At 42.8% G+C, this 144,179-nt stretch overlaps 1 protein-coding gene across 2 annotated transcripts; it reads right to left on the reverse strand.

Moving 5' to 3' along the window:
• Window positions 1-8,208: 8,208 nt before the first annotated feature.
• On the reverse strand, window positions 8,209-69,518 carry RBBP8 (RB binding protein 8, endonuclease). 2 transcript variants are annotated; one of them, XM_075826352.1, is made up of 19 exons: window positions 69,413-69,518; window positions 65,341-65,515; window positions 61,793-61,835; window positions 59,324-59,419; window positions 56,087-56,199; window positions 54,110-54,185; window positions 52,524-52,717; window positions 38,763-38,864; window positions 37,274-37,374; window positions 36,010-36,107; window positions 34,652-35,435; window positions 34,029-34,143; window positions 23,553-23,638; window positions 20,640-20,745; window positions 19,643-19,807; window positions 16,438-16,510; window positions 12,433-12,529; window positions 11,411-11,552; window positions 8,209-8,769 (listed from the first exon to the last, which is right to left on the reverse strand). In XM_075826352.1, exons 1-19 carry the CDS (start codon window positions 69,419-69,421, stop codon window positions 8,672-8,674), a joined length of 2,673 nt encoding a protein of 890 aa, XP_075682467.1. In that variant the 5' UTR covers window positions 69,422-69,518; the 3' UTR covers window positions 8,209-8,671. The 2 variants fall into 2 exon arrangements, with proteins under 2 accessions (XP_075682467.1, XP_075682468.1); XM_075826353.1 differs by having other exon boundaries at window positions 65,341-65,538.
• Window positions 69,519-144,179: the final 74,661 nt, after the last annotated feature.

Below are 144,179 nucleotides of genomic sequence, written 5' to 3' on the forward strand. Positions count from 1 at the left end.
GGTCATAAACTTCTGTTTGAACACACGGCAGGGCTCAGAATGGCAGGAGTGCTACTTGGTTTGCACTTTGCTTGATTGGTTTTTAGGCGCCATGTCGCATTTGCAGAGCCCCTGAGGTACCAGTGCAGTAGAAACCCCTGACAAGTGACTCCATTTTGGAAACTACAGCTCTCAGGGCATTCATCTAGGGGTGTGGTGAGCATTTTGACCCCACAGGTGTTTCATAGATTTTATTAGAATTAGGCAGTGAAAATGAAAAATTAAACTTCTGCCAAAAATATGTCGTTTCAGCTCCCAATTTTTTATTCTTACGAGGGGTAATAGGAGAAAAAACACCACACAATTTGTTACTCAATTTCTCCAGAGTATGGCAATACCCCACATGTGGCCCTAAACTGCTGTTTGGGCACATGGCAGAGCTCAAAATTGAAGGAGCGCCATTTGGCTTTTAGAACGCAGATTTTGCTAGATTGGTGTACAGGCGCCATGTCGTGTTTGCAGAGCCCCTGAGGTACCAGAGTACAGTAGAAACCCCTGAGAAGTGACCGCATTTTGGAAACTACACCCCTCAAGGCATTTATTATTTGCCTGGACATATGACAGGGCTCAGAATTGAAAAGTACTATGCGCATTTGAGGCCTATTTTGGTGATTTTCACAGCATTGACCCACAATTGCAGGATTCTGAGGTCACATAGTAAAACAAACCCCAAGTAGTGACCTCTATTTTGGAAACTGCTCCCCTCAAGGAATTTTTTAAGGGGTTAATGAGCATTTTGACCCCACAGGATTTTTTTTATTAGAAATGAACGCTCAGCGGATGGTGCAAAGTGAAAATTGCAATTTTCTACTGATATGCCATTTTTGTGTCCAATATGTTGTGCTCAGTTTGTTCCACTGCAGAAAAATATCTCATAAACTGTTAAGCGGGTTCTCCTCGGCATGGCGATGCCATATATGCGTACGTAAACGGCTGTTTTGGCACACTGTAGGGTTCAGAAGGAAAGGAGCGCTATTTGGCTTTTGGAGTGCAGATTTTGCTTTGTAGTTCTGTTTGGGGGTATTACTGGTTTTCAGTTTATAATGTGGGGGCATATGTAATCTGTGCGGACTACATCAGGGCATAATAAGGGTATAATAATGCAGTAAATAAATAATTTTCCGCACATGTGTGGCCAGTGTCGCACTGATAAATGGCGCCCAATCTTATCCGCTTTTGGAATGCTCTGCACATTTTGTGTCGCCATAGTCTGAGAGCCAGAACGTCTTTATTTTTTCTCCACCGGCTTATTTGTTGCGGGATAATCTGTAGTTTTTATTGGTGCCATCTTGGGTACATGCAATTTTTTTATCACTTTTTATTCCATTGTTTGGCAAGCAAGGTGACAAAAAACAAGCAATTGTGTTTTATTCTTTTTTATTTTTTACAGCGTTCACCGTGGGCTATAAATGACATATTTACTTTATTCTGTGGGTCGATACGATTATGGCAATACCATATGTATATAGTTTTTTTTTATGTTTTACAGCGTTTGCACATTAAAATCACTTTTTTTTAATCATTTATTTTTTGTATCACCATATTCTGGGAGCCATATGGTTTTTATTTTTCCATCAAAAAAAGCTGTGAGAGGGCTTGTTTTTTGCGGGACAGGATGTAGTTTTTATTGGTACAATTTTGGGACCATGCAACATTTTGATCCATTTTTTTTATTCTGTTTTGGGAGGGGTGGTGAACAGAAAACCGCAATTCTAGAATTATTATTTTTTTTTTACCGTGTATACTGTGCTGGGAATATAACGTGATATCTTTATAGTTTGGATTGTTACGGACGCGGCGATACCAAATATGTGTACTTTTTTAATGTTTTCAGTTTTTTCCTATAATAAAAGACTTATTATGGGAAAAAAAGGCAGTTATCGTTTTAACTTGAAACTTTTTTACATTTTTATTAACATTCTTTTAACTTTTTTGTCCCACTAGGGGACCTGAAGGCAAGAAGCCCTGATCGCTATTCTAATACACTGCACTACCTACATAACACAGTGCGGTGTATTAGAGCTGTCAGTTATTTACAAACAGCAAGCCTATTAGGACACTTGAGTAACGTTAATGTGTGTGTATGTGGCTGCACATAGTGATCTAGCTAGATCACTATGTGCTGTGTAAATGAATGGGGAGAAGTGTATGACGCTGATTGGTCAGCGTCATACACTTCTCTCCACAACTCCCACTTGGTCAAAAAGTAAAACACGCCCAGTTGTCCTTTAACCCGTGAGTGACCGCCAATACGCCTTTTAACGGCGGCCACTAACGGGCTTTATTCTGATACATACGCCTTTTCACGGCGCTGCATCAGAATAAAATTGCGGCGCCGTGAAAGGAGATAGCTCCCTGCTCTCAGCTACCGGAGGTAGCTGAGGGCTTGGAGCACACTCTGGGGACCGTTGTTTGCGGTCCCCAAACCGGCGATCGCCGATATTCAACGAATACCGGCGACCGCCGTTACAACTAGTGCAGCGGTGGAAAATGGACATTTTTATCTCCTCTCACCATGAATGTTTGGTGAGAGGAGATAAAAAACTAACCTGAAGGGCCTCCGATGCCCGCGATCGTGTCCCCCTTCTCTTCTCCTCCCTCAGCTGCCGGGAAGAGAAAAAAAATGGCGCCCGCGCATGCGCACACAATCTACTTAAGATTGCGGCGCCGTGCAGAGGGATAGCTCCCTGCCCTCAGCTACCAGATCGCCGTTACAATTAATGCAGCATTGAAATCTGACTTTTTATCTCCTCTCACCATGAATGTTTGGTGAGAGGAGATAAAAAACTATTTGTTAGGCCTCCGATCGTGCCCCCCCTCCCCCCAACCGCCGGAAAAAAAAAAAAATGGCGCACGCATGCGCTGTCAGTAAAAGGCAGCTATTCTGCCTGTAAATGGAAACTGATCAGGGACCGTTATAATTGGTCCCTGATAAGATGGTCACTGTGATATACCTATCACAGTGACCATAGTCCCATATTTTCAAAATACAGCACAAGATTTGTGCCCTTTCCCTCCCTCCTCTCACTGTAGTTGATCTGTGAGAGGAGAGAGAGAAATACTATACAAATCTTGTGCTGTATTATACTGTAAAATACACCACATACTTACTCACCAGTGTTTTCCGATATTATCCGAATATTGTCCGTAATTTACCCCAGATTACCCGTAATCACCCCCGTTTTTTTGTTTGTCTTCTACAAAAAAAACAACAATTATTAGTGTGGTGAACATGAACCGCAGAAGCCGCAGAATGTTCTCTGCAGAGCAGGCATACGCCATGCTGTGCTCTAGCGGTTCCGGCAGTGATACGGACACTGCGTCAGAAGCAGAACTTGGCTCAGAAAGTGACACAAGTTCTGCTTCTGCCACTGAACCCCCCAGCCCTATGGTGGTGGACTCAGCGGTGAAGCGTCAGGAGACGGGCCTAGTACTGCAGTCCCTTCCGCAATTTGGGATCCTGCAATTGCTTTCTCCCCCCAAGTTTTGCCATTTACAGCGACTCCAGGCATCAACGCAGATGTCTCAAATTTTAGTCCCTATAATTTTTTTCATTTGTTTATAGGCGATCAGGTCCTGGAACTAATCGTCCAGCAGACGAATTTATATGCCAGGCAATTTGGCACCCAAAATCCCAGGTCTTGCTATGCCAGAGGATGGATCCCCACAACAGTTTCTGAAATAAAATTTTTTGGGGGAATTACCCTAAACATGGGGATAGTAAAAAAAAACCTCTATCCGCTCCTATTGGGTTACCAGCGCTATCCATAGCACGCCTGTATTTGCAGCCGTTATGGCCCGAACGCGCTATGAGACTCTAATGCGTTTCATGCATTTTTCTGACAATACACAAATCCCCCCCAAGAAGTGACCCAGCCTATGATCGCCTCAACAAACTGAGACCCCTAATCTCCCTCCTAAGTGACTCATTTTTCAATTTATACACCCCAGGCCAAAAACTAGCGGTAGATGAGTCACTTATGTCCTTCAAGGGCCGTCTATCGTTTCGACAATACATCCCCTCCAAAAGAGCCCGATACGGAGTGAAACTCTATAAGGTGTGCGAGAGCACAACGGGCTACACCTGTGGCTTTTTCATTTATGAGGGCAGGGACCGCCACCTTAATCCCCCAGGATGCCCAGACGATATTGGCATTAGTGGGAAAATTGTCTGGGAACTCATGGTGCCATTCCTACAAAAAGGGTACCATGTGTACACCGACAATTACTACACCAGTGTCCCCCTGTATAAGTCCCTCCATGCTGCGAATACAGGGGCCTGTGGGACGGTACGAAAAAATAGAGTCGGCTTCCCTCAACGACTGGTGTCCAGGCGACTAGAAAGGGGTGCATCACTCTCATTTGCAAGTGACCAGTTGCTCGCTGTCAAATGGAGTGACAAAAAGGACGTGTACATGCTCTCCACCGTGCACGAGGACACCACAGTGGCAGTAAGAGAGAGGGGCGCTACCTCTGATAAGAGGAAACCGGTCTGCGTGGTGGACTATAACAAGTTCATGGGGGGAGTCGATCTATCTGACCAGGTCCTACAACCGTACCTGGTCAAGCGCAAAACTAGGGCCTGGTATAAAAAGGTAGCGATCTACCTTATCCAGATGGCCACTTACAACAGCTATGTGCTGTACAAGACCCAGGGAACGCTCAGTTTCCTACAGTATCAGGAGAAAATTATAGAGCAACTCCTGTTTGACTCCCCCGCACCTGGAGACTCCTTCGAGTCAGAGGATGTCAAAAGGCTCACTGAGCGCCACTTCCTCCACCCCGTCCCTGCCTCTGTGAACCAAAGATACACCCCCAAAAGAGATGCCGGGTGTGCAGTAAACACGGAAGGAGGAGCGATTCCCGGTTTTACTGCCCCATGTGCCCTTCAAATCCAGGCCTGTGCAACTACCCCTGTTTTGAGACCTACCACACCGTTTCTAATTATTAATTTTATCTATAATTTAGGGAAAACCAAAAAGGGTGGGGTGGGGGGGGGGGATTCTTTTTAGGGAGTCAATTTCATTTATGCATATATTTTTGTTTAGTTTCTGGGCTTTCCAAGGGAGGGAGGGATTCTCATGGGGAGGTTTATTTATTTCAGACTGTAAAACTAAATTTCCCCTTTATGATTTTTTTTATACAATTCTTGGACAATTAAATCCAGGACTTGATCACTCACAAATGAATACAGTTTATTGTGCAGGAGCCCACATCTGTCTATTCAGAACATGGACCCCACAAGCGTTCTTGAAATAAAAAATAAATGTGGGCATTGCCCGTGCCGCCCCTGAATTAGTGGAAGTCGTGCATTTTAGCAATGATTACAAGATTAATTTGCTGATGTATTTCCTTTTTCTAATAACTATGTCCTTCCACATACGGCTGTTACATTCCTAATTCTGTACCGTGATACTGGCATGATATTTTTTTTTTGGAGGATCTCTAATAATCGAGCTGTTCCTTATCAATACACCATGGTCTTTGTTACGGTTCTTCTGCAAATACTGACATCATTTTGGGGATTAGTGATCCTTTACTGTTCCTATAGATGGTTTTGGACACTGCCCCTCTATATATTCTGTAGGTGATTGGTTGTTTTGTGCACATAGCGGTTCCTACCTTGCCGGGCAGGGGCCTGTTATGGTGTACCGCGTCACTTGGCACATTTGTCCCTCATAAGGATTGATGGAGCTAAAGAGATGTTGTACAACCAGTCACTGAAAAAAAAATCCTTGTCATGACAGCCCTGCAGGTGTTCTTCTATCTAGTGAACAGACTCGAGTTTGCAACATAGTTGGATACATTTTCCTCCATTTGTTTGAAGATATTGCCCGTCACTCCAGTACAGTTTATTTTTTCCTCTCTGACTGATTTTATATTAGGACAGAATTCTGTCCACAATGACATCATAATGGCACCAACTGCTTCTTCAGCAAGACATAGTCATAAGTACAGGCAAATAAGTCTATAGCGACATGTATCCGTTATGAATACACGGCTTCACTTCTCTTCTGTATGCCGCACAAATTTATTAATGTGGCATATTTCTAACAAAATAACCTTCTACCACGTCTCCTCTATTTCATGTGGAAACGTAATAAAAGCTTGAAGAAAACATTATATACCCATAGTGTCTGAAATGATACCCATTATTTCCTCCTTTAAAAAATGTTTGGTCCGCATGCCCACTACACCACTAGATGAATACCTTTAAGAGTTTAGTTTTTAAAATGGGGTCATTTCTGCGTGGTTTTTTTTTTTGTTCAGGCAGCTCAATGCCTCTAAATGCATGATATGGGGCCTAGAATTTATTCAATTGTGCCCTGAAAGCCAAAGGGTGCTCCCTCTCTTTTTGGCCCAGCCACACGTCTAATAAGCAGATTGGGGCAACAATGAGAGTATTTTTGAAAACAGGAGAAACCGGGTGATAGATTTTGGGGTGTGTTTCTTCATTCTCATGGTCGCTTTACACAGAAATCTGTCTTCAAAGTGATATTTTTATGGAAAAAGTTTTTTGTTTTTTTTTTTCACCTGCTATGCATTAAATTTAGCAAAAAACTGTGGGGTCAAAATACGCACTACACCCCTAGATAAATACCTTAAGGGGTCTAGTTTTCTAAATGGGGTCGTTTATGGGGAGTTTCTATCGTTCTGGTAGTTCAAAACCTCTCCAAATATACAGTGGGGCCTAAAACATTTTCAAGCAAAATATGAGTCCTGAAAGCCTCCGGTTCTCCCTTCCTTTCAAGCCCTGCTGTGTGTCCAGGCAATGCATTAGAGTCACAATGGGGGCATTTTTGAAAACAGGGTGATAGATTTTGGGGTGTGTTTCTTCATTCTTATGGTCGCTTTACACAGAAATCGGTCTTCAAAGTGATATTTTTATGGAAAAAGTGATTTTTTATTTTTTTTCACCTGCTATGCATTAAATTTAGCAAAAAACTGTGGGGTCAAAATACTCAGTACACCCCTAGATAAATACCTTAAGGGGTCTAGTTTTCTAAATGGGGTCGTTTATGGGGAGTTTCTATCGTTCTGGTAGTTCAAAACCTCTCCAAATATACAGTGGGGCCTAAAACATTTTCAAGCAAAATAGGAGACCTGAAAGTCTCCGGGTGTTCCCTTCCTTTCGGGCCCTGCCGTGTGTCCAGGCAATGCATTAGGGTCACAATGGGGGCATTTTTGAAAACAGGAGAAACAGGGTGATAGATTTTGGGGTGTGTTTCTTCATTCTCATGGTCGCTTTACAAAGAAATCGGTCTTCAAAGTTATACTTTTATGAAAAAAGTGAGATTATATTTTTTTACGCCTGCTTTGCATGAATTCTTACAAAAAAACTGTGGGGTCAAAATACTTACAACACCCCTTAATAAATACCTTAAGGGGTGTAGTTTGCAAAATGGGGTCACTTGTGGGGGTTTCCACCATTCTGACACCTATGAGCCTCTGAAAACCTGGCTTGATGCAGGAAAACCAAATGTACTTCAAAATGTATAAAATTATTACTAAACTTGTAAGTCTTCTAAATTGCTCAAAATATTTTTTTTTCAAAAGTGCTGCCAAAATAGAGTAAAGAGATGGAAATATATATTTAATTAAAAAAATTGTACAGTATGTGTGTACATATGTGACATATTGCCGTTAAAAATAGGGAAAAATGATAATTTTTACAAAATGTCTTCATTTTTTCTATTTTTTTATTAATTTCCATAAATCGTATCAGTCTACTTTTACCACTAAAATAAAGTACAACATGTGACGAAAAAACAATGTCAGAATTACTTGGATATTCAAAACTTTCGCTGAGTTATTCTCTGATAAAGTCACACATACCAGATTTAACAAATCTGGCTTGGTCATTAAGGCCCAAACAGGCCCGGTCATTAAGGGGTTAAGAAAGTCATTAGCATAAAGCTAATATAGGTCATAACTCCGTCAAAAATGATCGTTTTTCTAAATAAACAAACGTTGCTGTAATCTACATTACAGCGCCGATCACATCATGTACAATATAGGGCACTTATAATATGGTGACAGAGCCTCTTTAAGGGCTCACAAAAGCCAGTAGTAGTCCAGTCTACTCTTGGTTATCCCCATTGTTTACAAAACTCCACATTAGATAGGAATGACAGATAAAAGGAAAAAAATAAAATAAAACACATCTAAAACAATATAACTCACATTTTTATTAATTACAGATCATTTCTCGTATAGCTCTAGGCTTTAATTTTTCCAGTGCAAACAGAGCACCCTACCCATTAAAAGGTGCTAAAATACAAATAATGTCCATATTTATAAAAGTAAAAATATACATATTAAATATTTTTTCTTTTTTTTAAATCAAGCATTGATAAACGGTTTATTATTCTCACCATTAAATAGTGTACTAAGCAGGAAATTGGATGACATGGCAGTAAGCTTTATATATTAAATCCCACATAGCCCACTGAGTGCAGCATATGAAGTCTCCAGGTTTACAGCTACATAGGCATAATATCAATTAAACGTATACAGCCTTATCTACCTGGCACCTAATAAGCACTAAAAATGCAAGTATAACGCTTGAAACATTCAAAACAAAACATGCTTTAGTCTGTAACTAGCCATTGAAAGAGAGAACTGTGCAATTTTAAATCTTCTGTTCCTTGCCTTTCGTGGAAAACATTGCATTATATGGTTGTCTTCTCCGTGGTCTCTGACAAGGGGACATCTGCTCTTTTATGTAACCTTTTGGAGAAAAGCAAAGCATTGTTAATCATTTACCTCTAAAGCAATGGCAAAATCTGCATTCCCATATAAGCCATTTATGCTTAAAGAGGCTCTGTCACCAGATTTTGCAGCCCCTATCTGCTATTGCAGCAGATCGGCGCTGCAATGTAGATTACAGTAACGTTTTTATTTTTAAAAAACGAGCATTTTTGGTCAAGTTATGACCATTTTTGTAGTTATGCAAATGAGGCTTGCAAAAGTCCAAGTGGGTGTGTTTAAAAGTAAAAGTCCAAGTGGGCGTGTATTATGTGCGTACATCGGGGCGTTTTTAATACTTTTACTAGCTGGGCGCTCTGATGAGAAGTATCATCCACTTCTCTTCAGAACGCCCAGCTTCTGGCAGTGCAGACACAGCGTGTTCTCGAGAGATCACGCTGTGTCGTCACTCACAGGTCCTGCATCGTGTCAGACGAGCGAGGACACCGGCACCAGAGGCTTCAGTTGATTCTGCAGCAGCATCGGCGTTTGCAGGTAAGTCGATGTAGCTACTTACCTGCAAACGCTGATGCTGCTGCAGAATCAACTGTAGCCTCTGGTGCCGACACGATGCAGGACCTGTGAGTGACGACACAGCGTGATCTCTCGAGAACACGGCTGTGTCTGCACTGCCAGAAGCTGGGCGTTCTGAAGAGAAGTGGATGATACTTCTCGTCAGAGCGCCCAGCTAGTAAAAGTATTAAAAACGCCCCGATGTACGCACATAATACACGCCCAGTTGGACTTTTACTTTTAAACACACCCACTTGGACTTTTGCAAGCCTCATTTGCATAACTACAAAAATGGTCATAACTTGACCAAAAATGCTCGTTTTTTAAAAATAAAAATGTTACTGTAATCTACATTGCAGCGCCTATCTGCTGCAATAGCAGATAGGGGCTGCAAAATCTGGTGACAGAGCCTCTTTAAGCATCTCTGAGTCCGCTGTATTTTGTCAGAGGCTCTATTAGCCAAAAGGCACAATATACGGTATGTTATATTAAATAGGGCAGCATATTTAGGTGACAGTCGCTTTAAAATTAGTTCTAAGCTAACGCTAATAGACAATTTCTCAGAAAGAATCTCCATCCCTGCAGGCATGCTCTAAATTAAATGGCCACTACCTGCGCATGTAGCCAGATGTACCCTAGAGCGACTGCTAGTTGCAAAGCTGTTTATTATAAGACGTAAGCACTACACTTTATGTACACATTGCACAATCACATTATTGAAAGGGGTCTTTCTGTCTAATGTAAAAGAAGATTTTCTAGAGTATTCAATATAAAATCATTTTGTCTTCTGGTCCATTGGGGTACACAGATCATGGGTGCAAGCTCTTGCCACTAGGAGGCGTGACACGAAGTATAAAAAAAGTGTTTTCCCCTCCAAAAGGATATACCCCTCCTACTGAGCTATTCAGGATGTACATAAGCAGTAAGAGAAGCAGAACACAAGGTAAAGAAAACAAACAAAACCAGAGATAAAAAAAACCTCTGCACAATGGACAACTATATCAACTCTAGAAACCAATGGGTGGGAGCTGTGTCCCCCAATGAACTAGACGAGAATTTTTTTTTACGGTGAGTACACAAAAATGTAACTTTTCTTGTTAGTCTCATTGGGGGTACAAAGACCCTGGGATGTCCTACAGCAGTCCCTAGGGGTAGAAACAGATAAAAGGAAGTGGTCATTTATTTAAGAATAAGTATGCACCCTGTAGAAATGGGAAACGTGTGCAGAGAAGACCAGGTAACCACCTTGCACGCTCGAAAGCATGATAGTACACAGCCCAGCAGAAGCGATATTCGTCTTAGAGGCAGACAAACCCTTCCTCTGATATTACTGGACCACAAACAAAGACTCCGATCTGCGAAAAGAGGAAGTGAGGGAGAGGCAGACCCGCCAGGCAAGAACAACATCCAGGTTGTGAAGAGAGTGTTCCTTAGGATGCACCAGAGACGGACAAATGGATGGCAAATCGATATCCTCGTTAAAGTGGAAGGAGGCCACCTTGGCAAGAAAGAAGGCACAGTACATATCACTGCCTTATCCTGATGGAGAGTTAAATACAGGGATGTCAGCTCAAAAACCCTCCAGATAGAGGTCAGCGCCATGGGAAATACCACTTCCAAGGTGAGTGAGATCAAGCAAAGGTTGACGGGAAGGAAAAATTGCTATTGGGACCACAGTACTCAGTTGTTCCGTCAGCCTCATAGACTTTGAATGGAGCAGCACTGTGGAAGCCCGGGCTCCACTCCATTCAAAACTCCTCCCAGCCGCAAGACGGTGGCTAGAAGTTTGAATGGAGCAGAGGCAGGGGTCCCGTGTTCTGGAGATCGGTGGGTGTCCCGGCGGTTAGACCCCACTGTCTAACGTTTTTCGCCTATTCACTGGATAGGTAAAAAATGCTAGAGGCTGGAATACCCCTTTAAGTTTATAGTTTGGGCTATTACAAACTAAATTAAATTGCAAACTTAAATTTGGCAGTAGCCTTGGTTATGCTGTGGTTTTTAATGATCGATGATAACTTTTTTTTACCATTTTAGTTTAGAACATCTACCAATGATTTTAGTATGAATTACTGGTTGTGAGCGAATATTCGGTGAAAAGAATATCTCTTACCTCTCTCTTTGCAAGTCTGGGTAGAAGGAAAGCCCACTTCCCAGAAGTTCTCTGGAGTACTAGGTGGGATGTAACGGAAACGGTGCCTGGAGCAGGCTGCCAATTTCTTAGCTCTCTCTTCTTCTGGAAGGTCTGCATAGTACTGGTAAGAGATCAAGTTATTTTTCTGCTAAGATTTGCTAGCAAAAAAGATATATTACATTTCTAGGCTACAAAGCTCATTGGATAAGGCTGCTGAATTTTCAATTTTCACACAAATCTGTCTCATGATGGCTTCTATAAGAAACACCACTAAAATCTTGGCTATGTTAATGGTCACCAAGTAGTAATATTGCAATTTTGTTTACATATAATGATAAATTTATATGCACTATGAATTTTATTAAAATAAAAAAACATTTTTTAAATGTATCTATTAGTAACGTCACCAAGGCACGTGGCTGATTAGGTTACGTAACACTGTGCCACTATAGAGGACACATCAGTACTTTTTAATAAAAAAACAAAGGGCCAATGGTTGAAGATTGACAGAATTCATAAAGTACATCGTACATTCATTTTTTTTTGGTTTATTGCCCACAGCATTTTGGTGTTGAATCTTCAAAAAACCCCTTTGAAACAAATGCTGGCTACCGATATTAAGACCATTAGGCTTCATCCACACGATTGTATGAATGGTCTGTGTGAGAGCCACGTGTTAAAAAGGAGGTCCGATACAAAATATGCACCTATCACATTGGCTATTCCTATGAAGAATTATTCTAATCCCCTCTCCTTACAGGGCTGAACAAAATTTTAATGATCTCTTTATTATACCCTTTATGCAGAGATATTTAGTCTAGGCCCTCCACTGGGAATATCCCCATGGCTTTCACGTGTTTTATCCTGCTGTTCAATGTTTTTAGACTATTTATTCTTCTTGTTTTAACTCTTTTTAAAACTTCAAGATAACAGATGCCTCTTCAAAATAGGAGAAAGAAGTGATGCTTGGAACAGGAGACAAAAACAGTACATTAACTTACCAGTTCACATTCCTTACAAGTGTGCCCCAGCAATTTTCTTCTCTCTTCCTTGTTTCGCACAACCTCAATATGAGGAAAATCCACCATAGACTTTTTCCTATAAAATAGGAAAATAAAAATTATTCAATAACACATAGACAAATAGACTGTATTTGTACTGAGATTCTTGTAAGCGCTTCTTTTATCCATTGAGAAAATGACTAAGGACCAGTTCACACAGTTTTTGGCACTGTTTTTGATGCGCATTGATCAAACAGTGTAGGAAACCACGCAAAAATTTTTACAACATTTCCTCCCAGCCGAGGCATTTTTTTTCCTGCGAGCAGGAAAAACACTTGCGAGAAATAAAAGCGACATGCTCTTTCTTCCCGCGGTCCCGTCTCGGACCTCCCATGGAATCAATTGGAGGCAAAGAAAGTGTTTTTGCCCTCGGCCCAAAAACGCGGCAAAAACGCGGAAAAGAAAGTGCAGGTAGGGTAAAATCTGCCGCAAAATTCCTGCCTTCCTGCAAAGATCTCAGTGTGAACATACCTAACCTGTTCACGTAAACGTTCTGATTTTCATGTGGGCTCACCACACATCCCCACACAAATGTGATAGGAAACTTGGCTGTCATACATGCAGCCAAGCATCCTGCCTAATGACAGAGATCTCTGCTGCTTCACCCGTTAATTTAAAGGTTATATAAACCTTTGTAGCCTTTTTTTTCTAACTGAAATGTATGTGTAATGTGATTAAAAATATGCTTTATTTTTTGCGATGCAGCTTCTGTTTATGTATCACTGTACATAGAAGCTGTATAGCTCTGCAGTAACTGACTGCTGGACTGACAGATCGGCAGACAGCATCTCCTGCGTGCCTCTAAAACACAGGATAACTGTAATACAGACCACATCTAAGTTCATGAACTTAGATGTGATCGGTATTAGGGTTAACTTCGCCCATAAAAGCCACTCCGCCCATAGAAGAATCTGAGAGGCAATGGTGCCGCCTTAATGGTTCAGATAGGCAATCGCTGTGGAGTTGTCAGACTGGATTCTGACCGGGAGATCCCACAGAAGGAGAGTCCAAAAGGGGGCCAGGAAGATTGCCATCAATTCCAGAAGGTGGATCTGAAAGGTAGCTCCTCCATCAGGGAAGTGCCCTGAACCGCGTGGAGGCCAAAAACCGAACCCAACCCAGACAAACTGGCATCTGTTGAGATTGCAAGCCAATGGAGGGGAAAAAGGACCACCCCAGTGTGATGGCCAGAGAAGTCTCCCACCAGTCTAACTCCTCATGAATCTGAGAGGGCAGGACAATCAACTTCTCCAGAGAGGTCTGAGACTGGTCTCATTTTGAAACGATTGCCCCTCTGGAGGAGCCTGGAGTGGAATTGCACATATGGCACTGACTCAAAGATTGACACCATCCTGCCCAGCACCCGCATGCAGAAGCAGATAAAAGAGGGAGTGTTCTGTCGATGGAGGGCCACTTCTGTCTGAAGGGTCGTGACCTTGTCCTCTGCGAGATGGACCCTTGCAGACCTGGTGTTGAAGTACATTCCCAGAAACTCCATGTCCTCTACGAGATGGGAGCAGGGAGAATTTCTCCTCATTGATGATCCAGGGGAGAGGCAGGAGGGGCATAGAGTTCGGCCACTATCTGGGATGGCAAGCGCTCCGAAGACTCAACCATGGTTTGAGAGAGTTTGAAAATATCATCACTCATTCAGGGGGTGCCACATCCTGTGGTGAGGGGTAGCATTCTGGGGGATCCTGAGTTTCAGACACTGTAGGCAGAATGGGGCAGACTGGCCGCATGAAAACTTTTTATCACAACCGCCACAATTGTAGTAAGAAACCAGGGCCGCTTATGTCGGCTGCCTGGTAGAATCGTCCAAAAGATGAGTGAGAATATGTCACAAGGAAGCAGGGAAAACAAATCTACAACCCACACTGAAAGTGTGAAAAGTGACCTCCTAGGGGGAGCTGCACCTAAGAAATAAAAAAGTGACACCTTAGGAAAAAAACAGATAATCAGCCCTAAGGCTGGACTACCACCAGGCCCCTGATATTGTGTACCACTTGGTAAAAGACTGGAGAGGCTGAGGAGTCCGAAGAAGGAAAAAACAACGGCTCCTGGAGCAGCAGCTGAATAGATGATCGCTCCTTAATAGTAAAGTAAAAGAGAATAGCGGTTCCCCTGGCATATATATATATATATATAACCTCACTTTATGAGTGGAGGCAATTTTGGTAAGGCTCTGTTTAACCTCCTGAGTTGTAGAGACCCATAATATGCACCCATATACTGTACTTATAGAAGACCATTTTGTCCCCTTTATATTCCTCCAATTTCACATGGATTCATATAAAGTATTTTCTTTGTGTTTAGATTCTGTTTGAATCCGGTACAAAAATAATCATGGCATTCTCCGTTGTTTGCTGTAATATAGAACTGTACAGAGCATAATGTGGTGGAATAAGGAGTGACTCAGTGCACCTCTGTGCAGCCTCCTGCATCTTGGTAAATTCAGTATGATGTGGGTACCAGCGTATCCAACGTTGATCCAGGGTCCAAGTCACAAAATAAAATAAAAGATCGCAGCACTCCAGGAATTTGAATATATGTGATGCGATTTATTTACCCATGTAGATAAATACTTTTCATCCCTCTCAATCCCTGTATTACTCAAATTATTCAGTTTACAAGCATGCAAAATAGCTGTAGTAAATGCTCTCGGTTTACCGTGTAATTCAACGTCTGACCCTTTAGGGAAAGTTTACACGCGGCAGATTTGTTGCAGAAAAATCCATTCCATATAGCTGAACATTTGCATGGATTTCTACAAGCCCCATGCAGATAAATAGGATACTTACAGAAATTTCTGAAACAAATCTAATGCATGTGAATATACCCTTATAGAGCCTTGAAACATGACTCAGGTTATCAGTCAAATCAGAAATACCCATCTGTAGAATGCACAAGAAGCAGAGTCAGTTACAAGCGAAAGCAACTTGCATAATGGCAAAGAACAAGCACGAGAAAATCAAAATCAAATTCTCTGTGGCTATAGAAGATTTACCAACATTGTTAAAAAAATGAAAAGGAAAAACAAAATTTTTTTTCGTTTTCTAAATAAAAGTTTCAGTTGGTACATTGCCTTCACTTACAAGAGAACTGGCTTACTGGAAAGGGTCATAAATATTTTTGAAATCCTCGTTTGTACATCATAAGGACAATGACTGGAAATGTGTTGTTCCAAGAGACCATGCAGAGAGTGTGCAGGTTATTTTCAGAAACAGTGAAGAAGCTAGAAGTTAGAGACACAGAGGTTAAAACATAAGGGCTCATGCACACGACCGTAGCCATGTGCACGGCCGTGATTTTCGGGTCGGCCGGCAGTGGACTGTCAGCCGCGAGCCGCCCACAAATCGCGGGACATGCACATGGCCGCGGAAATAATTTTCAATGAGCCCGGACCGCAGAACAGGGCCGTAATAAGACAGGTCCGTTCTTTCTGCGGTGCAGGCTCCCGGGCCATGCACGGACCGTAAAAACTACGGTCGTGTGCATGGCCCCATAGAAATGAATGGGGCCGCAATTCTCCCGTGGATTTTCGGGGGAATTGCGGCCGCAAAAACACGTTCGTGTGAATGAGGCCTAAGAGGGAGCAACAGTCAGTAAGACCCAAAGAGCAGGAGAGTAGGGAAACTACCAGGAAAAGGAAGGACAGAATCTGTGGACAATTCCTGCTGTCAGTAAATGATATTAGATTATTAGCATTAGAATAGAGTAGTGGGTCAGGTAACTTCAGTGAGGACATGCATGAGGGGGATGTATACAGCAAAGCTTCATGTTATTATGTGTGTCTACTTTCTGATTTATTGTGTAGAAATAACTTGTCAATATAAGTTATATTCATCCACCCTGGTCATGTGTACTTTACCTACATATAAAGTATTTAGAGATAACATTTTACAGTCCGATTACAATGGCTTATGTCCATATTTATTGACTTACCTTTCAGCCTCTTGTACATATGGCTCTACATATGCCTTCTGCTTCTGGTAAGCTTCTCCTTTGCCTTGGTTTTCTAAAAAAACAGCACTGTAAACAAGCTAAGAAAACCATGCGCACCATGTCATACACTACAGGAGAATGCTAGGATAAAAAGAGCTTGCTAGATATAAAGGCATGTGTTTTCAGTAAACTGGCTCTCTTTCAGAAAATACTACAGGCCACTGCTTTCATTTTTCCAAAGGCCCTACTGGTTGCAGCTCCATAAAAGCCAGTTATATCAGATCACCAATGAAGGTTATAAGGTTTATTGGTTAAAAAAAAAAAAAAAAAAGGGAAATTTCAATCTTAATAGAGAATTTCATGAGCTGCCAGTAATAGCCATGGTTGATCGTTTTTTTGTTTTTTTTTAAAAGAACAAAAAACCACAAGCTCTAGAGGCCTCACTTTAGCCTTTAGCGAATTTCCAATTGTAATTATCGGATTGACAGCTGCATCCACATGCAGCTCAATGTATTCATCCTGTCTTTGAAGATTAACTGTATTTTCAGAAAATATTTGATATGAGAGACATATCAGAAGTTTTGATCATTGGGGGTCCGGGTGCTGAGCCCCCGACCGCTGCTGAAACTAAGGTGCAGTTGCCCTCAGCTGAGCGTTGTGCACATTTGGCTTTGATCGGCGCTCCTCGTAATGCTGAAGTCGGGCTCCTAGATCTTCTACGTTAGCCCATCTTCAGGCTGACGAGGAGAGAGATAGCTGCCACCGAAAAGTTTAAATAGAAACATGATCAGAAAATAAGGTACTTTTAATTAATACATAATAAAAAAATTGTGATACATTCGCTTTTGCAGGGTTTAATCGGAGCACAAAGATGACTGACCTGGAGACCTTCATTAGACGCCCAGGCTGCCAAGACAACCATCGCTCCCCCGCAGTCACGTCAAAGGGGTAAGTGATGGAGTGACAGAGGGGGCTCTCGTGCTCTAACGGCTTAACCCATTAGTGACCGCCAATACGCCTTTTGACGGCGGCCACTAACGGGCTTTATTCTGATGCATAAGACTTTTTACGGCACTGCATCAGGATAAAGTAAACCGAGCAGGGAGCCGTCAAATCTCAAGTATCGATCTCTCCCGTTTAACCCTTCAGATGCGGTGCACAATAGTGTGCACCGCATCTGAGTGGTTTTTGGAGAGAGGGAGGGAGCTCCCTCTCATCCCACCGACACCCGGCGATAAGATCGCCGAGTGTCTGTGTCTCCAATGGCAGCCGGGGGCCTAATAAAGGCCCCCAGGTCTGCCTGGAGCGAATGCCTGCTAGATCATGCCGGAGGCATGGCCTAGCAGATGCCTGTCCGCTTTAAACGGACAGGCAGTAATATACTGCAATGAATGTAGAGAAGAATTGATCCAGCGCTGATGGTAAGTTAAAAGGGAAACCGGAGTCCCATGTTTATTGGAGAAAAAAGCATAAAACAGAAGGGAGACGCAGTCCCAAGGTGTGAGTAGTCAGGGCTTGAACCTGAGCCTACGCGTTTCGATCGCAATCTGCGATCTTAGTCATGCATTTGCCATGACTAAGATCGCAGATTGCGATCGAAACGCGTAGGCTCAGGTTCAAGCCCTGACTACTCACACCTTGGGACTGCGTCTCCCTTCTGTTTTATGCTTTTTTCTCCAATAAACATGGGACTCCGGTTTCCCTTTTAACTTACCATCAGCGCTGGATCAATTCTTCTCTACATTCATTGCCTTACACCGCGGGCCGTCGCGGGGATCCGACTGACGCTGTCTGGAGACGCACACTGGTGAGCTGGAGGTTCTCTCCCTTTCTTCAGTAATATACTGCAATACAAAAGTATTGCAGTGTATTATAAATGCGATCGCAGAATCGCATATTATAGTCCCCTAATGGGACTAGTAAAAAAGTAAAAAAAAAGTTTAATAAAGTTAATTTTAAAAAAAATGTGAAAAAAAATGAAAAACCCACCTTTTCCCCTTACAAAATGCTTTACTATTATAAAACCAAAATAAAGTAAAAAAGTTATACATATTTGGTATCGCCGCGTCCGTAACGACCCCGACTATAAATCTATAACATTATTTAACCCGTACGGTGAACGCCGTAAAAAATGTAATAAAAAACTATGGAAAAATTGCTGTTTTCTGTGAATCCTGACTTTAAAATATGTGATAAAAAGTGATCAAAAAGTCGCATCTACTCCAAAATGGTACCAATAAAAACTACAAGTCTTCCCGCAAAAAAAAAGCCCTCATACAACCGCATTGGCGAAAAAATAAAAACGTTACGGCTCTTAAAATATGGGGACACAAAAACAAATAATTTTGAAAAAAAAGCGTTTTTACTGTGTAAGTAGTAAAACATACAAAATCTATACAAATTTGGTATCGTTGCAATCGTAACAACCCGCTGAATAAAGTTATTGTGTTATTTATATCACACGGTAAACGGCGTAGATTTAAGACGCAAAAAAGAGTGGCGAAATTTCAGGTTTTTTTCTATTCCCCCCCAAAAAAAGTTAAATGTTAATCAATAAATAATATGTCCCCCAAAATGGTGCTATTAAAAAATACAACTTGTCCCGCAAAAACAAGACCTTATACAGCTATGTCGACGCAAAAATAAAAAAGTTATAGCTCTTGGAATGCGACGATGGAAAAACGTAAAAAATGGCTTGGTCATTAAGGTTTAAAATAGGCCGGTCATTAAGGGGTTAAATGCTGCGGTCGATGTTGACCACAGCATCTAAATGGTTAAACAGTCAGAATCTGAATTAATCTTCGATCATAGCAGTTACAGTGTAGAGCAAGCAGCAACATACAGTTGACACCCGGCTAGGTATCGTCCGCTCAATCCCCCCCCCCTTACCAACTATGATGTACAGTGACGTCAAATGTCGGTAAGGGGTTGAAATTTAAAAATCTTGCTACAAAAAGTCTGTGTGAATCCCCAGTCTATTTTGTAAGTTGCTAGTCAGTCCATAGATCCACAGAAGTTCTTAAAGCGAATGTATCACTATTTTTTATGTATTCGTTAAAAGTAGCTTATATTCTGATTACATATTTTTTGTTTGTTTTTTTTCCAATTTTTGGTGGGAGTTATCTTTTACAGAGCTGCAGTCTCCGATTCAAACAGAACTGTGTTCATACTAGCGTAACAAGCAGCTGTCTGGAGAATATCTGACCTCTTCCAGTTATGGATACTCTCTTGTGGAGTGCAGGTCCATCAGGTTCTTCCTCAAAGTCCAACCTCTGGGAAGGGCTTTGTTCTTGGGCATATGACACATACTCGCCACATTCTGTCTTGTCAAACATTTCTGCAAAACTGTCACGTCCTTTATTTGCCTCAGCTGCAAGATAAGACATTACCAAACTCATCAGCTTGTGTCAGATATTCATCACTACTACTGTAGTTAAACTTAGACTTAAAACTAGACTAGACAAGCAGAGGAAGCACAACATTTATCACAATGACGACCACTGTATGATAAATTTTGCGCATCTTGCTAGACATGTTAGACAATTATCTTCCTTTTCTCGTCCTTTTGGTTGGCTTACTTAAAGAGTAACTGCACTTTCATCGAACTTTTGATAGGTAAGAGACATCTCAAAAGTTTGGATCAGTAGGGTCTGAGTAACAAAAACCCCAACGTTGCTGAAACGAAGGTGAGAAGCGCTCAGCTGAGCAATTTTCACCTTCGGCTGTGAACAGTTCTCCCGGTCAGGCTGAAGACCACTCTCATAGACGTTCTATGTAAGCTATCTTCAACCTGATAGGGAGCGCTGATCAGTCGAAGGTGCAAAGCGCTCAGCTGAGAACTTCTGCACCTTAGTTTCAGCAACGGTCAGTGTCTCACGATTCAAACTCTTGATATGTCTCTATGAAATATCAATAGTTTAAAGAAAGCGTAGTTACTCTTGAAGACCAAGATTTTGAGGACAAGTTTTGGTGCACTTTGGCGCATTTTAAGACACTTCCCTTTTTGCTGCATGATGCACCTTTTCTAGACAATTTTCCTAACGGTCTAGTAAGGCACGGAAAGTGTCTAAAACACATAAAAAAAAGCTGGCGCAACTAATATTTTCTGGCGCAAATTGAGCCAGACTTCTGGCGAATTTAACTTAGTAAACCTCCCCCAGTGTCTGCAACAATGTAAATATATGCGGTCAGAAATGACTTACATGGACTGTCATCAGTGTTCTCCTGATTTTTTATCTTCAGCAGCATACTTTCACTGACATAGGTGTAATCCATATCTTCAAACTCCAGATTGACGTGGCACCCATCCTTGTCAAAGACAACACAATATGCCTATTATTCATATTGTCTGAAAAATAAATTCCTTAAAAAGGGATACTAAGGGTCAAAACTAAACTTTCCCATGTGTACCATTATGGTATTCCATGTGTCCACCTGTTATTTTTATTGCTGTTTCTATCTCTACATATAATATACAATGTGAATCCGGCCCGGTGACACACATTCTCTTCTTGAGTCTATACAGATCTGTGTGTCACCCATCACAGACTTCAGCAGTTCCTGTACCACACTACCTATGCAGAGGGGGGGCAGAAACTTCTATCGTCAGCTACCACTAATAATTAGGTTCCTGTCACACAGGTATAATGTAGAAGAATATAGTGCAGCCTCCCTGTCTGTATACTTACGGTTTCTCAGCTTATTTAGGAGAATATAGAGAGAATGATAATCACAGTGCCCCCCAGCATGCAGAAATGGTATGGTCTTTAGCTGGTCATGTGATGCTGTGCTGAAGCCTCATGCGACTGATAGCAAAGCAGAGAGGAAGAGAAAGCTGGGTAAATCTAAATCAAGATGGAGGCTTTTTTAACCATTTCCGGACCGCACATAGACTATAAACGCCCAGGCGATCCGCAAGTAACTCCGCAGGGCCTTTCCAGAACGTCCTACAGAGTTATCAGGTTTGCCGCTCTCCGGCGGTATTTAGCTCCGTGATGCAGCTGTCTCTAGACAGCTGTATCATGGAACTTTAACCGGAGACCACTCAGCGTGGGCTCCGATCATGTGACAACCTGTCACAACGCTCATATTGCTCCTAACAGCATCGCTTACGCGCCGACTGTGAGGAGCTCTGTGATACAGCTGTCTAGAGACAGCTGATATCACAGAGCTTTCACTCGGAGACCACTCAGTGTGGTCTCCGGTCATGTGATCGCATGTCCCATTGCTCCTCCCAGCAGCGCTTGCACGCCGACGGCAGGGAGCTTAGCTATGTGAACGCTGTGACAGCCTGTCACAGCGATCACATGCATGCTGACGTTAAGGAGCTCCATGATACAGCTTTCTAGACAGCTGTATACCAAGCTTCAGAGTGGTCTCTGGTCAGGTGATCGCTGTGACACCCTGTCACAGCGATTACCAGTTGTATCTTCTCCCTCTCTGGCAGACTGCCAGAAGAGCAGAGGAATAATGTAATGTTAAAAAAAAAAAAAAAAAAAGAACCACATACACACACTTTTTTTCAATAAAAATGTTCTCTATAAATAAATTTGTCTATCTGCTACAGGGTGACTTTGGCCACGCACGACACAGGTCGACCGGCCAAAGATCGCTATGTCCCGTAACCTACAATGCATGTAATAAAAGTCAATGTGGTTGTGTCGCAACGCGCAAGTTGCCACGACATGATAGTTGCAAGAAATCCAAACGGTCGTGTCGCAGTTACATGCAGGCCGCAACGCAACCACATTGACTTTCATTACTTGCGGTGTAGGCTATGGGACATAGCTATCTTTGGCCGGTCGACCTGTGTCGTGGCCAAAGTCACCATGTAACTCACAGGGAGTATTTTGCAGGCAAAAAAAAAAATCTGCCTCAAAATCCCTTACAGAAGTTTGAGACAGATTTAGACCTGCCTGCATTTTTTTGCCTTGTTTTTCGCCCGAGGCCATTGAGGACCGCGGGTGTAAAATGCTTTTTCTACCCCTCCAGCCGCCCGGGGAAAAAACAAACATTTCAGCCGTATATTGGCACTGATTCAGACGCGGTTTCCACGTTAAAGTCAGCGCCAAAAAACACTGTGTGAACTGGGCCTTAGGGTGACGGTAGATGTGGCGGATTCACTGCAAATTTTACCTGCGGCTTTGCGCAGGCAAAGTCTGCAGCGGATTACAGTACAAGGCAAGATGAGATTTTATAAAACTCATCTGCATGCTGCAGACATTTTACACAGCAGATTTTCAAATCTTTGATATGTCGTTAAATTCCATAAAATAATAATTTTTCGGGTGTCAAAGGGGTTTTCCAGTCCACAAAATTTGATGGCCTATCCTCAGGATAAGCCATCAATATCTGATCAGTGGTGGCCCGTCTCACGGCAGAAGGGGCCGCGATGCTCGTACGATCGTCGCTTCCCCTTAATTTCCTTTACTGCTCACACTGTGAATCGCGGACACACTTGTAGCAGCGGTTCACAGTATTAGTCTGTTCACTTCAATGGGAGAAAGCGGTAATACTGTGAACCACCGCTACAAGTGTGTCCGCGATTCACAGTGTGAGCAGTAAAGGAAATGGAGAGGAAGAGCACTGTGGCCCCTTCAAAACAGCCGATCGACGGGGGTGCCGGGTGTCGGACCCTGACCAATCAGATATTGATGGCCTATCCTGACTGGAAAGTCACAACACCTGTAATGATCATATGGTATCAGCGAACCAGCTTTGGAAATCACCTAAAATCACACATTCACATTTTTTCGACTTTTTTTTACATTTTTCATTCCATATTTTTTTAAAAAGTCAAATATATCTTTATTTTTTTTTTACACAATAAAACAAGACCAAATACATGTAGGTTGGAAAAATAATAGAACAACAATTTGCTTTTAAAATTGACACATGGCAAAAACGTAAAAATTGGCCAGGTCAGGAAGGGGGGGGGGGGGGGCGGTAAAGCTCCTGGTCAGGAAGTGGTTAAAGCACAGACAAGGCAGGAGCACAAAGAGTAAATACAATCTACATAACGGAAGTGCAGTGTGGTATACAGTCAGGCGGGAAATGCAGACCTGGAAAGTTGTGATTCCACTGGAGGACTTTCATTTAGCATTTTCTTCTCTTACCTTTCCATCTACGATAGTGGCGTCCATTTTATATTGAGAAAGGTCTGCTCCTGGATCAATGCTCCACTGCACATTCTCCACAGAAGCTATGTATTAATAAGAAAACATTGCTGCAATTAATGTTTTATCTTTGCAGGTACAGCGATGACCATTAAAATGATTTCCCGTAACTTAGTTAAAACGAAATACAATAAGTTAGACAATGTCTAGACACAGTATGGTAATCTTATAACTGAACTGAGATAACCAACATATAACACAAGTATGTTTTAGATCTTCTACAGCCTGGACAGAAAAGTTTAGATTTCAATTGTACATGTCAAGATGCACTGTCCATTAAATAGCCCCCTGAAATATGTTTATTTGAGCTCTTCTAACACGTCTGTTTCAGTAAATACTTATATTCCCAATAAAAAAAAACTGTTCTAGAGCACCTTTTGTTAGGACTCTACATTGTGCCGATTCTCTTTCAATCCTCTTGGAAATGTGTAACTAAATTTGACAACTGGGGGTTACCATTCTTCTTGTCTAAGTGGGTGTCCCTACACACTCGGATAAGGTCCAACAAGTACGAACAGTGTCAGACTCTGTACGTACACCATATTCCAATGCTAAATTTCACAGGACACATAGGAGAACCTTTTTATTTTTTTGAAGACTTCCACAGACATAATCAAAAAGAAGTATGCGTGGGGGACGTAACTTGGACATGGTAGGGGGAGGCGGTGTTTTGCTTGTGCTCTGTGATAACAGCTAACAACACAGGGACTAGGTTATAGTTCAATCCTCTCCATAAACTATGCCAAAAGGAAAAAAGACCGAGCCTAAACCTCCTGCCACACCAGCAACCTCGGTAGCCTGCTTTTCTTGAGTTTCCCTGGGAGACTTTGCTCAGGCCCATCATATTACCTACATCAGTTGCATCCAAGTCGCAGGCAAAGAGACCTCCTCCTAGCCCGAGCACTCTCATTCAACTGATTTTTGCCTCGCAGAATCGAGAAGCATCCTTTCATCCTGATGGTTCTTCCGCCTCTCACAGCCCAGTTTCTATGTTGGAGGCCCCCATGCTCCGGGAGCTGAAATAACTGCTACAGGACATGCCTATCCGCGCTGACCTGGAGGCCCAGTTTGCCCGCCTAGAGGACCGTCATGTAGGACACCAAGCTGACAATTTCAACGGCCTCTTTCACGATATCTCAAACACATCAGAGAAGAAATGAGATAGACTGAGACTGCCATCTCATGGCGCGGGACGTCACTCTTCACTTCAACTATGTCAAGAACCGTAGGCAATCAGTGGGCAACGATGTCCTGTACAAGTCTGTCACCTCTATATTAAACTGGTTGCTTTATAAGATGGAGGACTCAAACCTGGCACTTGACAGGGTCCTTTGAGTCAAGGGTCCTAGGCTTCAGGATTGCACAAGATATTTTGTGGCTTGTCCATTTCTTTCAACAGAAGGAGTAAATTGTCCGCATGGCTTGGGATATGGGTCCTTCATGTACAACGTAGTCTCCATCAATCTTCTTCCTGATGTCTCCTGCTCAACATGAGAAGAACAGTTAATCCTCTCCTAGATAAGGTTTATGAGACAGGAGCCTCTTACCGATAAGCAACCCCTTTCACATAATCACGCACAAGTCTGGCTCTGAACTTGTGGTCTAGTCCCAGGATGATCTACAATATGCATTATCTTCTCAGGATCGACTCTGGTCCTGGTTCCCGATGGGACCCTCCCAGGTCCTATCATTCGACCTCTGAAGCAACAGAGAATGGCAAGTTTTCCACTCTGGTCAAATCTCCTTCATCTCAATTGGCTGGCCCTGAGCCACTCCTGGACTCCCGCATGGTGGCACCGGAGTTACCACCGACTGTTTGAACCGCCATACCTGCTATTCCATTGGTGGCGTGAGTATCCTCCTTATTTTGAACCATATATCATTCCCTTCCAGTCATATATTCTCTGACTGGCTTGCATGCCCTGAGATGGCCCAGGACAATCTCAGTACGGGGCAGTAATGACCGCATGGGGTGGTCAGACGGACTGCCTCCTCGCATGTTCAACCTTTTTGCTTAGTTGTTTTGCTGACTGTGCCCCTTAGGTCTATTAGCCTTTAGGGCACCTGTAGTCCTGAGTCCTAGGGATGCTTCCAAGGAAACAGACACTCATGGACTGTACAGCGCTCCAACGATTTTATAATGGCCCCGGAAATAGAATGCCCACCCAGTTGCCCTATGGTGTTTTAGTCCTGTTTGAGATTGCATTGCTCAGACATTTTCCATGTTTTTCTTTGCAGGTGCTCCATGGTTTTGGGTATATAGGGTTGGATACTTGGTCTTTCCGGTGGGGTGCAGATGCATATCCCATTTACTTGACCCACCCTGTAATTGGGTCCCTATCTTCCGTCTGCCATCTTTGCCCCTGCAAGGGATTCCCCTAGGTAAACCACCCTTGACTGTCACAAGCATTGCTCATTATCACCCCTGACCTTTTCCACTTAATTTGAGCTGCAGACTTATGCTGCCTAATTTCATTTCCCTTGGGCATGCCATTCCTTAACTCATAGCCTCCGGTTTTACGGTTTCAGGGGAAACCCCCCATTCCCATAATTGTATGCTGTATTCGCTCAGGTGTCTGCCCCCCTGTTGGAGTCATGATCATGAGTATGCACCCCTCTTTTAATGCCGGACTGTGTGCGTGAGCCGCTGGGCTCTCTCCTTTCCTTCTCCCCTTGTATTCTCTGCCCGGTTTGGGGCACTCCATGGTATACAGGTATCCTATTTTTTCCTCTGAGCTCTCTTCCATAGTCTTCCCAATCCCTCCCTCTGCTCCCACCCTTTTTCTTGTGTGTGGTTGTACTGCCCCCCCCCCTCTTCTCGTGTGCACATGGACTGGATAAACATTGTGTTGCTGAATGCTTGGGGGTGAATTCTCCTCAAAAAACGATCCATCCTCCTTGCTTGCTCTAGAAAAAGCGAGATTCTGTTGTCCTTTTGCAGAAGACGCATTTTTGCAGTGATCAAATACCTTGGCTTTCAAAAAAAATAAAAAAATTAAAAATCCTAGATGTCCATCATAGCTGTGCTTCTGATTTTAAAAGCAAGGGACTCTATCTTGATATCTTGTAACACTCCCTGGAAGTTCTTGGATTGTCACTTCAATGAGGCAGGTCGCTACGTTTTCGTGAAAGGTAAAATGGTGGATTCCATCAACACTTATGGTTCGGTCTACCTTCCAAATAACCGCCAACCTGCTTTTCTGGAGAGTCACTCAGAGAGATCGACGGTTTCTTGGAAGGGTGGTGGTTTGGGGGGGGGGGGGGGGGATCTTAACATGGCCTTGGAACCTTTACTGAACACTTCCAGTGGTACTTCTCATCTCCTCAATACTGCTATGTAGGGCTAAACGCTCCTTGCAAGAATTTAAACTCATTGACAAGTGGCGCACCTCTCATCTATCAGATCAAATTATACTTTTTTCTCTCATCCACATAATGTATACTTCTGACTAGAATATCTGCTTCTTTCTCATAGCCATCTCTACCTTCTCCACCCGGCCCATGTGGATTCGATCACTTTCAGAAACCACGCATTATTTACCTTGTCTTTAGCATTCCCATCTTCCAAACCTTGTTTTTGGCACTGGTGCTTGAACGAGAGCCTATTGTGGGACCCCACTGTGGCGGAAGAGATACGTAAAGACATAACCAACTTTTTTGCCCAGAATGCCACCCCTGATACTTCCCCCGCAATCCTATGGGAAGTCCATGAATGCTTTATCGGAGGCTCCCACTTGAAGAAAGATCAGGGAGCACAGCTTTCAGCCTTGACAGCTAAGATAGGTGAGCTAGAGGGAGTTCACAAACGCTCAATAGCCATGGTGGTAAGGGAATAACTGTGCCTCCTACGTGAGAAGCTTAAATCCTTAACCCTCTCCCATGCCAGTGCCTCTTTGGTGAAATGTTGCTGATATTTTTAAGAGTTTGGATCAAACCGAGTAAGACTTTGGCAAGAGCTTTCATGATACAGTGAGCCCTTGTTTTGGTCCCCCAAAATGTCTCCTCTCTTGGATCAAAAGCCTTCCATTATAGTCACAGATTGCAGAAACATTCCACCCTTATTATTCATCTCTATATGACCTCAATCAACCCAGTAAAATGACAACAAACAATTCATGACTACTTGGCATGATCCGGACTCCCACAGCAATTCCATATAGGAAACTTCCATCTCTGTTATTGAATTGCAGATGGCCATCACAATTTTGCAGATAGGCAAGGCCCCAGGCCCGGACAGCCTAAGCCTCCCCTACTTTAAAATTCTTCTATCCCATCCTGCATACTCGTTTTCTTAACCCGTTTAACTCCCCTTCCCAAGGCCACTCGCTCCAGATTGATTCTCTTCGAGCCTACATATCTGTCATACCCAAAGAGGGTAAGGATCAAATGCAATGTCTCAACTATAGACCTATCTCCCCTCCTTAAAGGTGTTTTCCCACGAGGGATGTTTATGACATATCAACAGGATATGTCACAAATGTCAGATGGATGCGGGTACCACCTATTTCTAGAACGGGGCTCCCGTTCTAGCTTTGTCTACTATCGTTGAGTCCCGGCCACTTCCGGACTTTATGGTCGGGAGTTACGAAAACAGAGCTACGCTGTTTCCGTAGCTCCCATAGTAGTGAATAGCAGTTACGGAACCAGAGTAGCATGCGAGTTACGCTGTTTCCGTAACTACCATTCAGTTCTATGGGGCTTACGAAAACAGCGTAGCTCAGCGAACTACGCTGTTTTCACCTTCATGGTCGGAAATCAGCCAACACACAGAGGTGGAACGGGGTTTAGGGGCCCCGTTCTAGATATAGGTGCGGGTCCCAGAGGTGGGACCCGCATCTGACATTTATTACATATCCTGTGGATATTCATGATAAATTGTAACCTGATTATCCACAGCACTCGGTCGGAAAATATTCATTCAGTTCCAGAAGGATTCAAATACCAAGTCCAGGGATCCCTTCCGGACAATGAATTGATACAAAAAACTTGAGGACAGCATCCATATGGCAATGTAGTAAAAGGTGTTTTATTAACACATCCCAAAGTGCTACGTTTCGACTCCACAGGAGTCGAAACATAGGACTTTATTATTGAGATGTGTTAATAAAACACCTTTTACTACTTTGCCATACGGATGCTGTCCTCAAGTTTTTTTTTATATATCCTGTGGATATGTCATAAATGTCCCTCGTGGGAAAACCCCTTTAATGTGTACCTTAAGTTAATTGCCAAAATTCTTGCCACTCGCCTTACCCCGTTATTGCAACATATTATTCATGGAGACAAGGTTGGTTTCATGCCAACCAGGTAATATTACCAGAGCCATAAATATAATACACCAGTTTGTTCTGGATATGTCCTACTAAGTAGTTTGTTTTTTCTATAAATCTTTTTGTAATTGTTTACTTGGGACAGCACTGTATAGTACTCATCTATGCCTAGTGGGGTCTCTATTGGATAATCTTTATAATTTTTGATAGTACACCACATCTCCTCTTCCACACCTGCCCTTCTACTCTCCACCGATGCTTAAAAAGCATTCGACTGGGTGGACCGGGGATCCTTGTCCCATAGCCTACTTCACATACCCTTCAACACATGTGCCTTGGGCCCAAAACACCACGCTAGATAAATAGCCACTATTCTCTCCCTTCCACAGAGGTTAGCATAAACAGGGTTCTACTACCCTATAAAGAACGGAACCCGCCAGGGCTGCCCACGGTCTCCTCTCATTTTCATATGGACACTCGAGCCTTTCCTCCAACAAAATCCGGATATTTCTAGAATTCAAACTTCTTTCCAATCCTCTAGTCTCTCCTCCAAATCTCCTCAGAATTCTCATAATATATTGAAATGTCCAATTATTTGATTAACCTACAGAAATCGGAGGCCCTGAAAATTTTTCAATCATCCATAATGCTTTTGTTCATGTCCTCCTACTTCCACTTTGGTTGGTCCTCTTCTACAATCAAGTATCTAGGAGTTAATTTAGCTTCCCAAGTTGCCCAGCTATATATCAGGTAAACTTTACCCACTCCTCCGGACAGTCAAAGCAGACCTAGACTGATGGACTTTCACATGGTTTGATGGCTTTTCCATATTCAAGATGAATGTTCACCCCGGATCATCTACCTGCTGCTGGCCCTGCCAATCCATATTCCCCAAGTATTTTTCGATAGACTCTCATCCCTTCTCATCAAGTTCATCTGACCAAATAAACCTGCAGGAGTTGTTAAATCCATTCTCTTCAGACCTAAAGAGACAGATCGACTTGGTTTACCAAATGTCCATTCCTATTACATTACCTCCCATCTTACCAGAGTTGTTGACTGGCATTGGTATGAGGACACTAAAATTTGGGGGCAGATGGAGTGCTCTTTTAGCTCCACCCCACTGACTCTGGCTACCTGGCTTGACTCTTCCCCTCCAGGTCTCCATCTTCATCCGACAATTTCCACGCTGAAAATGGCTTTCAAAACCTTTTTGTCGGGCTACATACCGCTACAATCTTCTCTTATGCTGCCTATCTTGAAGAACCTGGCATTCCACCCCAGCTTGAAGGATCTGACTTTTCATCGATGTTTCCATGCTGGCAGTTTTATTCAGTGGAATTCCTAGCCTACACTAGCCTTCATGAATAACATTACGGAATCTTGCCCCTAGAGTTTTGGAGAGGCACCAACTACATAATTGTCTGGTCTCCCTTCCTCCACCCAAAACTCTTACCCATGTCCCCCAACACATTGGAGACTTTGTGTTTTGGGTCAGGCCCAGTTAGACTTATTGCTAAAATATGCAATGTAGGGGTCCCCTCCAGATCAGCAATTTCCACCCTTGCTTTTTAACTGGGAAAGGGATTTGAACTTCTCTGCGCTGACCAAAAGCTTAGGTTATCGCCAGACTCATGGCTCCTCGATATCTAGCCATTTTCAAGAACCAGGTTTAAAAGTGCTATTGAGATGGGACCGGGTTCTAGCTACTCCACACAGGATGATGCCAACGGTTCCTTCGGCTTGCTGGTGCTGTGGCACTGCAGATGGGACTACTTTGCACATCTTTTAGGAATGCTTAATTTTGGCACCTTTTTTGGAGAGGTATGGATAATTGATGCAAGTGATCCCCGTCCCCCTCTTCTTCTTCGCTTTCTCATTTTCTACTCTCCTCCCCTGTTTTTAATAAATCTTCTAAAATTTGTTAGATAATACTTGTATGTAATACATATGTTGAGCTTGCGACCACATAAAATGCTTTGTGTACGTGACGCTGGACCCACCTGTTTTGGGGTCCACATCCCTCTCCGTTATAGATTTATTTTTTTTAATGTGTTTTGCAAAAATATTAAAAAAAGGATTTAAAAATTAAGAAAAAGTAGTGTGTTGATGAAGGCAAAACTATCTTCACCTTCACAGATTTCCCTATGCCTTTCAAACTTGCTGCACCACAGAAACATTTCCATGAAGTCCCATCGAGTCTCCATTCTACAAAATTTAGTGAACGAAGCAAGAGCAAGGATCTGACTTCTCAAATCAATAATCATGAATCATTTCTCAAGACTTGGCACTACTTGCTAGTATTCCAAGACTCCTCTTAATACAAAACAATATTAGTTTATTAAGAATTCTATTACAAGGTCCTGTTGCCAGGGCATGGGGAGATAAGGGGCATGGCGGGTGCCCTCTCCCATCCTTCTCTTTTTCTCTTTCCTACTTTTTCTCTATACTCTTCTCTTTAAATACCCTTAACCCTGACAGTTTGCCTATGTTAGCTTTATACACATGGAATTTTTATGTGATTTTGGATATATCATATCAGTGGTTGATCTGTGAGCCCCTAAATTACCCATTTTCTATACCTATCTGTATTTATGTGCTCCAATGGGGAAGGTCGTACCCCCTCACCTTGAGTCTTACATTGCTTTATTAAAAAATGCTAAATAAAGAAAAAAAAATAAGAAGTATGATGAGCCTGTCACACCTTGAAGAGTGGTTGATGAATTATGAAGATTTCATTCATTGTTTTGTATCATGGGAGTAATGGGGCCTTAAGTTTTATGTTCAGGGTAAAACACGTAAAACAATACTGTGACTGCATTTACAGCTGAAGATGAGCTTGAACAGAGAACGAGCATGGTGATAGTAATGAACCTTTTTTTCACCCATATCAAATACATACTCAGCATAACACGATACTTGTCAGACGCAGATCTGTCATGGAACATTAGGAAAGCTATATTTTTCCCATGAACCACTTCCCATATTTTGTTACAGTGGTCGCTATTCATTTTCTAAAAACTAGATGCAAGTTATAAATCAAAACTTGCCAATGTTAACAACTTACCTACACAGAGTTTGGTATGCCAACTATACTTTTCATGTCAAAACATAATATAACAGCTAGTAAATCAATGGTGCATTCCTGCTATAATAAAACGCCTGGAAATAAGCGCCCCCCCCCCAAACTGGAGGGAAGCGTTAATCCCTGAGCTACGTAGAGACAATATACTAGCAGACATCAAACAGCTAAACTTGTTTATACAGTTTAGGCTCTATTAATACGCCAAATGTAGTTATAGGCCCCATTCGCCTGGTGAAAAACAAAAGTGTGTCGTTTTGGAATCCGTTGGTGTGGTATGCGCTGGCTCCTGAAAAAATACAGTTCAACAGAGTCTTACCTACAATGATACATTGTAGCCCCCTATCAGATTTGTCCTGTATTTATCACACAGAGCATTGCAGTCTAGCTACAATTGTAGCAAACTCTCAGTATTAAGTTGTATGGGTTTTTCAGTCAAGTTGTAACCAAGAATATCTCCATTTTACAATAGTTCCGCTGTATTTATCTCAAACTGGAACTTCTGTTCAAGATTCTACAGATATATTAAGAACTTGCAAATGCAGCATCCACTTTAAAAGGGTTTGTCCAGTATAGAGAACACATATTCATTTACTTTATTAGTAAAGTCTAAGTTAATAGGGAGGTGTCCCAGGTTTAGGATCCTATTATCTTGACCAGTGAGAGCGGTTATAAAGAGTGTCTCTCAGGCTGGAGGACCTGTCTTGTCCTGTATTACACAGACAACGCATTGATTTGAACGGGCACTGTGTGATGCTTAATTTCCCCTGTGGTGGTGCTGCAGGGAAATGAAACACTTACTGCCAGAATTCTACATCGATAAATGCTGATTGTTGGGGTCCTAACAGAGGGAAACTTTGTAATCTGGTTATTATCAAGGGACCCTTCTAACAAGTAGAGATTGTCCAAAGCAGACAAAAACCTAAGCGTTTTGTTGCCAATTGTACTTTCCATCTCCCTAATTTATTATACACAGGCAGCAGTAGCAGAGCCCCAATACAAATTAAGTACATTTCATTCTGGCCTGAAGAAGGCCATAGACATACATTAGCTGTAAGCTGAATGACCATTTATATGACAGCTATCACCACTGACCACCCCACACTAACAAGCATGTTTGGCATGGTGGAGTGTACATGGTGGAGTGTACATGAAGCTTGTGCCTTTTTTTTTTCCTTTACAATAAAAGTCATTAGTAACAGGATGCAACTGTATAGGCATCTTGTTGCACCCTTTTTTGGAGTATTTCTTGTCTGAATGGTAAAAACATGATGTGAACTTAGCATAATTGTCCAAGGCCTCCAAAGATATCAGATTTGATCATCGGTGGTGTACCTGCTCCAATATTCTAGGGAACCTGCATAAACTTGCTTCCTTTACAAGCTGTAGAGATCAGATAAAGCTGCAGGGGCTAGGAATACAAATGACTTGTCATTGCCCAGCAAATGCATCAGCAGTATGCATTAATGGTTTGAGCCTATGGAGTAACAGTGAAAACAAACTATTTAGCAGTAATGATGTAGTGTAGCTGAGAATCCAGGACTGGGGGGGTATATAACGCTTACCCAAAGCTGCAGCATGTCTGTTTGTGTCTCTCTTACTGCTCCCCCCACTTGAAAAGGGAGTGTTAATATTGCAAAGGTATAGACATGCATAAAAAGAGCTTCTAAGATTGAAGTTGTATATATTAGCTTCCTTACAATTTCTATCTACAAATGATTACGTATTCACAATTAGCAAAAAAATACAGCACGGAAGATTCTCTGTGTTGAGAATAGGCGAGAAATGGTATGACACTGAAACTCATACTCACTACATTGTCAATGTATCTTCTTGTGATCGGACAACAAAAGTAACGTGGACAGCTTTACTATGTCTCATACTGTCTATACTGAAAGTGCAACAAATAAGTTGGCTTAAAGCATTTGCTTTTTATAATCTACATTCGGCAAAGCCAACCAACGTAAGTCCTATTAAAAATTCCAATTCCTTGCATATGCCCACAATAAGGACACACAGATGTTTAGATAACACAACTAAGGAGGGAATGTATTCATGATATACCTTTATCTGTGTCTTTGGATTGTAGAATGTGAGGATTTGGCTGCAGTACTGATGCTTGCTTGCAACTTCTGTGTATTGATCTACTTGGCCTTTTTGGCTTATGGATTCCAGTTTCCTGAAAAGGATTTTTAAAGTAGCACGATTTAAAATAAAGAGGCGTAGAAACTACACATCCAAATAATTGAACATGAAAAAATAAAAATATTATATTAGGAGAAATATTATTAAACATTTGTTTAAGGCCCAGTTCACACAGAGTTTTTTGGCGCGGACTTTGACCCAGAAACCGCCTCCCATTGATTTCAATGGGAGGCGTTTTTTTATTCCCGAGTGGCTTTTAGTAGCTCGAGTGAAAGAAAAGCGGCATGTCCTTTCTTGCCGCGGTTTCACCTCTGACCTCCCATTGAAATCAATGGGAGGCAGAAAAAGTGTTTTTCTCCCGCGGCGCTCAATGGCAGATTGTGAAAAACGCTGCAAAAACCATGGTAAGACAGTGCAGGCAGGTCAAAATCTGCCTCAAATTTCCTGAAGGATTTTTGAGGCAGATTTTTTTCTGCCGGCAAAATACTCCCCCGTGTGAACAGGGCCTTAGGCAATGAAACACAGAAAAGAAAAACAAATACCTCCATCTCCTCAAACAGCTGGCTGTCATCCTCAACGCCTTCAACATCATCTTGTGCCTGGATCACAGAGCCACTTGCCTTTTTATGATCTGCAGTTTGATATGAGGAGTCCTCCCTAAATTGAGAATAACTCCCCTGAAAAGTATGTCCAATAGAAATATTAACTCTGGGATCTGCTTTCAAGGTTTCCTGTATGGTAGTTTGCTTCATTTTGCTTCTAGGATTTCCTTGCCCTTTCTCCTGAGGGCACAGGCCTGAGAACCTATCTGATAGATCCAGAGGCTTGTCGACGGAAAGATCTTTGGTTCCATTTTCATTTTTTAAGCGAAATTCATTCTCTTTATTAACAGAAGAAATTTCACAATTTGCTTCTCCTTCACTTTCTACCTTTTTCCGCTTTCCACATCTGCTTGCTGTTTGCTTATAGACCTCACGGTCCTCGCTTAGAAAAGCATTGTTCGTGTTCACCGCAGTGATTACCGAGTCATTTGGGCTCCTATTTAAAGATTGTTTGTTCCCTGAGCATTGGCTAATTACAGAGGTTGTTTCTATCCTGTGGCAGACTGATGTCACCAGGGAAGCATCTTCAGTCTTTGACAGACCATGGACAGAAGGTTTGTTAGAATATGAGGACTTCAGACGGTTTCCAATAGGTAGGAGAGAAGTGCTAGTATCCGTTTTGGTAGTGGTCCCCATTTTGGAAGTGGCCATCCCAAACACTGGTGAAACCCGCTGTGGGTCCCATTCTAATTCATGCGGATTACTCAGTGTATTCTCAGTGAATCTGTGCCAAGAAAATAATATAAGTAAATGAAAAAATAACATTTTAAACAAGACATTTTAGGAAACTGTTAACGGGAAACTGCAAGGACATTTTCTCCCTATATTGAAGTCAGTGTGGGAAATCATAACAGAAAAGTCAGTGCATGCTGTAGTTAAGAAAAAATGCCAATGCATGCCCTAGAAATCTTGCTGCATTCTGTGAACCAGATTTTTCTGTAAATCCTGTTCACAAAGTTATATCTGTCTGCTGTGGTAAACCGTGGTAAGCTAAAGCACCACAGGACTGTAATATTTCAATCTGGCATAAAGTAATTTTAAGCCTGACGCACAATAAAGTAGTTCTTAGCCACATAAGTTAATATATAAACCACATGCACTGCAAAACTGTCATGACCACATATCAATTTTCTGAGCACAACAAAAAAATAATACACTGCGTTCTTAATCACTTCAACAACAATGGTTTCTCCTCTGCTGTTCTTTGAAGTTGACTAAGAGCCGATATGACAAAACAAATAGAATTACAGTGAGTAGTGGATTATTATAAGTAAATTGTATCAACACACCGCACTTACTCTAACTCTCTATGTCTTGGGGAATGCTCCTCGTCATTATTAAGCGCCTGAGCAGTACCTGCATTGGTCCTTAGATTGTTTAGTACACTCTGGGATTGCTTGGATAAAAGCACAAGCATAAATAGTATTAACAGTTTTATTTTTGCATACAACATGGTATTTTGCACTTTGTAGCATCTACCATGCCATTACCAGTTAAAATCCTTTTCACATAATGTAATACCCCATATATTTTACATTGTTTTAATCTCCTGTAACTTTTTAAATTATGTAACATAATATACATAAAAGTCAGTCTCTTTTTGATAGCAAAGGTAGTAGGTTAGCAGTATAAGGCCCTGTTTCATATCATGCTTTGAGCCTATATCGGAGGTGTACGTCGAGAGGACTCGCAACATATACCTCAGACGAAATTCTATAATGTACCCCACTGTATAGACATACGTCGCCCATAGGCTCCCAGCGTTAAAAAAAAACCACTCTGAAGTATGCATTTTATTTTTTTTTACAATGGAAAGTCCCAATGTAATCTGCTGTCCATTTCTGCACTCAGAGCAAAAAAGCAACATTCATCCTCGCAGAGCATATCCTAGTAACCTGCAACATCCTTCTCCCTGGCCGGCTGTTATCCCTGCCTACTGTGCTCTGCAGCGCTCCGCTGACTCTCCACAACAGCCCCCTCCTCACAGCACAGCCATCTACCCCGCTCCTTTCTCTCAGCTGCCGAGCTGCGAGGGGACTGGGAGGAGAGCCCCAGACATCCTGTTGGACTGTGCTACACACCGCCAGTTCATGATGTGACACTGGTACGGTCCCCTTTATGTACAGATTCATTACTTCCCCTCTTCTCTTTCTTCTGCATAGAGCTGTCGGATCTCCTGACGTATACCTCAGACGGAAGGCTGCAATGTATCACATTATATAGGCATACAATGGGATGTTGACCACAGGGACCCATTGTAAAAAAAACATACCGCACTATTTTTTTTTCATTTTTTACTGTAGGACTTTCTATGAAATAGCTTAGTCTACACTATTCCATAACTTTGTTTTATGGCATACTGATGTATACCGGCCCAACAGGGGTCAAAAGAACACTATTTTTGCCTTTGTCGGGTGAATTGAGCGCTATAGATATGCTTATCGCATACACTGGGAACTTTCCCGACATACATAACAAATGTGATGTGAACAGGGCCTTACTCGCTCCAACACAAAGCAGAGACAGGCAACATGTAGACACATACATTAACAAAAGACTTACAGATTCTTCTTCATGAGCTTCAAGGCCAAGTGTTTCAGCTACTACAGCAGCTAAATTAAAGACTGGTTTCTCAGGAGTAAAATCACCCACGTCCTGCTTTGCTGTTGAAATACAATTTAAAGAGACTTTGTAAGTTAACAACATCAATTTATCTTTTTACATTATACCCTACTACCGATTTACATAGACTGTTTTGTTTTTTTCCATATCCTGAATTACACGTAAGATTTTAACCAAGTTTCCTCCAAGGAGCAACATGGACTCTTGTAAGATACTTGTTGGTAGTACAGTATACAGCAAATCTTTTACACTGTTATGCCTTGTGCGGAGACAGGGTGTCACACATGGGCATAACACAGAATCGCTCTTTGGTGTTCTGGTGAATCATGCATACCCCTGCAGTAGGCATAACACAGTTTTGTCTAGAGTGTTGCTTTAAACCAAAGGTGCACAAACTCTTGTTGGTCCGAGGGCCGCATTGTTATATTATTCTGCTACAAGATGCCACAGTAACAGTGGCATTTAAGGGGTTAAACGGCCAAGATCTAAGTTCTCTCCGCTCTCTGTCGTTTTTCATGGGAGACCAGCGGTCAATCACAGCTTTTTTATTCGTGTCATCACTATGCCATACAACAGGCTTCCAGCGCTGTAAATGTACAGTGTGTTGATAAGGGGTTAATGAGGGACACGGCTCCACTATTTATTATGGGAAGGGCAGAACTAATAATAAAATATATTTTAACCCCTTCCTCTGCCGGCCAACCTTCCTCCTATGTGATAAAGAGCGCTTTTCTTCAGTGCATATGAAAGCGCTCATTGGCTAATACATTCTTCAGTCACACAGTTACAAGCCATGTCTGTGTGACAGGTGCCATTCAGTAACCAATGAGCGGTCCCCCCTGTAGTAAGGGAAATCACTCATTGGTTACTGAATGGCACCTGTCACACAGCCATAGCTTGTAACTGTGTGACAGGCACCATTCAATAACCTACAGCTGCAGAGTCCGGCCCTGGCGATTTTCATACACAAACACAGCTGGTCAGCTGTGCTTCTGTTCAGCAGGGCGAGGGCTGCAACTAGTGGCAGTGCCAGACGTGAGTTGTGCCTCCCTTCTTTAGAAAAAAAACAAAAAAACAAAAGCTATTGGATACACGGGAGTGGAAAAAAATATATGTCAACAGATACAAAAATACTTATTTGGGGGACACATTTATTTAGGATACGATTTAGATGGCCCATTTGTATAATGTATTAAGATATCATATTCCAAGTTCTGTATTCTGAACGCTCGCATAAAGCAGACTGATTAACGTCTTTAAAAGTGCCACAATAGTGAAATAAGACAGATATAAGCAGCTATAACAAAAGGTTTATCACTAAGCCAGAGAATATTCTAGAATCCTTTATAAAAAAAATAAAAAAGGGAGACATTGTTATGTATGTTGTTATTGTTATAATCTAGAAATTACTTTGCTGTTGGGTACTTACTAGGTAGAGGGGATAACGGTAATGCACAAGTATCAGCAACCAATATTGTCTCTCCTTTTCCTGTTTTTACTTGGGTGGATGTAAATATTCTTGCTCCAGAGCCTGCAAAACAAACAAAGACAAATACAGTTCTATGAAAAAGATTGTGTCTGTCTATAATTGTGACTAAGATAACAATCTAACTAATCAAGAACAGATTTGTCAATAACCAGGCTGTGTGTGCCTTTACTTAATGGGCAAAGAATCGGTGAAACCAACACTTCCAATCTCATCTCTTTAATTGAAACACCTTTTTACAATTTGCTTTTGGAGAAGTTAAAACCTCCTCACTTACTTTTTCTTCCAGTACTGTGGACGTTTACTCAATGTGTTCAATAAAAGATATGAACAGTACACCTGTTTGTGTGTTATTTGTGTAATTTGCTTTGCTGCAATCTCACAGAAAAGATTCAGAAGTGTCAGGATTCTGAATAAACATCACGTCCAAGCTGGTAGTGATGTATATTCATTATCAGGACACTACAGTAATGTTAGTGTTAGTGTATGTAGCTGCACATAACGATATAACTATATCGCTAGTGCAGTGTAAATGAATGGAGAGAAGTGCATGACGCTGATTGGTCAGTGTCATACACTCCTCTACAACACCCACTTGGTCTAACGTAAAAACACGCACACTTGGGCATTAAGAAACTAAAGCTAAAAGTCGCTCATAAAGTGGTTTAAAATAGATCGTTTTTCTAAATAAAAAGCATTACTGTCACCTACATTACAGCGCCCATCTCCTTATGTAGGAGACAGTGCACTTATAATGTGGTGACAGAGTCTCTTTAAAGGCATTATTTGCCTATCGGGCACCAGAACTAACGGCACCGATATCTCAGCAACAGTGGGGGATAGAAGAAATAATTAAAAAAAGTGTCAGAACCTGAGAGGTACCTGCAATCTAACGGTGATGTCAGCTGCACTTTTTGGGCAGGTGAGAGGTTCACTTTAAAATTCAAATTCAAAAATACTATTTGGTCTGCATAAAATTTTTTACCAGTGATTTATTGTAATGTTTCTTCTTAGTCAGAACTTTCAAGGCTTGGTATGTTGACAGGCAGAGCTTGGCTGGTGCTGTACGCAGATCAGCCCATATACACGAGGCAATGATAAGTTACATAGTTACATAGTTTGTACGGTTGAAAAAAGACACATGTCCATCAAGTTCAACCAAGGGATGGGAAAGGGGACGTGGGATGGGAAAGGGGAAGTAAAAAATTTCTACACATAGCAGTTAATATTTTTTTGTTCTAGGAAATTATCTAAGCCTTTTTTAAAGCCATCTACTGTCCCTGCTGTGACGGCTCCTGCGGTAGGCTATTCCATAGATTCACAGTTCTCACAGTAAAGAAGGCTTGTCGCCTCTGCAGGTTGAACCTTTTTTTCTCCAGACGGAGGGAGTGCCCCCTTGTTTTTTGAGGGGGTTTTACATGGAACAGGATTTCACCATATTTTTTGTATTCGCCATTCATATATTTATATAAGTTAATCATGTCCCCCCTTAGTCGTCTTTTCTCAAGGCTAAATAGGTTTAGTTCTTTTAATCTTTCCTCATAACTTAAATTCTCCATGCCCCTTATTAGCTTCGTTGCTCTTCTTTGTATTTTTTCCAACTCCAGGGCATCCTTTCTATGAACTGGAGCCCAGAACTGAACTGCATATTCTAGATGAGGCCTCACTAATGCTTTGTAAAGTGGCAATATTACATCCCTGTCCCGCGAGTCCATGCCTCTTTTGATACACGACAATATTTTGCTGGCCTTTGAAGCAGCTGATTGACACTGCATGCTGAAATTTAGTTTATGATTTACAAGTACACCCAGATCCTTCTCAACAATTGACTCCCCCAGTGTAGCTCCCCCTAGGACATATGATGCATGCAGGTTGTTCGTACCCAGGAGCATAACTTTACATTTATCTACATTAAACTTCATTTGCCAAGTGGACGCCCAAACACTTAGTTTGTTTAAATCTGCCTGCAATTCACAAACATCTTCCATAGTCTGAACTATATTGCATAGCTTGGTGTCATCTGCAAAAATAGAAATAGTGCTATTAATCCCATCCTCTATATCATTAATAAAGAAGTTGAATAATAGTGGTCCCAGCACTGAACCCTGGGGTACACCACTTATAACCAGGGAGCATTCAGAGTAGCAATCATTGACCACAACTCTCTGGATACGGTCCTTGAGCCAATTCTCAATCCAATTACAAACTATACTTTCTAAACCTATAGTCCTTAATTTACCCATTAGATGTCTATGAGGGACAGTGTCAAATGCCTTTGCAAAGTCCAAAAACACTATATCCACAGCGGCCCCTCTGTCTAGGCTTTTCCTTACCTCTTCATAAAAACAAATCAGGTTGGTTTGACAGCTTCTGTCCTTTGTAAAACCATGCTGGCTGTCACTTATAATACTATTTATTGTCACATAATTCTGTATATAGTCCCTCAATAGCCCCTCAAACATTTTCCCCACAATTGATGTTAAGCTTACTGGTCTATAATTACCCGGCGAAGACCTAGAGCCCTTTTTGAAAATAGGCACCACATTTGCCCTGCGCCAGTCCCTTGGCACTATACCACTCATGAGAGACTCTCTAAATATTATGAAGAGGGGGACAGAAATAACTGAACTAAGCTCTTTAAGAACTCTAGGGTGTAACCCATCTGGTCCCGGGGCCTTGTGTACATTTATTTTATTTAATTTAGCTTGGACCATATCTACATTCATCCAATTCAGTATATCAACTGATATATTAACAGCACTGGCACCGGCTACATCAGCTGCTCCTTCTTCTGTTGTATATACAGAGCGGAAGAACCCATTTAGTAACTCTGCCTTCTCTTGAACCCCTGTGACCAACTCCCCATTACCACTATCTAAGGGTCCTACATGTTCAGACCTGGGCTTTTTTGCATTTATATGCTTGAATAATTTTTTAGGATTTGTTTTACTATCCTTGGCCACCTGCCTTTCATTTTGTATTTTTGCTGATTTTATTACATTTTTACAGATTTTATTAAGCTCTTTATATTTTACAAAGGCTGCAGATGTACCCTCAGATTTGTATTTTTTAAATGCCCTTTTTTTGTCGTGTATTGCCCCTTTCACAGAAGGTGTAAGCCATGTGGGGTTTAATTTGAGTCGTTTATACTTGTTACCTGTAGGAATACATTTTGCACTATAAGGCCTCATGCACACGACCGTGTTTTTGCGTCCGCAATTCCCCCGCAAATCCACGGGAGAATTGCGGACCCATTCTTTTCTATGGGGCCGTGCACACGACCGTAGTTTTTGCGGTCCGTGCACGGCCCGGGAACCCGGACCGCAGAAAGTACGGACATGTCCTATTATGGTCCGGAGTTGCGGTCCGGGCTCATTGAAAACAATGGCCCGGCCATGTGCATGTGCGGGCGGCTTGCGGCTGACAGTCCGCTGACAGTCCGCAGCCGGCCGACACGAAAATCACGGGCGTGCACACGGCTACGGTCGGGCTACGGTCGTGTGCATGAGGCCTAATTACCCAAAGTAGATTTGAAAATCTCCCATTTATCATTTGTCCCATTATTTGACATTAGTTCTTCCCAGTCTATATCCTGAATTGCCGCCCTCATCCTGGGGAAATTGGCTTTCTTAAAATTAAATGTTTTTGCCCTCCCAGCCTGCGTTTGTTTTTTACAGTATAGGTAAAATATAACTATATTATGATCACTGTTACCAAGGTTTTCACGAACATTGACATTCCCAACAAGATCTGCATTATTAGAAATGACCAGATCCAACAGAGCTTCACCTCTAGTCGGGTCTTCCACAAACTGGCACATAAAATTTTCCTGCAACAGGTTGAGGAAATGTCTCCCATTTGCAGTTGAAGCCGAACCATGACACCAATTAATATCCCGATAATTAAAATCTCCCATTATCACAACAGTACCCGCCTGTGCAGCCCGCTCCATTTGTTTATATATTTGACCTTCTATCTCTTCAGTTATATTGGGGGGTCTATAGATTACACCAAAAGTAATTTTTTCAGTGTTTACTTCCCTTTGTAATTCCACCCACAAGGTTTCAACCTCCTCACAGTCTTCACCCTCTAATGTCTCATTTACACTCACCTTCATATCGCTTCTCACATACAGACATACACCACCGCCTTTCCTATTTGCCCTGTCTTTCCGAAACAGTGTAAAACCCTGTAGATTTACAGCCCAGTCATGTGAAGAGTCCAGCCATGTTTCAGCAACACCAACTATATCTATATCTTCTTCCAGTATTAAGGCCTCCAGCTCCCCCATTTTGCTTGCTAGACTTCTGGCATTTGTGAACATACACTTTAACTTGCCTTTAAATGTTTCACTTTCACTATCAGAAATGTGATTATTTGACATTTGGGCCTTTTTATTTTCACTGCTGTTTTGTAACGAAAGGATCTCCTTATCTTGTTGCCTAGTCCTCTCCCCACCGTCTGTTTCTCCCCCCACCAATATAGTCTGACCCCTCTCTAACCTAACTACCCCTTTATTTCCTACATTGGCCTCCCTCCTCAGCCCTAGTTTAAACACTCCGCCACCCCAGCTAGAATTCTCTCCCCCAGCACAGCGGACCCCCTTCCATTTAGGTGCAAATCATCTGCAGAATACAGTTTGTACCCCAATGAAAAGTCAGCCCAGTGCTCTAGGAACCCAAATCCTTCTCCTCTACACCAAGACTTAAGCCATGCATGTAACTCCCTGAGCTCCCGCTGTCTTTCCTGTGATGCGCATGGCACAGGCAGTATTCCTGAGAATACAACCTTGGAGGTCCTTCCCTTCAGCTTGTAGCCTAGTTCTTTAAAATTATTCTTAAGGCTCCTCCACCTACCATTTATTCTGTCGTTGGTACCGACATGGACCACAACAGCTGGATCATCACCAGCCCCTCCCAGCAATTTGTCCACCCGTTCCACCACATGCCGAACCCTGGCACCAGGGAGACAGCAAACCATTCGGTTGAGGAGGTCTTGGCGACATATTATTCTATCCGTCTTCCTGATTATAGAATCCCCTACAACTATCAATTGTCTTGGCTTACCTGCATTACCATCCCGCCGACTACTAGCTGGGCTGTTCTCCCGGCTGTTAGGGAGATCAGTATCCACTAGGGCTGCCTTTTCTGAGACTGATACCCTCGCATCATCACCCAACCTGGCAATTTTGCTTGGAATGCCGTGAGACCTAGTTTATCCTTGCAAATATTCTTGACCCATTTGAAAGGCAAGAACTAAATTCCTAATCTCCTGGCTATCTACCTCCAGTTGGAACCAGATGTGGCTTCCCCTGGAAATAACAGCTGATGGAGAAGCCGAACCTGCACGGGACACGTCATGAAAACAAACAGTGCAGACATAAGACATATTGTATCAACCTCCTGTAAAATGCGATTCCCCTCAATCACTGTAGCAACCTCCTATAATATGCAACACCCACAGTATTCAGTGTTTATTTTAACGTGCCTCCCTAAACTCCACTTAGTTTTATTACAGGCAAATGCTTTGAGTATTTTTAGATCGAATTTGCATTGAGCAAAGCGATCATATTTGCACTCATCTCAAGGTTTCCACTTTGCATTGTGTGTTCAAGCTGTCCTTATAAACAAGTTCAATGAACGCCTAAGCCAGTCTAGAAATTTAGCTTCAAAGGCTTGTTTTTTTTCAGCTTTGCCTTTCCACAGCCTCATAACAGCATGAAGTCCCCACTGTTCAATATTTAAAAACAAAACAACAAGATCGTTGGAGTGAATTTTGATAAACTTAAAGGCTATGTACACCTTTGAAGAGAATTTTATTTTTGCAATAAATCAATATTTTATGTGGTTTTAGACAACGTTAAAATTTACTTTATTAAAAAATGTTTTTAAGATAAAGCTTCTGTGTATCCTTTATACACAGAAGCTGTATGATTCCGTCAAAGCGGTTTCCGTTAGTTCAGCTGAACTAACAGCTTGGCTGAAAGATGGTCCTGCATGTCTCCGACACACAGGATCCAGCTAATAACGATCCCATTTAAGTTTATGTACCCCAAAATGGTACCAATAAAAACGACATCTCATCCTGCAAATAAGCCCGCATTGGGCTACATCGATAGAAAAAGACAAAAGTAATGATGTAAAAAAAAAAAAAATGTGGTGACGCAAAAAACAAATACATTTTGTTTAAAAGTGTTTTATTGTGCAAAAGTAGTAAAACATAAAAACAAACTATAAATATTTGGTATCACCGTAATCGCACTGACCCATACAATAAAGGTAACATGTTATTTATGCCGTATGGTGAACGGTGTAAAGTTTGAAGCGCAAAAAACAATGCTGGAATAGCTGTGTTTTTCAATTCCCACACCAAAAAAAAGTTAATGAATGTTAGTCAATATTTTTGATATGTACCCAAAAACTGTGCGATTAAAAAACATATAACTCGTGCAAAAAACAAGCCCTGATACATCGGTCGGCGAAGAAAAAAAAGTTATGGTTCTTGAAGGTGATGATGACAAAACTAAAAGGAATGCATGGTATGGGTATGTTCATACAGGATGAACAATGTAAAAAAAAAAAAAGAAGGCCAATGCTGACCCGCCCGGATGTTGTCATAGCGATGCATCCCTCTGTTTTCCGTGCAGTCCAGCCTTCTGTGAGGACGCTGCAGCCCATGTGACCACTGCAGAAGTCACACGGGATGGAACGTCATGCCAGGAGGACGGGCTGCACAGACAAAAAAGGCACACGTCTCTATGACAACGCACAGGGCGTAAGTGTTGGCTTTTTCATTCATTTTGAAGAGGCCCTATCTTATACATACATAATCTGATCAGTGCTGTAATGTAGATAAGTGGTTTTTATTTTGAAAAACGATCATTTTTGAGCAAGTTATGAGCAATTTTAGATTTATGCTAATTAGTTTCTTAATAGACAACTGGGCGTGTTTTTACTTTTTACCAACTGGGCGTTGTACAGAGGAGTGTATGAGGCTGACCAATCAGTGACCAATCAGCATCATACACTTCTCATCCTTCCAGCCCAGCTTCTTTGAATGCACAGCGTGATTGTGCAGTGAAAGAAGCTGGGATGGAACAATGAGAAGTGCAGGACACTGATTGGTCACTGATTGGTCAGCGTCATACACTCCTCTGTACAACACCCAGTTGGTAAAAAGTAAAAACACGCCCATTTGGTCATTAACCCCTTCAGGACCAAGCTCATTTTGGCCTTCAGGACCAGGCCCATTTTTTCAAATCTGACATGTGTCACTTTATGTGGTAATAACTCCGGAATGCTTTTACCCATCCAAGCGATTCTGAGATTGTTTTATCGTGACATATTGTACTTTATGTTAGTGAAAAAATTTGGGGCATAAATGTAATATTTAGTTGTGAAAAACACCAAAATTTGGAGAAAATTTTCAAAAATTAGCATTTTTCTCAATTTAAATGTATCTGCTTATAAAACAGATAGTAATACCACACAAAATAGCTACTATTTCACATATCCCATATGTCTACTTTATGTTTGCATCATTTTTTGAACGTTCTTTTATTTTTCAAGGACGTTACAAGACATAGAACTTTTGCAGCAATTTCCCACATTTACCAGAAAATGTCAAAAGGCTATTTTTTCAAGGACCACTTCAGTTCTAAAGTGGCTTTGAGGGCCTTAAATATTAGAAAGTCCCCATAAATCACCCCATTTTGAAAACCGCACCCCTCAAAGTATTCAAAACAGCATTCAGAAAGTGCTTTAACCGTTTAGGTGTTTCACAGGAATTAAAGCAAATTAGAGGTGAAATTTACAAATTTCATATTTTTTGCCAAAATTAATTTGTAATACATTTTTTTCTGTAACACAGAAGGATTTACCCAAGAATCGCAACTCAATATTTATTGCCCAGATTCTACATTTTTTTAAAATATCCCACATGTGGCCCTAGTTCACTACTGGACTGAAGTACAGGCCTCAGAAGCAAAGGAGCACCTAGAGGATTTTGGGGCCTCCTTTTTTTATAATATATTTTAGGCACCATGTCAGGTTTGAAGAGGTCTTGTGTGGCCAAAACAGTGGAAACCCCCCACAAGTTATCCCATTTTGAAAACTACACCCCTCAAGGAATTTTTTTAGGGGTATAGTTAGCATTTTCACCCAACAGTTTTTTTGCTAAATTTATTGGAATTAGTCTGTGAAGATGCAAATCTACTTTTTTTCTGAAAAAACATAGAATTTTCAAATTTTTACAAGGAATAAAGGAGAAAAAGCACCCCAACATTTGTAAAGCAATTTCTCCCGATTACGGCAATACCCCATATGTGGTGATAAACTGCTGTTTAGACCCACGCCAGAGCTCAGAAGTGAAGGAGCACCATTTGGATTTTGGAGCGCAGATTTTGCTGGAACGGTTTTCAGTGCCATGTCGTGTTTGCATCGCACTGGAGGGACCTAAACAGTGGAAACCGCCCAAAAGTTATCCCATTTTGGAAACTACACCCCTCAAGGAATTTTTCTAGGGGTATAGTTAGCATTTTGACCCAACAGTTTTTTTGCTAAATTTATTGGAATTAGTCTGTGAAGATGAAAATCTACTTTTTTTCTGAAAAAACATAGAATTTTCACATTTTTACAAGGAATAAAGGAGAAAAAGCACCCCAACATTTGTAAAGCAATTTCTCCCGATTACGGCAATACCCCATATGTGGTGATAAACTGCTGTTTAGACCCACGCCAGAGCTCAGAAGTGAAGGAGCACCATTTGGATTTTGGAGCGCAGATTTTGCTTGAACGGTTTTCAGTGCCATGTCGTGTTTGCATCGCACTGGAGGGACCTAAACAGTGGAAACCCCCCAAAAGTTATCCCATTTTGGAAACTACACCCCTCAAGGAATTTTTTTAGGGGTATAGTTAGCATTTTGACCCAACAGTTTTTTTGCTAAATTTATTGGAATTAGTCTGTGAAGATGAAAATCTACTTTTTTTCTGAAAAAACATAGAATTTTCAAATTTTTACAAGGAATAAAGGAGAAAAAGCACCCCAACATTTGTAAAGCAATTTCTCCCGATTACGGCAATACCCCATATGTGGTAATAAACTGCTGTTTAGACCCACGCCAGAGCGTGCAGGAGCACCATTTGGATTTTGGAGCGCAGATTTTACTGGAATGATTTTTGGTGCCATGTCGAGTTTGCAATGTACTGGACAGTGGAAACCACCCAAAAGTGACCCCATTTTGGAAACTACACCCCTATGGTATTTATCTAGGGGTATTTTGAGCATGTTGATCGCAAAGTTTTAGGTGTTATTTAGGTTATTTGTCTTTTTTGTCCCAAACCATTGCATTTGCCTGTACAAATAACTATTTTGTGCTAAAAAAGCATATGACCAACAAATGTGTCAATCCGTAGAGTTAAGAACAGCATCTCACTATGATATATAGTAAGTTAGATTGGGAAAATTTAAAAAAATATATGAAACTGCCTTGGAAAGGCAATATATTTGAAAAGTGGAGGAAACAAATACTGAGAATGTTCACACAATAAAAGGACAGCCATGGGGCTATATAATTGTCTTTTTTTTTAAAGGACTGGTTGTCTCATTAGCACAATCAATCCCTACATGAGGGACAAATGTGCCAAGTGACGCTGGCACTCCATAACAGATCCCTGCCTGGCAAGGTAGGAACTGAAATGTGCGCAAAACAACCAATCACCTGCAGTATATATAAAGGCGCAGTGTCCAACACCGTATGTATAGATACAGTAAAGGATCACTAATCCACAAATTATTGTCAGCTTTACCAGCAGTATTATCGGGTAGAACAAGTTGCACAAAACCGTAAAACAAGCCCAAACTGCACTGATCAGGAACAGCTCGTATACCCTCCAAATAAAAAGAGCTATGCCCGTATCACCAAAAAGTAAAAAAGTACTAAGAATGAAAATAACTGGTTTTTATGGCAGGACATAATCATAACAGGCAGAACAAAAAAATTGAACATTTAAAAACTACAACCCCCAATGTATTCATCTAGGGGTATAGTGAGAATTTTGCGTGACCAATTGTAAGGCGACACCACCCTAGGTATTCATCTAGGGGTATAGTGAGAATTTTTAGTTTTGTTTTGGGGTTATTCAAATTTTTAGTCAGTGGGCAGAAAATGGGAAATAAATGAAATTACTTTATAATGGCCAATATGAAGAAAGAGGGGACTGATGAATAAAACATAATTTAAAACTCTAATGAGGTGTGATAAATTCTGAAGCATTCTTTTATGCATAGCCCGGGTTTTGTGGGGCAGGTATCACATTGGTAGGTGGTGTCTCTTCTGATCCCTCTTCTTGTACACACCCAACATTTTTTTTGGGGCCTTCTTTTGTTCTCGGTAGGGGGTGTTTCTGTTGGAAAATGCTGGCCTGGAATAATGCGATTCACATTACTTGCAGTACCCTCCCCTTCTGGGTTTCCAAATATTAGAGCCTTTATGACCTTCTCCTGGAATTGCAGGAAGGTTTCACGATTGCCTGCATACCTGGACACCACAAACGCATTATAAAATGCAATTTGGGTGAGGTGGACGACCAGCTTTTTGTACCATGTTTTGCTCTTACGCATGGCACTATATGGTTTGATCACTTGATCCGATAGGTCCACCCCACCCATGAAGCGATTGTAGTCCAGGATGCAGGTAGGCTTGGTGGTTGGGGTGCTGGATCCACGTACTAGAACAGGTCTGCTGCTAGCATTATGAATGGTGGACAATATGTGTACATCCCTTTTGTCCTTAAATTTAAGAAAGAGCAGATTATTGCTGCAGACGGCACTACTTTCCCCTTTCTGCAACGTCTGCCCCAGCAGGGATTTGGGAAGGCCCTTCTGATTCTTCCGGATGGTGCCACAGGCCACGGTGGATCTGGACGAAAGGGACTTTAGGAGGGGAATACTATTATAATAATTGTCCACGTATAGGTGATATCCCTGACCAAGTAAAGGGTGTATCAGGTGCCAAACTATTTTGCCGCTGATACCAAGAATGGAGGGGCAGTCTGGGGGTTCAATTTTTGAATCTTTCCCCTCATAAATTTTAAAACGGTGTGTGTACCCAGTGGCGCTCTCACACACCTTGTATAATTTTATGCCATACCGGGCCCTTTTGTTTGGGAGGTATTGCCTGAAGTGCAGCCTCCCTTTGAAACTTACAAGGGATTCATCGACCGCTATATTTTTTTCAGGGGTGTAACTTTCTGAAAATTTTGTATTATAGTGGTCGATGACAGGCCTAATCTTATATAGCCTGTCATAATGGGGGTCCTGGGGTGGTGGGCAACGGGAATTATCATTATAATGTAAGAACTTGAGCAGGGCCTCAAAACGTGTTCTGCTCATCACCGTACTGTAGAGGGGTGTATTGTACAGTACGTCAGAGGACCAGTAGTCCCGGATACGTGGTTTTTTTATGAGGCCCATATTTAACAATAGGCCCCAAAATTTTCGGAGTTCCACTGGGTCTGTGGGGGTCCAGCTTTGAACTCTGGCATTATATGAGGTGGGATTGCTGGCCATAAACTGCTCTGCGTACAAATTGGTCTGCTGGACCATCGCAGAAACAAATTCCTCAGAAAAGAACAAATTAAAAAAATCTAATTCCCTGAACCCTGCAGTCTCTACTTGGATCCCTGAGGAGGCAGTAAAGTTGGGAACCTGAGGGGTATAATTTACAGCGGGTACCCACATCGCCTCATTTGAATCCGGCTGCGCAGGACCAACTGCTCTTCTGCGCTGTGCGGGGGGCTCATCAGACTCGCTAGATGATGATGAAGATGAAATAACAAATTCCATCTCATCTTCACTTGCAGAGTCGGTGTCGGAGCATAACATGGCATATGCCTCCTCTGGACTATAAAATCTCTGGGCCATATTGGTATGGTACAGTGTATAATAACTAATAAAACTCCCTAAAAACAATATAACTAAAAAGTGATCCCCAAAAATACAGAAGCGGAACGGAGCGCACTGTATAGGTCACAGGTGGTGACAAGACACAGAGGTCAGGTAATGAGCCTATATAAAGTAGCGCTACCCCTAACAAGACTCCCTTCAATTGCTAAATAACTGTTAATTTTTTTTTTAAATGTTTAAATTTTTTTTAATTTTTTTTTATTTTTTTAACAAGAAAACTAAACTCCCTAAAAATTCAGGAGAGGACGGAGTAGGTAGGGACAGAAGACCGCAAGTAAACGGTCAGCAGGTGACGGACGTCAGCAGCTTAGCAGGATTACCAGGTGACAGACGCTGGGGCTAGGGGTCAGTATAGGGTAAAATTGGGGAACTTTTTAAACAAAATTGACAGGGACACTGACAGGGACCACAGATCTGACAGGGACCACAGATCTGACAGGGACCACAAATCTGACAGGGACCACAAATCTGACAGGGACCACAAATCTGACAGGGTCCTTCACACTAGGCAGGGATCAGCTGAAGGGCATGGAGGGTGAGTATAGAGGAGTTATTTTTCTATTTTTAACAGTTTTTTCTGTCAGAAACACTCTGACACGAACAGCACAGTACACTGATGACCGGCTCTGAGAAGATCTGACACTCAATGAGCTTCTCAGAGCCGGGAAACAGCACTGTGTCGTCATTGACAGCTGTGATTGGTCTGTCACATTTGACTAACCAACCACAGCGATCGCCGACACGGGGCAGCTATGATAGGTCCCGTGCCGGGTAACTATGATTGTTAGCTGTCACAGACAGCAACAATCATTGTGATGTCACCATGTCAAGTGACATGGTGACAGTTTGAATGCAGGGCGTTACTGTACGCCCTTTTGCGGGAAGGCACCGCTAAAAAGGACGTTCAGGAACGCCGATTTGCGGGAAGGGGTTAAGAAACGAATTAGCATAAATCTAAAATTGCTCATAACTTCCTCAAAAATGATCGTTTTTCAAAATAAAAACCACTGCTGTTATCTACATTACAGTGCCGATCAGATTATATAGGAGATTGGGCGCTTATAACCTGGTTACAGAGCCTCTTTAAACAAGAAAATACATTTTTTTTTTAATACTTCTGATTTGCGATTTTTGCGGCAAAGCTTTTTCACTGCAAAAAACGCAACTCTTGCGATCAGTTGCGGGTTTCACCTCTCCATTGACTTCAACGGGTAAAACTCGAACAAAAGAGCAGCGATTCCGCAGCATAAATTAACATTCACCGGATTTAAAAAACAAAAACATAACACCGGTCAATTTATTAACGTTTTCTCAGATGATAGTTATCCGCAGCTTGTGGATGAAATTTGTTCAAATCTTATCCACATTGCGCTACAGTAATACACTGTGGATTTTCCGCAGTAAAATCTGTCGTGGAAAATCCACAGCTAATCCGCCCTGTGTGAACATACCATAATAAATGCCAGAATAGGCCTTGTCATTAAGGGGTTAATAGTCACTTTTTAGTGAGCTTACTGGAAAGTCCATTGAAAAACATATATTTCAATACAAATAAAGTGTGTATTACTATTAATTATTTTTTACAAGTAGAGTCAATGGGCTTTGTATGCAATCGTATGGCATACAGTTGCTTACATTGGGGCTATATGTTCGGTATATATGTTGGGAGATTTCTCAGCGTATACACCACATTTTGTCATAACTTTTAGGCATTTCATAGCCAGGAGGCATCTCACTTACTATTTGTAGATTCCGTTGCACTTGTATCATCCTGTGGGTGTTCTGTATACCGCACATGTTTGTTTAATTTTCTCCTGCGCATCCTGCTGACCACATTTAGAGGAAAGGAACTGACTGGTGAATCGGGAATAATGCCATCATCGCCATCACCATCGTGATCTCCTGTAACCTCGTCATGAATCTTTTTAGTTGATCTAAATATAACAGAATATTTCAGTTATAAATCACACAAACGTGTACAGTGAAATTGATGATGATATATATATATATTACTTTTGTTTGTACCAATAATTTTTAAATGATATAATAAAAATATTTTGCATCGTGTGCAAATTATTTTCTTTAACCCTTTCCCTGCCGTGACAATTTTCACACTTTTGACATACACAAATATAACCTGAATTCTAAAATTAAAAAATATCATATACCCTGAAAGTAAACACCTTACATATTGTAAAAATTCCCAAGCACGTTATACTCATGCAAGTTTGCATCAAAGCATAATTTTATTTAAAAAATACATCAAAAGTCATGTTTGCTGTTAAAAATCTGATCCAAGCAGTGGCTGAGATGCACAACTCCTAAAAATAAAATTTTGATATGTGCAGAGTTCATACTTGTCACATATGTCTATATGCACCCATCTTCACAGAATTACCCCCTCCCACTACTCCCCTTCGTGAGGTTTCATTTGGAAAAATCAGATGTGAAATTGGCTGAGAAACCACGGCAGAAATCCAAGGCTGTCCTTCATCGGTCTGTGGCTATCGGACGCGGTTTACTGCACCCCTAATATTGCATTGAGCTTTGTGCTGGGTATAATTAAAAATCAAAGTTTTGGAGCTTTAATAGGATATCAAGATCTAGCCTCTACTCCCTATACTATAGTTGTGGCAAGCGTTTACATTTATGACGTATTACATATTTCCTTATCAGTTAAAGGGTTGATTAACGGACATTGCAAACCTGCCATATTTAATTTGTCTCAATCAAAATCACTGCTCATAAATATTCATTAGAAGTCCCACCCATGTCTAGCTCTCTTAGAATACATAATTCAGCAGCTTCCCATACATACCGACAGCAGATCAGCCTGTGAGCAACAGTGAACGTGATTGGTAAAAACCCTCAGTGAAGTTCTAACCACAAAAAGCGTGCACATGAAAGTGTGCAATCAGACTACATACATTATGTGTATTGTCTGTAATCAAGAACACATAGAGGTCTGCACAGGAGCTTTATACACCAGACCATAGGATGCTTTTAACCAAGCCTATAATCAAAGTTGCTTCGTTTTTTTTATTCCATATGCTTTAGGGAAATAGGGATTGGTTGCAAAAGTGTAAATAGTCTTCACTGCCAAGGACGTATGTAATAAGTCTTAGCTTTAAATGGTTGCCGTAAAAAAAAAATATAAGCTTATATATTGGTATCATAATAAAGCAGATTGTTACCTTTCTAATGTTTTTAAAGCTCTAGGTGCAATATTCAGGCCGCAGCACTTGTTTGTAGTCGAAACCAGGGTGAAAAGTTTTACACCTTTAGAAGGAAGCATCCTATAAGTATTCCTGAAGTTCAATACTCACTCCGCTGCCTTCTGCATGTGCTCCAGTTGTTTAGAAAGTCTTTTGTTTTCATCCTGCAGTGTGGTCTTCTCATCCACTGTAGTAAGACATAAATGAACATATTCTGGTAGAAATTTGCAGCTGGTCTTAATCCTTTTGCATGTATGCCTATAAACATGAGGCTAGCGGATATGTTAGCATCCTAAACAGCACATTGACTGCGCAGAATCGCTGCAGATTTGACAGATGAGGATGGTATATTATTGCAATATTAAAATTAAGTCAGCAGTTACTAGTGTACAATATAATTATTTTTTTTTATTATAGTGTTCATTGAATATATATCTACTATACTTCAACCTGTATTGACTTCCGGTAATTTTCAAATGTGTTACTTCTTGGGGAGAGTTGTATATTTCATGCCCTTGTTTTTAGATGTTTTATTAAATTTTCAAATGACTAACAAGATCACAAGAAAAAATATGGCATACAATATATATGTATCTTTCAATAAAATGGTAACAGAAGTATTATATGTCTATAGTTAGCGTTGCATCTCCGACATGCGGTCAGTCTGTCTGGGGCATTTTGATGCTGTGGAATATCAAAGCCATAGATTGCTTGATGTATGAATTTAAAATGTGTCTTTCTCCAACGTTCGCAAATAACCGCTTTTTTGACCTTATCCCATCCGTTCAATATCTTTAGTGGCAGTTCAGCATCTTGAATATCCTTATACCAGATTTTGAACATAGTAGATGATGTAGACTTAGCTACGTTTCCTCTTAGACTGATATATGAGAGTGAGACTTTCGTAGTGTTGTAATACCATATATATATAGTGTTAGCCACTTTGCATGAAAACTTGATAAAAGTGAATAAAATATGATAATTGATGAATGAAATATTTTTTCTTAGAACTCTGTGTTGTGCTGCTCTATTATTCCTCCTGGAAATGTATAAATACCATTCCCTTTATCAATCAGGTACATCCACACCTGACACGGTCATTACTGACCGGACAGTATCAGACTATGTAGGGACAAGCCCCATTGACAAGGAGAAGGGTCTCACCCAGTTGTCAATTTATTATGGATTCCTGGGAGGAATGACACAATGCAGAATTTTACCAAAAGATGCTCCAGGATTGGTATTTTACGGGGAATTAAAGTATTTACTAAAAGAAGACATGTCAGGAGAGCGGACAAGTCCTCTTTAGGCCCTGTTCACAGGTTCAGAATTTTACGCGAATTACGCCTCCCATTGACTTCAATGGGAAATCTGCATCTCTGAGCAGACAAGACAGAAATTTTCCACTTGAATTTTGTCCAGAAAAGATGGCAAATTATCACATGCAGATTAGACCCATTGAATGGGGCTAAGCCATGGCAGAAAGCAGAGATGAGCCCTACATTTCTTCCGTGGATCCTGCATAAAAATACAGGTTGAATTTGTCATAGGCAGTGTTAACATAGCCTAAAGCTTAATTTTCCTTTTGGTGCCAATTTTGAAATTCAAGATGCACTGCTGCCAATGTAAACAAATGGAGACCCACGGTCTCCTTGTCCATACATTGTAATATAGTGACAGTCATGTGATATACATGTGACCAGTTAGTTTGACGTCTCTGCCCGATTCTATGTAGCCGCCGAACTATAGCGCACTGCGGCTGGTGCATATGAGGCAGACGCAGTGAGCCATCGCTCAGTGGCTGCGAAAAAACAAGACGACATCGGATGATGCGGTCATGTGTGGATTTCATGCGACCTCCACTAAATTACATTGTGTGGATAGGGAGACCATGAGTCTTCATTATTTACATGGGCAGCAGCAAATCCTGAATTTCAAATCTAGCGCCAGCTAAATAATAAAGATTTTGTAAATTGCGGTAATTCATCTTTCGTGCGCTTTTAGCAAGTTTCATACCCTTATAAGTGTACAATGTGCATATTACAGTATATGAAGTAATCTTCCATAAAAAGGAAATAGAATTCTCACTAAGCTCTGTGATTAATTTCAGGTTCTGTTGTCTGATATTCTCAAATTCTTGTTGCTTTTTCCTCATGTGCTCCTCTGTTACTGCACACCGGTCACAAAGCCCAGCCCGTAGCCTTGTTGAAAGAGGGAAAACAATAATTTCATCAGCACAGAAGCCAATCTTAAGATACAGACACTAAGCTTAATTAGAACTTCAATAAAACCCAAACAACTATTGGCTTTTATATGCATTCTTCAGATATCATAACAACATCTAACACTGCACATGTGTATACACATATAGCTTCCACTACTCAAGCCAGTTAGGATGTGAATAACACCCAATCAGCAGAGCAAAAAGCAGAAAATGTTGTCAAGGAGACAGAAGTAGAAGAGCTACAGGCTTCATTTTGCAATAATTGTACAAAAATTTTGCATGACATATGCAAATTTGACACATGTACTGCCTTTTATAAAACCCTTCCATAATGTATGACTGAACTCACCTATCCGACAGATTCCTCTTTTAATAAACATCTAACAGGATTCCAGCATAGTGTGCACCATTATCACGGTAATACCTGACAGGACTCCTAAGAGAGACAGTGAGAGCCCTCCTAATCCCCCACACAAACTGTGTGGGAAAGCGGTCAATCAGTCTGTGTGGATGGGGAAAGAAGGACTCTCACGGTCTCTCCTAGGAGTCCTGCCAGGATTTTCTCTGCTTTTTACTGAGCAACCCGGCTTCAAAATCATATAAACCTATAGATCACGGAGCATAGTTTCTATCTTTCTATCATATGCTACTCTTAGAATTGGCTGTATAAATCCCCTGACAGGTTAAATGTAATGTAAAACACTGGTTATTTTATTTTTTATTTTGTGCAAATGTTTTAATTTTTTTTTAAACTTAACCTGTTAGTGACCGCCCCATAGTGTTTTTACGGGGGCCATTAACAGGCTTTATTCCGATGCATAGGCCTTTTTACGGTGCTGCATCGGAATAAATAAACAGAGCAGGGAGCCGTTAAATATCACTGCTCTCAGATACCAGAGGTAGCTTGGGGCATCCCTGCTCGAACGTGTGAGATCGATATCAGTATCGATCTCACCCGTTTAACCCCTCAGATGCGGCGCTCAATAGCGAGCACTGCATCTGAGTGGTTTTGGAGAGAGGGAGGGAGCTCCCTCTCATCCCACCGACACCCGGTGATAAGATCACCGAGTGTCTGTGTCTCTGATGGCAGCCGGGGGCCTAATAAAGGCCCCCAGCTCTGCCTGTAGTGAATGCCTGCTAGATCATGCCTCTGGCATGACCCAGCAGATGCCTGTCTGTTTTACACGGACAGACATAATACACTGCGATACAGAAGTATTGCAGTGTATTATAAATACGATCGGATAATCGCATAGTGAAGTCCCCTAGTGGGACTAGTAAAAAAAAAAAAAAATGTTTAAATAAAAAGTGAAAAAAAAATGAAAAATGAAAAACCCCACTTTTTCCCCTTACAAACAGCTTTATTATTAAAAAAACAAAATAAAGTAAAAAAAAATGTACACATATTTGGTATCGCCGCGTCCGTAACGACCCCAACTATAAACTTATTACATCATTTAACCCGCAAGGTGAATGTCGTAAAAAATAAAATAAAAAAACATGCAAAAATTGCTATTTTCTTTGAATCCAGCCATAAAAAAAATATGATAAAAAGTGATCAAAAAGTCGCATCTACTCGAAAATGGTACTGATAAAAACTACAAGTCGTCTCGCAAAATAAAAGCCCTCATACAACCGCATCGGCGAAAAAATAAAAACGTTACGGCTCTTCAAATATGGAGAAACAAAAACAAATAATTTTGAAAAAAATATGTTTTCACTGTGTAAAAGTAGTAAAACATACAAAAACTATACAAATTTGGTATCGTTGCAATTGTAACAACCCGCTGAATAAAGTTATTGTGTTATTTATATCACACGGTAAACGGCGTAAATTTAGGACGCAAAACAGTGTGGCGAAATTGCAGTTTTTTTTCTATACCCCCCAAAAAAAAGTTAATAAAAGTTAATCAATAAATTCTATGTACCTCAAAATGGTGCTATTAAAAATTGTCGACGCAAAAATAAAAAAGTTACAGCTCTTTGAATGAGACTGGAAAAACGTAAAAAATGTCTTGGTCATTAAGGTCTAAAATATGCTGGTCATTAAGGGGTTTGCCCATCCGAGACATTTATGCTATATCCTCAGGATATGTCATAAATGTCAGATATTTGCAGGTCCCACCTCTGGGACCCACACCTATGTCTAGAACGGGGCCCCCTAAACCCTGTTCTACTGCTCTGTGTTGTGGCCGAAGCGTGTGATTTCAGACCATGAATTACGGAAACAGCGTAGCTCGTATGCTATGCTGCTGATGTAAACTGCCATTTACTACTATGGGAGTTACGAAAACAGCAAAGCTCAGCGAGCTACGCTGTTTCCATAAATCAAGGTCAGAAACCACACGACTCAATACAGGGCAGTAGATCAGGGTTTAGGGGGCCCCGTTCTAGAGATAGGTGCGGGTCCCAGTTGTGGGACCTGCATCAATCTGACATTTATTAGATATCCTGTGGATGTGTCATAAGTGTCTCTGATGGGAAAATACCTTTAACTTTATTAGTCCCACTAAGGGTCCTATGGCTGCGATTGTTTGATCGCCGTGTATAATGCTTTTTAGGACATCGTATTTCAAAGCATCACTGACAGGCAACCTTTGAGGCCAGGCACATAGCCCTGGCAGACCAAGGGGCCCCCAGCTGCCATAGTAACCCACTAGCACCCCGCATTCACGTAATGGGGGCGCTGATGGGCTTACAGAGGGTCAAACTCCTTAGGTGCCAGGGTCAATACTGATCTATAGGGTTAAACGCCCAGCAAGCCGCAAAATATTATTAGGGCGCTGGATGGGAATGGGTTAAAATGTGTAGAAAGCCACATGTGACCTTACCATTAGTGCCACCGGCGTCTTTACTGATATATAGTATACTGGGTGGACAAAAAAAAGTTGAGGCATAAGGGGGACGGGCCACTATGACTATCGCCTCAGGGCCCAAATAAAGCTGGAGCTGGCCCTGACACATCAGCTGACATATTTTAACTAAGTGTTATAAATAATCCATGATCGCGTGCATCAAGCGGATTTAACTTAAAAACCTGTCTAAACCAACTTTTAGAAATGTGCCCCACTGATATAAAAAAATTAAATAAAGATCCTTACCGGTCTTCAAGGACTTTGATAGTGTCATGAAGTGCCTTCTGCTGCTCCCTTAGCTGTTGGTTTTTAGTGTAAAATTCTTCAAGTCTCTGGGCATCCCTGTTTAGACAAAACTATCTGTTGAATATATTTTGTTTCCCAATAATCCTATAATTAGTAGGGAGGAAACATTTTTGGAAATAAGAGCAACTAAAAAATAAACTAGTTACAGTCAATATGTAACATATGGCCGGTTCAAATAATCAACACTGAACCATATCGTTTTTGAGATCCAATTTATAGGGTGCATTTTTATGAATGTTGGTGCAATACTACCGCCATTATGTGTAAATGAAAGGTCTACTCTATTGTAGAGATCCACTTTTGCATTTAGTTTGATAATATGAATAGTAAATTGCTTATGAGGAAGGTGGGGTAAGGGAGAAAATACTCTAAACCCAACAAATGCAGTGTCCCTTCTTGAAATCTAGGGGGGTGTAACAGGTGCTCACACCCTCCAACTCTGGCTAGCCAAACCTTTCGACTTACAGCCCCTGGTGGCTGACCTTTGCAGAGCTTTCTGGTCTGGAGGGTTGGGGAATAGGTTTAGGATGGCCCGTCTCCTTTCAGAGGGGGCTTTTGATGGACCACATACTTGAGCAATTCTTGAGTGGCACGCTACACCTTTTTGACCAAAAACCCCATCTCTGCTTTTTTAGAAAAAAAAAAGTACAAGAAGTTTATTAAACTAATTTGCAAACTATTGCAAAACAACATTAAATCCATATAATACTATGACAGCAGTTCTTATATTAGAATATAGAACAAGATATTAAATATTGAAAATAATAATTTTTCAGTCTATCCATGAGAATGCCCTAGGTTTGTTGAAATAAGTTTTGCAGATTGTTTCCTGTAAAGTGAGTGACAATTTGGCAAAGAATTTGCATTGGCAATCATGGTTTGTGACCCAGTCTCAGAGATCACTAGATTCAATGGGAAAGCTTGGAAAAACATAAGGCATTCATTGTCGCACCGGTTATCAGCTCTGAAATATTAAACCTCAGGTATTCAGCAAGGGTCACTGAGAACAAGAATGCCTATATACAGCTATTGTATCTACAATGGGGCGCTTGTCAAGACTCTCCAGCAAACAATAATTAAGGCATTTGGTGTGGTATGCATTAAGTCACAAATGAAGAGTTCTGATAATATTCATCATCCGCAGACAGTGGGACCGACTTCCTTGTGTGAAATATAAACGTTTAGAATCACTCCCGATTTATATAAATCGTGCTTATTCTATAAATGAAACAATTTATTTTGTAAAAAATAAAATTTATTGCCAGTATACATGATGTTTTTTTTAACCATAGTCTAACCATGGACAGACTCCTAGTTACCAGAAACTTTCGGAATGTTATATGAACTCATCTGCAGTCACTGAATTGGATTGCTGGGACCTGTAGTCCAGGAGGAGGCCAAGCGGTCTTGCTGCCTGCCAAGACTGCCCGATTCTGAAATGGACCTGTAAGGCCCCATGCACACGAACGTAAAAACGCCCGTAATCACGGGCCGTAATTACGGTCCCATAGACTTCTATTCGCCACGGATACCTCCCCGTATGCTTACGGGAAGGTGCCCGGGCCGTTGAAAAATATAGAACATGTCCTATTTTAGGCCGTAATTACGGCACGGGCAGCCTATAGAAGTCTATAGGGCTCCCGTAATTACGGGTGACTAAGTGTGTGCACCCGTAATTACGGGAGCGTTGCTAGGCGACGTCAGTGGATAGTCACTGTCCAGGGTGCTGAAAGAGTTAACTGATCGGCAGTAACTCTTTCAGCACCCTGGACAGTGCTATCGATCACAATATAAATAAACGTGTAAAAAAAAATAGAAGTTCATACTTACCCAGAACTCCCTGCTTCTTCCTCCAGTCTGGCCTCCAGGGATGACGTTTCAGCCCTTGAGACCGCTGCAGCCAATCACTGGCTGCAGTGGTCACATGGACTGCCGCGTCATCCAGGGAGGTCGGACTGGATGTTAAGAGAGGGACGCGTCACCAAGACAACGGCCGGGTAAGTATGAATTTATTTTACTTTTTCTACGGAAAGGGCTGACCCTTCTCTCTATCCTGCACTGATAGAGAGAAGGGGCTGCCGATTACTGCAGTGCAATTTTGCAGCGAAAACGTGCCCGTAATACGGGTCGAATACGTGTGACCAAGGACCCGTATTTACGCCAGTATTTACGGGAGGACAAAAATAAGTTTGTGTGCATGAGCTGATTCACATATTGACTTACAATGGAGTCCATCAGGGTGTCCGTCATTTCAACGGCAAGTATAACGCTTCAAGCTACGGTATTTTTGCAGTCAAATGTGACGGAAATGTAGGAGGACACTCCGACAGCAGTGTGAACAGTACTGCCAAATTTATTTATTATAAGAAAAATACCATGGATAGTATTTACAAAGGATCACAAACTTACAAACATCTCTGCGTCTTCAACTTGTTAATTTTCATTAGTAGATCTAAAGTAAAAGGCAAAATTAAGCTAGAGTTAGAGGCAGGGTAAATGACTTCCAAACATTGGTGACTGAAGATGAAGCATGACTATCACAGGGATGCGCGCAAGAGAATATGCATAAATACACACAAGAGACGCATAAAAACCATGTATCAAAACAATCCTAAATCTGCATCGTTTCTGCACAGTCATTTGTAGTTTTTTTTTTTTTTATTAAATAAAAAGCAGAAACTGTATAGATGTGGACTAAATACATTTCTACAGTACTCTGTTTGTAAAGGTATTTCAATGAACACAGTATTATGTTACATGTACTACAAAGAGTCATGGGAAAATGTTAAACCATTAACAGAGTGTGGCAATGCGTATACCTGCATATGGCCTCACTGCCAGTCTATGGAACTATGAGATCATACACATTCCTATCCTTACTTAAAGCTCCAGTTTTACATGAACGTTACATGGGCACATTTCTGAGCCTGTATTAATGCAGCAAATCCGGCCCGAATTGCTGATGACCTAAACTAACAGCGCCATGGGCTCCTAGGACCTTTCAACAGGGTGCAAAAGTTATTACCCTAGCCTTAGATGCCTTTTTTTTATAGTTTATAAGATGCTGCATCCCTTGTCTGTCAAAACCTCTACTCCACTTCTCAGTAATGTTTAAAACTGCAGAAAATTCATTTTCTATAGATTTCTGTTTTTTCATCGTCAAATTTCAAAAAGCCGTAACTTTTTTCTTTTTCTGTAGACATAGCCGGGGGAGGGCTTGTTTGTTTGCGGGACAAGTTGCATTTTTTAATGCCACCATTTTGGGGTACATATAATTTATTGATTAACTTTTTTGTTGTTTAATAGAAAAAACAGAACAGCAGTTCCGACTTTTTTTTTTTACCTCGTAAATTTTCGCAATTTATCGTCTGGTAAAAATAACAATATTCTGCAGGTTGTTACAATTGCGGCAATACCAAATTTACATTGTTTTTTCATATTTTACTACTTTTGCACAATAAAAACCACTTTAAAAAAAAGTTAGATATTTTTATTTTTGTGTCGCCATATTTGAAGAGCCATAACATTATCATGTCGCCAACGCAGCTGTATGAGGGCTAATCTTTTGCAGGACAACTTGTAGTTTTTAATGGTACCATTTTGGTGAACATACGACTTTTTGATCAATTTTTATTGCATTTTTTTAAATTCAGGATGAGCAGAAAACAGCAATTCTGGCATTATTTTTATGGTATTCACCTCGCAGGTTAGGCTGTGTTCACATCAGCGTTTGGTTTCCGTTGATGGATCCTGTCAGACCTTTTCCAGCTTAGCATTGTAACACATGAATGTATGAGAGCTGAGCTGCAGCTGTGTAATACAGCCATCGCCACGCTCCTGAGTCCTGACAAGCGCATTATGTGATGCGGCCAGCGCTGCACTAATGATTGCCGGCACTGAAGACAGAACATGGTGGGCGCACTGCAAAACACCCCCAATGTTCCTTCCTCAGTGCCTGAACCTCTGCTCATTAGTGTAGCGCCAGCCGCATCACTTCATGCTGACCGCGTGCACTTGTTGTCAGGAGTGGGGCAATGACTGTATTACACAGCCGCAGCCCTGCTCTATAACGGCGGAGATCAGAGAAACCTCATCTCCGCCGCTATTCTCCTGAATGCTGCGATCAAAGCTGAACGCAGCATTCAAGAGGAAAATTAGAAGGGGGGATGCCTGTGACGCGATTGAGGGACATACCATATATGGGCAGACAGCCCAGGGTCTATTGAAGAACCTCAGGTCTGTCTGACCATATTTCCTGTTAGGGCATACATAGGTATGGCCTAACAACTGCCTGTGTACTATCAGTACACAGGCTAACGTACTGTAATATAGATCTATGCCAGTACATTAAAGTTTAAAAATAAAGTAAAAACATAAAGTAATATTAAATAAAAACAAAAAATACACATACACCTTTTTTTTACAATAAACATTAAAATAAGTCTTAATACATAAAATATACACATATTCGGTATTGGCGTGGCCGTAATAACCTGCACAACAAATTTTTTTGCGTCATTTATGAGGTGTACGCTGTAAAAAAATAAAATAAAAACTGCTTTCTTTCACTTATTAATGTGAGGCACGAGGTGTGATGAATTTAACCTCCATGTGCCTCACATTAATAGTAATTAACCCCATCATGTACCTTACACATTAACCCATTATGACTGAGAAACATGATTAATTACTATTAATGTGAGGCATATGGAGGTTAAATTCATCACACCTCACATCAGAAAATGGAAGAACTTTTTTTTTTTTATTACTGTTGGCAAAGTATCGTTTTGGTATCAAAATCGCAATACTACACAAAGTATCGGTATCGAAGTCCAAATTCTGGTATCGTGACAACCCTTGTTTGCATTACCATTGAATTCAGTGGTGCAAATGGTTTCCCTCTGTCTCCATTCTGTAAGGTTTCCCTTTTTTTTTAAAGGAATCAATAGCGTAGTCGACTGCGCTACTGTTTCCGCAAAAAAACGGAAACCTTACTGAACGGAGATCATTAGCAACAGAAGCATTACCATTGAAAATCAATGGTAATGCAAACGGAAGCTATGGTTTCTGCTTGCCTTTGTTGATGGGTTCCTCCGACGAAAAGGTCTGACAGAACCCATCAACGGAAACCAAACGCTCATGTGAACAGGCCCTTAAAAACCATAATAATGTTATAGTTTGAGTCGTTGCAGTACCAATTGTGGTTAGATTTTTTTTAAATTTATCTTCATAATAAACTATTTTGAAAGGGGAAAATAATTGTTTTTATAATTTTTTTTACTTGGGATTTTTGACTTTTTTTTTATCCCACTATGGGACTGTACGATCAATCGTTTGCTCGCCTTTATAATATGCTGCAATACTTCTGTGTCGCAGCATATTATGCCGGTCAGTGTAAAACCGATAGTCATTCTGTTAGTCCTCGCCTTTGGCAGGGCATAATAGCCATACAGTGAAGGCAGACCTGGGAGCCTTTGTCAGACCCCCAGCTGCCATGGAAACCATCGGCACCCCGCAATCGCGTCACAGGGGTGACAAAGAGCCCCTTTGCCCTGAAACCACTCAAATGCTGTGGTCGCTATTGACTGCGGTAGCTAAGGGGTTAAACGGCCGGCAAATGTCACTATATGCCTATACAGGATCATACGTTGGAGGCTTATGTCGGGAGTATTTTCCAACAAACACTTCAAATACAGTGTGGACAGAGCCTAATACAGTTATAGCTTTAATTACACTGTGGATTCTTATATTTAATAAATTTTTTCTCTATATTTCAAACCCAGTCTCTTCTATACCAGCCGCCCTACTTTATGTATTCAGAGGCTATGACTATTCTTTTTTTGATGCGTAATGAAGTAGATATTATAATTTCCACAGTACATTTCAAAATAGGTTTAAAAATTTGACATAAGTATTAATAAGAGTAATTAAATGAATGTAATAAAGTGCTCTGTTACCTTGCAGCTCTTTATCATGACATTCTTTCAGCTTGGTCCACAGTTCCTTAAATAAGTCACCAGCAGCGAGACTCTCAGTAGAGCTTGGACTTCCGCAACTGCTTCCTGAAATATTCATGTTCAGGTGAACTTGTTGATCACTTGCTCTTACACTCCAATCACATAGCTCTGTTTCCTGCGGCAAAAAATGCAGGAGAACTGTTGGTTGATATTGAAGTACAAAATGAAACATAAAAGGTAAATAATGACCATTTTTCCTATCACAACTAACCATAGAAGGGGTATTCTGATCGCAATCACTTCTGGCACATGAAAACATCTGAAAAGTGTGTGTTCTAGTGCTAGGATCCACTGATCGGAAGAACAGAGATGCCGTATGCCGCGTTACACCTTAAGACTCAGGAAAAAGGTATGACGAGAACGGGAGATTCTGCTGCGCACATCCACGGTGTAAGAAACAGCCCAGTGAGTGCAGAGACCGCAATGGAAACATTTGCCAGTTTTTCCTCACCTTTTGCATGATATTCACGTTGTAAATTTGCATGCACTCTAGTTACATGTTCAGCTGTACTACATAACCTGTCAGATGTTGCCTTTGATCTTCAAACTATACCAAATCTGTCAAACATAGGCCTTTCGGATATGACGACTATGGTATATTGTCCTTCTTGGCAGCTGATATATGTTTTTTATTGCAGTTTTTCACGTCCGAGTTTACACTCGTTCGCCTGAATAAGCCCTTACGCTCAGTAGAAACCAATCTCTGCATTATTTTCATTGATTTCTTCTAGAAAGTAATTAAAGGAAAATAAAACAACAAAAAATACAGTTTGTGGCCCTCTTAGGGTATGTTCACACGGCCAAATTTCAGACGTATACGAGGCGTATTTTGCCTCGTTTTACGTCTGGAAATACGGCTCCAATACGTCGGCAAACATCTGCCCATTCATTTGAATGGGTTTGCCGACGTACTGTGCAGACGACCTGTTATTTACGCGTCGTCGTTTGACAGCTGTCAAACGACGACGCGTAAAAATACAGCCTCGTCAAAAGAAGTGCAGGACACTTCTTTGGACGTTTTTGGAGCTGTTTTCTCATAGACTCCAATGAAAACAGCTCCAAAAACGGACGTAAAAAACGCCGCGAAAAATGCGAGTTGGTCAAAAAATGTCTGAAAAGCAGGGTCTGTTTTCCCTTGAAAACAGCTCTGGATTTTCAGACGTTTTTGTTGACTACGTGTGAACATACCCTTATGCTCGGCATCAATCATTCTATATGACACAGTGCATGGAGGTTTTTCTGTTTTTACACCTTCATCTTTCAACCTCTCATATCTGCTAGGTCAGGGCTTCCCAAAAGGTTTCTTCCAGGGCCTCACTAGTCAACCCACGGTGACACCTGGGCTTCTACATAGAGGGACATAGAGAGTGCGGCTAGTGCTAGCCAAAGCGCACCGTCACCAAAATGACTGGTCTAGGCTCTTGCCACAAAACAGAAGTTAAAAGCTATGTACACCTTTAAATTGTTTTGTTTTATTTATTAAAGCTTTCGTGTTTTCAAGCAATTTTCAAATTGACTTTTATTTAAAAATATATATATATTTTTAACTACGATACAGCATCTATGTATCCTGTATACATAGAAGCTGTATCGTTCTCTCTCTGCCGATTCCGTCAGTTCAGCTGAACTGATGGATTGGCTGGGAGTGGGTCATGCGTGTCTCAAATATAGGATCCACCTAATATCTAAGTTCATAACTTAGATGTGATCGATATTTACTGGGTCCTGAGTGCCAGAGCTGAACTGACGGAATCTGCTGAGAGAGAACAATACAGCTTCTATGTGAACAGGATACATAGAAGCTGTATCGTAAAAAGTTAAAACATTTTTTTAATTAAAGTCAAATCTGAAAATTGCATAAAAGCACAACACATTAATTTAATAATAAAAAAAAAAAAATTGCTTCCAAAAGGTGTACATAGCCTTTACTTTTTGTTTCTGTAATCTGAGTGTCTCCCTACATGAAGTGATCTGTGATTGAACACCTTTGCTGAATTCAAGAAACTTAGGCGGCCTGCTAAGCCTGATCAAGAACGGAGTGACTCCTCACCGGTGAGGCCTGCCTTAAAGAGACTCTGTCACCACATTATAAGTGCCCTATCTCCTACATAAGGAGATCGGCGCTGTAATGTAGGTGACAGTAATGCTTTTTATTTTAAAAAAAACATTTTTTCACAACGTTAGGAGCGATTTTAGTTTATGCTAATGAGCTTTCTTAATGCCCAAGTGGGCGTACTTTTACTTTCGACCAAGTGGGCGTTGTACAGAGGAGTGTATGACGCTGACCAATCAGCATCATGCACTCCTCTCCATTCATTTACACAGCACTAGCAATATAGTTATATCACTATGTTCAGCCTCATACACAAACACTAACATTACTACAGTGTCCTGATAATGAATACACATGAAATCCAGCCTGGACGTCGTGTACTCAGAATCCTGACACTGCTGACTCTTTTTTGTGAGATTCCTGTAAGTGAAACCAAATCTCGTTTAGCTCTGTAATCTCGCGAGATTTGGTTTCACTTGCCGGAATCTCACAAAAAAGATTCAGAAGTGTCAGGATTCTGAGTACACATGACGTCCAGGCTGGATTTCATGTGTATTCATTATCAGGACACTGCAGTAATGTTAGGGCTTGTGTATGTAGCTGCACATAGTGATATAACTATATCGCTAGTGCAGTGTAAATGAATGGAGAGGAGTGCATGATGCCGATTGGTCAGCATCATACACTCCTCTGTACAACGCCCACTTGGTTGAAAGTAAAAGTACGCCCACTTGGGCATTAAGAAAGCTCATTAGCATAAACCAAAATCGCTCCTAACGTTGTGAAAAAAGATCGTTCTTTTAAATAAAAAGCATTACTGTCACCTACATTATAGCGCCGATCTCCTTATGTAGGAGACAGGGCACTTATAATGTGGTGACAGAGTCTCTTTAAGCTATGTTTACGTGTCGCAGTCAAAAAGCGTTTTTCCCCCCACAAAATATTTGCAAAAATCATATCAAAACGACACCAATCGACCACGAGGTGTGAACACAGCTTTACAGAAGAACTGCGCTAGGTCACCTGGCCATTCTCTAACATGGTGTCAATAGTAAGGGTATGTTCACACGCTTAACAAAAAATGTCTGAAAATGCGTTGCTGTTTTCAAGGGAAAACAGCTCCTGACTTCAAGATGTTTTTTAAGCCACTTGCGATTTTCGCAACGTTTTTGGAGCGGTTTTTCTATAGTCAACGAAAAACGGCTGAAGTGACATGCACTTTTTTTACACGGACGTTTTGAAAAGTCAGTCGGAACAGAACTCCGTTTTTCCCATTAAAATCAATGGGCAGATGTTTGGAGGCGTTCTGCGGGCGTTTACGGCCGTGTGAACATACCCTAAAGGCACGCCTTATGACTGTGGGAATCAATTATGGAAGGGATGCCCATAAAGTGTTAAACCAGAGGGCACGCACATGCCAACACTATCTGTAGAAGTTTGTGGAGCTATTTAATGCGCAGCACAAGTGGTGCTACTAGAACGGCTTCTAAAACCGGTGCAGTTGTAGCAGGTCGTGTATATGTAGTGCTGCACATCTGCGACAGATTCATCAATAGTGTCTTCATTGCAGGCAGCCTAAAAGCAGAGGAGACAGACAGAATAAGCGCGATGCACGTTGTGTGATAGATTTGGCGCACCTATTTATTTGGCTTACTTTATATCATTATTTTGAAGCAAAATAATGGCACATGTCATGAATAAATCTGGCGCGTTTTATGAATCTTCTTAGACAATTTACAAACTTCTGGCACATTTTGATAAGTAAATCTGCCCACAATCTCGGACCCCTGTGATACATGACCCCCTCTGTATTCGGTTTCCCTACAGGGACACACTCTCCACACTGGTTGAGGCTTCCTCAAGATAAGCAATAAGAACGTGGCATAAAGCAGCCGCACAATATAGGGGGCGCTGCACACAGAAGCCGCACCGCCTCCACATACACCCCTCAGCCCATACCTCACACATATACTGCAGCTCATCATCTCCAGCTGATGTGCCGGGCGGGAAATCCAAAACACAGGAAGCGTGCAGCAGCCGATGCTCACAGGTTACGTCACCGCGTGCCCGTCACCAGCTGCCGTACGAGCGCGCCCCCGACTCCCAAGACCTTCCGCGCATGCGTGTCACGCTGCTATTCACTATTGCTGCCTAGCGTAGCGTTATGTCAGGGGTCGTCACTCAATAGTGAGTGGAGGGTCTGTATCATGCTTTGCTCTGAATTGCAGTACTCTCCCGCACTTTTTTGTCATGCATTTGGTTTCGGTACAGACACACGTGATACTCAGTGTTTTACACAGGCATTACTGAGAGATGAACGTTTGTTATTTACACTAGTCTGTATAGTGAAATAACTCAGAATCAATTATGATGATGCAATTTATTTGCTAAGCAAAGAAGAGTGCTACTAAGAATAAGGACAATAGAGAATTGTGGAATTCCCCTTTAAATGTCCATTTCCCTGTCCTGTGGTCCTGAGAATGATGGTGGTTGTACCTTGGGCTGTAACTTTGCAACGTAGAGTTTGTGGGAAAAATTTAAACTCCTTGCGGTGATTTCTTGGCACCAGCATTTATTTGTCAAACTTGGAACAGAATGCGTTACAGACCTGCCCTCCAACATCCCTTAAATACATTCAAACCCCCCCTCTCCTGAAGAAAATGTAATGTGGCGTAGCGCCGCGCGTGCCCCACAAAATATGCTCTTTGCAAACCACAGGTACTCCCCCTCCCCCCCATAACAAAGATGCTCCATACAGTGCTTTGCCCATAGAGCCCATTCTACTTTTACTTTGTGTAGCAGGTCATGGCTTTTTCCCTGGATTTTTGTTTAATTTAGCTGATAAGTTCGTTAGTCTGTTTGGTACAAAGTATTCACAATCCCTATGGACTGTTGGCCGTGGGCAAGGATAGGTAACAAAACAGCCCACTGTCCCCCAGATCGGGTCTTTGAGACCAAACTTTACACAAAGGGGCAGATTTACGATTTAAAATGTGCCAGAATTCTGATGTAAATTGAGCCACACATCTGGAGCATCACATTTCTGAAATGTTTTAGACACTTCTTGCTCCTCACTAAACACTTCTGTAAAGTGTCTAAAAAACGGGGCGCGGCTAAGAGGATTTGTACGATCCACCAGATTTATTAATGGCGTGCGTCATAGTGTTTTTGCAAAGTAAGAGTATAAAGTGAGCCAACCATGAGGTGGCGTAAGAAATAGAAAAGTGTCTAATCTCTGGATGGATGTGCCAAATCTGTCACAGCGTGCGCTACATTGATAAATTTGGCTGCCTGTCTTGTCTACTCAAGACACTATTAATATCCACTATAGGGGAAAAAGTATTGGGACACCCACACATTACACCTACAGGAGCTTTTATGACATCCCATTCTAAATCCATAGGCATTATTATGGAGTTGAACCCCCCTTTGCAGCTAAAACAGCTTCCACTCTTCTGGGAAGGTTTTCTACAAGATTTTGGAGTTTGTGGGAATTTTTGCCCATTCATCCAGAAGTACATTTGTTAAGGTCAGACATGGATGTTAGACGAGAGGGCCTGGCTCACAATCTCCTTTTTCATTCATCCCAATGGTGCTCAATGGGGTTAACGTCATGGCTCTATGTGGGCCAGTCAAGTTCTTCCACACCAAACTCACCCAACCATGTCTTATGGGCCTTGCTTTGTGGTCTGGGGCACAGTCATGCTGGAACAGAAAAGGGGCGAACCCCAAGCTGTTCCCACAAAGTTGTAACCACATAATTGTCCAAAATGTCTTGTTATGCTGAAGCGTTAAGATTTCCCTTCACTGGAACTAAGAGACCTAGGCCAAGCCCTGAAAAACAACCCAATAGCATTATCCCTACTCCACCAAACTTTACAGGTAGTGCAATGCAGTCAGGCTGGTAACTTTCTCTTGGCATTCGCCAATCCCAGACTCGTCTATCAGACTGCCAGATAGAGAAGCGCGATTCATCACTCCACAGAACAGGTTTCCACTGCTCCAGAGTCCAGTGGTGGCGTTCTTTACACCACTCCATCCGACGCGTGGCATTGTGCTTAGTGATGTAATGCTTGCGTGCAGCTCGGCCATGGAAACCCGTGCCATGAAGCTCCCAACTGGACCTCTGCAGTTAATGCCAGAGGAGGTCTGGACCTCTGCAGTTATTGCGTCAGCAGAGCATTGCCTCAGCACTCGGCGAACCCGCTATGTAAGTTGCTGTGGTCCCTAAACGCTTTGCAAAAATACCACTCAGTTAATCAGGGAATATCGAGGAGGAAGGAAATTTCACAAACTGACGTGTTGCAATGGTGACATCCAATTACAGTACCACGCTGGAATTCAGTGAGCTCTTCAGTATGACCCATTCAGACACAAATGTTTGTAAAGGCGACTGCACGTCTAGGAGCTGGATTTTATACACCTGTGGCAATGGGACTGAAAACTCCAGAATTCAATGATTAAGGCTATATTCACGCGACCGTGAAAAAAAACCCAGTCGTTGAAAACGGATCAAACTATCCGTCTTTCACAGACTTTTTGCAACCGTGTGTCTCCAAATTTTCATCCATTCCTCGACTGACTGGTTTTAACAGCCGTTTGTCATCCGTTTTTCACATCCATTAGAGAAACTGATGAATTTCATTTAGCAGGGTTTTTTTTGTCCAACCCCCTGAAAACACCAAAGTGTCCATGTAGATAGTGCCACAATGTTCTTGTAGATAGTGCTGCACACAGTGCCCATGTAGATCTTGCCACAGTGCTAATATAGATAGTGCCACACACAGTGCACATGTAGATAGCTCCAAATTGTCCCCTGTAGTTAGTGCCACAGTACCCATGTACATAGTGCCACACTCACCTGTCCCCATTCGCACACCATCCTCTCCTCCAGCAATGAAGACCTGCTCTCTTTTGACAAGGCCTTCTGGTTCGAAACGATGCAGGTGGCGTGATGACGTCTTGGCGCCACCTGCATCATGAAAAAAAGCGCGGAAGGGAACCAATGGTTCACTTGCCTCACCAGCACTGTCAATTGTATCCCCGTCCTAAGGACAGGGCTACAATTTCCCTTTTTCAAGGGCCTTCCTGGAAAAAAGTTATAGCGGAGGCCCAGGACACACGAGGGCTTCTGGTACACTGCATGCGCCACTGCTAGCAACCGATCCACTTTTAACGGCTATCACACAGATTATGAAAAATGGCCATTTAAAACTGATCCGTTGACTTGTTTGGGCGCCCTTCAAGCTGTGATGATGGTCGAAAATAGAACAAATTTCATTTTTTAATGAGCAGTATTCCCAGTCAGTTAAAAAACGGCCTTGTGAATACACCCAATACTTAATTGTTCTAAAAACGTCCGTGTGGCGGTATTTTACTGTCGTGTGAATGGAGCCTAAGAGGTGTGTCTCAATACTTTTGTATATATAGTGTTCCCTGGTGTGCAGTACTTCAAGCATATTTTATAAATTGGAATTTTGGTTATACGTTGATTAGATCTTGGATAGGCACAAGGGTCGGGATTACTGTCTTGCATGGCTAGGGCCTTGGCGTCTTTTCTCACTAGAGCACTATCTCCGGTAGTTCAAGATAAACAGATAGAATTACATGATTGCAGTCTCATTTGTGAAAACCTACATTTTTTAAATATTTAAACCCTTTCAGATTGAAAATATTAAGTTACAACTTTTGAGTATAGAAATGTAAACAGGATTTACTGTGAAGCATTGTCAAAACTGACATTCAGGACAGACAAACTATTATAATACATTGTGCTCTCCCAAAACCACACATACTTCATTCTGGTCAGTACAAAGGATTATTGAAATATCTGAACATATATATATAGGCCGGGAAATACTGCCGACATATGGTCCGTATATCACAGACCAAACACGCTCGTGTGAATCCGGCCTGACTCAATAAGGTGGTGGTAGGTTGTCTCGGGTCTCTGAAGCCATGCTGACTGCAGTGCATCCCACATTTGCTGGAGGGTGCTTGGGGGAGGATCCATATGCTCAATTGGGTTCAAGTCTGGTAAATTAAAGAGGCTCTGTCACCACATACACTACCGTTCAAAAGTTTGGGGTCACCCAGACAATTTTGTGTTTTCCATGAAAACTCACACTTATATTTATCAAATGAGTTGCAAAATGACTAGAAAATATAGTCAAGACATTGACAAGGTTAGAAATAATGATTTTTATTTGAAATAATAATTTTCTCCTTCAAACTTTGCTTTCGTCAAAGAATGCTCCATTTGCAGCAATTACAGCATTGCAGACCTTTGGCATTCTAGCTGTTAATTTGCTGAGGTAATCGGGATAAATTTCACCCCATGCTTCCAGAAGGCCCTCCCACAGGTTGGATTGGCTTGATGGGCACTTCTTGCGTACCATACGGTCAAGCTGCTCCCACAACAGCTCTATGGGGTTGAGATCTGGTGACTGCGCTGGCCACTCCATTACAGATAGAATACCAGCCACCTGCTTCTTCCCTAAATAGTTCTTGCATAATTTGGAGGTGTGCTTTGGGTCATTGTCCTGTTGTAGGATGAAATTGGCTCCAATCAAGCGCTGTCCACAGGGTATGGCATGGCGTTGCAAAATGGAGTGATAGCCTTCCTTATTCAAAATCCCTTTTACCTTGTACAAATCTCCCACTTTACCAGCACCAAAGCAACCCCAGACCATCACATTACCTCCACCATGCTTGACAGATGGCGTCAGGCACTCTTCCAGCATCTTTTCAGTTGTTCTGCGTCTCACAAATGTTCTTCTGTGTGATCCAAACACCTCAAACTTCGATTCGTCTGTCCATAACACTTTTTTCCAATCTTCCTCTGTCCAATGTCTGTGTGCTTTTGCCCATATTAATCTTTTCCTTTTATTAGCCAGTCTCAGATATGGCTTTTTCTTTGCCACTCTGCCCTGAAGGCCAGCATCCCGGAGTCGCCTGTTCACTGTAGACGTTGACATTGGCGTTTTGCGGGTACTATTTAATGAAGCTGCCAGTTGAGGACCTGTGAGGCGTCTATTTCTCAAACTAGAGACTCTAATGTACTTGTCTTGTTGCTCAGTTGTTCAGCGGGGCCTCCCACTTCTCTTTCTACTCTGGTTAGAGCCTGTTTGTGCTGTCCTCTGAAGGGAGTAGTACACACCATTGTAGGAAATCTTCAGTTTCTTGGCAATTTCTCGCATGGAATAGCCTTCATTTCTAAGAACAAGAATAGACTGTCGAGTTTCACATGAAAGCTCTCTTTTTCTAGCCATTTGGAGAGTTTAATCGAACCCACAAATGTAATGCTCCAGATTCTCAACTAGCTCAAAGGAAGGTCAGTTTTATAGCTCCTCTAAACAGAAAAACTGTTTACAGCGGTGCTAACATAATTGCACAAGGGTTTTCAAGTGTTTTCTAATCATCCATTAGCCTTCTAACACAGTTAGCAAACACAATGTACCATTAGAACACTGGAGTGATGGTTGCTGGAAATGGGCCTCTATACACCTATGTAGATATTGCATTAAAAAACAGACGTTTGCAGCTAGAATAGTCATTTAGCACATTAACTATGTATAGAGTGTATTTCTGATTAATTTAATGTTATCTTCATTGAAAAAAACTGTGCTTTTCTTGCAAAAATAAGGAAATTTCTAAGTGACCCTAAACTTTTGAACAGTAGTGTAAGTGCCCTATATTGTACATGATGTGATCGGCGCTGTAATGTAGATTACAGCAGTATTTTTTATTTAGAAAAATGATCATTTTTGACGGACTTATGACCTATATTAGCTTTATGCTAATGAGTTTCTCAATGGACAACTGGGCGTGTTTTACTATATGCCCAAGTGCGCATTGTGGAGAGAAGTGTATGACGCTGACCAATCGGTGACCAATCAGCGTCATACACTTCTCTCCATTAATTTACTCTGCAGATAGCGATATAGCTATGTCGCTATCTGCAGCTCATACACACACACACTAACATTACTGCAGTGTCCTGATAATGAATATACATTACCTCCAGCCAGGACATGATGTGTATTCAGAATCCTGTCACTTCTGTAGCGTCTCTATGATTTACATCACAGCACCGTGAGATCTCATTGTGAATGACAGTTTACAGCGTAATCTCGCGAGACTACGCCTGCTATGCTGTAAATCACAGAGACGCTACAGAAGTGGTCAGGATTGTGAATAGACACGACGTCCTGGCTGGAGGTAATGTATATTCATTGTCAGGACACTGCAGTAATGTTAGTGTGTGTGTATGAGGCTACAGATAGCGATATAGCTATATCGCTATCTGCAAAGTAAATGAATGGAGAGAAGTTTATGACCCTGATTGGTCAGCGTCATACACTTCTCTCCACAACGCCCACTTGGTCATATAGTAAAACACGCCCAGTTGTCCATTGAGAAACTCATTAGCATAAAGCTAATATAGGTCATAACTCCGTCAAAAATGATAGTTTTTCTAAATAAAAAACACTGCTGTAATCTACATTACAGCGTCGATCACATCATGTACAAGATAGGGCACTTATAATGTGGTGACAGAGCCTCTTTAAGGGCCAGAGAAGTACTTGGAAGTCTTGCTCGTGCTCTTCCAACCACTGTCAGACATTTCTAGCCGTGTGACATGCTGTATTGTCTTGCTGGAAGATTCCATCTATGGCCCCAGGGAAGACAAACAGCAAGTATAGGTGAACGTGACCTGCATACCCAAATCGGTTCAGAGTGCCCTCCACATGGATGAGTTTGCCCAGAGAATGGCATAAAAAAAATTCCCCAGGCCATAACGCTGCAGCTATTCTTCCAGCAGTGGTTTCAGGGTGTTTGTTCTCTGATGTCTCTAGTCTGACACGCCAACGTCCATCCGTTCAATAAAGCACAAAACGTGACTCATCTGAAAAAGGCAACCCTTTGCCAATTATCGGTGGTCCAATTCTGATACTGCCGTGCAAATTGAAGCTTTTTTTTCAATGCACTTTTGTTAGCATAGGAGCAGTGACCATCCATCTGTAGTAGTAGGGTTTGCTGAACTGTTTTAGACACGTCTGTAGCCCCCTGGTTGATTTTCACAGTGAGCTGCTCCACTGTAGCGTGTCGTTTGGCCCTCGCGCACCTTCGTAGCTGACGTTCACCTCTCACATCAATGGCACGTGGTGCTCCGCAATTTCCACATCGGTTATTCCCAATGGTGCCGTTTGTCCACTCACGATACACTTGCAGCACGCGAACAGTTCACAAACTGCGCTGTTTGAGAAATACTCCCACCTTTGGACCTCTGCACGGACGGATCGCCTGATTGGAAGAATGGCGCATAGTGATCCATTCTGTACTGCAAGTGAAATTGCACGTCACATCCCAAGCCTAAGGTGGCAACCAGTGTCGACTCAAACCATCAGAAGGCGTTTGCACGACATTGGGCTACGAGCCAGACTTCCAGCTACATGTGTTCTATTGATCACACGCCACCGCTCTCAAAGGCTATCATGGTGCACAGCAAGACGGCAATGGAGGTCTATCCTCTTCAGCGATGAGTCCCGCTTTTGTCTCTGACAGTATAAAAAAGACACCGTTCAAATAACATAAAAGACAATGGTGAGTATGCAGGGCAAAAATATGGTTGCAAGCAAAAGTGGAAAGAAGTTTTCCTAAACCAAATAAAAAGTGATAAATCAACTTTCAATAGGCAATCACTCCAGACGAAGCTTTCTGTGCAAAACGTGTGTCGTGTTGGGTGGGTATTAATGGTCACTGGTCTGGGGCACTTGCCTCTTGAATATTGATTTATCCCTCTTTATTCATTCAGGAATACCAGGTTATTTACCCTGTATCCTATACTATATGCACTTTACTGCTTCATCTATCTTGATTTGCTGCTTTCAGTTATTTAACTGTGTCTGGTGGTTTGTTGAAACTTCTTTCCCCTATTGTTTGCGACCAAGGTATTGCCCTGCACCATTGTCTTTTATGTGATTTGTACTGTCTTTTTTTTAATACTATTTGTATTTGGCTTTTAATGTATACCAATAAAATTAATGTTACTTTGATTCCTTTGCAGTTTCTCTATTGGGGCTATGATTTGATTTATGCGTGGTTCTTTTGATCCGTGATATTCAAAACATATCCTTTTAATTGGATTAGTGTTTTGCATAGGTGCTTTTGTCTCGTCAAAGCCAGAGATTGGTCTGGAGACCACATGGGCAATGACATGAAGAAGTCTTCACAAGGGAACGTGACACTGGTCTTACTCCAGGGAATATGGTGCGGGGTGGCATAATGTGTGGTAGCCGGACTCTTCTAGATTTCATTTGAGGTACACTAACAGCTAAGCATTACATTGATTTGGTCATGGAACCAGTGGTACAGCCATTTCTCCAAAGTGTCCCAGACACCGTTTTTCAACAGGACAATGCATGTTGCTTGTGCTACTGTGAGCAGCCTGCGTGGCCTAAACGTGCTACCATGACCGGCAGCGCCTTCGGACTTGTCTCCCATCGAGTACATGTGGGATGTCATTGGTCGGCAATTGAAAAGGGAGCTGCCAGCAACCAATCTTGATGATTTGCGTGCCCAAGTGCATTCAGCATGGCATAACATTCTTCAGAAACCAGTAATAAACTCATTGATCGCATGCCAGGGCGTATAAGTGCGTGTTTTTCTGCGCGTGGCACTCATACTCTATACTGAATAAATCCAGATGTTTGGATAATTTTATTTACATTTATTTAGCATTTGCATATCATTAACATGTCTATCGATCCTATGATTTCCACATTTCCAAGACTTTTCCTACCTGGATATATATATATATATATATATATATGTATATATATATATATGTATATATATATATATATATATATATATATATATATATATATATATATATATACACAACAAAGAAAATCAAGAGCAGCACCATGCAGGAATGAACAATAAATGTGGGCGCCAGCCTCAGGCTAAAGGCTATACCCTTTTTAATAGTCTACAAAAAAATAGGCAGCGCTCCTGGATCTCCAAGTGAAAAAATCAAGTGATGAGCTTTATTCCATAAGCGACGTTTCGGCAGATGTAACATGCTTGAGAAAGGCCGTTGCATCTGCCGAATATATATATTACAGTTCTTAGTAGTGTTACATGACAGCCACAGAAAGCCGCAATCTTTCATTCGGCTCTGAAAGTTACTGGACAAACTGGAACAACATCTCGAGTACAGATAAAGTACAGAACACACCTAGACAGTAAAAAGTGTGGGAAAAAATACATACATACAAGCTACATCATTTCTTACATACACCAAATAATTTAATATAATTACTTTGATGACATATTCTTCCAGATGAAAATTCCTGGCTCTAAGTCGCTAGTCGGGTCAGTTCACACGTAGTGTAAATATTGCAGATTTTCCACAACGGATTTTGTTGCGGAAAATCCCCAGCATAATACAGTACCAGCAACGTGGATGAGATTTGAACAAATCTCATCCACACATTGTGTAAAAGCTCAGAAGGCCGGGTTCCCACGTAGCATAAACGCTGCAGAATTTCTGCAACGGAATTGTGTGAGGAAATTTCGCTGCGTTTACAGTAGCTGCAAAGTGGATGAGATTTAGCAAATCTCATGCCCACACTGCAGGAAAAAACAACGGAGCGTAAACGTTAATAAATTGACCTGCGGTGCGGAATTAAAATCTAACATGCTGCATTTTTGTTGATTTTCTGTTGCAGTTAATCACAGGGATTACGCCGCAAAAATCGCAACTCCAACTTCCTGCAGTCCGGCCTCCTGGGATGACGTTTCATCCCATGTGACCACTGTAGTCAGTCACAGGCTGCAGCGTCACATTGCCTGCAACGTCATCGTAGGAGGCCGGAGCAGACATCAAAGGAGGAAGAGGGTAAGTATGAGTGCTTTTTTACGCACCAGAATGTGGTGAGATTTTTCGGATAGAAGGTGCTGTGGGTTCCAGGTCGGATATGCTGCGAAGTTTTTACTCAGCGTATCCGACCCATGGGAATTCGGAACCAAAATTGACCTGCGGTTTTTTTACTCCACAGCATGTTAATTGTATTTGCGTAAGCGCTACTAACTTGTTGCGGGTTTTCCCCATTGAATTCAAAGGGGAGGTAAAACCCGCAACAAATAGCAGATGTTGCAGGTTTTTTTTGCTGGAAAAGCAGTGATTCTGCCGCAAAAATCGCAACTCAGAAAAAAACAACAAAATCTTAGGCCTCATTCACACGACAGGGTCCGAGTGTCGGCCGATAAAATCAGCCGTTTTTCCCGGCCGATTTTGACCCGTTTTGCATCCGTTTTTTTTCCCTGTCCGTTTTAAAATCGGATGAATTTCATTTAAATTTGTTGCCACACACAGCCCTCTGTAGATAATGCCACCCAGCCCCCTGCAGTTAATGCCACCCAGCCCCCTGCAGTTAATGCCACCCAGCCCCCTGCAGGTAATGCCACCCATCCCCCTGCAGGTAATGCCACCAATCCCCCTGCAGGTAATGCCACCCAGCTCCCTGTAGGTAATGCCACCCAGCTCCCTGTAGGTAATGCCACCAAGTCCCCTGTAGGTAATGCCACCCAGCCCCCTGTAGGTAATGCCACCCAGGCCCCTGCAGGCAATGCCACCCAGCCCCCTGCAGGCAATGCCACCCAGCTCCCTGTAGGTAATGCCACCCAGCCCCCTGTAGGTAATGCCACCCAGCTCCCTGTAGGAAATGCCACCAAGTCCCCTGTATGAAATGCCACCAAGTCCCCTGTAGGTAATGCCACCCTGCCCCTTGTAGGTAATGCCACCAAGTCCCCTGTAGGTGATGCCACCCAGCCCCCTGTAGGTGATGCCACCCAGTCCCCTATAGGTAATGCTACCCAGCCCCCTGTAGGTAATGCCACCCAGCCCCCTGTAGGTAATGCCACCCAGCCCCCTGTATGAAATGCCACCAAGTCCCCTGTAGGTAATGCCACTCTGCCCCTTGTAGATGATGCCACCCAGCTCCCTGTAAGTAATGCCACCCAGCCCCCATTAGGTAATGCCACCCAGCCCCCTGTAGGTAATGCCACCCAGCCCCCTGTAGGTAATACCACCCAGCTCCCTGTATGAAATGCCACCAAGTCCCCTGTAGGTAATGCCACCCAGCCCCCTGTAGGTAATGCCACCCAGCCCCCTGAAGGTAATGCCACCCAGCCCCCTGTAGGTAATGCCACCCAGCCCCCTGTAGGTAATGCCACCCAGCTTCCTGTATGAAATGCCACCAAGTTCCCTGTAGGTAATGCCACCCTGCCCCTTGTAGGTGATGCCACCCAGCTCCCTGTAGGTGATGCCACCAAGTCCCATGTAGGTGATGCCACACAGCCCCCTGTAGGTTGCACCCATCCCCCCCCCTTCCAGGAGAAGTCACTGACTTCAATGTCCATATATGGACAGTTTAGTCACTGACTTCTCCTGGAGAGGAATTCCCAGCCACAGGGTCAGGGATTTCGCTTCTGAAGTGAGTGACGTAGTGTGTGTCCATATATGGACAGTGTAGTCACTCACTTCTCCTGTAGCGGAATTCCCTGCCACAGGGTCGGGGATTCCGCTTCAGAAGTCAGTGACGTCGCTGTGTCCATGTATGGACAGTGTAGTCACTCACTTCTCCTGTAGCGGAATCCCCAATCCCCGGCCGGGGATTGGAGATTCCGACTTCTACAGGGAGCAAAATAAGACCCTCCTCCTCCTCACATGCACTCTGCACTGGGAGGAGGAGGAGGAGAGAGAGCGCGAGCGATGGAATACATGGCCATCACTCGGGACACATTCCGGTGAAGGCCGTGTATTACCCGGCCCCATAGACTTCTATGGGAGCCGGGCGGCCGGGTAAACGGCTGAAAATAGGGCATGTCCCATTTTTTGACGGCCAAGTTTCCCGGGCCGTCAAAAAATCGGTTGTGTGAATAGCCCCATTAGGGGTCTATTGTTCCTAATGCAGGCGGGTGACGGACGATTTATGAACGGCCGTCACCCGGCCTGGAAACCCTGCCGTGTGAATAAGGGCTTATACTTACGGAGGATTCTGCTTTTTCATCCAAGTCGGCCTACTGGGGTGACGTTTTATCCCATGTGACTGCTGCAGCCAATCACAGGCTGCAGCAGTCACATGGGATGAAACTTTATCCCAGGGGTGCAGGACGTCGGAGGGACACGTCGCCAGGGTACGTTTTTTTTATTTTTCTGTGCAGTTTTCCGCAGCGGACATTCCGGACGAAAAACTGCACAACAATTTGGTGCGGTTCTTCGGCCGGAATTCTCTGAGGCACCCAGAGCAGGTACGCTGTGTGCTTTTACGCAGTGTAACCTGCCTGTGTGAACAGAGCCTAACATTATGGAATACAAAGGTAAACCAGTGAAGGAGGGTATTTTGCAGTTCTTTTGTGACAGGCGACACAACAGGAGTTGCGCTATGTAGAGGAAAGCTGACGGGACATGGCGGGTTTGTCTATCAGACATTGAACTAATAAAATCTGGCAATATGCCATCAATCCCTGTCAATATCAGTATATTTTACTAAATACATTCCCTATCAAATAGCAATTCTGAAACATATTTTCTTAGAACTCTGCATTGTGCTATTCCTCTGTATTCCTTTTAGAAGGGTATGAATAAAATGACCACTGGGTTTTATTTCCTTTGCCACTTAAAGAGGCTCTGTCACCAGATTTTGCAACCCCTATCTGCTATTGCAGCAGATAGGCGCTGCAATGTAGATAAGAGTAACGTTTTTATTTTTAAAAAACGAGCATTTTTGGCCAAGTTATGACCATTTTTGTATTTATGCAAATGAGGCTTGCAAAAGTACAACTGGGCGTGTTTAAATTAAAAGTCCAAGTGGGCGTGTATTATGTGCGTACATCGGGGCGTGTTTACTACTTTTACTAGCTGGGCGTTCTGACGAGAAGTGTCGGACGAGCGAGGACACATCGGCACCAGAGGCTACAGTTGATTCTGCAGCAGCATCGGCGTTTGCAGGTAAGTCGATGTAGCTACTTACCTGCAAACGCTGATGCTGCTGCAGAATCAACTGTAGCCTCTGGTGCCGATGTGGCCGACACGATGCAGGACCTGGGGCAGGAAGTGAGTGACGTCACAGCGTGATCTCTCGAGAACACGGCTGTGTCTGCACTGCCAGAAGCTGGGCGTTCTGAAGAGAAGTGGATGATACTTCTCGTCAGAACGCCCAGCTAGTAAAAGAAGTAAAAACGCCCCGATGTACGCACATAATACACGCCCACTTTTGCAAGCCTCATTTGCATAAATACAAAAATGGTCATAACTTGGCCAAAAATGCTCGTTTTTTAAAAATAAAAACGTTACTGTAATCTACATTGCAGCGCCGATCTGCTGCAATAGCAGATAGGGGTTGCAAAATCTGGTGACAGAGCCTCTTTAAGTCTCACTCTGCCAGCACTGATTGAACATTGCCTGTCTGTGTAGGTGCACACCTGGTAACACCCAGTTGTTAATTTATTCATACATTTCTAGGAGGAATAACAGAGCAATGGAATAACAAAGATGCTACTTATTTGTTTTTTTCTGGGAAATACAATTATTTACTAAAAACAAACATGTTAAAAGAGGTGACAGGTTGTCTTTAAAGAGGCTCTGTCACCAGATTATAAGTGCCCTATCTCCTACATAATGTGATCGGTGCTGTAATATAGATAACATCAGTGGTTTTTATTGTGAAAAACGATAATATTTTAGCAAGTTATGAGCAATTTTAGATTTATGCTAATGACTGGGCATGTTTTACTTTTTAACAACTGGGTGTTGTACAGAGGAGTGTATGACGCTGACCAATCAGTGACCAATCAGCGTCATACACTTCTCATTGTTCCAGCCCAGCTTCTTTCACTGCACAATCATGCTGTAACTATGGGCTGGAACAATGAGAAGTGTAGGACACTGATTAGTCACTGATTGGTCAGCCTCATACACTTCTCTTCACAACGCCCAGTTGGTAAAAAGTAAAAACACGCCCAGTTGTCTATTAAGAAATTAATTTGCATAAATGTAAAATTGCTCATAACTTGCTCAAAAATGATCGTTTTTCAAAATAAAAGCCACTGCTGTTATCTACATTACAGCGCCGATCAGATTATGTAGGAGATGGGGCACTTATAATCTGGTGACAGAGCCTCTTTAAGCATAAACAGCTAGTGGGGATATGTTTCTCAGACAGGAAACCTACCCTTAGGGAATATTTTCCTTGTGCTAAGATTTGTGCTTTTGAATAAAACAGATATACGAAGAGCGAATCTCCAGAACATGGTTTAAAATACTTAGGGTATGTTCACACGGCGGGGGTCCGTAACGGCTGAAATTACGGGGATGTTTCAGCCTGAAAACATCCCCGTAATTTCAGCCGTACCGGCATGTGCAGGCGCTTGAACGCCGCGTCCATTACGGCCGTAATTAGCGCTGCTATTCATTGGAGTCAATGAATAGCGGCTCCAATTACGGCCAAAGAAGTGACAGGTCACTTCTTCTACGCGGGCGTCAATTTACGCGCCGTCATTTGACAGCGGCGCGTAAATATACGCCTCGTGTGAACAGACAAACGTCTGCCCATTGCTTTCAATGGGCAGATGTTTGTCAGCGCTATTGAGGCGCTATTCTCGGGCGTAATTCGGGGCAAAAACGCCCGATTTACGTCCGTAAATAGGCCGTGTGAACATACCCTTACGTATTCTATTTCAAGGGGTTATCTCATGAAGATCCCTTTCCATGATGTCATGAAAGAGGTCCCATTATCTGCTTTCCCCAGCGATTTCTGAAGCCAGGCCCATGACAATCAAATGATCGGCAGGCAGGCTTCAATTTGTCTTGATGAGACAACCCCTTCAGGCTGCCTGTACACGTGGCAGTGCTGTGCTGCGCAGCCAAGGGCCATGGGACAAAACTGCAAGCAGTTTTGAGAGGTGTCATGGTTTTTGAGATGCACTTTTGGAGCAATCTCCCCAGTGCTCTCTGCCTGGGTAACAGCTTTATACCTGCAGTACTGAGTATAAAATGCATTGAGTGTTATTGTTCCTCCTCATCATAGCAGATTAAAAATGCTATTCTTATTCTTCTCACTGAATATATGTAGTAATACGTATTTGTGGGAAATTCTCAGTCAGATGTCCTTTAAATATCCTCAACCAAATGTGACGGTAAGGAGAAGTTACAAGGTGCGCTATTGATTTTCAGGTAATTTAGGTTAATATGTAACTATGAAATTTGCACCTCTCCTATATATGGGCACATCTGGTCAAAACAAAATATGCCGTTATTGCGACAGATGCTGTAAATGCATTATTCATTTGACCCTTTAGTTACATACAGTTTACTACAATAGGCATATACACACATTTTACATTCTGACCCATAAAAGTTGAAAATGCTCATCTTAATCAGCAGTTGTCTTGTCCAGATTTTGGTTTTGTGTTCCTAACTTGGAAATAGATGTGCCCAAAACAACAATTTTAAAGGAAATATTTCTAAAATTATTTTGTGGGTGGAAAAAGTTTCCTCTTATAATTGAATGAGCAGATATGCTCCGTGAACTAGAACTGTTTGAATGCTTTGACCGGCAAATGCAGTGTTTGCAGGGCTCTGTGTATGGTCAACCTCAGACACGGCAGATTTTTTCGCTACTTGCTGATTTTGCTGCGGACTTGCCGCAGACTTCAGCTCTTGCAGAAAATGTGTCTTGTTTTCTTCCAATGCTTCATGTTCTGGATGGAATATTCTGTGATGCTGTTTTAAAATGCTGTATAAATTTCAACGTTTTTGAAAAACAACTTTAAATTTTTTTTTTAAATTTAAAGAGGCTCTGTCACCATATTTTCAAACCCCTATCTCCTATTGCAGCAGATCGGCGCTGCAATGTAGATAACAGTAACGTTTTTTTTTATTGTGTGTGTACATCGGGGCGTTTTTACTTGTTTTACTAGCTGGGCGTTGTGAATAGAAGTGTATGATGCTGACGAATCAGCATCATTCGTTACCACCCAGCTTCTGGCAGTTCAGACACACAGCGTGTCCTCGCTCATCTGACGCGATGAAGTTCCTGTGGGAGGAAGTGAGTGACGTCACAGCGTGATCTCGCGAGGACACGCTGTGTGTCTGTGCACTGCCAGAAGCTGGGTGGTAACGAAGGGAAGTGGATGATGCTGATTCGTCAGCATCATACACTTCTATTCACAACGCCCAGCTAGTAAAACAAGTAAAAACGCCCCGAACACAATACATGCCCAGTTGGACTTAACTGTAAACACGCCCAGTTGTACTTAAGAAAGGCTCATTTGCATAAATATAAAAATGGTCATAACTTGGCCAAAAATGCAAGTTTTAAAAAAAAACAAAAAAACGTTACTGTTATCTACATTGCAGCGCCGATCTGCTGCAATAGGAGATAGGGGGTGCAAAATCTGGTGACAGAGCCTCTTTAAATCTAGTCCATTAATTTGAGAGCGTAGTTGTCAATCACAGCCACCTTCCCACTGGTGATTTAGCAGGCTGAACTGTTGTGTCCCCATGATTATCATGACGTACAGTTTTGGAGAATGTTCTTTAGATTAAATAACGTCAAATTGATTAGTAAGAATAATGGTTCTGAGAAGTTTGCAGGCTGTGTGGATTTAACAACATTACACAAGTCCTTATCACCTTGCTTCTGCTAGATAAAGTAATTAAAACTTTTATATCCTGCCAGAAAAATGGTGCAGTTTAGTCATGTCTTAGGCCCCATGCAAACCACCGTAGTTTTCACCCGTAATTACAGATGACATTTCGGACCCATTTATTTCTATGGGTCATGGACATCTTTCCTTATATTTACGGATGGGTGTCCGTGCCGTAGAAATGATCCGCAAATTAGAGGAATATGTCCTATTATTGTCGGTAATTACGACACAGCCTCCTCATAGAAGTCGATGGGCGCTTCTGCAATGGTGGACGGCTGCAGATGTGCATCCGTAGCCATCTGTTATTGCGGAAGAGTTGCTTTGCGACGCCAGGGGATTACTCAAGTTTACTGCCTGTTGTTTTCTTTTGCGGATCCGTAAATACGAATGAACTATGGATCGTATTTGCAGACTGTGCAGATGACTACGGATCCGTATCTGCGGACAGTAAAAACCATTATGGTCGTGTGCATGAGGCCTAATATGGAAAATTAAGCATGCTTTATATATTATTGCAACTTTTTTTTTATCGATTATCAACCTGACTGACACTTTCCTTTTCTCTTGAGGCTTGGTTCACACGACCTATTTTCAGGCGTAAACGAGGCATATTATGCCTCGTTTTACGCCTGAAAATAGGGCTACAATACGTCGGCAAACATCTGCCCATTTGAATGGGTTTGCCGACGTATTGTGCAGACGACCTGTAATTTACGCGTCATCGTTTGACTGCTGTCAAACGACGACGCGCAAATTGATTGCCTCGGCAAAGAAGTGCAGGACACTTCTTTGCCACGTAATTTGAGCCGTTCTTCATTGAACTCAATGAAGAGCAGCTCAAGATTTACGAGCGTCACAGACGCCTCGTATATTACGAGGAGGAGCATTTACGGCTGAAACGAAGCAGCTGTTTTCTTCTGAAGACAGTCTGTCATTTCAGCCGTAAATGCCTGCTACCGTGTGAACATACCCTAAAGGGGATGTGTATAGAAAGTTGCATCATTGTAACTTTTGTTAGTCTATTTTTCTAGTTATGTAAAGCACAAAAGGTAGTACATATGTGTCAATCTTCAACCTATGCTCTTCTCCAATCTAAGATACAACACGTATAGTAAATGAGATGAAAGACGTAATTTTTTTTCATTGGTGAATTTTTAGCTTTTTTTTGGCATTGTCATATCAGAAACAATAATTCTTTACAAATAACGCATGACTTGAATCTCAGGATTACACACGGGAGGTATTGTAGAAACATGAATTAGGCGAAATTCACGAACGTGTGCGTTTTGCACGTGCAAAAAACGCTGCCTTTTTTTCGCGTTGCAGTTCCGTGTGTCATAAGTGTTGGTGCGTGGCTTCGTGATTTTCACGCATATGCCATCCTTATGACATGCAGTTTTGAGGTTGAGAAACTGCAAAGAATGTGGTGCTTTTATTTTTACCTTCATTTATTTAACAACTGTAGCGCGAATCACGCTTGACTTCGATGGGTGCGTGATGCGTGAAAAACACCCAAGTATAGGACATGTCGTGAGTTTTACGCAGCGGACACACGCTGCGTGAAAATCACGGAATGTCTGAATGGCCCTATTGAGTTACATAGTTACATAGTTTGTACGGTTGAAAAAAGACACATGTCCATCAAGTTCAACCAAGGGATGGGAAAGGGGAAGTAAAAAATTTCTACACATAGGAGCTAATATTTTTTTGTTCTAGGAAATTATCTAAGCCTTTTTTAAAGCCATCTACTGTCCCTGCTGTGACCAGCTCCTGCGGTAGGCTATTCCATAGATTCACAGTTCTCACAGTAAAGAAGGCTTGTCGCCTCTGCAGGTTGAACCTTTTTTCTCCAGACGGAGGGAGTGCCCCCTTGTTTTTTGAGGGGGTTTTACATGGAACAGGATTTCACCATATTTTTTGTATGCGCCATTCATATATTTATATAAGTTAATCATGTCCCCCCTTAGTCGTCTTTTCTCAAGGCTAAATAGGTTTAGTTCTTTTAATCTTTCCTGATAACTTAGATTCTCCATGCCCCTAATTAGCTTCGTTGCTCTTCTTTGTATTTTTTCCAACTCCAGGGCATCCTTTCTATGAACTGGAGCCCAGAACTGGACTGCATATTCTAGATGAGGCCTCACTAATGCTTTGTAAAGTTGTAATATTACATCCCTGTCCCGCGAGTCCATGCCTCTTTTGATACACGACAATATTTTGCTGGCCTTTGAAGCAGCTGATTGACACTGCATGCTGAAATTTAGTTTATGATTTACAAGTACACCCAAGTACATAGTTCCGTGCGACGGACGTGAACTACGCTCGTGTAAATAAGGCCTTAGGAAGATAAATTCCCCAGCGATTTACACAGTGAAAGAAGAAGTATGGATATGTTTACAATGGTGCATGGAAGATACAGTTAGGTCATACCATTAAGTATCTATTCACACAGTATTTGCAGTGTCCGTTCGGTTCTTACACCATGAAATCTCCAGGTACGTACGCATATCCAGGTACATATCCAGAGGCCCACATTCACCGGATGGATGCCAAGATAGGGTCCTTTGAGTCTATGTGGGGCCGTTGTACATTGGTATACCTTCAATTTTGCTGTATGGATTAGCATAGTCAACTGCCCTATTCCATACAGAGGTATTCGGTAAAAACGTATACCGCACAGTATACTTTTGTTTTTGACAATGGAAGTCTATGGGTAACATATCCCTATACAGAAGGATACGTCAGTTGCTTATGTCAGAGGTATTCGCCAGGAGTATCTACCAATGTGTAACTCCAACAGACACAGTAAACGCAGTGTAAATATGGGCCCTACATATGCCGTGAATGAAGTATAAATAATTTCTTGCATTTTATTCCCTGCCCTTTGCACATTTAAACATGTGCTTATTACAAAGATAAACGAAATTTTTTAAGAAGTTTGTGAATTATTAATTGTCCAATTTTTTCTTTTTTTTTTAGCATATCCTGAGTCTGTTGTTATAAAGAAAAGTATAAACATATTATATATGACATGGTAAGAAAATGTAATGATACAAAGTAATAAAAAAGTAGAGCAAAATCAAGATTATTTGGGTAAGGCTCAATGTCGGACTGACGGACCTTATGCCCCCCAGAGGAAATGATTCAGAGGGCCCACCGTCCAGCTACACTGAACAAATGCAAATCCCCTTTTTATTGCATCGGGTGCTATGTTGTTTTGATTGCACACTGGCCATATTAGCATGAATGTGTATTAAGTTATTTGTGGATTAACCCCTTGCTGTTGGTGGGACATATAATGTCAGAGCCTGTACCAAGAAAAGGGTCCTTTGGTGGACTAGTCTGACCCTGGTATGGATGATTTTATATGTTCAAATTATATACATCACTAATATGTCTATGTGTCGTAAAATCATGTAATAATAAAACAAAAGATATATATATATATTTGTTATCATTAAAAACAGGAAACAAAAATACTGTTTGTTTCCATTCATTTAAGATCTTTCAATTCACAATATTTGTCAATATATCTACAAGCTTCCATGTATTCTTCTATGCTACAAGATATATTTATTTTTTTCCTATTTTCATTGTCACATGGCAGTTTATGAAGGAATAAAACACTGGTGATTTAGGAAACGATATATTTATACTTAGAAAACATGGTATTTTTCTTTTACTAAGGAATGTTCCAGGACACACCAGCATGATAAAACCTGCCTTCATTCCTTTCTATATTGTTCATCTCAGGCATAAAACAAGAGTCCGGGGGTTAATAAGTTACCCAGCTGTGGACCTGTCTTATTTACTGTGCTTGATATTAGCTAGTTATGCTGCATTTTGTCTTGGCCGCCATCATGAGCAAAATGAGAGTTAAAAAAAATAAAAATATAAAAATGTGGAATAGCCATCACGCAATGCATATGACCTATAATTTGAAGAATTGCTGTTTGTTGTGATACTCCATATATGAGATCTGAAAACAATATGAAGATAGCAGGATTAATCCTGAGCTTCTATCTTTGTCCAGCATATAATCTAGAAGTGTACAGCCCTATTTATGATTGCTCCCTAGATTAGTTTACATTTATTGATAGTGGAAAAATACAGAACTTTAATTTTAGAAAATTAAATAAGAAAGGAAGAAACATAAAACCATTATTAATACACATACCTGTTACTTTTGGTATGCTTGTGGAATGATCAGCATCAGTGATGACTTCTCTCTTAGCTGAGATACTCGAGGTGGGATGGAGCCTGGACCATCCTGGGGCAACTGCTGCTGGTGTGAATGTGTGTGAAGATATACCTTGGATATATACAATGTGCAATGGATATCCTAATATGCCTTTCATTCAACTCGCTGGGCAGGTTTTTACATTCTGTGTAACATGGAATGATACCAGAATTTGCTGGCATGAGAAGCTAGTCAAACCGGTTCCTCAGTCATCCAGAAACAAGTTCAACCAGTCTGCATCAAAGGCTAGGGCAACATGCTGTGGCTCAGCACCACTAAGCTCCATCCACTTCTGTGAATGATTCATTCCCTTGTCAACTCCCAACAAATGGGGAGAGAATGTTGTAGCCTCTAGCTAAATAATTTAGAAGACTCCTGTGGGAGTGGTAAGCATCCGTGTCAAGTACAGAAAGATCCTACAGATTAATTTGTTGAAGTCCAATGTCTTTTTTTTACATCATGTGTATGTGGTAGCACAGATTGAAATAGAATAACTGATCTTTATAAAGATGGAAAACATCTTATTATATAGGAAAGGTCCAGGGGGACAGACCAACAACAGAGGGCTCTTGTGTAAAAACAGTATATAGGCTACTTGATTTCCAACTGCTAATTTGAAGTCCGCCCCTGAGCCTACCTGTCCGAAAGTAGATGTAATGTCTCAGTAGTTTCCCGAACAAAAACACACTTGTGATGATACAGCAGCTTTCCTGACTGAAACAGCTTTGCTGTCACAATACCTTACATGACCAAAACAGTTATAATGTCACAGAAGTTACCTGGTGCAAATACAGTTGTGATGTCACAACAGCTTACCAGACTGAAATTCACTTGTGATGTCACAGCAGCCAACCTGAGTGAAAACCACTTGCGATGTCAAAGCGGCTTACCTGACAGAAACACATCTGTGATGATGTCACAGCAGCATACCTAAGAGAAACCCTCTTGTGATGTCACAGCAGCGTACCTGAAAGAAAGACATTTGTTATATTGCAGCTGCCTACCATACTGAAACTCTCTTGTGATGTCACAGCAGCTTACCTGACTGAAACGTTTGGGCTGTCACAATACCTTACCTGACCAAAACAGATGTGATGTCACAGAAGTTACCTGACACAAACACAATTGTGATGTCACAACAACTTACCCAACAAAACCAGAAACCCACTTGTAAAGTCCCAGCAGCATACCTAAGGGAAACCCTCTTGTGATGTCACAGCAGTGTACTTGAAAGAAAGACATTTGTGATGTCACAGCTGCCTACCATACTGAAACACTCTTGTGATATAACAGTAGCTCACCCAGTAGCAGACACCAACATAGTTCAAAAACAGTATATGGGCTCCTTGAGAAAATACCTCAACGCTGCACCAATACACCAATAATTGTGAGACATGTATAGGAAGGAGTATGTGATCATACACATTAGAAACCTCTAGTATTGCCTGCAGGGCCCCTGTGCATGTGCACAGGTTGCACATGTGATATGTCCACCCCTGTCAAGGTCCACAATGAATTCTATGACATATATGCCATCCATACAATCTTTAAAAAATGTTATTTGTAAAAATAGTATTGTATCCCAGCAGATTAAAAGGGGAAAATCTAGGGTTTTCTTTCTTCTCTCTGTAGGAATTCAGCGCATTTCCGGTAAAAAAAAATAAAAAAAAATAATGTAACTGTCCAATACTAACTGCCTTTGCGCTAAATTCCAGTTTTGGCCACATTTGTGGACCCCATCCCACCAACAAAGTATGTGGTCCCGTGAGCAGAAGATTCTGGAGTGTCTTCTTGATGGCTGTTTTTGCATTCTACTGTCCAATTTTTTTCTATGGTCACATTTTTTCATAACCCCCCTGGAACCCTGTACATGCGGAATGTTTTTTTTTCTCTATCTGACTGTCATGACCATTTAACATTACCACGTAAGAAAATGGTACGTTCTACTGTCTGCAAAATATCAACACCCAAAATAGGACAGAGATACCATCATAAAGCTGACCGTGTGTTTTAGCGCTCAATTAAAGAAAATATTGTGAAAATTAATTATAAAAATGTATTTGAAAATGTTTCTGTACATACAAACTCCTTGTAGAAATCAGAACAAATTTAGTGTACTAATAATTCACTAATACATATTGCAAAAATACATCCAACTACAGATACTACAATTACACAATAATATGCTCAGTAGATGATTTGTTAATGTGTTAACTAAGCACTTTGGGGGGAATTTATCAAAGTCTGTACACCACTTTTATGGCGTAGAAAAGTTGCAAATTATGGTCAATGCTATATTTGCACTAGAATTTGCAACTTTTAACACTACTTGTCACTTTTCAAACGTGGCAAGTAGACTGGGTTTAGCGAAGAGTGCGGGGCCTCCTGCAGACCAGGATACATAATATCTAGCCAGACATTGGCTGCTCATAGCAGGCGTAGATTTCAATTTCTGGCGAACGGACAGCCAAAAACCCACCAAATTTATAAAAAGTCGTGCACCTCTTAATTTGGCGCATTGTACTTCAGCACATTTCAGTTTAAGACTGGGGTATGAAGCGCCAATGTTAGTAAAATCCCCCTTTTGTTTGAAGCGCTTTTCCAGTCGGAAGAAATTGATGGCCTATCCTCAGCATAGGCCATCAATATCTGATCGGTGGGCGCCAGCCTCTCGGCACACCCACCGATAACTTGTTATCAAGGGGCCGTGGTGCTTGGGCCACTGCTATCCTTTCATTCTTTTCACTGCTCGTACTGTGAATCACTGACACACTTATAGTGGTGGTTAACAGCATTACAGGCTTCTGTACGAGCAGCCCCTTTAAAACAGCTAATTGGCGGTGGTACCGGTAGTTGGACCCTCAGCGATCAGATATTGATGGCCTATCCTGAGAATAGGCCACCAATTTCTTCTAACTGGAAAAGCCCTTTAATGAGATAAGTAAATAGGGTAAAAGTCTGGCGGGAAAAAAAGAGACTAAAAGTTTGATTTTTATTAGACCAGACAACAGAGGTTCCCCACGCATGAACAGAATATCACCCCTGCTCTCTAATAGCTCATCACGGCCGATTCTGCATCCTTGTAATAGTGTTTTTTACAGGAAAAGTTCAGAATGTGTTTGTTTCTCAATGAGTTCCAATTCTGCTGTGCAATACTTTACAGGTTTCAGCATATGGATTAATTGTCTAATTTGGTACTGAATGAGTAAGCTGTTAAGGAAACACACCCTGTCTGTTTCAGCTTGGTTAAAATAATACAGATTCATACATGATTTTATTATTGTTTTTTCAGCAGTTATTTTCCTGCTTAAAGAGCTCAATGATGAAAGAAAAAATGGATTTGTAGATTCTTTTCAAACTATTTTCCAAGTCAAGATAATTAGCATTATGCCACAGGGCGCAATATCTGAAGTAGCACAGTCATCTAAAGTAGTTTCCATTTTTTTAAAACCAAGAGGCTTTTTAAATCATATCTTGGGTGTAATACTTGGGTGTAAAAATGTATTGTTTTTTCAAAACGTTTTCCATAATATATTACAGTAAGGATAGAACACTCTGTTCGCTGCGTTTTTTTTGCAGTGTTTTTCGGCTGTGGCCATTGAGCTTTGCGGGCAAAAAACGCCTACTCTGCCTCCCATTGATGTCAATGGGAGGTCAGAGACGGAAAACGCCTTAAGAAAGATAGCGTGACGTTTCTTTCTCCCGCGAGCATTTTTCGCCGCTTGGGGGAAAAAAACGCCTCTTATTTAAATTATTGGAAGGCGTTTTTTTTTCAGACATATTTTGGCGCAGTTTCTGACGCGCTTTCCGCGTCAAAAATAGCTCCAAAGAGCTCCGTGTGAACATACCCTCAAGTGTCAGGAGCCTGTATAAAATAGACTTCATATACACTTCCTGTACCAAGGTTGCATTTGTTCTTTCAAAAGGATGCTGCACTGTTTTAGTAAAAACAAAAACAATATTAGACGCTGTTCACATTTCCATTGTAGTTTCATTTTTAGAATGGAAACCACAATGCAGTGCCAGATCCGTTTTACAACGGATACTACCAGCATCCAACGTATCCCATTGACTTATAATGGGTTCCACCGTTTTGATGGCAAGAATAGTGCTGCATACATCACTATTCTTCCTGTCAAGTCCGACGAAACTTGTAAATGTAAAGCCTATGGCCGCGGCCCGTCGTTCTGACTTACCCCTCGACGGTCGCGGCCATGGACATGTTAGTTCCCTGCAGCGTCATCCCCCTGTGAGGCGCCGGCACTCGCTTCCTGGTATCAAGACTGTCTCCCGGAGGGTGTGCGAACGGCCTTAAAGGGCCAGTGCGCGCATAATTGCAGGAAGTCTGCATCAAGCATAGAATGCCACTGGCCTATAAAAAGGGCTCTGTCCTGTTGTTCTTTGCCTGAGTGTTGTTCATTACCCAAAGTTTATCTTTCAAATGGTCTCCTAGTGTCTTCCAGTTCCCAAGTGTTCCCTGTTCCTGTATCCTGTTTCCCGTGCTATCCTGGTCAAGTGCCGTGCTGAGCTGTTGTCGTGTTGTGCTTTATTCCACGCCTGTTCTGCTACTCTACTGACATCTACCTGCTGCCTGGTCCCAGCCGAGCCTGCCTTGTTACTGTCCGTGTTGCCACAGGTACTCTTTCTAGACTATAGACTCTGTACTATACCTGTTTGACCAGCTTTCATCCCGCTACATGGTACGGCCCAGTGGGTCCACACCCTGCATTGTGACAGTACACTCCGGCCATGGACCCCGCTGGTCAATTCAAGGGCATGTCACCCTCCCAAGCCATACAGGCGGACCTGCAGGATCTCCGAGCAAGACAGGGTCAACTTCTTGTGGCAGTGGACTCCATGGCACAGCAGCTAGGGGCGCTAGCTGTTCCCCTTCCTGCTCCTATGCAAGCTCCTCTGATCGACCCTTCTGCTACACCTCCTGGCAGTTCCGGTTCGGATCCTCGGTTCTCACTGCCATTACCTTCTCGGTTCCATGGAGATGCAAGTCCGTGCAGGCGGTTTCTGAACTAATGCCATATCCATTTTACCCTGCAGGCCCGAGCATTTCCGTTGGACGGAATCAAGATCACCTTCATCGTGTCTCTACTTGCCGGCAAGGCCCTGGCATGGGCGAACCCAATCTGGGAACGTCAGGGACTTCCAAGACTTCCAGGGGTTCGTGCGGTTATTCCATACTGTTTTCGAGGAGCCAGGACGAGTCTCGTTGGCAGCCACTGCTATCTTTAACCTTTGACAGGAGGACACCTCCGTGGGCGAATACACCATCCACTTCCAGACCCTGGCAGGAGAACTGTCCTGGAACAATGAGGCCTTGGTAGCATCCTTCTGGCATGGTCTATCGCCAGAGATCAAGGACGAACTTGCTGCTCGAGATTTACCACCTGCCTTGGACGACCTGATTCTGCTTGCTACTCGGGTGGACATAAGGCTCAAGGAGAGATCTCATGTGGTTCGACAGGAGAGACGGCTTTCTAGACGGCTTTCTAAACTGCTTTCTAGACTGGCGCTCAACTTCCAGCAACCCCTCTTGCCGCCTTCTACTGCTTTGCTCGAGGTTCCGATTCAGGTGGATCGGCTAAAATTGTCCGTTCAAGAGAAACCGCGCAGGCACACCTCTGGACTCTGTTTATATTGTGGCCTCGCTGGCCATGTCATGCGTTGGTGTCCTCAGAAGCCAAAAAACCCCAACGCCTAGGTTTGGTTGGAGAGACAACCCTGGGCGCTACTGCATTTAATTGAGAACTCTCCTCCACACTGTTTATTCCTGTGACCATCATTGCTGGCGAGAGGCCCCATCTGGTCTCTGCCTACCTGGACTCTGGCTCTGCAGCCAATTTCATCTGCCAAGACCTTGTGGATCTTCTTCAGTTGCCCACTGTCCAGCTGGAAAGGCCGTTGATCGTTGCCTTGGTAGATGGACTGCCATTGCCTGACCCAGTTTTGTCTGTGACCAAGCCATTGAGACTTCATGTGGGAGCTCTTCACTCTGAGCTCATCTCCCTGTTTGTCCTGCGCAAAGCCGTCAACCCCGTGCTGCTGGGTTTGCCTTGGCTCCGTTTGCACGCCCCAGTCAAGGATTGGAACTCTGGAGAGGTTCTCCAGTGGGGTCCCAAGTGTCTCGACCACTATCTGAGTCATATCCATCTACCGCAGTCTCCTCCGCTTAACTCATTGGCAGGGTTGCCTTCTTTTTACTCCAGCTTGGGGCCACAGTTCCAAGCTGGCAGGTCACGCGGGTGCTCGAAAGACCCAAGATCTAATCACCCGTCAGTTCTGGTGACTTTGTCTCCTCATGTACGGTATGCGCAGCAAATAAGGTTGCCCACTCCAGACCAGCTGGTCTGCTCCAACCACTGCCTGTGCCCGTTGCTCCCTGGCAGCATGTTGCAATGGGCTTTGTCACGGATCTGCCTCTCTCTGCGGGTTGTAGTGTGATCTGGGTGGTGGTGGATCGATTTTCTAAAATGGCTCATTTTGTTCCCTTGACTGGTCTGCCTTCTGCTGCGCGATTGGCCGACCTCTTCATTTAACACATCTTCCGTCTGCATAGCTTGCCTCTGCATATTGTCTCCGATCGAGGTGTCCAGTTCACCTCAAAGTTTTGGAGAGCACTCTGTGGTCTCCACGGTGTAAAGTTGGACTTCTCTTCGGCCTATCATCCCCAATCCAATACAATGGGCAAGTCCAGAGGGTTAACCAGATTATGGAGAACTATCTGCGTCACTTTGTTTCCAGACAGCATGATGACTGGGTGCAGCTGCTCCCGTGGGCAGAGTTCTCCTATAATAACCACACTAGTTAGTCCACCACCTCCAGTCCGTTCTTCATCGTCTATGGCCAATACCCTCGTATAACTCTTCCTGTCTTTACTGTGTCCTGGTGCCTGCAGCTGACTCTACCTTCAGGGACTTTCTGCAAATATGGCAACAGACCCGATCTTCTATTCTGCTTGCGGTGGACCGCATAAAGAGAAAGGCAGATACTAGAAGACGGGATCATCCTCAGTTTCTTCTAGGTACGAAGGTCTGGTTGTCTTCAAAGAATATCCGGCTGAGGGTGCCATCCTGCAAATTTGCTCTCAGGTTCCTCGGACCCTTCGAGATCCTGCTACAGATTAACCCGGTGTCTTACAAGCTTTGACTGCCTCCTACCCTCATGATCCCTAACTCCTTCCATGTCTCCTTGTTGAAGCCCGTGGTCCTGAACTGCTACTCCAAGACTCCTAGTTCTGTAGTGGCTCCTGGCGGCTCGTCAGGGACTTTCGAAGTAAGGGAGATTCTGGCCATTAAGAAGGTGGGAGGAAGGACGTTTTATTTGGTGGATTGGAGGGAATTAGGTCCAGAAGGGAGGTATTGGGAGCCAGAGGAGAACATCGATGCCCCTGTCCTCGTGAAGAGATTTCTCTCCCGCTCTGGTCCCAAGAAGAGGGGGCGTAAGAGGGGGGATACTGTAACATCTATGGGAGCGGCCCGTTGTTTTGACTTACCCCTCTACGGCCGCGGGCATGGACATGTGAGTTCCCTGCAGCGTTGTCCTTCTGTGAGGCGCCGACACTCACTTCCCGGTATCGAGACTTTTCCCGGAGGGCGCGCGGGCCCGAGTGTGCACGGTCTTAAAGGGCCAGTGCGCGCATAATTGCAGGAAGTGTGCAATCAATCCCAGAATGCTACTGGACTATAAAAAGGGCTCTGCCCTCTTGTTCTTTGCCTGAGCGTTGTTCGTTACCCAAAATTTGTCTTGCAAATGGTCTCCCGATTTCTTCCAGTTCCCAAGTGTTCCCTGTTCCTGTATCCTGTTTCCCGTGCTATCCTGGTCAAGTGCCGTGCTGAGCTGTTGTCGTGTTGTGCTGTATTCCACGCCTGTTCTGCTACTCCACGCCTGACATCTACCTGCTGCCTAGTCCCAGCCGAGCCTGCCTTGCTGCTGTCCGAGTTGCCACAGGTACTCTTTCTGGACTATAGACTCTGTACTATACCTGTTTGGCCAGCTGCCATCCCGCTACGTGGTACAGTCCAGTGGGTCCACACCCCGCATCGTGACAGTAACCAAGGCTCCAACACAAATTTGAACACAGCCTTACATTTCCTTTATTACAATACAATGAGAGATCACTTTACTGAAAGCTAGTGTGTTATTTGATAATTACCCTATCACTTCACTGGATAATATAGGAGGTTTAGAAAAAGGTTAATTTTATATATACTGTAGTTAAAGTACAACTGGGCGTGTATTGTGTGTGTAACATCTGGGCGTTTTTACTTCTGTTACTAGCTGGGCGTTGTAAATAGAAGTGTATGATGCTGACGAATCAGCATCATCCACTTCTCTTCACAACTCCCAGCTTCTGGCAGTGCACAGACACACAGCGTGTTCTCGAGAGATCACGCTGTCACGTCACTCACTTCCTGCCCCAGGTCCTGCATCGTGTCGGACGAGCGAGGACACATCGGCACCAGAGGCTACATTTGATTCTGCAGCAGCATCGGCGTAAGGTAAGTCGATGTAGCTACTTACCTGCAAACGCTGATGCTGCTGCAGAATCAACTGTAGCCTCTGGTGCCGATGTGTCCTCGCTCGTCCGACACGATGCAGGACCTGGGACAGGAAGTATGTAAACTGATCAATTTAAGATGAGTTAAGAAAGTTAGTCGTTACGGCAATGGAATAATGGCTGCTGAAAATGGGGCCCTACAATAGTACGCGAACTATACATTATAGATCATTCAAGTCATTGCAACATTAGTAATAGTTTTAACCCCTTCCCGCTGTTGTCACTTTTGACCTTCCTGACCGCCTTATTTTTCAAATCTGACATATCTCACTTTATGTGGTAATAACTCTGGAATGCTTTTACCTATCCAAGCGATTCTGAGATTGTTTTCTTGTGACACATTGGACTGGTAAAGTTTGGTCGATACATTCAGTATTTAATTGTGAAAAACCAAAATTTTGCAAAAAATTTCAAACACTTGCATTTTTATCAATTTAAATGTCTCTCCTTGTAAGACAAATAGTTATACCACACAAAATAGTAACTAATTAACATTTCCCACGTTACAAGGCTTTAGAACTTTAGCAGAAATTTCTCACATTTTCAAGAAAATTTCAAAAGTCTATTTTTTCAGGGACCAGTTCAGTTCTGAAGTGGCTTTCAGAGGCCCATACAATACAAACCCACATAAATCACCCCATTTTAAAAACTGCACCCCTCAAAGTATTCAAAACAGCATTTAGAAAGTTTCTTAACCCTTTAGGCGTTTCACAAGAATTAACGCAAAGCAGAGGTGAAATTTACAAATTTCATTTTTTATGCAGAAATGTTGAATTCTTTTTGACCTGTAACAGAAAGTTTTACGAGAGCGACACAACTCAATGTTTATTGCCTAGATTCTGCATTCATTAAAAATATCTCACATGTTGCCGTAGTGTGCTACTGGACTGAAGCACTGGCCTCAGAGCAAAGAAGTACCTAGTGGATTTTGGGGCCTTCTTTTTATTAGATAATATTTTAGACACCATATAAGGTTTAAAGAGGTCTTATGATGCTAAAACAAAGGAAACACCCGCAAAAAGACCCCATTTTGGAAACTACACCCTACAAGGAATTCATCTAGCGGTGTAGTGAGAATTTTGACCCCACAGGTGTTTCATAGGTTTTATCAAAATGTGGACGTGAAAATATATATTTTTTTATTTTTACAATAAGATGTCGTTTTAGCTAAAAAAAAGATCTATTTCCACAAGGAATAAAGAAGAAAAAGCCTACCTATTTAGTGCAATGTATTAGAACTTTCAGTCGTTCACTGACAGCAAGCCGATTAGGCTCAGCCTCCGGGCAGGGCCTAATCAGCTTCCGTAATAGCAGACCAGGAGGCCATTGTTAGGCCTCCTGTTGCCATAGTAGCAGTCGGTGGCCCTGCAATCGCATGGCAGGTCTGCCGATTAGCTATAATCCACTAAGTTGCAGTGATCGCTTTCGCTAACACCGTTCCCGGCCGTTACAGCAGTAACATACAGCGGACACTGAGCCGGCGCCATCATGCCATCAGTACGGGAAGCCTTTTAGGCCCCGCCTCCCAGCGGGGCATTAGGAGGCTTCCGTACCTGGAAGTCTGGGAGGCCAGTATTAGGCCTCCGGTTGCCATTGCAGCCACCGGCAAGGTTAATAGGCTGGATCAGAGGCTAGCTCCGGTCCTAGACGCTACAGCAGTGTAACATACACCCGGCGGTGATGGTGCGGGCTCAGCTCCTGAACCTGCACTATCACCACGACATAACTGTACTGTGCTTTGCGGGAACCCCTGCCCGACAGTGCCGTATATATATAGCGGATGTCGGGGCTTGTGTTCTCACATGAGGAGTTTTTATTTTGTTATCTTTTGGAAACTATGGAACGATTTATTAACTTCTCTACGCCAGTTGTAGAAAAGTCGCAAAACAAACAGACCTTTCCAAAAAAGTGGATGGAGCTTAGCTAAAAAGGCGGGCCCCACACACGGGCCAAAAATGGAACATAATTTGCAACGAAAACTGTCATAAATTATGACGTAAATCTACGCCAGCTTTTGGCTGGCATAGATTTCACTTTCTGGCGCACCGACGGCCAGAGATGCTTAATTTATTAAGAGGCGTGTGCCTTTTAATAAGTTAGGCAAATTCTAATCCAACTTTCTTTTTATAAAGACTTGGGTATGAAAAACACCAGTCTTAATAAATTCCTCCCTATGTCTGTGAAATGCGTACAGCTTGATTTAACTTCAAAACCACACAAAAGGCTATACTTACTAAGTGGGGTGGGTGAAAACCCGTTCCCAGCAGGACGCAGACAGGTCAAAAATGCTTCAGAAGGAGTTCGCCACTCCCCTCAAGACTAGTGGGAGTGGCTATCACTATTTAATACATTCTCCTTCTGAAGCATTTTTGACCTGTCTGCATCCTGCTGGGAACGGGTTTTCACCCACCCACTTAGTAAGTATGGCCTTTTTTGTGGTTTTGAAGTTCTGTATGTCCCATTTTTTTCTGCTGGAGCTTGATTTAACTTGTTTAAAACAGGAAATATAAATCTCTAGGACTTTTTTTGTTAATCCCCAGTTACAAGGTAATGTTATCAGGGCTTCACATACCGTCGATAACATTACTCCTTAGAGCTACAATTATAAATCATATTACGAAAACAAATTGTTATGATAGAAGGAACTGTATTCACTTTCTATCCAGTGAAATAATGCAACTGGCAAGTCGATGTTCCTTTTATGACTCCAGCTATTTATCTGAATGGCCACCATGAATGTGTTAAAGGAACAGTGTCACCCCCAAAAATTTTTTTACATCAGTTTGATTTTAGTGTTTTATTAAAAACTTTTATATTTATTTGTGTGTTTGTGTTTTACTTTTTTTTATTTTTTAACTTTTTCTTCCCTATGGGGGTTGCCATTTTTATTCCATTTCTGTATGTGTCGATTAACGACACATACAGACATGGAATACGGCACATACAGTCCCATAGTGAATGCGAACGGGGCCCGTTCCATCCACTATGTTGTACGCCGTCTGTGTGGGAACGGCGCATGCGCCGCTCCCACACAGTCCAAGTTGAACTGTGCGCCGTCCGGCATCATTTTCCTGTGGACCGGAAGTCGCGGCCGGACAGTAAGATTACTACTTCCGGTCGCGGCTTCCGGACTTGTGCAGTTGGAGCGGAGGGAGCAGACGGAGCGGACGGACCGGAGGGAGCGGCGGCGGCAGGAGCAGGTAAGTTATTTCTATGTATGTTCGTGTTTCAGTGTGTGTTTACTACTGTATGTAAACCTACTACACTGTGTGTTAGCTCAAAAAATGGCGACACACAGTGTAGGAGGTTTGACCGTTCAATCCCCTCGTTTCTCCCGGCACTAGCCAGGATAAAGGAGGGGGGGATTCTGAGAGCTCACTAGAGCGAGTGAGTTTTCTCAAATTTTGCAGCATAAAACAATCTAATTTATAATATTTTCTGACTCGTGAAAAAAATAAAAAAAATTAGAACAATGTTTAATCACCTACACACTAATTGTTTAACGAAAAAAAACACATTCCCTTTAAGCTGGCTATACTCATTAGATATTTGTTGATGAATTTCGGCCATTTTGATGAACTGCTAACAACCTGATTCCCATTGGTAGAAACAAAGGACAAGTGGGTTGGATATTCATTTGTCCAATCCTCGGACAGTGCTGGAGGTATCTGGCACCTGCTAATGTCTTTCCCCCTGTTAAAATAACATGTATGCTTGGCTGAGCCAAACGTTTATGTGTATGGGGGAGGCAGGTAACAGAGCAGTCGGCCGAATGATTAATACAATCTTCTATTTCTCTAATACTGAGCTGTAAATGTTCTGCTTATTCTAATGTTTGTACTCTGTAAACCAATGGGTTGCTGGAGTCTTCATAGTCCACAAAACTGCCTGCGATTAATGAGCAGGGGATTGAGTTTATGTAACTGTGAACCTCCTGAACTGTAGGCGTGAGAGTGGTTGTTCATCAGTATTTTGCACCTGTGCGACCTCCCTCCATATAACCCTGTGTTCTATCTGCATCCTGCAGGGAGATGGTGTTTTAACCTGTCCTTGTTTCAGTGAGTATGGGCTTTTTCTGTAATTTTAAGTAAATTTGATCCAATTTTCTGTGATTAACCCATGTTCATGCCTTATTAGGACATAATGCCAGGGGTGGGATCCGGCGGATTCACCCTGGTTCTCCAAACCGGTTTGTTAAAATTACAGCCGGTTTGGAGAACCGGGGTTAGCGGGAACCCGGAACCGGTCCCCTGCACTCAATTTTATACGCGTCCTTAGGACGCGGATACAATTTATTTGTCTAGCACTGCCTGGTGAGGCACAGGATGCCTCACCATTTGGGGCTTCAGCGATGATGCAGTCGGAGCGATGACATCATCGCGTTTCTGACCGCTGGAGGACAGCACGGGGACAGCTGAGAATGTAATGTTGTTTTTTTTTTCTATTTCAGTAGGCAGTGTTGGGGGCACTATCTACAGGGGGTGCTATCTACAGGGGACTCTACATGGAGCACTATCTACAGGTGACTGAGGGGGCACTTTCTACAGAGGGAACAATTTACAGGGGACTCTATGGTGGCCCTATCTGCAGGGGGCCCTATCTACAGAAGGCACTATCTACAGAGGACTTTATGGGGGCACTATCTACAGGGGGCTCTATCTACGGGGGACTCTATGGGCACCTTATCTACATTGGACTCTATGGGTGCCCTACAGTGGACTCTATGGGAGGCCCTATCTACAGCGGACTCTACAGGGGACACTATTTACAGCCTGTAGACTACGAGGGCACTATCTACAGCAGACTTTACGGGGGGCACTATCTACAGCGGATTTACCGGGGGCACTATCTACAGCGGACTTTACGGGGGCACTATCTATGGAGGACTCTATGGGGGCACTATCTACAGGGGGTTCTATGAGGGGCACAATCTACAGGGGTCTCTGTGAGGGGCACGATCTACTGGGGGCACTGTGTGTGTGTGTATGTGGTGCTTTACTTTACACTATGGTGCTATTATGTTCAGGGGCGCAGTGTATGATACTATTATATTCAGGGGTACCATGGGAATTTTATCTTCGTTTCTAGGTGCGGAACTGTTGGAAAAGTGAGCAGCCAAAGACATCTGAGCGTTAAACTTTGCAGAAATGGGTTGTGGCCAGGATGAGTCGTCATCATGGAGATCTAGACCAGATGGAAAAGAAATAAGAAAAAGAAAGACTCCTATCTGAGAAGAAGTCACCTGTGAGTCACTAAATGTAAATGTTTATCTCCCTGTGACTGATCAGTACTGTAAACAGATTTAACGATATTCACTTCTAGTGCTATTGCACTTACATTGACACCATTAATTAAAGTTATTTGGTAGGCTAATATGATATGCGCTCCATAAAAATTGCCTCTCTAGTTTTTATTCTGTTTGCTTGATAGTCTTTAATTGTTATATTATTATTTTATATGTTTTAATATATATATATATATATATATATATATATATATATATATATATATATATATATATATATATATATATGTATATCCCTCTTAGCTGGAGATTTTATTATACAGGCAATAGTACGAGTAGAGGTCTCTTGCCCCACTCATGTGCACTCATATATATTAATAGTGCAGGTAGAGATCTTTGTCCCTACTTTAACGTCCAAAGCCCTGAACTGCCTGTGTAGCTCTGCAGTCCTTATCAGCTGCACCACATGCAGAGTAAGCAGTGCCAGTATTATTAAAGCACAATTACAAATGTAGCTTCCAAGTGGCAGCCCTATTGGAGCCCATGTATTTATTAAGCCACCAAGCGCGGCTAGCAATCTAAGTCCACGACAGGCATGAATCAATGCTTTTAATACATTGTGCGCTAAATGATCGAACAGACAAAAATCTGCAGGCCCCTGAAGAATTACGGCAGATATAACTAAAGTAAAGAAACGCGTAGGGCTGAAATTTGGTGGCTTAATAGATACATGGGCTCCAATAGGGCTGCCACTTGGTAGCTACATTTGCAATTGTGCTTCAATAATACCGGCACTGCTTACTCTGCATATATACGAGTGCACATGAGTGGGGCAAGAGACCTCTACTCGTGCTATTGCCTGTATAATAAAATCTCTAGCTAAGAGAAATATAGATATATAATATATATATATATATATATATATATATATATATATATATAAATATTAAAACATATAAAATAATAATATAAAAATAAAAACCTATCAAATAAACAGAATAAAAACTAATAAAAATAATTCTTCACGGTTTTGAGGATCTCTGCTTGCTGTTATTCCGTAGGAACATTCATTGTTTACTTCCAGTAGATAAAATTCTGTCCATGGTCATGCGATGAACACACAGGGGCTGGGATCGTTACAGTATGTGTATCAGAGCTGTGTCTTCTAACGTTCCCAGCACCTGTGTGTCCATCATTTGACCATGGACAGTTTTTTTAATTTTCTGGGAGTAATCATTGTGGGTTCCTATTAAATGACCGCAAGTAGAGATCTTGAAAACTATAAGGAATTGATGGAGAAAGTATATTCAAAAATGTATTTGCTGAGACCGGAAAACCTATTTGGTTTGGTGTGGATATGAAATGTTTATTGGCGACTGTAAAATCTGTCACTTATCTAATGTGTATTACCAGCATTTATCTTTCTTTCGGGTGTTTAAACAATGTGTTAGCTTTCTTAATAGCCTATGAAACAATAAAGCCTTTTTTTCATTGATCTGAAGATATCAAGCTTGGAACAATTTCTTTCTGTTATTGGCTGCCTTATTAGGCATTATTTAGTTTAGGATTACCTCCGATTTACAGAATCCAAGTTAGAATCTTTTTATCGTGAAAGACGCATTATCTGGTGTTTCACGCTTTTGCCTAGAAATAAAAAGCGCTAGGAGCGCAATATTAGCTCTGTCACACTGTAGAAATGTGGGGTCAGTTAAAGCGACACACCGGTCTCAAGACAAAATTCGAAATGTGATGGGTTATATGGAGTAATATTACCTGGTGACCTCCAGTTGTCTCCTTATGCAGTGGATCTGTCGGTTTAGGGTCCCCTCTGTGTTATCTCAAAATCACCACAGCACTTCTCAGACTGAGTCTAAGACACTCCCTCTGTAAGCAGCTCTGGCCAATCTGAGAACAGTGGGAGTGACTCTAGACTCGTAGTCTAAGAAGCGCTACGGCCATTTTTAGATAGCACAGAGGGGACCCTAACACAGCAAATCCATGGCAGAGGGGAACAGATGGGGCCATCAGATATTATAACTCCATATGCACCATCATATTTAGGATGTCCTGGGACTGGAGGGTTGCTTTGCGTAATTCTATAGACGTGCAATTCCATTTGGTCACTGTAGTGTAAATGCAATCCCTCTGGTTCAGATACAAACTGGGCGCAATTCCTCTGAGTCACCAGTGACTGGCATCCATATCCCTTCATAGAACTCTCGTTGCCGATAATTGTCCTGTGTAAACAGGGCAGCGATCAGCAGATGAACGAGCAAACACTCGATCATCTGCTGGTCGTGCCGACATGATAATAACGTATGGGGACGAGAATTCAGAGTAACGACCGCTTATCCCCATACATAGCTCCTTGTGACTGTAGCAAACGAGCGCCGGCCAACAAGCTGTCTCGTTTATCGGTGCTCAGTGCACAGGCCAAAATCGTCTGGTGTAATAGGGCCTTTAGTGAGACTGGGAAATATGGATCCCACTGGTTAGGGAGCTAGTCACAATATTTATTGTGGGATTGTAGGGATTAGTTTAGTATAAATCGGTCACGTCATTGATATAATGTTTAATAATCTTCTCGTTGTATATTCTATAGTCCCTCTTGTGCAATCCTATATTTCACATGCAATAATGTAATGGCACGCATTCTGTGTGTCTTGTTTTTGTACGTTATGGGACAATTTGCCTTTGTATTTTTTCCATCATTCTTTGTGATGGGAAATCTCTTAACTGTTGTGTAACGAGAATGAACATGTATCATGAGGTGTGATTTGATCTCTGTTCTAAAACAGAGGTTTTATGTTTTCCTATATGGTACAGTTCTTTCCACCTGCATTGTGACTAGTTTTGGCAAGAATACTCCAAAAAAAAAAATGCGGTTGTTTGACAATTTATGACTATAATTTTGGGTAAATTAAATAGTGGAAGGCTATATATACAGAATATTTCTTTACTTGACGGGATGGTTACATATTTTAATGGAGACCTTGACACTATCTCTATTCAAAAATGTTTTATTGGAATATTGGTATATAAGACGTAGGAAAGGGATAAAGTAACAGAACAGGTGCAAATAAGAAACAATAGTATAACAGAAACCAAAAAAACAACAAAAAAACAATGGCGGGATAAATAGCTCTGTTAAAATTCATATTCGGGTATCTTTGAAAAGAACATTACATTTGACCTCTTCTATATATTTGTGATACAAAAATCATTTTACTAGAAGCCCTTTTAACAATACAATTAATCGGAAGGTACACATACAGTACAGTACAATCAAGATGTTACCTTCCTGTCATGTTATTGTTTTAATAAATTAAATTATCTGAATAATAATAATAATAATAATACATTACAATAATTAAATATAGAAACTGATTATTAGATAGTATGGCTTGGAATGTAAGTTTTTAATGTCCATTGGGACAGTCATCCACTCCTTAACAGATTGAATTATTATAGCAATATTATTAATGCACCCTGATATACATGACATCAGAGGTGTCTGGCAGTCGTCTCCCCCATCCTTATTGAAATATCATACATATTCAGCGGAGTTGGTTAGTCAGGGGCATGCACAGAGAGAGTTGCTTGTAGGCATGTGCATGTCCAGATTAGTATTTTTTTTACTGGCCTTGTTAGGTGCATTTTTATCTATGTAGTAATCTTAGATATTACAGTATCTATGTAACAAGCTTGGTTATGGTACTGTATCTGTACAGTAAGCTCGGTTCTTTTACCATACATATCTACCAATCCTGGTTCTGTTACCATATCTATGCACTGAGCTTGGTTCTGTTACCGTATCCAGGACTGACCTTACATTGGATGGTGCTCTGTGCAGTATCTTCTGTTTGTACCTTCAATATGGCGTCCTGTCATGCAGTGCCTATTTATAAGCGTCGTACAGTATTGAACCAAAATCAATCAATTGCCTAAAAAATAATGCTAAACAGTGCATACACCACCGCAAACATAATATACTGTATACTATAGGCCATACAATGCCTAAGAAAACAATCTAATAACCATGCTATACAATGTCTACATAGTACTGCTTTACAATTAATATTAAGATTATGGTCATGGTCGTAATCCTCGGCTGCCAACAGCCTCTTCAGCAGTGGCAGATTATGCACCCTGTACAATCGCACAGGTTGCACTTGGCTAAGGCTGGCACTGACCATTTCTTTGCAGTAAGCTTGGTTTTGGTACTATATCTATGCAGTAAGCATGGTTCTGTACCATGGCTATGTACTGAGATTGGTTCTGTTACTGTACTTATGTTTTGAGCTTGAATCTGTTTCTTTATTCATTCACACTTATTCTGTTACCATAAAATGCATTCAGAAAGTCTTCAGACCCTTTCAATTTTTTTCACATTTTGTTATGTTCAGCCCTTGTGCTAAATAAAAAATAAAAAAAATTCAAGTTTTCCCGGTCATTTTACACTCAATACCCCATAATGACAAAGTGAAAACAGAATGTTCATAATCTTTACTAATTTATTGAAAAGGAAAAACTAAAATGTTGCATTGACATAAGTATTCAGACCCTTTACGCAGTATTTAGTTGAAGCACCTTTGCCAGCGATAACAGCCTCCAGTCTTCTTGAGTATGATGCCACAAGGTTTGCACACCTGGATTTGGGGATTTTCTGTCATTTTTCTCTGTAGATCCTCTCAAGCTCTGTCCGGTTGGATGGGGACCGTCGGTGGACGGCCATTTTCAGGTCTCCAGATCTGTTTGATTGGGTTTAAGTCAGGTCTCAGGCTGGGCCACTCAAGGACATTCACAGAGTTGTCCCTGAGCCACTACTGTGTTGTGTTGGCTGTTGTCCAGTCTGAGGTGCAGAGCACTCTGGACCAGGTTTTCATTAACAATATCTCTGTACTTTGCTCCATTCATCTTTCCCTTAAAGAGGCTCTGTCACCAGATTTTGCAACCCCTATCTGCTATTGCAGCAGATCGGCGCTGCAATGTAGATTACAGTAACGTTTTTATTTTTAAAAAACGAGCATTTTTGGCCAAGTTATGACCATTTTCGTATTTATGCAAATGAGGCTTGCAAAAGTACAACTGGGCGTGTTGAAAAGTAAAAGTACAACTGGGCGTGTATTATGTGCGTACATCGGGGCGTGTTTACTACTTTTACTAGCTGGGCGTTGTGTATAGAAGTGTCATCCACTTCTCTTCAGAACGCCCAGCTTCTGGCAGTGCAGATCTGTGACGTCACTCACAGGTCCTGCATCGTGTCGGCACCAGAGGCTACAGATGATTCTGCAGCAGCATCGGCGTTTGCAGGTAAGTCGATGTAGCTACTTACCTGCAAACGCTGGTGCTGCTGCAGAATCAAGTGTAGCCTCTGGTGCCGACACGATGCAGGACCTGTGAGTGACGTCACAGTGCTGCACTGCCAGAAGCTGGGCGTTGTGAAGAGAAGTGGATGACACTTCTATACACAACGCCCAGCTAGTAAAAGTAGTAAACACGCCCCGATGTACGCACATAATACACGCCCAGTTGTACTTTTACTTTTCAACACGCCCAGTTGTACTTTTGCAAGCCTCATTTGCATAAATACGAAAATGGTCATAACTTGGCCAAAAATGCTCGTTTTTTAAAAATAAAAACGTTACTGTAATCTACATTGCAGCGCCTATCTGCTGCAATAGCAGATAGGGGCTGCAAAATCTGGTGACAGAGCCTCTTTAACCCTGACCAGTCTCCATGTCCCAGCCACTGAAAAACACGCCCACAGCATGATTCTGCCCCACCATGATTCTGCCCCCACCATGCTTCACTGTAGACATGGTATTGGGCAGGTGATGAGCAGTGCCTGGTTTCCACCAGACATGATGCTTAGAACTGAGGCCAAAAAGTTGAATCTTGGTTTCATCAGACCACAGAATCTTGTTTCTCAGTCTGAGAGTCCTTTAGGTGCATTTTTGCAAACTCCAGGCTGGCATTCTTGCGTCTTTTACTGAGGAGAGGCTTCTTTTTGGCCACTCTGCCATAAAGCCCAGATTGGTGGGGTACTGCAGTGATGGTTGAACTTCTGGAAGTTTCTCCCATCTGTACACCGGATCTTTGAAGCTCAGCCAGAGTAACCATTGGATTCTTGGTCACGGCTCTTACCAAGGCCCTTTCCCCCCGATTCCTTAGTTTGGTGGAGTGGCCATCTCTAGGAAAAGTCCTAGTTGTTACAAACTTCTTCCATTTAAGAATTATGGGGGCCACTGTGCTCTTGGGAACTTTCAGTTCAGTGCAATAGAATTTTTTGTACCATTCTCCATATCTGTGCTTCCACACAATTGTCAGCTGTGACCCTTATATAGACAGAGTTGTGTCTTTCCAAATCATTTCCAATCATATTAACTTACCACAGGTCGACTTCAATAAAGGTGTAGAAACATTTCAAACATAGTCGAGAGAAATGGGAGGCCCTCAGAGCTAAATTTCAAGTGTTATTGCTCATTCAGACGACCGTGCATAATGTCCGTGTGCTACGCATGGAAATCACGCGCAGCACATGGACCCATTGATTTCAATGGTGCCGTTCACACATGCAGGAGTTTTCATGTAGCGAGATTCCGTTGCGTGAAACTCACTGCATGTCCTATATTGGGTGCATTTTAACGTACCTACACGCCCATTGAAGTCAATGGGTGCGGGAAAACCACGCACTGCACACTGATGCACATCTGTGTGCCGTGCGTGATTTGTGCATCCATTCAATTGAAAATAATAATTTTAAAAAAAAGATGTGCTTTGCGAGTGCGTGAATAACGCATGCCACTCGCAAAGCACACTGATGCATAACGCAACACACATGGACCAGATTCACGTGCGTTTTTCATTCGCGTGAATCTGATACGCTCGCGTGATTGTAGCCTAATAGCAAAGGGTCTGAATACTTATGTCCATGCGAAATTTGGGTTTTTCATTTTTTAATAAATTTGAAGAAATTTCCAAAATTCTGTTTTCACTTTGTCATTATGAGGTATTGAGTGCAGAATGATAGGGGACAACTTGATTTTTATTTTAGCACAAGGCCCCAACATAACAAAATGTGAAAAAAATGAAAGGGTCTGAAGACAAAGCTTGGAGGCCCCTATTTCACTGGAGGAGTTGGAACAGGCGATAAGGGATATGGCAAATGAGAAAGCTCCGGGTCCAGATGGGTTACCAGGGGAAATCTATAAGGAATATGGGACGGAACTAGCGCCAGAATACTTGAGTACTTTGCAGGATAGTTTTTACAGAGGTAAACTACCAGACTCCCTATTTGAGGCTACGATAGTGGTTCTCCCAAAAGAGGGGAAAGACAGTCAATTACCGGAGTCCTACAGACCAATATCCTTGTTGACATCGGATGTCAAGATTTTGGCAAAGATATTGGCGCTGCGGCTGAACAGGGTGGTACAGCATGTTGTACATGAAGACCAATCGGGGTTCATGCCCTCCAAATCGACGGCTGTCAACCTCAGGCGGCTGTTTTTAAATCTTCAGGCGACGCCGGATGAGCATGGAGGAAGAGCGGTGCTAACGTTAGACGCCGCAAAAGCGTTCGACTGCGTAGAATGGGGGTACCTATGGCGGGTAATAGAAAAGATGGGATTCGGCCCTAACTTCGTGAAGTGGGTACAGCTGTTGTATGTGGCCCCTACAGCCCGCATACGGGTGAATGGTGCAATGTCTGAGAAATTTTCACTGGCCCGGGGTACGCGCCAGGGGTGCCCACTGTCACCATTACTATTCGCCTTGGCGGCAGAGCCACTGGCGTGCCTCATAAGACAGGATGAGCGTATAAGAGGCTTGCAATATGGGGAAATGGAGGAAAAAAATTCATTATATGCAGATGATATTTTAATATATATGACGGACACTGAGAATACACTGCAGGTAGTAATGGACACGATCACAAGGTTTGGGGAGTTCTCGGGATTAAATATTAACTGGACCAAGTCTGCTCTGATGCCACTTGACACGGTGAATATTGTAGATACTGGAGTGGGACTCCGGATTCCGATAGTCTCTGAATTTACGTACCTAGGGGTTAAGGTGACGGCTAGGGTCCAAGACTACATGTCTTTGAATGTTTCACCACTGCTGCTCAAGGTGAAACATAAGGTGGATGCCTGGAACAGGCTCCCTCTCTCTGCTCTGGGGAGGACTAATCTAATCAAGATGATCCTTATGCCTCAAGTTTTATACATTCTTCATAACTCCCCAGTATGGATACCTAAACACTGGTTCAGACGATTGCACAATCTCTTTCGGGATCTGGTCTGGAAAAAAGGGGTTCCAAGGATTAAATTGGAGAAACTGCAATTGCCCAAAGACGAAGGGGGGGTAGCGCTGCCAAATGCCTGGATATATTACCTGGCTGCCCAGTGCCAACAATTTAAGGGATGGGAGGACACAGAGACTTGGGGCTCCAGTGCACGTTTATTGTCATATTTGGGGGGAGGACTCAACCCACTAGAGGGTCTGGAAGCGCATACCTTTAAGAGATTGGCGAGTGCTAAACCAACGTTACTCCTGATACATAAAATATGGTGGCAATGCAAACAGATCCTGGGAGTGGGAATGTGCACCAAATATACTCCCCTATGGCATAATCCGGTCCTGTGGGAATTATACCAATTAGAGGGCATGCAAAAATGGGAATTGGCAGGGGTTAGACGAATACAACACTTGTATGATGATAACGGGTTGAGATCATTTCAGCAGTTGAAAGACCTATTTCCACTAGAGCACAATATGTTTTACCAATATTTGCAGATCCGTCATGCCCTACAGGCGCAGGCGCATGTGGTGGACCTGACGGTCTGTGCTCTTGGGGTCCTGGAGTATGTGCGAAGGGCTGACACGACCAAAGGCCTGATCTCAATGGCGTACAGGAGCTTACTGTCCAAACACCTGGGAAACCCAATGGTGCTGGTAAAAGCGAAATGGGAACAGGATGTTGGTCCATTGACTGAGGAGGAGTGGGAGGAGATATTAGCATCCACATGTCACTTATCGCTCAGTCTGGCGCAGAGGAGATCACAACTCTTCCTGATACATAGAGTGTACCGCACCCCGTGGGTACTAAAACAGATGGGTATTAGAGCGGATGCTAAATGTCCTAGGTGCACGGAAGAGAAGGCGGACATACTGCATATGTTTTGGTCATGTGAGGCCCTGAGGACCCTATGGGGGGAAATATTGGATCTGATAAAGCAGGTGTATGGTCGGGAATTGGCGGCAGACCCTAAAGTTATGTTGTTGGGAGCGGTGGGAGAATTGGAGAGTGACAGAATGGCAAACCTGGCAATTGCCAAGATATTATATCAAACGAGGAAATGCATTGCTAAACACTGGCTGGACGCGGAGCCACCAGGGATGAGGGAAATTGTAGGAATGTTGAACTATAATATCCTGATGGAGCATAAGATATTTTCTAAAAGGGGCACGGAAATTTTTTTTGAGAAGCAATGGAGCAGATGGATGGCCTGTCCTGAGGTGCTGACACCTGAACTGAGCAGAATAAGGGCGAGAGTCGTCTGATGAACTGGAGGTGATAGAGTCTGGAGGAAAAAAGGGGTGGTGGGGAAATTGGATAAGAGAAATGTGCTCTGACCAGGAATGGTACTAGAAACAAAGGGCGGAGATATAGTGGGGGGCTGTGCGGGGAGGGGGGAAATGGGGGAAGTTGGGGATTTCTTGATATGCTGTCACTATTGTATACGATGTTGGAAAATTGTAATGTGAATGTTACTGTGTTATTCCATTTCTGTGTTCGTATCAATAAAATTGTTTTGATTTAAAAAAGAAAGGGTCTGAAGACTTTCCGAATGCATTGTATTTTTACACGTTTAACCGATATCTCCAGGAGGTGTGGCTAAGGGCAAGGAAGAGTGCGCGCTGTGCTACACACGCCGCACTCTACCCCCACTTCTATAAGGCACACCCTAACCAAATAGCCTCCGCTTTAGTGGTTTTACCTTTGTTAGATAGAGTAGAGAATTGTTTGAGTGTTTCGACTTTTATTTTTTTAATTATTTTTTTATTTATTTTCCTTGCTTTTTTGTGTCTTAATATGAATTGTATGAATTTGTCTTCAGTTTACTTTGGTGATGGGCAGTGTAAGGGCATTCTGTTCAAGTCTGATTCTTCAAGTCACCATGCAACATGATTTGTGAATACCCTAAGATATAAGGACATTTCAGCATATTGTGCTTGTACACCATTCTGAACATGTGCCAGCTGGATTTAGCTAAGGGTAGGGTGATAAGGTTTAATTCATTTTGTAATAAATGGCTCCAAGCATAGACCCAACACATAAATGACAAATAGTCCTTTTGTCTAATTGTTACGCTGGATTGTTTAATCTCTAAATGGAAGGTTAATGAGAAGTTAAACTAATATGGGAAAGAGCTTTGAAAAACGAGGGTGCGGCATACAGTACAGACAGCAGTAATAGTCGTTAGCGTAAGGTAAAACAGAGCCTGCATGGCAGCAGAATGCCATCTTACGCCATGTTGCTACTATACCATAAACATTTTTTCCAAAACAAATATAGTCCTCACTTAGGGTATGTTCACACGGCGGGGGTCCGTAACGGCTGAAATTACGGGGATGTTTCAGCCTGAAAACATCCCCGTAATTTCAGCCGTACCGGCATGTGCAGGCGCTTGAACGCCGCGTCAATTACGGCCGTAATTAGCGCTGCTATTCATTGGAGTCAATGAATAGCGGCTCCAATTACGGCCAAAGAAGTGACAGGTCACTTCTTCTACGCGGGCGTCTATTTACGCGCCGTCATTTGACAGCGGCGCGTAAATATACGCCTCGTGTGAACAGACAAACGTCTGCCCATTGCTTTCAATGGGCAGATGTTTGTCAGCGCTATTGAGGCGCTATTTTCGGGCGTAATTCGGGGCAAAAACGCCCGATTTACGTCCGTAAATAGGCCGTGTGAACATACCCTTAGACTGTTGAATTTCTGTCTAGTTGGCATTGTGTTTGCATATTGAGTTTTGAAACAATAAGGTAGGTTAATTTTCTTCTGGTTGCTGTAGATTGAACAGTATTTATTTGTTTACCATACAACAGCACATGTTGGGTACAATTAGCTATGAGTAAGAATGACATTAATTTAAATGACCACAAACATCAGAGTGTTAGGGCTCATACACACTGTCATGTAGCCTGTATGGCAATACACAGAGCCTGTATGGCAGAAAGTAGGGAGCCATTTACCCTCTGCCGTATGTAGCGTCCATGGCCGCGGGCCGTCGCGTTTTCTCACCTCCCAGTGCCCGCAGCCATGTATCAGTGAGCGCTGGCTCACATCTCCTTCCTAGGAGATGCCAGCGCTCACTTCCGCTCCCGTCCGCTGTGTCCCGTAGGGTGCGCGCACACGCTCGTGCCCGATCTTAAAAGGCCGGCGTGCGCACATGTGAACAATCATCATCATCATCATCAACTACTGGACTATAAGAAGGGCCCTGCCCTTCTGATCCTTGCCTGAGCGTTGTTAGTGTATCCCAAGTCTGTCTTGCAAATGGTCCCTTAGTGTTTCTCGTTCCAGTTGTTACCCGTGCCCTGTTACCTGTTCCTGTATCCCGTGCTGTGTTCTTGTGCCTACTAGTGTTGGTGTCGTGTCTACTGCACCTGCTGTCGTTTGCCACATCCTGTCATCTGCCATGTCCTGTGCCATCTTCCTCGTCTAGTGTGATCTGCCACGTCTGGCGCAACGTGCTGCACCTGCTGTCATCTGCCATGTCTGGCGTAACCTGCTGCACCCACCTCCATCCATGCCAAAGCCTCGGCCACTGTCTGGACTATTCAGGTACCCTAGTGCAGGACTTTGTATTGCTGGGGTGCTCTGTGGTTTGGCCAGCTGACTCCCCGCTACGGCGGTGCGGCCTAGTGGGTTCACATATGCACAGCCCGTGACACCGTATAGGCTCTGCTGGAATTTGTGTGTGGGAAAATATTCATATATTGCCTCTGTACATGAGTACGATGTAACATGCCACAATTTTTTTTCTGTTGAATTCATACAGCATTCAACAGAAATAACCCCTCTTTTCCTCCGTATATAATTGGAGACATACAGAGGTACAGTAGGGGGCGCATGCACCTCTATGGAAGAACTATTACGGCTCTGTACAAAACTAGCCCATAGTTAGCATACAATGGAGAAAGAAAAGATGGTGTATCCAGCACTCTTGTAAATAAATTGGCTTTATTTGGTCATTTTAAAAAACAGAAAATTAAAATGAAAATCCTGGGACCACGCTTACGCGTTTCAAACCTCTGGGGTTCTTAATCATAGTTACCATACCTGATCTAAACTCTCTTGAATAGCATCAGCATAAGCCCTGTTTACTTGAGCTCTGACCTTTTTATTGGTAGTATAAAAGAAATCACTTTGTTACTTTAAGGCTCTATTCACACGACACAGTCCGAGTTTTGGCCGATAAAAATGTCAGTTTTTCTCAGCTGTTTTGCATCCGTTTATTTCCAGGCCATGTTTCCGTTTTTAACGGCCGATTTTTACCCGTTTGCATCAGTTTTTTTCCCTGTCTGTCTTAAAAACGGATGAATTTCATTTGTCAATTTTTTGCCACACACTTCCCTTTGTAGATAATGCCATAATGCCACACACTGCCTCTGTAGCTAATCCCACACACTGGCCTCTGCAGATAATGCCACACACTTCCCTCTGTAGATAATGCCACACACTTCCCTCTGTAGATAATGCCACACACTGCACTCTGTAGATAAGGTAGTATTAACACAGCCCCCCTGTAGGTAGTGCCGCACAACACCATCCATATACGGACAGTGAAGTCAGGGACTTCTCCTGGAGCAAAATCCCAAAATAGGGCATTTTCCATCTTTCGGCCATGTGAAAAGCTAATTTTGGGGTCTATTGTTTTTACTCCGGCCGTGTGAGGGCAGTTAAATAAACGGCTGTCACACGGCCGACTATCCCTGTTGTGTGAAACTGTATTTACTTCAGCTTTTGTAAAGGGTTTTACCATTTTTATTCATTCTTTTGTTTAATTACAGTAAAATTTTGAGCTGTAATTTGGACACAAGAAGAACCATGACAAAAACCGTATCAAAACCGCAGTACCAATGGCATGTGTAACCTTAGCCTTATATACTGTACACATGTTGACCACCTTTTTAGGTACACCTGCTTGTTAATGCAAATAACTTGCCTATTATGTAGCAGCAACTTAATTAATTGACAGACTTCTTTAAACTGGCAGGAAGAGTCAATAACTTAAAGGCATTTTGTCATGTAGACAACTCTTTTTGTTTTTAAATGAAGCAGTCTGGAGATCACTTGATCTCTGCAGGTCCATCCAGCTTCACAAACCCCTGATGATGAGTAGCTATTGCTGGGGGAAGCTAAGGTTGGCTAATAGATGGAGGCCCTGTGAACGCACAGCATCTTACAGCAGATGGGCCTTGGCTGTAAAATATTACACTGGGTTCCACTGTTTTAAGCTGAGAACAGAACAGTGAGGTGTGAGCTCACCAAAACTGCACAGATGAGGAAGTTAGGGTCAAAGTTTGATGTTAACCACAAGAATCCATGAAACTACCCTCCCTTGTGTCAATTGTTTAGGTTTGTGGTGATGTTAAGGTATAAGAAATGTTTTATTGGCACACTTAAAACCATTCATAACAATTTAGCATTGTCCTACAGTCAAGGAGAATGGTCCTCCAAAAATCAAGGAGCATTGCCCTTCTACAAACAAGTCATCACTGCTGCCTTTTCACTCATGTTGCATTAGTCAATCATAATCCCGCTCGATTAAAAGGCCTGTTATCAGACTTACAGGTCCTGTATAATGCTTCGTCCAGGCAGTGCTTCATTCACCCGTTAGGCTTCGTTCACATCTGCATCAGGGCTCCGTTCCGACGTTTCGTCTGAGCTTTCCGTCGGAACGGAGCCCTGACTGACACAAACGGAAACCATAGGTTGATTTCAATGGTGACGGATCCGGTGCCAATGGTTTGCGTTTGTCTCCGTTGTGCAAGGGTTCCGTCGTTTTGACGGAATCAATAGCGTAGTCGACTACGGTACTGATTCCGGCAAAACGACGGAACCCTTGCACAATGGAGATATAGCCCACCCCTGGAGATATAGCCCACCCCTGTAGATATAGCCCCCTGTAGATATAGTCCCCCTGTAGATATAGTCCCCCTGTAGATATAGTCCCCCTGTATATAGCCCCCCTGTAGATATAGCCCACCCCTGTATATAGTATATACAGGGGTGGGCTATCTGTGGAGCACTATATACAGGGGTGGACTATATGTGGAGCACTATATACAGGGGTGGACTATATGTGGAGCACTATATACAGGGGTGGGCTATATCTACAGGGGGGCTACATACAGGGTTGGGCTATCTGTGAAACACTATATACAGGGGTGGACTATATGTGGAGCACTATATACAGGGGTGGACTATATGTTCAGGGGGGCTATATACCGGGGTGGGCTATCTGTGAAACACTATATACAGGGGTGGACTATATGTGGAGCACTATATACAGGGGTGGACTATATGTGGAGCACTATATACAGGGGTGGGCTATATCTACAGGGGGTGATACAGGGTTGGGCTATCTGTGGAGCACTATATACAGGGGTAGGCTATATCTACAGGGGGGCTATATACAGGGATGGGCTATATCTATAGGGGGCTATATACAGGGGTGGGCTATCTGTGGAGCACTATATACAGGGATGGGCTATATCTACAGGGGGCTATATACAGGGTTGGGCTATACGTGGAGCACGATATACAGGGCTGGGCTATATCTACAGGGGGCTATATACAGGGGTGGCTATCTGTAGAGCACTATATACAGGGGTAGGCTATATCTACAGGGGGCTATATACAGGGTTGGGCTATATGTGGAGCACGATATACAGGGCTGGGCTATATCTACAGGGGGCTATATACAGGGGTGGCTATCTGTAGAGCACTATATACAGGGGTGGGCTATATCTACAGGGGGCTATATACAGGGTTGGGCTATACATGGAGCACTATATACAGGGGATGGCTATATGTACAGGGGGCTATATACAGGGGTGGGCTATCTGTAGAGCACTATAGGGGGAGTTATTTGTTGGACACTATATACAGGGGTGGGCTATATGGGGGCATTATCTACAGGGGGCTCTATGGAAGGCACTATCCACAGGGGGCTCTATGGCAGGCACTATCTACAGGGGACACAGTGTGTGTGTGGGACACAGTGTATGGTGCTATTATAATTAGAAGTGCAGTGTATGGTGCTATTATATTTAGGGGCGTAGTGTGTGGTATAATGATAACTTTATCTTTATTTATAGGTGCAGAAATGATGGAAAAGTGAGAAGCTGAAAACATGTGAGCGCCAAACTGCAGAAATGGGCTGTGACCGGGAGAAGTCATCATAGAGGTCTGGACCGGATGGAATAAAATAACTAGAATCTGAGACATCACCGGTGAGTCACTTAATGTAAATGTTCACTCTGCCTCTAATCAGTAATGTAGTCACTGTATGATCTGCAGCGAGATGATGGTGGTATGATTGATAGGATTTATTTTTGTGAAACAGCATCTCCCAGCATATCCTTATCATTGTTCGGGCCATTCTGGGAACTGTAGTTTTACGCCGTACATACCTATACGGAAGGGGTTGCACTAAATTGAGCTGTATTTGTGCTGGTGCTGTATATATGTACTGAGCTTAGTTCTGGTGTTGTGTATAGAACTATATTGCTTGTAAAATGTACAAATGTTTTTATGCTCGCGTTACATAAAAAGAAATGTGGAAAAGAAATGACACGTCGATTGGTAGAGAAAACAAACACGGCGAGGGGGAAGGAGATGTCGGGAAAGAGGTGGGGGGGGGCAAACTGAATCTTTGCCCCGGGTGCTGGAGAACCTAGCTACGCCTCTAGTGTCAGTCTCTGAGTAAAGAGATTCTGTCTATGTTTACAGTAATGTAGGGTTAGAAAAAAACAGATAAGCAAACTGACCCTTCCAGAGGATGAGAAAAGCAGCAGCAGACTCAAGCATTAACAGGTCTTCAAAAAGCCTCAGAAAACTGATGAAAAGGTCCAACTGAGTAAAAAATGAAGATTTTGGACGGCACCCATGTAATGTTGTCATTTTCCATAGCAGATAGATGATCGATTTTAGCATAGTACTTTCCCTATAAGTCAGCAACCTATGTTTATAGCCATTTCCTTTTTCTGATTGAATAGTCCTCTAAGCTCAGGTATGTTATACTTCACATTGTCGACTGAAAGCAAACAGCGCAAATACACTCGACTCATTATTCAGCGTAGATGGTGTCTCCTCCCTATTTAACAAGCATTGACACTAAACACATCTGAAAAAAGTATTGCCACAAGGCTGATGACAGCAGTTGCTAACGCACCCTGTGCTGACGGCATGTGAAGACTTGACGTTAATTTCTTCCTGGTTTGTTTTAGTAGCATCAGTGACATGCCTCTACGAGCAAGAGCTAAGAGTGCATTCCTGAAAGCTGTACTCCTGCTGGATAAAAGTGGAAGTCGGGGCGATGGCTGACACTCCATCTTCTACTGAAGCACAAATTTCAGGATGCTTGATCTTTTAGTGTCAAAAATATTTTGGGAATGTAGCAACCAATGGAGGTTTTTGGAGGTTTTTTTTTTCTACAAGGCCCCTTTTGCTTTATGTATTCCACTAGTAGGAAGAACCAATAGTCAAGGATTTACACAGAAATCAATGGACCCCATAGCAAAACTTAGAATGTGCCTTACCTCCCACTGAAATCATTGTAAAATGTACACATTTTTTAGTTTATTAAAGTTAATGTCCACTGTAACTTTATAACACATAGTTTATGGGGGTTGGGAGGCTCTGTCACCAGTTTCTAAGTGCACTATCTCCTACCTAATCTGATAGGCGCTGTAATGCAGATGACAACAGTTTTTTTAGTTTTTTTAAAAAAACGTTTATTTTTGACCGAGTTATGACGATTTTTAGTTTTATGCTAATTTGCTCTAAATGCCCAACTGGGTGTTGTTTTTTACTTTTGACCAAGTGGGCGTTGTAAAGAGTAGTGTATGACGCTGACCAATCAGCTGTACCCACAGCACAGCGTGATCTCGCGAGATCACGCTGTGCCGTCACTCCCACAGTAACTTCACCGGAGTGTCAGGAGAATGACCAGACATCGCCTCCAGCCACTTGGTCAAAAGTAAAAACCCAGTTGGGCATTTAGAACAAATTAGCATATAACTAAAAATCTTCATAACTCGGTCAAAAAGAAAACTTTTTTTAAAAATGTAGAAACTGGTGACAGAGCCTTTTTAAATGTTTCCCTCTCTCCAAACTCTGATGTTCTGTGTACATCTTCCTCCCTCTCCCTGCTGCTATCTCTATAAATGAGAGAAGGAAGGTATGGAACAGCAATTTTCAGAAGCAATATCTGTGGCACTATTTTTAGACAACATTGTGTGGCACCAATATTTCCAGGAAGCAGTATGTTTTGCATTGTTTTTAGGGGCAAAGTGTACAGCATTATTTTATTCGCAGCAAACTGTTTGGCACTATTTTCAAGGGGAACTGTGTGTGCCATTTATTTTCAGGAGGCACTGTGTGTGGCAGTGTTATTTTCAGGGGGCACATTTTGTGGTGGAATTATATTCAGAGGGACAGTGTGTTGCATTATTACATTCAGCGAGCATAGTGTATGGTACTATGATCTTCAGGGGACGAAGTGGGAAGTCTGGGTCTGGCCGCCATAATCCAATGTTATTTGTTAGCTGAAATGACAGTAATTTATAATATATTTTATACTTTTTACTTCATCATTTTTATTTTATCCTTGGAAATAAACAGTAATAGTAATTTTTATGGACGTAAAAATAAAAATACTGAATTATTGCTCCATCTAGTGGATAATTTGCATTAAGACAATGACAAACAAGACAAAGAAAAAGTGATGGAAAATTCACTATTAAATGGATGAGTTTTGTTTTATATACATGTATAATTTTTTACATTAGTAGATATTATGACTCCTTGACAGTATATTGAAGGCATTCTTTTTTTGTGATGTGGCCCCCAGTCATGAGAACCCTCTGGATTCCTTCTCAGAATAATGTTTTCAAAGGCAGAAGAAGTGTGAGTGTAAATGACATTTTTATTATATCTGCAACAAATTTTAATAATGTACTTTGTTACGATATACGATCACTTTGTGCGCATGTGCAGACCTCATCTGGTTGCTAGCTGTCTCAAGGGACGCTAGACCGGGCTGGTCATGTGATTTGTTATCACGTGATCAGCTAGCGGTCATGCGCAATGGGTTTTTCTAGACGCCATAACGGTGATGCTCGGATGGCGTGTTCCTTCAGTATTTTGGGTGAGTACCTCATGTTCGTTTCCTTCACGATGTATATGATTACATACACCTGTTCTCTTGCTCACAGGTGTTGCCTAATGTGAATATTTGATCTGTCTTTGTATCACATTTACACTGCGTACTTTTATTAACTTTATGATGCTGTTACGATTATTCGCATATGACGATTGTGATCACTTGAGTAAATACTCATAACGTTTTAATTTTTATATTTATATATATATATATATATATATATATATATATATTTTTTTTTTATACTATGTTAAACTCCTCCCATAATGCGGGTGTATAAATACACTGATATATCTGTTTACACATTGCTTGACAAAGGCTGCATTAAGCAGCTGAAACGTTGCATTCTGTCACACAGATGGGTGAATAAAAATCCCTTTTTTGACTTTTGGAGTGCTGCCTCTATTTCTATTCTTTGCTCTCAGGTTTGTGTCTGTAGTGTGGCCTCAAAGGCCATTTTGTGTATCAATGTCCACAAAAGCCTGTAAAATCCAGCACCTAGGGTTGGTTGGGGAGACAACCCTAGGTGGAACAACGTCAGATGCTAAATCCTCTTCCAAATGATCTATTCCTGTAACCATTGTCTCTGGAGCAGGGGCGTAACTAAAGGCTCATGGGCCCCGAGGCAAAAGTTTTTATAGCCCCCCCCCGCAAACTCCTCATGGCCGACGGTCCGCAGCTTTCAGCTGCATCGCTGGGTCTCCTAAGTGACCCAACAATGCAGCACTAGTAGCCGGGGCGTCACTAAGGCTGGGTTCACACACCCTATTTACGGACGTAATTCGGGCGTTTTAGCATTGAATTACGTCCGAAAATGCGGCTCAAAAGCGTTGGCAAACATCTGCTCATTCATTTGAATGGGTCTTACGATGTTCTGTGCCAACGGTCATTTTTTTTATGCCCCGCTGTCAAAAAGCGGCGCGTAAAAAAGACGCCCGCATCAAAGAAGTGCCTGTCACTTCTTCAGACGTAAATGGAGCCGTTTTCCATGGACTCCATGGAAAAACAGCTCCAATTACGTCCGTAATGGACGCAACGAAAAGCGCCTGAACATGCCATTACGTCTGAAATTACGGTGCTGTTTTCTCCTGAAAACAGCACCGTAATTTCAGCCGTAACGGACGCTGCCGTGTGAACATACCCTCAGGGCTTAAAATGTCAGGGGAAATAGCCCCAATACATATGTGTTCGCCCAAAAAAAAATGTGTGTATAGGAGACAGCATAGCATACCTATAGCACTACGACCCTATAAACTATGGATAGGATTAGATACATTGGCTCAGCAGACAGTATCACACATGATAGGATTAGATACAGTGGCTGAGCAGACAGTATCACACATGATAGGATTAGATACAGTGGCTCAGCAGACAGTATCACACATGATAGTATTAGATACAGTGGCTGAGCAGACAGTATCACACATGATAGGATTAGATACAGTGGCTCGGAAGGCAGTATCACACATGATCGGATTAGATACAGCGGCTCAGCAGACAGTATCACACATGATAGGATTAGATATAGGGCCCAGCAGACAGTATCACACATGATAGGATTAGATACAGTGGCTGAGCAGACAGTATCACACATGATAGGATTAGATACAGTGGCTCAGCAGACAGTATCACACATGATAGTATTAGATACAGTGGCTCAGCAGACAGTATCACACATGATAGTATTAGATACAGTGGCTGAGCAGACAGTATCACACATGATAGGATTAGATACAGTGGCTCGGAAGGCAGTATCACACATGATCGGATTAGATACAGCGGCTCAGCAGACAGTATCACACATGATAGGATTAGATATAGGGCCCAGCAGACAGTATCACACATGATAGGATTAGATACAGTGGCTGAGCAGACAGTATCACACATGATAGGATTAGATACAGTGGCTCAGCAGACAGTATCACACATGATAGTATTAGATACAGTGGCTCAGCAGACAGTATCACACGTGATAGGATTAGATACAGTGGTTGAGCAGACAGTATCACACATCATAGGATTAGATACAGTGGCTCGGAAGGCAGTATCACACATGATCGGATTAGATACAGCGGCTCAGCAGACAGTATCACACATGATAGGATTAGATATAGGGCCCAGCAGACAGTATCACACATGATTGGATTAGATATAGGGCCCAGCAGACAGTATCACACATGATACGATTAGATATAGGGCCCAGCAGACAGTATCACGCATGATAGGATTAGATACAGCGGCTCAGCAGACAGTATCCCACATGATAGGATCAGAGATAGGGCCCAGCAGACAGTATCACACATGATAGGATTAGATATAGGGCCCAGCAGACAGTATCACACATGATACGATTAGATACAGGGCCCAGCAGACAGTATCACACATGATTGTATTAGATACAGGGCTCAGCTCGCTGACATTGCGGCTCCAGCGCTGGACCCAGGAAAGGTAAGAATAAGAATTTTGCTTCTTTATGTGTTACTGATTATTTTTGTGTGTTTGTGTTTTTTTTACAGGTTCGGTTGTTGGACTTCGGATTCGAGGACTTCAATGACGGCGGTTTTTTTATTCTCAATAAAATGGTTAATGAGGGTTGTGTTTTTTTATTTCAATAAAATATTTTTTCTATGTGCTTGTATCTTTTTAAACTTTATTATCACCGCCTTAGCAATGGCCACTGGCTGATTGACAACCTCCATTACTAAGGCGGGGCTTAATGTTAGCCGGTGCAAAGGCCAACACTAACCCCCATTATTACCCCGATACCCACCGCCACCAGAGGTACTGGGAAGAGCCGGGTACGAACCAGTACCCGTCCATCTGTAGTGACGGGCAGGCACCGGGGTGGCCGCAGGCTGGTAGTATTAGGCTGGGGAAGGCCAAAAACAGTGGCCCCTACCACCCTGGTAATGCTGCCTGCTGCTGTGTTGTATCTGGCTGGTTATGAAAATTGGGGGGACCCGACATCGTTCTTTCCAATTATTTATTTTTATTTATTTATTTTTTTTAAATCACGTGGGGTCCCCCCATTTTTCATAACCAGCCAGATACAATAAAGCAGCAGCAGCCTAGCATTACCAGGGTGGGAAGGGCCACTGTATCTGGCCTTTCCCCTCCTGATAATAGCAGCCTGCGGCCACCCCAGTGGCCGACCATCACTACAGATGGTCAGGTACTGGATCGTACCCGGCTCTTCCCAGCACCCCTGGTTTCGGTGGGTACCGGGGTAATAAAGAGGGTTAGTGTTAGCCTCTGCACCGGCTAACACTAAGCCCCGCCTTAGCAATGGATACTGTCAATCAGTCGGCAGCCATTACTAAGGCGGTAGTAATATAGTTTAAAAAAAAACACAAAGACATAGAAAAAATATTTTATTGAAATAAAAAAAAAACCCCACACAGCCCTCATTAACCATTTTATTGATAATAAAAAAAAAGCCGTCATCAAAGTAGTCCTTCGATCCGACGTAGTCCAACGACCAAACCTGTAAGAAACCACACAAAAAAAACTATTAGTAACACATCTGTTAGGCTTAGTTACAGGGCCCATGTGTGATACTGTCTGTGGGACCCTGTATCTAAGCCTACCACAAGGTAGGCTTAGATACAGGGTCCAGCAGACAGTAAGCTTATACAGTATAAGATTACTGTCTGCTGGACCCTGTATCTAAACCTACAGTGTGGTAGGCTTATATACAGGGCCCAGCAGACAGGATCACGCATGGGCCATGTATCTAAGCCTACCATGTGATTGGCTTAGATACAGGGCCCAGCAGACAGCATCACACAATCTGTGATCCTGTCTTATGGGCCCCCTAAGCCTGCTACATCGTAGGCTTAGGGGTTGTGCAGTCCCTAAACATTGATGGCCTATCCACAGGATAGGCCATCAATAGCTGATGTGTCTCCCGGGACCCGCCAATCAGCTGTTTTGAAGGGGCCGCAGCACTCGTACGAGAGCTGATTGGCGGGTCCCGGGAGTCGGACGCCGCCAGTCAGGGCTAATCTTACCTTCCTCTTCAGCCGCAGCGGTAGAGCTGGGAGACAATTATATCCACTCACTGGCTCTCAGAATCTGAGGAATGGGGCCTTAGACAGAAATACAGTCTACAACTCTCCCGAAAGGAGAAAAAAGTCTTCCGGTTCCCTGAGAACCGGTCAGGCAACTTGAGATGGGGTTCAAGAGATGAGGTGGAGGGCACTAGCTGGTTAGCATCACGCTGGTCGCACCTCTGAGCCAGGCCTTGGACCTGTAGGGAGAGACCCTGCATTTGCTGAGCCAGGGTCTCAAGGGGGTCCATTGTAGTAGGAACCAGGGTAGAAAAGGTATATCGGCCTGTGATTATGTAATGACTGGGTAAGGAGACAGACAGGTGATCCCTAATCTACCCGCCACTCAGTCCCACTTCTCTTCTGCCTATCACCAACAGTCCAATGGTCAAGTGGAGAGGACCAATCAATTCTTAGAGAATTATCTTTGTTATTTCGTTTACGGCCACCATGACAATTGGGTACAACTTCTGCCTTGGGTGGAACTCTTACAACAATCGTACAAGTGAGTCTACTGCCTCTTCCCCTTTCTACATTGTGTACAGCCAACATCCACAAGTTCCTCATCCTTTGCCAGCGATGACTCAAGTACTGGCATCTAACTCTTCATTTGGGACTTTTATTCACATCTGGCAGCAAATTAAGTCTGCGATACTTAAGGCAGTGGACCACAGGAAAAAGCATGGCGATAAAAAAAGAAATGTTCCTCCTCAATTCTCTCCCGGGGTCAAGGTCTGGCTATCCTCGAGAAACATTTGTCTCAAGATACCCTCTCACAAATTTGCTCCCAGATTCCTCGGTCCTTTCGAAGTTCTGCCACGTATAAACCCTGTGTCCTATAAACTTCGGCTGCCACCTACTCTCAGGATTCCACGTGTCCCTCCTTAAGCCTGTGGTTCTGAACTGCTACAGAAAATCTCCTAGTTCTGCAGTTGCTCCCAGGTGTTCTTCTGATGTGTTCAAGGTGAACGAGATTCTGGACTACAAAAGAGTAGGAGGAAGGACTTTCTATTTAGTGGACTGGAAAGGGTTTGGTCCTGAGAAAAGGGCCTGGGAGCCAGAAGAGACTCTTAATGCTCCTACCCTCATTGAAAAATTCCTCTTACGCTCTGGACCCAAGAAGAGGGAGCATAAGGGTGGTACTGTAATGGCTGTGGTCGTGTACCACTGCCGTTCTTCACTTTCGGGTGGCTGTGTCCGCAGAATCCTGGCCTCCTGCCAGCATCTCCCTCCTTGGAGACGCCAGCTCGCACAGCCGTCCCACCCTGGACTGTCTTTTATAAGGTGCAACGTCACTGGCCTTAAAGAGCCAGCGTGCTCACATACTAAAAGTTCTCTAACCAATCCCCAGATCACCCTGGACTATAAAAAGGGCTCCGCCCTTCTACTCCTTGCCTGAGCATTGTTCGTATTGCAGACAGTCCCTTAGTTGTTTCCTGCTCCCAGTGTTACCATAGCCTTCTTCCTGTATCACATTGCTGTGCTTGATTCCTGAGCTTAGCCTTTAGTTTGAGTTGAGTGTATAATCTGCCACGTCTGGTGTCATCTGCCACGTCTGGTGTCGTCTGCCACGTCTGGTATCATAAGCCACATTTGGCATTACCTGTCACGTCAAGTTCCATCCGTGCCAAAGCCTATGCTACTGTCTGAACTCTTGCAGGTACTCTTCTGCTAAGGACTTTTATATAGACTGTTGTTTGGCCAGCTGCCACTCCGCTCGGGAGGAGCGGCAAAGTGGGTCCACATACCCCTAGATCGTGACAATAAGTAGACCAGAAAACTAGTGCCAGGAGAAAGGAGGGGGTTGAATGTTCAAACCTCCTACACTGTGTGCCGCCATTTTTTGAGCGAATGCAGAGTGTAGGAGGATTAGATACAGTGGTAATCACACAGTATAACATGAACATACACACACACATCACATATACAAACATAACTTACCTGCTCCTCCCCCCGCCACTGTCGCTGCCTCCGCTCCCTGTCCTTGCTTCTGAAAAAATGGACGGAAGCTGCGACCGGAAGTAGTCATCTTACTGTCCGGCCGCGGCTTCCGGTCCACATGAAAATGGAGCCGGATGTCGCTCTGCTGAAGACCTTCCTTTTGGACTGTGTGGGAGCAGCGCATGCGCCGTTCCCACACAGACGGCGTACACTATAGTGAATGGAACGGCTCCCGTTCGCATTCTCTATGGGGATGTATGTGCCGTATTCCATCTCTGTATGTGACGTAAATCGAGACATATAGAGATGAAAAAATAAAAGGCAGCCCCCATAGAGAAGTAAAAGAAAGAAAAAAGAAAAAAGTACCACACAAAAACACAAATAAATATAATTTATTTTAATGACATAATAAAAGCAATAACATAAAAAAAATTTTTTTCGTGACACCTTCCCTTTAAAGCTTATCAAGATCTATATCACAGCAACATGGGCATTGTTTTTAGTGGCCATAGACATTACAGTATCTCCCCTCTTACGCCCCCTCTTCTTGGGACCAAAGGATGTTCTCCTCTGGCTCCCAAGACCTCTCAATTGGGCCGAACCCCCTCCAATCCTCTAAATAAAATGTTCTTCCTCCCACCTTCTTGGTAGCCAGAATCTCCTTCGAAAGTCCCCAATGAGCCGCCAGGGACCACTCTGGAACTAGGAGTCCTGGAGTAGCGGTTCAGGGCCACGGGTTTCAGCAGGGAGACGTGGAAGGAGTTAGGAATCCTGATGGTAGGGGGGAGCCGCAGCTTGTAGGATACCGGGTTGATCTGTAGCAGGTTTTCGAAGGGTCCGAGGAACAAAGGGACAAATTTGCACGACGGCACCTTCAGCCGGATATTCCTAGAAGACAACCAGACTTTAGTCCCTGGAAGAAACTGCGGAGGCGCCCGTCTTCTTGTATCTGCCTTTCTCTTCATGCGGTCCACCGTCAACAGGATAGAAGATCGGGTCTGTTGCCAAATCTGTAGAAAGTCCCTGAAGGTCGAGTCAGCTGCAGGAACCTGGGACATAGTAGAAACAGGAAGAGGTATACGAGGATGCTGACCGTAGACGATGAAGAATGGACTGGAAGTGATCGACTCACTGGTGTGGTTGTTATAAGAGAACTCTGCCCACGGGAGCAACTGCACCCAATCATCATGGCGCCTGGAAACAAAGTGACGTAGATAGTTCTCCATAATCTGGTTAACTCTCCCGACTTGCCCATTGGACTGGGGATGATAGGCCGAGGAGAAGTCCAATTTTACACCGAGGAGGCCGAAGAGTGCTCTCCAAAACTTTGAGGTGAACTGGACCCCTCGGTCCGAGACAATATGCGTGCAGACTAAAGATGTGTTGTATGAAGAGGTCAGCCAATCGCGTAGCAGACGGCGGGGCGGTCAAGGGAATGAAGTGAGCCATCTTGGAAAATCGATCCACCACCACCCAGATCACACTGCAACTCGCAGAAGAAGGAAGATCCGTGACAAAGTCCGTAGTGACATGTTGCCAGGGGGCAACGGACACAGGCAGTGGTTGGAGCAGGCCAGCAGGTCTGGAGTGAGCAACTTTATTTGCTGCGCATATCGTGCATGATGAGATAAAGTCCATAACGTCTTTGGGTAGCGTGGGCCACCAGAACTGACGGGTGATTAGATCTTGGATCTTACGAGCACCCACGTGACCTGCCAGCTTAGAACTGTGACCCCAGCGAAGAATTCTTCCTAGGTCAGCCAGACGTGCAAAAGTCCTACCCGGAGGAATGTCCCTAACTTGCAAGGGATTCACAGAGAAGATACAGGATGGGTCAATAATATTCTGTGGAGATTCCATGGCGTCCTCGGTTTCAAAAGATCTAGACAAGGCATCGGCCCTCACATTCTTGTCGGCAGGTCGGTAGTGGAGTTCGAACTGTAACCGAGCAAAAAGCCTCGACCACCTGGTTTGACGAGGGTTCAACCGCTGGGCCGTCTGTAGGCTGGTCAAATTCTTGAACCGTGCCCTCCAGTAGATGTCTCCACTCCTGCAGTGCCAGCTTGATGGCCAGTAACTCCCGGTCCCCAATCGAGTAGTTGCGCTCTGCGGAAGATTACAGCTTAGAATAGTGTAAAGGATCTGCCAGACACAGCTTCTGTGTCGACGCCCGTGGTTAAGCAGTCTGCATCTGCTCCTAGGTCTGATAGAGCGACTTGATCTGCTACCACTCAGGCTGGTAGGCTCAGGAGTGGGAGAACCTATCACAGCCTGGCCAGACGGTTCTATCTCCCGCCCTCGGTCTATTTATGCCTTCATTTCCTGCTTGTCTATTCCTGTGATTCTATCCTGTTTCCTGGCTCTGCTGCTCCTGCTATTATTATTGACCTTGCTTCATTTTGACCCTGGCTTTACTGACTACGCTCCTGCTGTGCGTTTGGTACCTCGTTCACTCCTGGTTTGACTCGGCTCGTTCTCTATGCCTGTTGCTCACGGTGTTGCCGTGGGCAACTGCCCCATTTCCCTTAGCTTCTTTGTACCTTTGTCTGTATGTTTGTCATGCACATATTGAGCGTAGGGACCGTCGCCCAGTTGTACGCCGTCGCCTAAGACGGGCCGTGCAAGTAGGCAGAAACTGAGTGGCGGGTAGTTTAGGGCACACCTGTCTGTCTCCCTACCACGTCATTACATAATCACAGGCCCATATACCTTTTCTACCCTGGTCCCTGACACAACTATGGACCCCCTTGAGACCCTGGCTCAGCAAATGCAGGGCCTTTCACTACAGGTCCAAGCCCTGGCTCAGAGGGGCAACCAGCGTGATGCCACCCTGGTAGTGCCCCCCACCTCACCTCTTGAACCCCACCTCATGTTGCCTGACCGGTTCTCAGGGGACCGGAAGACTTTTTTCTACTTTCGGGAGAGTTGTAGGCTCTATTTCCATCTAAGGCCCCACTCCTCAGGTACTGAAAGCCAGCGAGTGGGTATAAATATGTCCCGGCTCCAGGACGGGGCCCAAGAAAGGGCCTTCTCCTTGGCTCCTGACGCCCCTGAACTTTCCTCTGTTGATCTTTTTTTTTCTGCTCTCGGGCTCATATATGACGAGACTGACAAGACTGCCTTTGCCGAGAGTCAGCTGGTGACCTTACGTCAGGGTAAGAGACCCGTTGAGGAGTACTGTTCTGACTTTAGGAAGTGGTGTGTAGCTTCTCGCTGGAATGACCCTGCCTTGAGGTGCCAGTTTAGATTGGGTCTGTTGAACGCCCCGAAAGACCTGTTAGTTAGATATCCCTCTTCTGACTCTCTAGATCACGTTATGGCTTTAGCGGTACATCTTGACCAACGTCTCAGGGAACGACGACTTGAACGTTTTTGTGCTTTCTCCTCTGGCTCCCCCATGATGGCTCCCGAGGTTCCGTTGCTTCGTTCTTCCACAGAAAACTCGTATGAATCAATGCAACTCAGGGCCTCCGTGTCTCCCCAACAACGTAGAGCGCTGCGCAGGAAGAATGGTCTCTGCTTCTACTGTGGCGATGACAAGCATCAAGTGAACAACTATCCTAGGCGTAAAAATAAGCAGCCGGAAGAACTTCCGCGCCTAAGTGACCATCGGGGAGGTCACTTAGGCACACAGGTATTTATATATAAATATGAAACCTAATAAGATCTTGCTTCCCTTTCAGGTCTCTTTTGAGGGTAGGTCTGCTACCGGCAGTGCCTTCATGGATTCAGGGTCTTCTGCTAATATTATGTCTGTGGAATTTGCTATGTCTCTAGCTATGCCATTGATTGATTTGCCTATCCCTCCACTCCACTTGCTAATGGTTATTTTACGCAGCATACCCCTGTTTTTTAAGTCATTTTTGGGTCCATGCATTTGGAGCAGTGCTCTGTACTGGTAATGCAGGGATTATCGTCCGATTTGGTTTTAGGCCTTCCCTGCTTGCAGATGCATAATCCCACGTTTAACTGGAATACTGGGGATCTTACCAAATGGGGTAATGAATGCATGACGTCATGTTTTTCTGTTAATTTTATTTCTCTCCCTGAGGAGGTGAACACTCTACCTGAGTTTATTCAGGATTTCGCTGATGTTTTTTCTAAAAAGGCATCCGAAGTGTTACCTCCTCATAGAGAATACGATTGCGCAATCGATTTGGTACCAGGAGCTAAGCTCCCTAAGGGTAGGATATTTAATCTCTCTTGTCCCGAACGTGAAGCCATGAGAGAGTATATCCAGTAATGCCTGGCCAAGGGTTACTTTCGCCCCTCTAGGTAGGTGCTGGCTTCTTCTTCGTAGGGAAGAAGGATGGTGGTCTTAGGCCGTGCATCGATTACCGAAACTTGAATAAGGTCACTGTAAGGAACCAGTATCCCCTTACTTTGATTCCTGATCTCTTGAATCAGGTACAGGGGGCCCAATGTTTCTCTAAGTTTGATCTTCGGGGGGCTTATAACCTTATCCGCATCACAGAGGGGGATGAGTGGAAGACTGCGTTTAACACGCCCGAAGTTCATTTCTAATACCTCGTCATGCCCTTCGGGTTGTGTAATGCTCCTGCGGTCTTCCAGAATTTCATAAATGAGATTTTGAGAGACTACCTGGGGGTATTTCTTGTAGTGTACCTTGATGACATACTTGTGTTTTCCAAGGACTGGTCCTCCCACATTGAGCATGTCAGGAAGGTGCTCCAGGCCCTTCGGGAAAACAAACTCTTTGCTAAAATCTAAAAATGTGTGTTTGGGGTGCAGGAGATACAATTTTTGGGTCAAATTCTCACTCCTAATGAATTAGGTTCAGGCCGTGGCTGAATGGGTCCAACCTGCCTCCCTGAAGGCGTTGCAGTGCTTCCTGGAGTTTGCTAATTATTACAGGAGATTCATTGCTAACTTCTCGGTCATCGCTAAGCCTCTTACGGATCTTACTCGCAAAGGTGCTGATCTCCTCCACTGGCCTCCGGAGGCGGTCCAGGCTTTTGAGGTCCTTAAGAAGTGCTTTATCTTGGCCCCAGTGCTGATTCAGCCTAACCAAATGGAGCCATTCATCGTGGAGGTTGACGCCTCCGAGGTGGGAGTGGGTGCTATCTTGTCCCAGGGTACCAGGTCCCTCACCCATCTCCGTCCCTGTTCCTATTTCTCCAGGAAGTTCTCGCCCACTGAGAGTAACTATGACATTGGCAACCGCGAACTCTTAGCCATTAAATGGGCATTTGAAGAGTGGCGCCACTTCCTGGAGGGTGCTAGGCACCAGGTAACGGTCCTTACCGACCACAAGAATCAGGTTTTCCTAGAATCTGCACTTTCACTCATTGCCTGAGCGTTGTTTTGTTTACCTGTGTTAGTCTTGCAAATGGTCCCTTGGTGTTATTCTGTTCCCGGTGTTCCCGTACCTGTATCCTGTGCTACCGTTATTCCTGTGCCTTAGACAAGGTCCCATCTGAGCCTAGCTGTTACTACTGTCTGAACTGCTACAGGTACCCTTGTGCTTGGACTATAAAGACATTGACTTGATACACTATTTGGCCAGCTGCTATCCCACTACGGCCCATGTGGGTCCACATACCCACAGATCGTGACAGTACGCTCAGGCCATTGACCCCGCTGGTCAACCCAAGACCATGACGACATCACAAGCCATGTTGGCGGATTTGCTAGTCTGCCAATTATGACAGGAACAACTCCTCCATGCGGTGAATGCCATTACACATCGGCTGGATCCCCAAGCTGCAGTCACTTCAGCATCTGTTCCTGTTGCTCCGGCTGTTCCTCCTGCTACACCTCCTGTCAGTACCAATGCTGACTCACGATTCTCGCTGCCACTACCTCCTCACTACGACGGAGACGTGAGGACCTGCAAGGGATTTCTGAACCAGTGCCAGATCCACTTCAGTCTACATGCCAGAGCATTTCCTACTGATGGCGCAAGGATCACATTTATAGTCTCTCTCCTTACTGGCAAGGCCCTAGCATGGGCAAAACCTATCCAGGAATGTCAGGGACTAGAGACCCATGACTTCCCAGTGTTTCCTACAGACTTTTCGAACTGTGTTTGTAGAACATGGATGAGTCTACTCAGCAGCTGCATCTCTTCTGACCCTTCGCCAGAGGGACAACTCCGTCGGCGAGTACGCCATTCTGTTCCGCACCCTGGCGGCAGAGCTGTCCTGGAACAACGAGACCTTGGTGGCTACATTCTTGCAGGGACTGTCTCCTAAAATTAAAGAGGACCTTGCCACTCATGATCTGCCACCTACCCTGGATGACCTCATACTTCTAGCCACCCGGATTGACATGAGGATCCGGGAGCGATCCCAAGAGGTTCGTCGGGAGAGAATATTCCCTAAGCTGGCTCCTATCTTCCAGCAATCCCTATTGCCCTCACCAGTTGTCCAACCTAAGGAGCCAATGCAGGTGGACTGGCTCAAACTGATTGCCCAGGAGAAACACTGCAGATGCACTTCAGGACTTTGTCTGTATGGCGGCCTCGGAGGCAATGTTGTGTGGTCGTGCCCTCAGAAGCAAAATAAACTCCAATGCCTAGGATTGGTCGGAGAGACAACCCTAGGTGGAACGTCACTAGATAGAAAGTTCTCCTCGAAACTGTCCATTCCTGTGACCATATTGTCTGGTGAAAAGACGCACCGGGTCTCTGCATATGTGGACTCAGGGTCTGCAGCAAACTTCATCCAAAAACACCTAATGGATCTTCTCCATTTGTCCACAGTCCCTCTTGTGACGTCTTTGGCTGTTGCCTCGGTGAATGAACTGGCTCTGCCTGACCCAATCGTATCTGAAACCAAGCCGCTGAAGATCCAAGTTGGAGCCCTTCATTCAGAACTAATTTTGTTTTTTGTTTTGCCTAAAGCCGTCAATCCTGTCCTACTGGGCCTGCCTTGGCTCCATGCCCCAGTCCTGGACTGAAATTCCGGAGAAGTTCTCCAATGAGGCTCCAAATGTCGCAGCCGCTGTCTGTTATAGATCCATCCTGTCCAGCCTCCTCTGCCTCAGTCATTGGCAGGATTACCCCCTCATTTCTCTCAGCTTGTGGATGTCTTCAGCAAGAAGGAGGCTAAGACGCTTCCTCCACATTATGACTGCCTCATTGAACTGGTTCCAAATGCGTCCCCTCCCCAAGGTCGGGTATACCCTCTGTCCTTGCCAGAGAGTCTATGTTGGCCTATATCATAGAAAATCTGAAGAGGGGTTTCATACAAAAATCATCCTCTCTGGACGGGGCCGGGTTCTTCTTTGTCAATAAAAAAGATGGATCTCTTCGGCCTTGCATTGACTACCGTGTTCTTAATCACGTCACATCAAGAACAAGTATCCCAATTTAGTAAAATTTCATATTATAAAGTTAACTCAAAAAAGTCTAAAATGATGGGGATTGGATTAGATCAGGCTATGTGAACTTTAATTGCATGCTTTCCCTTTGAGTGGAGTGAAGAGAGCATTACATACTTAGGTACTTTTATCACAAGTTCGAGCTCGACTTTATTTACAAAGAACTACCCTCCGCTTTTACTTAAGGTATCAAAACTAGTGGACAACTTCTCCAAACCAATGATCTCTTGGGCCGGGAAAATTGCTATTGTTAAAATGATGATCCTGCCTATAATACTATATGTATTCCGTACAGTAACTATTCCACTTCCCATTAACTATCTCTCGAAACTTCAAAAGTTACTTACGGATTTCATATGGGCTGGTAAAAAACCTAGGATTCTCTACCATGTCCTGTCCTTGGTCCTCAGGGGGGATGGGGTACCTGATATAGGGCGATACTTTCACTCTATGGTTCTTAGTCAGATTTATCATTGGTGGGGTAGTCATAACAAACTTAAATGGGTAGAAATTGAGAGGGTCACACTGGGGGCTCATCTAATTTCTCTTTTGTCACTAGATCGTTCTAATCGCCCGCATAAGAACACAAACATGCTTTCTATTGATGCATCTATAGATTCTTTGCAATATCTGATTTCACATACTCCTAAGTCTGAATGTCTCCCCCTCCGGCTATTACCCCTTCGGTATCTTTCCTCCTATACACCGGAATTAAATGTACTAAAATGGGAGGCAGCTGGGGTTGAAATGATTGGTTCCCTCTACGATCTAAAGGGAATGTTGCCCTTTAACAAATTGGTTGAAATATATGGTATACCTACTCATAATCTGTACAAATACTTTCAGATCCGTCATATTCTAAACAGTAGGAAAATGGATGGGCAACTATTCCCAAGAAGTGCATTTGTGGCTTTCAACTCTGCAGCGCCTAAAATGAAGTGCATTTCATGGTTTTATTCTAACATTTCTAACGTTCAGAGATTAGATAAACCAGGGTATTTGCTCAAATGGGAGGCAGAAATGAATGTGGTTATCACCTTAGCAGATTGGCACCAGGCGATGAATTGGGCCTCTAAAATTTCTAAGGGAGAGAGTCACAGAGAAATAGCACATAAAATACTGCTTAGGTGGTACAGAACCCCAACACTGTTGAACAAATTTAACCCGTCTTACTCTCCCCTCTGTTGGAGGAACTGTGGCATGTTAGGCGACTATATGCATGTGTGGTGGAACTGTCCTTTAGTCTGTAGCTTTTGGAAAGCTACTATTGTTTTCTTGTCCACCATCCTACATTATACAATACGCCCCTCCCCTGCATTGGCGTTGTGTTTTGTTGATCTGGCTGACATTCCTAGAGATCTAAGGTGCATAACGGGGCATGAAATTCTTGCAGCTACATTGTTGATATGAAAATAGATCCGGAGTAATAAAATATAACTTTTACTGAACTTGTTAAAAATAGATAACAAAACTGTGTCAAAGAGTAAGGATATCGAATGCCAATACTGCATGCCAATTCGTATTCAATGATTTATATCAAAATCAAACAAAATTACTGAAGACAGCAAAAAAATATCAGTCCGCCTTAAATAAGGTTTCTTCGTATTGTAATGTATAATAATCACTCCTATTAACACATGGACATAGGGTCCATGTACTCTCTCGCTCACAGACCCGTAGCGTCGTTTGGCGGCGCGGATCTGTTTTGCGAGTGAGTTACCATGGTCACGTCACAGCCGAGCAGTGGCTGTCACGTTGCCTAAAGAGGGGTTGTTCCCCTATATACATCTTGGCAGCGAACTCCGATCGCTGCACAGATGTATTCATATCTCCTATTGTGAGATTCAGGAGGTTAGCTTAGAGTGGGTTGTGGCAGGCGAGGCACAGTGCGGCCGGCAGCCAAGTCTTTGCATGAACTTGGTTTGTTCGTGTGAAGCTGGCTGGCGGTCGCGGGGTGGATCGCCGCGTCACAACAGATACACGCCCCTCCAGACACGTCACAGGGAGGTGTGGGAGGCGGGTTGATCACATGGGGGTGTGTCAGGAAATATAAAAAGCAGGGAATCCCTCAGTGCAGTGACGGCACACGCCAGGAACAGGCGTCTTTTTGTTTACCTCCAACCAGGAAGGACTAAACTACTTGCCACTGCAAGAATGTTTTAAACAGGATACCCCTTGCCACTGCAAGCAGGCTCGGACTCATGAGCTTTCGTCTGATACTAATTGACAGCAATACTGATCTCTAGGCAGTTAAACCTCAAATCTGGATACAACTGCTGCTCTGACCCATCTCCCCTGAGGAACTGCTTGGTCAGCAGGGAAACGCGTTGGGAGAAAATACTTACCATCTATCACTTCAGGAGAAGCCATATAACCATCCTCGGACACATTGACCAAAAGGACTACCAACTGAAAATAAGGGGTAGGAGGGCAACTGCCCCAGGTCTTTTTACTTTAATCTATACATGTGGTCCTTGCAAGAGGATAAGATATTGGATAAAACCTCCTGATGAAAGTGATTATTATACATTACAATACGAAGAAACCTTATTTAAGGCGGACTGATATTTTTTTGCTGTCTTCAGTAATTTTGTTTGATTTTGATATAAATCATTGAATACGAATTGGCATGCAGTATTGGCATTCGATATCCTTACTCTTTGACACAGTTTTGTTATCTATTTTTAACAAGTTCAGTAAAAGTTATATTTTATTACTCCGGATCTATTTTCATTTCTTTCAATATTACGGAGAACCTATTTATCTTTATCCAGGTGGGGGATATACAACACCACGAATATTTTATTAGCTACATTGTTGATAGCCAGGACTTGGAAATCTTCAGACCCCATTACCATCGCCGAGTTAACCAACCTTGTCCAATTTGACTATACTATGGAAAAAATGGTAGCGGTCCGCTCTATCTCATATGGGAAGTTCCTAAGTGATTGGACGTTATGGTCAGTCTATAATACTTCAGGATCATTCCCTTTTTAGGTTAGGTTATAAATATTGAAATCTTTTCTAATTGATTGGCGCAAGGACATCAGGATATAGTTGTAAAGATTATTGATATTTTGGAGTTCTAGACAAGCCCTTTAACGGATCAATTAAACTATGCATCTTCGGTACCAAAAAAAACCCTTCAGATATTTAGAAATAATTGTCCTTTACTAGTTACTAAGTGCTATCAATGTGTGATTGGTGGGGTTATCCCTCGGTACCCTCACTGATCGGCAGGGATAGGGGCTGTGGATCCTTATTGCAGTACTGGACAAAGAACTGAATATATCTGTACTGCTAGATTGGGTACTGCAGCTCCGCCCCATTCGGAAGGCTAGGCAATCAATGTTATATTTCACACATATCTTATTTGTAATGGAAAAAGTTGGTTGTAAAGATTTAATAATATTAGGTAAGTAATTGACCTATAGTAGATTATAAAGATAAAGTCCCGCATTGTCATTTATACAGTTTATAATTAGCAAAACTGTACTCGGGAAAAATCGTAACTGCCCTTCTTGTAGTGTATTCTCTCTTCCTTTTTCTTCTTTTTCCTACTTACTTTTTATTTTATTTCTGTTTTTTTTTTCTTTTTATTTCTTAATGTTTTTATTATACTTGTTTAAATAGTGGAAAAGACAACTTAATACTTATTTGTATCTATTATAAGATATGGATATGTATGTAAAAACGAACTTGTTTTTGTTTTTTGTTCTTGCTATGTCTGAAAATAACAATAAAAAATTAAATAAAAAAAAAAAAGAACAAGTATCCGTTGCAACTAATTTCCGAACTATTTGACCGCATACGAGAAGCCAAGATCTTCTCTAAACTAGACTTGCGTGGGGCTTATAATTGTATCCGAATCTATCAAGGTGATGAGTGGAGGACGGCGTTTAACACTCGAGACGGGTACTACGAATACCTGGTGATGCCCTTTGGTCTGTGTAACGCTCCCGCGGTCTTCCAGGAATTCGTCAATTACATCTTCCAAGATCTTCTCTATGTCTTTGTTGTGGTCTATCTCGATGATATTCTGATTATCTCTACAGATCCGACAACTCATCGGAGGCATGCTTGTCAAGTTCTACTGTGATTAAGGGAGTATCTTCTGTATTCCAAGCTGGAGAAGTGCGTCTCTGAAAAGAACTCTGTGCCCTTCCTGGGTTGCATCATCTCGGAGAAAGTAAAGTCCGTCCTGGAATAGCCACGCCCTCAGGGCCTGCAGTCTATACAGTGTTTTTTTGAGATTCGCCAACTTCTACCGGCAGTTTATCCCAAACTTCTCATCATTGACGGCTCCCATCTCTACCGTTACCAAGAAGGGTGTGAATGCCAAGGTGTGGACTCCAGAGGCAGAATCTGCATTTAATAGCCTCAAGAATGCCTTTACTCCAGCCTTAATCCTCCATCATCCTGATATCTCTTGACAGTTCTCATTGGAGGTGGACGCTTCCTCTGTTGGTGCAGGTGCACTTCTGCTCCAGAGAGGCTTTAAAGAAAAGGCAGTGATATGTGGTTATTACTCTAGACTTTTTCCTCTGCATAGCTCAATTACACTATTGGGTATTAGGAGTTACTGGCCATTAAATTGGCTCTGGAGGAGTGGATACATCTGCTAGAGGATGCAGCCCACCCTATCCTGATATACACCGACCGCAAGAACCTTACATATCTCCAGTAGGCTCAATGGCTGAACCCCCGTCAAGCCAGGTGGTCGCTGTTCTTTGCCTGGCTCCAGTCTGTGCTCCACTACCGGCCCGTGGACAAAAATGTGAGGTCCGATGCCCTGTCCAGGTATTTTAAAATAGAGGACACTCTGGAGCCTCTGCAAAGTATCATTGACCCATCCTGTATTGTTTCTGCTAATCCTCTGCAACTTAGAGACATCCCTCCGGGGACATTTGTGCAGTTGGCAGACAGGAGGAGAATCCTTCGCTGGGGGCACAGCTCCAAACTGGCTGGGCACACGGGTGCTCGTAAGACCCGAGATCTGATTGCCCATCATTTCTGATGGCCCATGCTGCCCAAAGATATTGTGGACTTGGTCTCGTCCTGCACTGTGTGTGTTTCCAACAAAGTTGCTCACTCCAAACCTGCCGGTCTGCTCCAACCTCTGCCTGTGCCCAATGCTCACTGGCAGCATATAGCAATGGACTTTCACTGACCTTCCCTCCTCTGCAGGATGCAATACGGTCTGGGTGGTGGTGGACCGGTTCTCGAAGATGGCTCATTTTATCCCGCTGACCAGCCTACCTTCTGCTCCTCGGCTGTCGAATCTCTTTATCCAGGACATCTTCAGTTTGCATGGTTTGCCTTCTCGTATCGCATCTGATCGGGGGGGTTCAGTTCACTTTGAAATTCTGGAGCGCCCCCTGCTCACAGAGCATGCAGTTAGTGGGTTAGAACTGGAGGGTGAAGACATGGGTGAGCAGGATCAGGTAAGTAGCTGGGTTAATGTAGTTAGGGGTAGTAGAAAGGGGTCAAAGACAAGGAAGGCCGATCCGGTTTCTGGCATTCCAAGCAAAATTGCCAGGTTGGGTGATGATGCGAGGGTGTCAGTCTCAGAAAAGGCAGCCCTAGTGGATACTGATCTCCCTAACAGCCGGGAGAACAGCCCAGCTAGTAGTCGGCGGGATGGTAATGCAGGTAAGCCAAGACAATTGATAGTTGTAGGGGATTCTATAATCAGGAAGACGGATAGAATAATTTGTCGCCAAGACCGCCTCAACCGGATGGTTTGCTGTCTCCCTGGTGCCAGGGTTCGGCATGTGGTGGAACGGGTGGACAAATTGCTGGGAGGGGCTGGTGATGATCCAGCTGTTGTGGTCCATGTCGGTACCAATGACAGAATAAATGGTAGGTGGAGGAGCCTTAAGAATAATTTTAAAGAACTAGGCTACAAGCTGAAGGGAAGGACCTCCAAAGTAGTATTCTCAGGAATACTGCCTGTGCCATGCGCATCACAGGAAAGACAGCGGGAGCTCAGGGAGTTAAATGCATGGCTGAAGTCTTGGTGTAGAGGAGAAGGATTTGGGTTCCTAGAGCACTGGGCTGACTTTTCATTGGGGTACAAACTGTATTCTGCAGATGATTTGCACCTAAATGGAAGGGGGTCTGCTGTGCTGGGGGAGAGAATTCTAGCTGGGGTGGCGGAGTATTTAAACTAGGGCTGAGGAGGGAGGTCAATGTAGGAAATAAAGGGGTAGTTAGGTTAGAGAGGGGTCAGACTATATTGGTGGGGGGAGAAACAGACGGTGGGGAGAAGACTAGGCAACAAGATAAGGAGATCCTTTCGTTACAAAACAGCAGTGAAAATAAAAAGGCCCAAATGTCAAATAATCACATTTCTGATAGTGAAATTGAAACATTTAAAGGCAAGTTAAAGTGTATGTTCACAAATGCCAGAAGTCTAGCAAGCAAAATGGGGGAGCTGGAGGCCTTGATACTGGAAGAAGATATAGATATAGTTGGTGTTGCTGAAACATGGCTGGACTCTTCACATGACTGGGCTGTAAATCTACAGGGTTTTACACTGTTTCGGAAAGACAGGGCAAATAGGAAAGGTGGTGGTGTATGTGAGAAGCGATATGAAGGTGAGTGTAAATGAGACATTAGAGGGTGAAGACTGTGAGGAGGTTGAAACCTTGTGGGTGGAATTACAAAGGGAAGTAAACACTGAAAAAATTACTTTTGGTGTAGTCTATAGACCCCCCAATATAACTGAAGAGATAGAAGGTCAAATATATAAACAGATGGAGCGGGCTGCACAGGCGGGTACTGTAGTGATAATGGGAGATTTTAATTTCCGGGATATTAATTGGTGTCATGGTTCGGCTTCAACTGCAAAGGGGAGACATTTCCTCAACCTGTTGCAGGAAAATTTTATGGGCCAGTTTGTGGAAGACCCGACTAGAGGTGAAGCTCTGTTGGATCTGGTCATTTCTAATAATGCAGATCTTGTTGGGAATGTCAATGTTCGTGAAAACCTCGGTAGCAGTGATCATAATATAGTTATATTTTACCTATACTGTAAAAAACAAACGCAGGCTGGGAGGGCAAAAACATTTAATTTTAAGAAAGCCAATTTCCCCAGGATGAGGGCGGCAATTCAGGATATAGATTGGGAAGAACTAATGTCAAATAATGGGACAAATGATAAATGGGAGATTTTCAAATCTACCTTGGGTAATTATAGTGCAAAATTTATTCCTACAGGTAACAAGTATAAACGACTCAAATTAAACCCCACATGGCTTACACCTTCTGTGAAAGGGGCAATACATGACAAAAAAAGGGCATTTAAAAAATACAAATCTGAGGGTACATCTGCAGCCTTTGTAAAATATAAAGAGCTTAATAAAATCTGTAAAAATGTAATAAAATCAGCAAAAATACAAAATGAAAGGCAGGTGGCCAAGGATAGTAAAACAAATCCTAAAAAATTCTTCAAGCATATAAATGCAAAAAAGCCAAGGTCTGAACATGTAGGACCCCTAGATAATGGTAATGGGGAGTTGGTCACAGGGGATCAAGAGAAGGCAGAGTTACTAAATGGGTTCTTCCGTTCTGTATATACAACAGAAGAAGGAGCAGCTGATGTAGCCGGTGCCAGTGCTGTTAATATATCAGTTGATATACTGAATTGGATGAATGTAGATATGGTCCAAGCTAAATTAAATAAAATAAATGTACACAAGGCCCCGGGACCAGATGGGTTACACCCTAGAGTTCTTAAAGAGCTTAGTTCAGTTATTTCTGTCCCCCTCTTCATAATATTTAGAGAGTCTCTCATGAGTGGTATAGTGCCAAGGGACTGGCGCAGGGCAAATGTGGTGCCTATTTTCAAAAAGGGCACTAGGTCTTCGCCGGGTAATTATAGACCAGTAAGCTTAACATCAATTGTGGGGAAAATGTTTGAGGGGCTATTGAGGGACTATATACAGAATTATGTGACAATAAATAGTATTATAAGTGACAGCCAGCATGGTTTTACAAAGGACAGAAGCTGTCAAACCAACCTGATTTGTTTTTATGAAGAGGTAAGCAGAAGCCTAGACAGAGGGGCCGCTGTGGATATAGTGTTTTTGGACTTTGCAAAGGCATTTGACACTGTCCCTCATAGACATCTAATGGGTAAATTAAGGACTA

This window comes from Rhinoderma darwinii, chromosome 5, assembly GCF_050947455.1.
Source record: "Rhinoderma darwinii isolate aRhiDar2 chromosome 5, aRhiDar2.hap1, whole genome shotgun sequence".
Classification (NCBI taxonomy): domain Eukaryota; kingdom Metazoa; phylum Chordata; class Amphibia; order Anura; family Rhinodermatidae; genus Rhinoderma; species Rhinoderma darwinii.

Excerpts from the sequence above, each read along its gene's own strand:
- RBBP8 (XM_075826352.1), bottom strand. Across the intron at positions 38,865-52,523 it reads TGCAACGGAATCTACAAATA|GCTCTGGAGCAAGAATATTT; the intron begins GTAAGTGAGATG and ends TTTGTTTTGCAG. Across the intron at positions 36,108-37,273 it reads AAGCTCATGAAGAAGAATCT|CAATCCCAGAGTGTACTAAA; the intron begins GTAAGTCTTTTG and ends CTTTTATCCAAG.